The sequence below is a fragment of the Vipera berus genome (genome assembly GCF_964194415.1).
Source record: "Vipera berus genome assembly, chromosome: 7".
Classification (NCBI taxonomy): domain Eukaryota; kingdom Metazoa; phylum Chordata; class Lepidosauria; order Squamata; family Viperidae; genus Vipera; species Vipera berus.
Window position 1 is genome coordinate 9,026,946 of NC_138209.1, and position 144,179 is coordinate 9,171,124.

The 144,179-nt window shown below is 43.1% G+C and overlaps 2 protein-coding genes across 5 annotated transcripts; one reads left to right on the plus strand and one right to left on the minus strand.

The window, feature by feature from the left end:
• Positions 1-30,765: 30,765 nt before the first annotated feature.
• Positions 30,766-102,186, plus strand: BMP2K (BMP2 inducible kinase). 3 transcript variants are annotated; one of them, XR_014027125.1, is made up of 17 exons: positions 30,766-31,234; positions 52,609-52,727; positions 54,390-54,495; positions 55,146-55,288; positions 63,958-64,079; positions 65,028-65,109; positions 65,786-65,918; positions 68,605-68,708; positions 71,501-71,580; positions 79,549-79,706; positions 80,401-80,570; positions 81,342-81,443; positions 83,261-83,442; positions 84,869-85,026; positions 89,845-89,958; positions 95,953-98,541; positions 100,922-102,186. XR_014027125.1 is itself a non-coding variant. In XM_081332872.1 (16 exons), the coding sequence occupies exons 1-16, from the start codon at positions 31,060-31,062 to the stop codon at positions 97,362-97,364; spliced, it is 3,360 nt and encodes a 1,119-aa protein (XP_081188998.1). In that variant the 5' UTR covers positions 30,766-31,059; the 3' UTR covers positions 97,365-102,186. The 3 variants fall into 3 exon arrangements, 2 of the variants coding, with proteins under 2 accessions (XP_081188998.1, XP_081188999.1); XM_081332872.1 differs by having other exon boundaries at positions 95,953-102,186; XM_081332873.1 differs by having other exon boundaries at positions 30,767-31,234; positions 83,267-83,442; positions 95,953-102,186.
• Positions 102,187-105,625: 3,439 nt separating this feature from the next.
• Positions 105,626-120,058, minus strand: PAQR3 (progestin and adipoQ receptor family member 3). 2 transcript variants are annotated; one of them, XM_081332874.1, is made up of 8 exons: positions 119,863-120,058; positions 118,227-118,494; positions 117,237-117,399; positions 116,429-116,584; positions 112,784-112,981; positions 111,340-111,430; positions 110,621-110,772; positions 105,626-106,066 (listed from the first exon to the last, which is right to left on the minus strand). In XM_081332874.1, the coding sequence occupies exons 2-7, from the start codon at positions 118,409-118,411 to the stop codon at positions 110,645-110,647; spliced, it is 921 nt and encodes a 306-aa protein (XP_081189000.1). In that variant the 5' UTR covers positions 118,412-118,494; positions 119,863-120,058; the 3' UTR covers positions 105,626-106,066; positions 110,621-110,644. The 2 variants fall into 2 exon arrangements, with proteins under 2 accessions (XP_081189000.1, XP_081189001.1); XM_081332875.1 differs by lacking the exon at positions 119,863-120,058 and having other exon boundaries at positions 118,066-118,409.
• Between the last annotated feature and the right edge of the window lie 24,121 nt (positions 120,059-144,179).

Sequence of the window (144,179 nt, forward strand, 5' to 3'; positions counted from 1 at the left end):
AGGTCCGGACGGACCACAAGAATCTGGAAAGCCTGCAGACCGCTCGGAATTTGAACCAACGCCAGATCCGGTGGTCCCTTTTCTTTGCGAGGTTTGACTGCCGGGTGCGGTACATACCAAGCGGGCACAACCAGAGAGCGGATGCTCTGTCCAGGAAGCCCGAATACACCCGAGTGGAAGACAAGCTTCCGCCCAGGACAGTGATCCCCGTCGAGTCTTTTGCTGCGGTGCGGGAGCCAGTTGATATACGGGCTCGGATCCGGGAGGCGCAGCAGCAGGAGGCGTGGGTGGCTCAGCGGAAGGAAGAGGTGGGGCCAGATTCGCCTTGGTCGGTCACGGATGGACTTTTGTATTATCGTGACCGGCTCTATGTTCCGGGAGGGCCACTCAGGGGACTCGTCCTCAGCCAGTGTCATGATAACCCGGCTGCGGGGCATTTTGGCCTGTTCAAGACTCTGAACCTGGTCTCCCGTACCTTCTGGTGGCCCCGAGTCCGACACGACGTCCAGTCTTATGTCACCTCCTGCATCCCATGCAGGCAGGCCAAGTCAGCGACAGGGGCCCCGCCTGGTTTACTGCAGCCTTTGCCAACACCCAAGAGACCCTGGGGGGCTGTGTCCATGGACTTTTTGACGGATCTACCCCCATCCTCCGGCTTCACGACAGTGTTTGTGGTGGTGGACATGCTGACCAAGATGGCGCACTTCATTCCCTGTCGCGGCTTACCGTCAGCTCGCGCCACTAGTCGCATGTTCATCCAACAGGTGTTTCGGCTGCACGGCCTCCCCGATAGAGTCGTCTCCGATAGGGGGGCCCAGTTTACAGCCCGCTTCTGGCAGGAGTTGATGCGTGCGTTGGACATTAAGGTTTGCCTCTCGTCCGCGCATCATCCTCAAACTGACGGGGGTACCGAGAAGGTCATCGCTATCTTAGAGCAGTATCTGCGCTGCTACGTCAACCTGCAGCAGGACAATTGGGTGGACTATTTGGCCATAGCCGAGTTTGCTTTTAACAACTCGCAGCACACCTCCACGCAGATGACACCGTTCTTGGCCAATGTGGGTTATCACCCCCGGTTTTCCCCCCTTTCTCCCGTGGACTCACCGGAGCCGGCAGCGAACGACTTCATGGCGGAGTTACAGGCGATCCATCGGTTGGTGCGACGACAGCTGGAGAAGGCCAAGGCCGACTACAAGAGGTTCGCCGATCGGTCGAGAAGGGATACGCCTCCACTATCGGTGGGGGATCGGGTCTGGCTGTCCACCAGGAACCTACCATCCACACGGCCGGCGAGGAAGCTGGACCACCGTTACCTTGGACCGTTCCCAGTCGAGGCTGTCATCAATCCGGTCGCCTATCGTTTAACTCTGCCACGTTCCCTGCGCGTGCATCCCGTCTTCCATCGGTCCTTGTTGGTCCCCGAACAACCGGCTTGTCCACTTCGCCAAGCGTAACCTCCCCCATCAGGACCTCGTGATGGAGGCAGCACCCCCGAGTACGAGGTCGCCAGCATCAGGGATTCCCGTTGGTTGAAAGGTCGCTTCCAGTACCTGATCGAGTGGAAAGGGTACGGGCCGGAGGACTTCACCTGGGAAGACGCGACCGCCGTTCATGCCCCTGCGTTGGTGACTGCTTTTCACGAACAATTCCCATCCCGACCGCATCCGGATCGGCAGCCCCGGGGGAAGGGCCCTGCGGTGCGGGATAGTGTTGTGACTCAGGGCCAGCCTGTGGGTCCGGCAGCCGGCTCAGATGTCTCGGATGACTCAGATGAGGGGGAGGAGGAGGGTGTGGAAGACGAACTGGCTGATGATGGCTTGGAGGCTTCGCAGAGCCCCCAGCCGGGGCCCTCTTCTCAGCTGCGTGAGCCCGATAGTGCGGAGGATGATGACCCACAGCTGGCCCTGTTCAAGGACGCCCGACGCAGGAGGCAGTCGAGCAGGAACAAACAGAGAAAGGCTGTGGGACTCCTCGGGAGGAGGCACAGGGAGGCCACGCCCTGAACTCTAAATAAAAGGAGTGTTTGGGGAGGGGCTGGTTGCTGAAAGCAACCCTTCCGTTTGAGGATTCAAGTTCCAGTGTTTTGTTTCTTGTCCTGTTGTTTGAGTAATAAATCTTGGCAGAAGCTTTCCAGCCACAGACGCTCTCCAGTCTCTACTGTTTGAACAGGGGTTTGCCTTATTGCAAGGCCAGTAGCAGGCTGGTTCAGAACAGGATGCCGCTTCCGGAAGTCCATTCTGGGCCTGGGCGACAAAAAGTTAGTTACCAGTTCTGCCGAAGTGGTGCGAACCGGCTGAATCCCACCACTGCTTAGATCGTTTGTGGGCGTGAAGGGATTCCAGACTAATGACGCGCTTGACCCCTTCCCTCGGGCTCAGCCTGGTCATCTCTTCCAAAAAGTGTGCATTTGCAATGAGGAATTCTGGGAGTTGAAGTCCACAAGACTTAAAGTGGCCAAGTTTGAAGACCCCTGGTCTAGGGGAACATTCTCAGAGTTGTCTATTTCCAACCAGCAAAGAAACTTTACAGAATGAATATCTTTAGAGGCTGTTAATCCTTGGAGTAGCACTATTCAGAGGAACTATTATTTCTGTAGAGCTGTTTAATTATTACTGGTGGAATATAGATTTGCCTCCCACCCCATCTCACCCCAGTTAACCTCTTTTCTCCAGTATTAGGGCATGCAGAAAATTATACCAGCAATGAACTTTCCTGTCCCCTTCACCCAACCTTAATTTTCCTCTACTGGGAGTCCTTCACTGAAGTTACAACGGCTTTTTTTTTTTTAAAAAAAAGTGACTTATGGCTGTTTTTCACACTTACAACCATTGCATCATCTCCATGGTCACATGATCAAAATCCAGACCTTTGGCAACTGTGTCAGAACGTGCACAGTCCTATGCGTGCGACAACCCAGGAGCAGACACAGCAAAGAGGGGTCTCTAGGAAATGGTGGCTTATCTACAACACGGGTCTTCAAACTTGGCCCTTTTATGACTTGTGGACTTCAACTCCCAGAATTCCTCAGCCAGGCACACTGGCTGAGGAATTCTGGGAGTTGAAGTCCACAAGTCATAAAAGGGCCAAGTTTGAAGACCCCCTCATCTACAATATCGACAATGCTATACAAGTATCACTAGAAACAATATACATACACTTGCTACCAGCAGAATCCAACAAACAGCAAATACAGCAGGAAAGGGAAAAGAAGAGAAGACACACTAGCTCAGAGGTAGGCAACCTCGGCTCTTTTATGACTCATGGACTTCAACTCCCAGAATTCCTGCGTCAGCTATACTGACTCAGGAATTCTGGGAGTTGAAGTCCATGAGTCATAAAAGAGCCGAGGTTGCCTAGCCCTGCACTAGCTAGCAGAACCTCCCCTTTTTTACACAGGCTCTTAAAGAGACAACAACCAAAGACCCTGCTGACTCATTCCCATAATTGCATCAGCTGGTCAGCTCTTAAATCATCCTCTTGACAAACTGCCTCCTATTTATGTCGGTTGCAGTGTCAGGTGATCCCCTTTTGTGACCTTCTGACAAGCAAAGTCAATGGGGGAAGCCAGATTCACTTAACAACTGGGTTACTAACTTAACAACTGCAGCGACTCCCTTGGCCAGAAAGATCGTAAAACAAGGCAAAACTCACTTAATAACGGTCTCGCTTAGTAGCAGAAAATTTTGCACTCAGCTTGTGGTTGTAAGTTGAGAACTACTTCTACTTCTTCTGTTTTAGGTTTCTGCAGGTGCCTGACTTCCTCCCAAGTTAAGATGAGGCAAAGCCTAGCGGATCTGACATACCTTGAGACTGACCTGGGCTGTGGTTGGTATTAATGGGTAAGCATAGGCAGTCCTTGTCTTACAACCATTCATTTAGTGACCGTTCAAAGTTACAAGGGCACTGGAAGAAAGGTGACGTATGAGCAGTTTTCACACTTAGGACCCTTTGCAGTAGCTCCATGGTCACGTGATCAAAATTGGGATGCTCGGCAGCAGGCCTGTATTTATGACAACTGCATTGTCCCCGAGTCATGTGATCCCCATTTGTAACTTTCCCATCCGACTTCCAAGAAGCCAAGTCAGTGAGGGAAGTCAGATTCACATAATAAAAATAATAATGATAACAATGACGACAACAACGAAGTTGGACCTTGGAGGTCTTCTAGTCCAGGGGTCTTCAAACTTGGCCCTTTTATGACTTGCGGATTTCAACTCCCAGAATTCCTCAGCCAGGCACGCTGGCTGAGGAATTCTGGGAGTTGAAGTCCACAAGTCATAAAAGGGCCAGGTTTTGAAGATCCCTGTTCTAGTCCAACCCCCTGTTCAATCAGGAAACCCTATAACATGTCAGACAAAGGTTAAAAACCTCCAGTATTGAAGCACTCATAACTTCTGGAGGCAAATTGTTCCACTGATTAATTGTTCTGTCAGAAAATTTCTCCTAGTTTGCTTCTCTCCCTGATGAGTTTCCATCCGTTGCTTCTTGTCCTGCCTTCAGGCGCTTTGGAGAATAATTTGACCCCCTCTTCTTTGGGGCAGCCCCTGAGATATTAGAACACTGCTATCCTGTCACCCCTCCCCCTTCTTTTCATTAAAGGATGACATGATTCCCTTAACAACTGGAGTGATCTGCTTAACAACGGTGGCAAATGAGGCAAAATGTCAGGACCCACCCCAAACCACGTCTTAGGAAGACAAAACTCTTGGAGCCAAATCTTAGTCCAAAAGGAATCTTTACTATGACATGCTTGGTTATAGGAATACAAGACAGGACTTAATATTGTTCTACAAACTAAACCCTTATAAAGAGTTCCCGGTTCAACCCCCCCTTAACCCCATTTGGTCAGTCCCCCATCATTTACCTCGTATCATCCCTCTCGTGGGAAGAAGGAACTTAGGACCTTTTATGTTTATTGCTCTCTTCCATGACACAAGCCAGATGCTCCTACCCTAACCCCCCCTTTTGTTCCCCCAGTTCAAAAGGCTTCTCTTTTCCTTTGAAATGCCTAATACAGGCTCAATACACATTCGTTCCCTCCTCCTCGGGAGATGGCAGAATCCATGGAATAATGTTTTAAACATACATTTATGAATATGATATAAATGGATTCTGACACAAAAATCAGTTAACAACTGCCTTGCTTAACAACAGAATGTTTTTTGGGGGGGTCCATTGTGGTCATAAGTCAAGGACTACCTCTGCTACTTTAAATTCAATATAACTAAGAAAGAGTGATGGGCTGGTGGTGTGTGAGGAGACTACAGCATCATAAGCCGGTGGTAGAAGAGAAAATTTGTTCTGCCAAGCTGGTTCCCCAGTTGCGGGGGTGGCTAACATACCATTAACAGGCATGGAGAAATGGTCAGTGCAATTCTGAGCCATTGCTGGTTCTGGGCTAGTCCTAGAAACGTTGTATCTTGACCCCAAGGATCACGATGAACTTACTGTGGGCGGAGACATTTATTTGTAGACCAAGAGAGAGCATTTTTAAAGTCAGCAGCTGTTTTGCTGCACGCTTTCAGAATCACAAGGGAGAATTTTCTTTAGGAAAGAGATCCCTTTAGGCAAGCTGGAAAAACAGCTTGTTAAAATTTGGTTGGGTAGAATTAAGGAAGGAGCTGAAGAAGCCAACATTCCAACAAAAGCTAATGGGAGAAGGGAGACCAGTTAAAGAAGGAAGATGTATGCAGTGCTTTTTTTGTAAAAGAAAAAGGTGCCGGAACTCACACATGTCATACAACCCGCCTTGCCTACCCTACAAGGTTCCATCCAAAAAAGGTGCCGGAACTTCGTTCTGAGCATTCTATGAGAAAAAAAGCCCTGGATGTATGTATCTACAAGTATCTGTGAAGCTACCACAGCTGTCAAGAAGGGGTGGATCTGTTCTCTGTCAAAACTGAGAAAAGGACAAGGGCCAAAAGGTTGAAATTAACACAAAAGAGATTAGGAAGAATGTTTCTGTGTCCCTGGTTAAAAAAACCCACAACGTTTAAGCAGTGGACCAGCCTGATTCCCCCTCCCTCAAGTTTTCAAAGAGGAGGTATACGGTGATGAATATCTATAGGGGAGTTGAATGACATTATTCGTATAATGATCTCATCGTGCAAATGAAACAATATAGGTCACTCTACATAACCCCAAATGCCACATGTATGTAATTTGTGTGATGATGTCATGATACATGCATTGTCCACCGGTCAGAGATGGATTAGCAGGTTTCTGCAAAAGAGGGCTGGATTATATGTTCTTCAGATCCATTCCAACTCCAACATTTTTTCGTCCAAACAAGACTCTAACTTTTGGTGACAAATACTTAGGTGCCAATAAAGTAGAACAGCAGCTGCATAAGAACTTGTAATATCTCCCAAAACTTGACAATTGCTAAACACATGTCTGTCAGTGTCTCTCCATCCATCCATCCTTCCACCTATCCATCCATCCATCCATCCACCCATCAATCAATCCATCGGTCCCTCCCTCCCTTTCTCCCTCCCTCTGTCCACTCATCCCACCACCCATCCCTCTGACCATCCCTCCATTCCTCCATCCATCCATCCATCCATCCATCCATCCATCCATCAATCAATCAATCCATCGGTCCCTCCCTCCCTTTACACTCCCTCTGTCCACTCATCCCACCACCCATCCCTCTGACCATCCCTCCATTCCTCCATCCATCCCTCCATCCCATCCATCCATCCATCCATCCATCAATCAATCCATTGGTCCCTCCCTCCCTTTCTCCCTCCCTCTGTCCACTCATCCCACCACCCATCCCTCTGACCATCCCTCCATTCCTCCACCCCTCCATCCATCTATCCATCCATCCACCCACCCACCCACATCCATCCTGCTTGGTGCTCAAGGTTTACATTCTTCGCTGCAACATTTGGCCTATGGGTAAGATTGGACTGAGAGAGAGCGGCTGACCCAAAGTCACTAGTAAGATTTCCTGACTAAAAATTACTGATAAATGTAAGAATGTTATTTTTAGTTAACTGATATAATAAGAATCATGTTAGTTTAAACACGAGACGGTAAATACTAAGGGGAAAAGAGAGGAAATATCTAATGTGGTCGTTTGAGACTGGTACTAAAGATACTTGTATGTCACTGAATTATCGATTAACTCAGCCGCCACGTTGCTTTTTAAATACTTAAATGTAAAATTAGAAAATCAATAAAACATTAAAAAAAAAAAGATTTCATGGTTGAAAGTGAAGTTGAACATGTTCTCTCCAGTTCTGGTCTAGCCGCTTAACCCACACTGGCTTTCCCCTTCATCTCTGCATTCTCCCACCCCAGATTCTAAAGAGCTGGTTCTTAGTTACTAGGGCTAAGGCCATTTTAGGGCCACAGCTTAAAAAAATCCACTAAGTTCAAGAACGGTAATAAATCTGGGACCTGAAACTTTTTGGATAAGAAAAATGAGTAAGGTTTTTAAGAAAAAAACAACAAAACAAGAAAATCCAGTTGCCTTTTGAAAGGCACCATTGGGAAAATCCGGGACCCATTGCTCCTGTGAAATTGGAATTTTCATGGTGTTCAGACCAGGTTTATTCACAAAGAGACCAGGTTTATTCGCAAAGTCGTGGCTACTGCACCATCTTTGTGGTCAATATGATTGTGATTTTGGATGCTCCCTGCCAGCTTTCCACAAGCAAAATGAATGGGCGAGTCTGCAGAAAGCTGGAAGTCGTTCCGATTCCCACTGCTTTTTTTTTTGCCTAGCTCTGGTCATTGTTTATCTGTTTAAGTAATTGAATGCTGATTTACAGTATGAAGTGTGTGTATGTGTGTGTGTGTGTGTGCATAATATGAAAATATATGAAGTTTGCTTGCCACTAGGATTATTTTTCTATTTGCTATATATATTCATCTTTGATGGAGTAAAACATAGTGATCGACCTGAAATGTATTGTTTATTCTGGTCATCTCAGACTGCAATATCTTTCTCTCAAAGGATAACACAATAGGTCACAGGTTTTTCGAGTAAGGAGCTATAAAGGTGTATTCATTTATTTGGAATGTCCTTTAACAACCTTGCACATCCTCCATGGTACAGTAATTGTATCAGTAAAAACAGCCATAAGTGCAAGGACGGCAAAAAATACCATTACTGTAAAAGGCCTGACCAAAACCCAATATATTTTCCACTTCTTCCTGAACTGTAAAACAAATAGGATTGCTTCACCTCCAGTGAGAATTTATTGGAGAAGGCCAAATTTGTGATTGATGTGGCACATAAACTGATACAGAGGAAACAAACATTAATTTACCACCTAAAAAGGCTGTGCAGCCACGACCAACACATAAACTGCCTTTCAGAATTGCATCAGGTCCGTTTTATTTAATGCCGTGTGTTGTGTACTGGGTTCTTTTCTTGAAGCAAGAGACGAGGCGAGTGAGTTCAGTCAGGAACATTCTTTATTTGCTTGCAGGAACCGAACTGGGAAACAGGGCTGAAACGCAGCTATTTATACTCTGGCCTCTAGGCGGCAGCCAATAGGTTTAAAGCAACCTATTGCCGCCCTAGAGCCAACCAATGGCTGTCCTGGAGACAGACTGTCTGAGGAGCTGGTGACCGTTAGCCAGCTCCTTGCTTAAGCAGTCTTCCCTCATTCAAACCCACATGGTACACTCAAGTTAAACAAGGCCCAATACATTAAGTGTTTTCAAACTTGGCAACTTTTAAGATGGGTGGACTTCAACAAAGATGATTGGGGGACTGGAGGCTAAAACATATAGGGAATGGTTGCAGGAATTGGGTATGTGTAGTTTAACGAAGAGAAGAGGGGTGAAGAGGGGTGACATGATAGCAGTCTTCCAATATCTCAGGGGCTGCCACAAAGTGGAGGGACTCAAGATATTCTCCAAAGCACCTGAAAGCAGGACAAGAAGCAACAGATGGAAACTGATCAGGGAGAGAAGCAACCTGGAACTAAGGAGAAACTTCCTGACAGTTAGAACAATTAACCAGTGGAACAACCTGCCTCCAGAAATGGTGAATGCTCCAACACTGGAAATTTTTAAGAAGAGACTGGCCAGCCATTTGTCTGAAATGGTATAGGGTTTCCTGCCTGAGTGGGGGGGGTTGGACTGGATGACCTCCAAGGTCCCTTCCAACTTATTATTATTAGATGTATAACTCCCAGAATCCTTCACGGTGGCTGGGAAATTCTGGGAATTGAAGTCCACAAATCCTGACATGGCCAAGTTTTGAAAAACGCAGATTTAAGAATTAGAGGTCATTTATAAAAACACGAACCAGATCTGGAGAGGATTTTCCTACCCAACGGTCATTTCTCTGACTTCTGTTTTTTTTTTCTTCGTGTCTTTTTACATATCTGTGTTGAAGGTCATAATGAATGTTCATACTGCAAGTTCAAAAGACAGGAAGGGAAAATCTGGGGTTTTTTTCCCCCTTTCCCCCCATCCATTAGAAAAGGCCTTTTGCATCAAGGATGGATAAAGAGATTAAGGATTTCATGAGAAAAACTAGAATGGACAGCAGAAGAGAAAGAGGTGCCAGGAAGGTGGGGGTTGCGGGGAGGAAAGCAGGATTTGGAGTCAATGGTAAACTGGTTGTCATTGTTCCCTAGCAACCTCTCACAAGTGTGCAAAAAAGCACAAAGGAACTTGCTTGGAAGAAAATGCCCGTGTCCATTCCAAGAGTGGGGGGGTGGGGAGAGAGAAAGGGGAGACTTGTGATACTTTTCCTGCAAATCTACTGGCTTATTAATAATTCTTCCTTCAAGTCTTTCTTGGCTGAATCCAAAGTGACAAAAGCAAAATGGGTGTTCTGGTGCCCCACAGAACTGTGGAATAAAAGCAAAGCCCAACAGTTACAGGCTGGTCCAGTTGCTGTAGGGAAATCAGGAAGGCTTTATTGAAATATCTGCTAATCATGCAGTCTGCGAAATGTATGCTCCATATTGTGGGGTTCACAGCAGAAGACACTGTCCTATGTGTTATGTATTAGGCTTTAAAGGAACACCTACAGCACTTCTATAAGAGTCACCACCATGAGGCGTTGAACTGTAACTGTTTTGGCGGGAATCAGTTTCGGCGAGAAACAGAGGTTCAATCTGATTGGTTGGTTGTGTACCTGGCCAGGTACTGACCAGGTATATAAGGAGTGCAGGTAACCCCTATTCCCCAGTACGGTCACTTCCACCTAATAAAGAGCTGTTATGCTGTACTCATCGGCCTGGTGTCCTTCCTACTCTCCAGAACCCACTACACAACACTATGCATGAGAGCTACAGAAATATTACAAGATTTTGATCTGAAAGGTTTTCAAGAAAAGATTGGACAACCATTTGCCCAGGAGGGAATAAGGACTCCTGCATTACTAGGGGTGTGGGGGTGTGGGGTGGAGGTGTGGGTAGACTAGAAGACCCTCAAAGCCTCTTCCAGCCCTGTGATTCTATATGGTCTGGATGGTGAACTTAATGGAGTTGGCAGAAGGAGTGAAACTGCTTTGATTAAAGCAAAGGCTTTGTCTCACTTCACTTCTGTTTGGGAACCACTTCTGTTGGACTTTGGGCTTGAAACTGAAAGAAAGGAATTTTTAACCTTAGGATTTGATGACTAGAACTGTTTATGACTACAGAAGGGCCGTGTTTTATGTTTGACTCTCATTCAAAAGGTCATTGTATTGCATGCTTATTATTGTGTAGTGGGTTGTGGACCGCATGGCAATGAATGAATTGATGAGTACCGCATGTCAGCTCTTTATTAGTGGTAGGCGCGTACTGGACAAAGGGGGTTACCTGGACCCCTTATATACCTAGCCAGGTGACACTCTGGCCAATCCATCCATCCGTATCTCCCGCTGAAAACCCTTCAGCCAATCCGGCCACAGCACAGCGCCACCTGGTGGTACCTGCAGAGCTGCTGCTCACACTCCATACATAACACCCCTTCCCCCTTAAAAGATGACACACACAAAAAAACAATTGGCATGCATAATACATTACACTTATGTTTTGTAATGAAGAAAGTCAGAAGTTACTCTCTTCTATAGTCCCCCTCCCTTCTTCTCTGCCCCGCCCCCACAATCGTGTTTTTTCCCCTGGTCCATCCCTTTTCATTTCAAACTTTTTTCTTTTGTGTTTTATATTCTCTTGAAATTCAATAACATTGTGTGTGTGTGTGTGTGTGTGTGTGTGTGTGAAAGAGAGAGAGAGACAGAGACAGAAAGAGAGAAGAAGAAGAAGAAGAAGAAGAAGAAGAAGAAGAAGAAGAAGAAGAAGAAGAAGAAGAAGAAGAAGAAGAAGAAGAAGAAGAAGAAGAAGAAGAAGAAGAAGAAGGCAGCTGGCTGAGGAATTCTGGGAGTTGAAGTCCACAAGTCATAAAAGGGCCAAGTCTGAAGACCCCTGCTTAACTCAATGCTTCCCAACCTTGTCAACTTTAAGACAAGTGGACTTCAGTTCCCAGAATTCTGGGAGTTGAAGTCTGCATGTCTTAAAATTGCCAGGTTTGAAGACCCCTGCTCTAACTGAACCAAGAACTAGTTTAGTTCATCACTTGGTTTTCAGGATGGAAGAGAGTCAGAGGATCCTGAAGATGTAAAGATGTCTCCCCTTTATCAGTGACTAGCAGTCACTAGCTGAAACAAGCTCAGAGTCTTGTAGGGAAGTAAAATTTGGACTTCTCTCTTTCTTTGATACAATGCAATACCAGCAGTGTTTCTCCTTTTATAAAGGAAATTTGCTTTTTTTCCTTTCTTTTTGCCCATGGTTCATTTTTTTGATATTTCCTCATAAAAGATTCATTTGATCTACTGTGGTTTAAATGGAACCTCACAGCTTATCCTGCTCCTTCCCTGGTTGTGTTCGGGTAGGCTTCTAAATAGTTACCGTCAGACATTTGATTCCAAACCTCTTTTCATGCAAATTTTGGTTTCCTTAGCACCATTTCCAGTAAGTGCTGCGTGTTCTGGTTTCACCACAACAGTGGGGGACAATTAGGTGGTATCTGTGAGTTAAGAACTGTTCGGAATAAGATGGAAAACAGATGCAGGTCAGAAAACAGGATGAAGTGAGAGAAATAGGGCAGGAGAAACCCCGCAAAGCTACTGAAGTGTCACTTGAGTAACGATTACATAGAGTAAAGCAGGGGTCCCCAACTCCCGGCATGCCAGCCACCGGTCCGCACAAAAAAGCAAAGCCCCATCCGCGGGATGCAGGCAGCACACAAAACCACATACCCTCCATTCCGTGGAAAAACCTCTCTCCATGGAACCGGTCCCTGGTGTCCAAAAGGTTGGGGACCTCTGGAGTAAAGGATAACTGTATAAACCACACAATTTGACAAATACCATAGATATTTTCTTTTCTCCCTTGAGTATGGAGATCTGCAATATTCAGGCTCTTTGCAATTTCTAATTAATGGTTAATGGACCATTTTCAAGGAGCAAAATTGTTAGATGCAAAGAATCATGGTCATTCGTAAAGTTGCAGCCTGTAAGATTTATTCAAACCTACACACAAGAATCTGGTCATCTTAATGGTCAGCGCTAAATTGACAAGAGGTAAGGGTCACCAGAATTCAAGGGAGACTGGACTTGGATGTCTTGTGGCAACGAAAGTACTCTGAACTGATAATACATTTAACTCTATCCCCTAACTTCGCTTGTCTTCTCCCACAAAAAAATTTAGTAATGTAAACTAGATTTGTCTATTTATGTAAAATTGAGATGGGGGAGTCTCTGGCAGTCAAGAAATAGACATGAAATGGTTCTTGTATCATTACTGTTTCATATTTTATTATTTCCTTAGATGGGTGTATCCTCTATATATTCCTTCTCCCCAAAAGAAATCTGGGTTCTGTTGAACTGAGAGTGTGATTGTCAGGCGCAAAACATCAGGACCATACATTAATTTTCTGCACAGAAGATTTATTCACGTTTAGGTAAAGGTAAAGGTTCCCCTGCACACGTGTGCTAGTCGTTTCCGACTCTAGGGGCCGGTGTTCATCTCCGTTTCAAAGCCGAAAAGCCAGTGCTTGTCCGAGGACATCTCCGTGTTTATGCGGCCGGCATGACTAGACGCTAAAGGCACACGGAACGCTGTTACCTTCCCACCGTGGTGGTCCCTGTTTTTCTACTTGCATTTTTACGTGCTTTCAAACTGCTAGGTTGGCAGAAGCTGGGACGAGTAACAGGCGCTCACTCTGTTACGTGGCACTCGGGATTCGACCTGCCAAACTGCCGACCTTCTGATCGACAGGCTCAGCGTCCTAACCCACTGAGCCACCGCATCCCTGTATTCATGTTTATATCTAGTCAATTAATGGTCAGCACTAAATTGGTACTAGATAAAGGTCAACAGATTCAAGGGGGGAATTGGGCTTGGATCGTTTGTAGCAATGTAAGAACTCTAAGCTAATGGCACGTTTAATTCTGCCCTCCATCTCTGTCTGTTCTACAAAGGCATGCAACTGCCCAAACTTTCTATCAGTGTCTTCACAATTGTACTTTGCAATCCTTAAGTGAAAATATTAGTCTGCGTGTTGTACCTCAGATTGCACATGTTAAAAAAGCTGAACTAAAAGTCTAGGTGGGAGTGTAAAGAGTTATGGAACCTAGCAGCCATAAAATGTAATTTTAGCAGTAAAAGTAAACTGAAACTCATATTTTGGAAACTTTTGTGCCTCTTAAAGTGGAACTGTTTCTTCCTGCTTTCTGATTAACAGCTGTCCCTGGCCACAATTTAAATTTTTCAGGGTGCTATTTTCAGACCGTGGTTATTCCCCCTCCTGCCATGTCATGGTGACAACTGACAGATACCCCAGGCTATGAGGCCAGGAAAGGGTTGGGTTCCAGTAGAGAAACTGCTAGCTGCTGCAAGATGCTGATTGGGAAAGAGGAAAAATGACTTCTGCTTTGCACTTTCTTTCGGTTTTTAACAGTGGCTAATGAAAGGGTATTGCTTAACCCGCAACCACACGTGGGTTAAGAATGCACAAAGAATTATATAGAATCATAGGGCTGGAAGGGACCTTGGAGGTCCTCTAGTCCAACCTCCTAACCAAGGCAGGAGTCCTTATACCATCCCAGGGAAATGGTTGTCCAATGTTTTCTTGAGAACTTCCAGTGATGGAGCACCCACAACTTTTGAAGGCAAGCCATTCCACTGGTTAATTGTTCTCACTGTCGGGAAATTTCTCCCAAGTTCTAGGTTGCTTCTCTCCTTGATTAGTTTCCATCCATTGTTTCTTGTCCTGCCTTCAGATGCTTTGGATAGGTTGATCCCCTCTTCTCTGTGACAGCCTTTCAAATATTGACTATCGTGTCTCCCCAGCCTTCTCTTCATTAGGCTAAACATAACTAGTTTCCTTAGCTGTTCATTCTATGGTTTAGCCTCCAGATCTTCTATCATCTTTCTTGCTCTTCTCTGCACTGTTTACATCTGCTTTGTATAGTGATGATCAGAACTAGATACTTATTGATGTGCTCATGTATAGCATTTAAATATCATTAATTCATCATGCTATGAAATACACAGTCCTTTTAAATTCAGCTCTTCGTCCCTAAATTACAGATCGAGAGAAGATAATTTGTGTGAAACCTGGAGCCTTAGTTGGGTCAGGAAAATAAGGCTTTCGTTAAGGGCATACTAATGCTTTACAAAATTGTATGTGAAATTCAGAATAGTGTTTAAAATTTGGACACTGGATTGTGAATATTGTTGGGCTCTAAGAAATTAATAAGCTACTTCATAAATAAAAAATTGAATTCAAGTGAGGTTTCCCTTGTAGATGAATTTTGTAGATTCTGTGGATAGATATAAAATTCTGAAGATAAGCTTTTTGGCTCTACAGATAGCCCTCAAGTTACAACAGTTCATTTAGGGACTGTTCAAAGTTTCAGTAGCATTGAAAAAAGTGACTTACAACCATTTGTCACACTTATGACCCTTGCAGCTTCCCTGTGGTCACATGATCTACAGACGCTTGGCTACTGACTCATATTTACAGTATGAAAGTTGCAGTGTCCTGGGGTCATGTGATCCCCTTTGGTAACCTTCTGTCAAGCAAATAATAATAATAATAATAATAATAATAATAATAATAATAATAATAATAATAACAACAACAACAACAACAACAACAACTACTACTACTACTACTACTACTACTACTACTACTACTACTACAACAGCAATAAAGTTGGAAGGGACCCTGGAGGTCATCTAATCCACCCCCCTGCTCAGACAGGAAGCCCTATATACCATTTCAGACAAATGGATGTCCAATTTCTTCTTAAAGGAGGGGTCTTTAAGTTCACTAAATGAACTGTTGTTAAGTAGAGGTCTACCTGTATTCCGGTAATGTTGGTTTAACAATGAGACGGGAGGAATATAAACTTCATAAATAATTGTAGGCTATGAACACAAATTGGAGGTTAAGAATTCAAGATGAATCCAAGTGGGTTATGTGAAAAGGTCACCCCCAACCAGCATTCAGAAAGGAAAGAGAAATTAATTTTCTCTTTGCATGCTATTAATACCCTGGTATGAGAACAGGATATTGGAGAATCTTTTCATGAGGTAATTTTTTTCTTTAAAAAAAAAGAACAGGGAAAAATGCAATTTTAGATTCACTTACTAGAAAGTAAATCTGACTGAATGTGGTGAGTTATTTGAGTAAATATTCAAGGGTTTTTCTGTGTATTTGCTGTCTGATGGATATATTTATTGGGGTGTAAGCAACATTCGAGCGGACGCGGTGGGTCAGTGGGTTAGGACGCTGAGCTTCTCGATCAGAAGGTTGGGTCGAATCCTGAGTGCCGCGTAACAGAGTGAGCGCCTGTTACTCGTCCCAGCTTCTGCCAACCTAGCAGTTTGAAAGCACATAAAAAATGCAAGTAGAAAAATAGGGACCACGACGGTGAGAAGGTAACAGCGTTCCGTGCGCCTTTGGCGTCTAGTCATGCTGGCCACATGACCACGGAGACGTCCTCGGACAAGCGCTGGCTCTTTGGCTTTGAAATGGAGATGAGCACCAGCCCCTACAGTTGGAAACGACTAGCACGCATGTGCGGGGGAACCTTTACCTTTTTAAACAACATTCAGTGCTAATTTTAATTCCAGCTAATGTGTTGTAAAATGAAGCAAAACTCATGTAACAACTGTCTTGCTTAACAAAGACATTTTGGGCTCAATCATGGTTGAAAGATGGGGACTACCTGTCTGTTGTTGTTGTTAGCTGCGAAGTCGTGTCCGACCCATCGCGACCCTATGGACAACATTCCTCCAGGCCTTCCTGTCTTCTACTATCTTCTGGAGTCCATTTAAGCTCACGCCTACTGCTTCAGTGACTCCATCCAGCCATCTCATTCTCTGTCGTCCCCTTCTTCTATTGCCCTCGATCTTCCCCAGCATGAGGCTCTTCTCCAGTGAGTCCTTCCTTCTCATTAGGTGGCCAAAGTATTTGAGTTTTAGCTTCAGGATCTGGCCGTCTACTACCTGTCTACTAGTTTGCTATTGCTACGAGGTAGCTAAAGAGCCTTTTCAAGAACTGTAAATGACCCAAGAAGTGGATGGAAGTGGCTTATTCTGCTCTGAAATTAGATCCATTAAGTATGAAGATCTGAACAGAGTATGTAAATATTTCCCTTGGCATCCGTCAGTTGCCAGCCTTCAGCTTTTAAAAAGTGCTTTTTTTTTAAAGTACTGCAAAATAAAGCGCTAACCTTCAACAGTATATTTATTTCTGATAATGCCTTAACGGGTAGTCTTAGGAAATGAGAAGAGTGGACAGCTGCTGCACAATACTTTATTTGGAAATGTGCCTCCTGCAAAAATAAGATTAATTGGCAAGGGAGAATTTTGTAACTGGCCTTGTCCATGCTCATCAGAGGTATTCATTGATCAAAAACATTGATATTCACAGCCGGACGATCTTGCTTCTCTCTTTACAGATAGATTATCATACTTTTTAAAGTGTTTCAGATTAACAATCACTCTCCTGATTTCTGGGTTGAGGCCTGGAGATTTCTTTATTAATTAAACACATGGCACAACCTAGGAGAACAGACCCATCAGGACAAGAGTCAGCAATCCATCTGCATTTAAAAGATAAAGGCCACTCTTTCAAAGACAGCAAAGTCCACATTTTGGACAGAGAGGACCGCTGGTTTGAAAGAGGGGTCAAAGAGGCCATCTATGTCAAAAGTGAACAGCCCTCTCTCAACAGAAGGGGGTGGTGTGTTATATATGTAAACAATCCCTTGATATGATGAATATATGTTAACTGTTCAATCAAGCGGCAGCAGCAAGCGTATAGACTAAAAGCAGCCTGACAGGAAAACACGCGGGAACTTTGACAGCTGTCAAAGTTCCCCGCACCGCGCAGGCGCCACCACTGACAGCTCGCGGCTGTCAAACGCCGGACTACGAAGAAGCCTGAGCTGTCAAAGCGCCCACCGTACAGCGCAGGCGCAACCACTGACAGCTCGCGGCTGTCAAAACACTAAGACACGCGGAAGCCGGAGCTGTCAACAAAAGACGACGCGGATTGGTCCCTGCCTGACAGGGCGCCAAAATGGACACCGCTGATTGGTCCTCGCTACCAGCTGCCGGCTATAAAAGCCGGACAAGTTATTCTATGTTTGCCTTGCTCTTAATTAAATCTGTTGTTACTAGCCTGTCGTCCCGAGTGGTCCTTCGGCTACTTCACTGGCGACGAGGATGGGATCGCTCCGGAGCTGAAGTCACGGCCGAGGAAGGGAGTTCCCGGCAAGAGCTGTCACGGAAGTTTTAACTTCCATCGGAGCAACCCAGGACCGGACGACATGGCAAACTTCGGCCGTGTGAGGGAGTTTGATACCCGCCATCCCGAGAGATGGCAATCACACCTCGGCCAAGTCGAGGGATTCCTCCTCGTCAGTAAGATCACTGACGACCGAGCAAAGGCCGCCGCTCTGCTGTACATCAGCGGCCCCCCGGTGTACGATGCAGCCGTCGGATTGTTCAGCCCAGTGCCCATCACTGAAGTCTCATACGCGGACTTGGTGGACCAGCTGAGCAAATACTACATGCCGGCTCGATCAGAACTATACTGGCGGGTGCAATTCACGCAAAAGAAACAACGGCAGGACGAGCCCGCCAACGAATTCATCGCCGGGGTCAGACATGCCGCAAGGAACTGCTGCTTCCCCGACCTGGAAGATCGCATCAGAGACCAGGTGGTGATCGGTCTGAGGGACGAGAAGCTACAAAAAAAACTGACGTCCAAAACCGACATGAACCTGGCCGAGCTGACCAGGGAGATCATGGCATACGAACACAGCCACAAGAAGAAGCCGACCAACACGACCCCAGAGACCCCCGCGACAGTCTACCAGGAAAGCGCAGCCTTCAGCGACAGCGGAGAGTCGGTAGATTTCACCGACGGAGAAGCCCTACAACGCCGAATGGAGCACAGACAGCCAAGAAGGGGAAAGACGTCGGACCGCCGGGGGTCCAGGAACCCTCCACCGCCACCACCGCGTTATGAGCAACGAGCCGCCTGTGCCAGCTGCGGAGGCAATCATGCCCGAGGAAGTTGCCGTTTTAGGAACGCGAAATGCCACAATTGCGGGAAGACTGGCCACATCAAGCCGGTGTGCCGCAGCAAAGGCCGGGACAACATCAATGAGGTGGAGGCAAACCCCCCAGGTAGGCCAGCCGCCCAGGCCAGCAGAGAACCCCACCCAGGGCCCCTGGTAGAGACTGTGGACAGGGTAAACAGCATAAGCTCCAAGGTTAAGATCTGGGTCAGAATTCAGGGGGTGCCCTGCCACATGGAAGTAGATTCCGGGTCGGCAGTTTCCTTAATTTCTCTAACAACCTATCAGGAGATCTGTCAGAAGGGCCGAGGACAAATTTCCCTGAAACGAACTCAGGTACACCTAGCTGACTTCCAGAAAACCCCCATTCCGGTGGAAGGAAAAGCCAAGGTCGTAGTGCAGTACAAGGGGTTCAAGGGTCCCCTGGAGGTTTTAGTTACGCCAGGGAACCGCACCAATTTGATAGGACTAAACTGGTTCAGTCCACTAGGTATCGCTTTAACAGGGGTTAACACCATCCTAACACCCAGCCTAGAAGCCGTTTGCGATAAGTTCGCCGACGTTTTCGATGGCACTTTAGGGAAATACACGGGTCCCCCCATCTCCTTACAGTTAAACCCTGCAATCCAACCAGTTAAGATAAGAGCCAGGAGGGTACCTTTTGCCTTTAAAGAAAAAATCGAAAACGAACTTGATCGCCTCGTAGGACTAGGGGTGCTTGAGCCAACAGAAGGGGGAACCTGGGAGACCCCAATCGTCACCCCAATCAAACCTAATGGGGAGGTGAGACTGTGCGCTGATTATAAGGCGACAGTCAACTTAGCCCTCAGCCCCCATGCCTACCCAGTGCCAGCGGTAAGGGACGTATTTGCTTCCATCCGCTCTGGCACCCTTTTCGCCAAGCTCGATCTCTCACAGGCGTACTTACAGCTACCTGTCACTGAGGACACTGCGGAGGCCCAGACAATTGTTACCCACCGCGGCGCCTTTAAGGTAAAGAGGCTCCAATTTGGCATATCGGCGGCCCCGGGTATATTTCAGGGTATCATGGAAAAGACCCTGAAAGGAATACCCGGGGTCTCACCCTACTTTGACGATGTTCTCATCGCCGGAGAAAACGAAGCGAACTTAGCTGACAGGCTGTCAGCTGTGCTAAGCCGGCTCAGAGAAGCCGGCCTCAAACTTAAGCGGGAAAAGTGCTCTATTGGAGTCACCTCCACTGAATTCCTAGGGTACAAAATAGATAGCCAGGGCATTCACCCCACCTCAGAAAAACTACAGGCTATTCAAACCGCACCCAGTCCTAGGAATAAGCAAGAGCTGCAATCCTTTTTAGGATTGTTAAATTTTTACCATGCCTTCATCCCCCATAAGGCCACTATTGCGGAGCCTCTGCATAGACTCCTAGACAAGGGTACAACTTGGTCCTGGACCAAAGAACATGAGAATAGCTTCCATTCATTAAAAAAGATTATCTGTCACAGTTCAACTATCACCCTTTTCAGGGAGGACACCCCAATATGCATCGCTTGCGATGCCTCTCCCTATGGAATCGGGGCTGTTTTAAGTCACATATTCAAGGACGGCACACAAAGACCCATAGCCTTCTATTCACGCACTCTAACCAAAGCTGAAAGAAACTACGCCCAAATCGACAGGGAAGCCCTAGCAATAGTAGCAGGGGTCAAAAAATTTCATGATTACCTATATGGAAGACCATTCACTATAATTACAGATCACAAACCCCTGCTAGGCATATTCACGTGGAACAAAACTACTCCACAAATTCTCTCCCCGAGAATGCTAAGATGGTCAACCTTCTTAGCAGCCTATTCCTATCAACTAATACATAAACCAGGTAAAGAATTGGGTCATGCTGACTGCCTCAGCAGACTGCCCACACAAACCAGGGACCCAGACCCAGCCCCAGCCAGCCAGATTTTAGCAATCTCCCAACTCCCAGAATGCCCCCTGACTGCAAACATCATAGCTACTAATTCTGCCAAAGATAAAATACTTGCCAGAATCCACAAATGGGCCACAACAGGATGGCCAGCTCAAAATCCACAACCTCAATTCCAACCCTATTATAACAGAAAAAATGAGATCTCAACACATAGAGGATGCCTGCTGTGGGGAAATAGGGTCATCATACCAGAGAGAAACATAGACCAAACATTACAAATCTTACACGAAGGGCACCCTGGAATTGTAAAAATGAAGGCGATGGCTAGAAGTTATGTGTGGTGGCCAGGCATAGATAAACAAATAGAAAAGTACGTGGGTGGGTGTTATACCTGTCAAGGGACCAGGAATGAACCACCCCAGGCTCCAATCCATAAATGGGAAACAACAAGGAACCCTTGGTCACGTATACATATAGATTTTGCGGGACCCATCCAAGGCCAAAGTTTCTTAATTGTAGTAGACAGCCACTCAAAATGGCTGGAAGTCACCCCCCTTAGGAAAACAACGTCCCAAGCCACTATACAAGCTTTACGAAAAATATTCGCTACGCACGGCCTACCTGACACCATAGTTTCCGACAACGGACCTCAATTCACCTCTCGTGAATTTCAGATCTTCGCTACGAAGAATTGTATTAGGTTGGTCACGTCGGCGCCGTTCCACCCATCGTCAAACGGGATGGCTGAAATTATGGTACGATCCACAAAAGAAGCATTAAAAAAATTCGTTAAAGGAAACTGGCAGAGGCGCATCAGCCAGTTCCTCTTAGCACAACACACAACACCTTGCTCCACGACCGGCAAATCACCAGCCGAATTAAGATGGGGGAGAAGGCTAATAACACGTCTGGACAGACTGCACCCTGACACGTATCCAGAAGAAGAACCGCACCCCCACCCCGCCCGCACACTCAACCCAGGTCAATTAATTTGGGCACGATCATACACAGATAAAAACAAGTGGGTCCAAGGGACAGTAATAAAACAAACGGGGCCCATCTCATACCTTATAGCTACACAAGCACACGGCAACATACGCCGCCATATTGATCAGCTCAGACCCAGACAACCACCACACACTTCTGGGCAACCAACCAATGCCAGCATACAGCTCCCACCGGAAATGCTGCCTATTCCAAACCAGGAAGAACACCAAAACGAAGACCCGGAACCTGAGCACCCTCCACCCCTTCGCCGCTCAACCAGGAATCGGAGACCACCCACCTACCTAAAAGACTATCAGTGGGCAGGTTCAAACGTCCAAGACGGCAGAAACGCACCAGGGGAGGGGTAAGGGGTGTGTTATATATGTAAACAATCCCTTGATATGATGAATATATGTTAACTGTTCAATCAAGCGGCAGCAGCAAGCGTATAGACTAAAAGCAGCCTGACAGGAAAACACGCGGGAACTTTGACAGCTGTCAAAGTTCCCCGCACCGCGCAGGCGCCACCACTGACAGCTCGCGGCTGTCAAACGCCGGACTACGAAGAAGCCTGAGCTGTCAAAGCGCCCACCGTACAGCGCAGGCGCAACCACTGACAGCTCGCGGCTGTCAAAACACTAAGACACGCGGAAGCCGGAGCTGTCAACAAAAGACGACGCGGATTGGTCCCTGCCTGACAGGGCGCCAAAATGGACACCGCTGATTGGTCCTCGCTACCAGCTGCCGGCTATAAAAGCCGGACAAGTTATTCTATGTTTGCCTTGCTCTTAATTAAATCTGTTGTTACTAGCCTGTCGTCCCGAGTGGTCCTTCGGCTACTTCAGGTGGATATGACATCACCTATCTCCAGTTCACAACACAGTCCTTTCAGCAATTCCAAGAAGGCTCCACACCCATTTGCACTACTCAGGTGACCCTGAGGATACAGGTCAACCTCCAAATGGCCTCAACGATCTCTAAAAGGATGCAAACAACCAGCTGTCTCCAAGGAGTATAAATCCTTCCATTCCTCACCATCCAGAGCTGAAGAAGCTTCCTGGATGAGAAGTGACACGTCTTCAAAGAAAGGCACACTGGCTGAGGAATTCTGGGAGTTGAAGTCCACAAGTCATAAAAGGGCCAAGTTTGAAAACCTCTGTCTTAAAGACTTCCAGTGTTGGAGCATTCACAGCTTCTGGAGGTAGGTTGTTCCACTGATTAATTGTTCTCACTGTCAGGAAGTTTCTCCTTAGTTCTAGATTGCTTCTCTCTTTGCTTAGTTTCCATCCCTTGCTTCTTGTGTACATCCCTAATTGATGAGACCAGTAATATGCCCTGCCTTCCCATCCTGGTGGGCCAGGTAGATGTAATAGGGGAGAAGTGATCTTTCAAATAGCCTGGCTCCAAGCCATGTAAAGTGTTTGGTGATTGTCTCAGCACTGACCAACCTTCTTTTACGATTAAGTGGGACTCATGGCTTCCCGGTTTCCATAACTCAGGGGTGTCAAACTCAATTTCATTGAGGGCCACATCAGCATTGTGGTTGCCCTCGGGGGGCCGGGTGGGTATGGCCAGGGTGGGCACGGCCTACTGGGTGGGCGCAGATGGAGTGCGTATGGCCTACTGGGTGGGCATGGCCAGCTCTACATCATTGCCATCAAGGGTGCCTATGGGGGCCTGGGCAGGAGTGGGACAGATCTGGGGGTCTCTGGCAGAAGGAGGGTCTCTGGGACAGGGCCAAGGCAGCGGGGACCGTTCCCTCACTGTTTCCAGGATGGCTTCGGGGGCCACATGAAACCACTTCGCGGGCCGGATCTGGCCCCCGGGCCTTGTGTTTGACATGTCTGCCATAACTCAACAACTATTTATATTTATTAATATCTCAACATCACATAACTTGAGAGATGGGGTTCTAGGTCTAATGGTAGAGCCTAGAATAGATGCTATTGTACTTTTATCCACTTCAATTTGCCTAAGGATAAATTCTCAAGAGTTGTATTTAACAAATAGTTAAGTAGCAAGTGCTAAAAGAAATATAAGTTCTTTGCTTAGTTATTAAGACCGTATCATTAGGAAGCTCATTAAGACTTGTTATACAACAGATTCTAACACTTAACAGTTAATTGCAGGGACTTGCCAATAAGACTCCTTGTTCTTTTGTTTTATCTTGTCTCTTCTTTACCCACTTATCAGAAGCAGCAGAAATGATTTATTAGCCTATCTCTTTGCCTTAGCATGAAAGTCTTTCTTATCATCTGAATCCTGATGTTCAGCCAATAATATATTCCCCACACCAGCAATGTATTGGTCTCAAAATGACTTTGGAAGTGGAATGTCATATAATGTTGTTGTTGTTAGTTGCGAAGTCGTGTCTGACCCATCGCGACCCTATGGACAACGTTCCTGCAGGCCTTCCTGTCCTCTATCATCTTCTGGAGTCCATTTAGGCTCACGCTGACTGCTTCAGTGACTCCATCCAGCCACCTCATTCTCTGTCGTCCCCTTCTTCTATTGCCCTCAAACTTTCCCAGGATTAGGCTCTTCTCCAGTGCGTCCTTCCTTCTCATTAGATGGCCAAAGTATTTGAGTTTCAACTTCAGGATCTGGCCGTCTAAAGAGCAGTCAGGGTTGATCTCCTCTAGGACTGACCAGTTTGATCGCCTTGCAGTCCAAGGGACTCGCAGGAGTCTTCTCCAGCACCATAGTTCAAAGGCCTCAATTCTTTGGCGCTCAGCCTTTCTTATGGTCCAACTTTCACTGCCATACATTGCAACTGGGAAGACCATAGCCTTGACTATATGCACTTTTGTTGGCAGGGTGATGTCTCTGCTTTTTAGTGTGCTGTCTAGGTCACATGATACTGACTGTACTGTATATAAGTCATGGAATTGAGGGCTAGTTTGGTCTAGTGCAGGGGTAAGCAACCTTGGCTCTGTTATGACTTGTGGACTTCAACTCCCAGAATTCCTGAGGCAGCATGGCTCAGCTTGGAAACTCCCTTTCCCCTCAGCATGGCTGGCTCAGGAATTCTGGAAGTCCACAAGTTATAAAAGAGCCAAGGTTGTCTACCCCTGGTCTAGTGGTTAAGGTACCGGACTAGAAAAAATGAGATCATGAGTTCTAGTCCCACTTCGTCATGAAAGCCGGTTGGTTGACATTGGGCCAATCACCAGGAGACTGAAAGTTCTAGTCCAGGGGAGTCAAACTGCTGGCCCGCGGACTGGATGCATCATCGGGAAGCCACACCCACCCCATTTCCGGCAATGGTGAAAAAGCTCCGATACGCTGTGTGACATCACGTGACGTCACGAGTTTGACACGTCTGTTCTAGTCCCACTTTAGGCATGAAACCCGGCTGGGTGATCTTGGGCCAGTCACACTTTCTCAGTCCAGCTCAACTCACAGGGTTGTGGCTGTGGGGAAAATAGGAGGACAAAAAGTGCGTTGCATATGTTTGCTGTCTCAAGTTATTTGTAACAATACAGGTAGTCCTCGATCACAACTGAGACCAAAATTTCTGTTCCTAAGTGAAACATTTGTTAAGTGAGTTTTGCCCCATTTTACGATCTTTCTTGCCACAAGTTAAGTGAATCACTGCAGTTGTTAAGTTAGTAACATGGTCGTCGGTATTCCACAGCCAGCCAAGGTTGAGAAACACCACTGTATCAAGGTGGAGGGAGAATCTTGCGGTTGAAGACTCAAGTGAGAAGACTCCAATTTTTGGAGGGTATTAGAGAGGATTAGATGAGAAAGGTGCAGAATCTAAGATGCCCAGGAGAGAGTTGTTTTCCCCTCTTCCCATCCCCCCTAAGTGGGCTCAAAAATGAAAGTACTGAGAGGAATTGCATGAATCAGGGGTGGAAGAAATGAAACAGATAAAGACATTCCAAAAAACTGTGTTTGGAGTTGTCTATTTTATTTTTATTTATTACATTTTTATGCCGGCCCATCTCCCCTACAAGGTGACTGGGCAGCTATAAATTTCAATGTGTAATTTGTTAAGCCACTCTTATCCACTGAATTGGAAATAGGTCGAATTATTTAACTAAAAGCACTACACCAGCAAACATTTTAATCTCAAGCACAGCACAGAGGTATCTTGTAACTTCCTGTCCTTTTTCCCCACCCTCCAATGATATTCCCCTTTTTTTGTTAATGCCTTTAGGAGGAAGGAAGGAAGGAAGGAAGGAAGGAAGGAAGGAGCAAATTTCTTTCTAAAGGTTTAGTTTCTGTATTAAGTAACCAGCATTCTTGATTTATTACTTTCCAACATGTTGAGTTCCCACAGATTCATAATAGTAATTGCAACTCTCCCAGTTCAGACTCTTCGCTGTGATTAAAAGAAACCCCACAGCAATCCACAAAACTCTTGGTTCACACGCTCTCATTAATTGACGAGACCTGTTTTAGCAGGATATACAGGGGCCTGGAATCCCCAGGTGTTTACACAATCACCTGTTCTGTTTATTGTTTCTAAGGAGACAATCAGGAAGTTAATGGGCTAAGTAAGAAGAAATTTTCAGGGGTCTTTGGCCAGGGCTGCTGTATAAAGTTAGAAACTGTGTGAGAATTGCAAGTTAAATCAGTTTATGAGCACAATTCACTCCTCTCTGTGCAAGGCAAAAGGGAAACCTTTCAGCTATTGAGGGCCCTCAAGAACGATCTGTTGGGGGCTGCATGGAGGATACAGTTAAAGCAAAAAGAGGCCATTATCTTTCTACCCATTTCATTAATCATGCTTTATAGCATCTTCTGGCATCACCTAGCCATCTTGGAAGCAATATAAACTCTGTCCTAGTTAAAGCTCTGTTGAAACAATGGTTGGAGGATGCCAGAAGATGCTATCAATTACTGTACAGGTAATCTTTCAGTTTGTCAGAGAGATCTTTGTGCAGCCATGCTGATTTTTTCTTCAATTTCTTGTTTTTCTTTTTCAGTGGTATTGTGCTGGACTGGGCTTTTATAATTGCATTTTTCAGGGTTTCCCACACTTCTTGAGTTCATTAAAGTCAATTGTCTGTTGCTAATCAAGATGTTTGTTGAGTGAATTTTGTTCCATTTTAGGTCTTTTCTTTCTACATTTGTTAAGTGAATCACTGTAGTTGTTACATTAATAACATGGCTGTTATGTGAATCTGGCTTCCCCCTTGATTTTGCTTGTTGGAAGTTTTTGCATTTCCCCCCCTCTACCTGGGAAATGACTATACCTGTCATCCCGTTCTCCCTTTTTCAAGGACACAGCTGAAACTACTACAATTGATGACTGTAGATGGCTTTAAAGATAAATGTTATGTGTTATGTGTTCTGTAGCTTTATTTAGCTGATACCTGCTTTAACCAGTGGTGATGTAGTTCCACAGATGACTTCTCAGGGACTGCTGGAGCCAGCCAAGAACTGATAATAAAATTTCTGCCATTTTCAAGAAAAACAGGGAAATTTGATGATGAAATCCTTTATTTATATCCCTGATGACTTTTCTGATGGCTTTCAAGAGCTAATTTTTCAAGATAAATACTTCTAGACGGTAGTTGAAACTGAACTATTTTCTCTAGGCAGAATTTAATATCTGGGCTTTGAGCATTTCCACTAGTTTGTTCACTTCAGCTTTTCTTTGTGTAACAGATCTAAGAAGGTTATCAGTGTGAGAATTGGTTGCAGTTATTTTTTCATCACTCAGGGGTATCAAACTTGGCAACTTGAACATTTGTGTATTTCAACTCCCAGAATTCCTCAGCCAACCATGAAGAGATTTTCTCGGATTTTGACTGAGGAATTCTGTGAGTTGAAGTCCACAAGTCTTAAAATTGCCAAGTTTGTAGATCCCTGAGTGATGAAAAAAATAACCAATTCTGTATGAGACAATTGCTAAATGAGAACTACTGGTAAAAATAATTCTTCCCAGTCTGATTTTTTTGTAGACCAGTCAAGGTCTGCCTTTTTCTTTAAGGTGCTTCATTCCTCATTATTCTCCAAAGCACCAGAGGGCAGGACAAGAAACAATGGTTGGAAACTGATCAAAGAGAGAAGCAACCTGGAATTAAGGAGAAACTTCTTGACAGTGAGGACAATCAACTAGTGGAACAGCTTGCCTTCAGAAATTGTGGGCGCTCCATCACTGGAGATTTTTAAGAGTCTAGACCAGGGGTCTTCAAACTCGGCCCTTTTATGACTCATGGACTTCAACTCCCAGAATTCCTCAGCCAGGCACACTGGCTGAGGAATTCTGGGAGTTGAAGTCCATGAGTCATAAAAGGGCCGAGTTTGAAGACCTCTGTACTCTAGACAGTCATTGTCTGAGATGGTATAGATTCTCCTGCTTGAGAAGGGGGCTGGACTAGAAGACCTCCAAGGTACCTTCCAGGTCTATTTCTATTCATTAGTTCCTGTGCATTTCCTTTGTTTTCCCAGATAGATCCTTACATCCATTCCATTCTTCCTCATTTATCTTCTCTAACATTACCAGAAAACTTTTCTATTTTTGCTTCTTTCTTCCTCCCTCCCTGTACCATCATATTTCTGATACTACAATAATCAAAGCAATAGTGAACAGGTTGTTCTTTCATTCCTACCATCCTGAAAATTATTAAGTACATCATCCCCAAAATCTATTAAGAAAGTAAAAAAAAAAATCAGGTGAGTTGAGCAATGCTTGTTCTTGGCAAACCCTTGCGGTTTTCTGAAAATTACTGTAATGTTTTCAAGGTGCGTATATAAACTGATAATGAATTTTTTTTAATCTGTTGTAGAAGTTTCCAGGGAATTGATATTAGGCTGATTAGTTTGTAGCTGCAAGATTCAACTCCTCCTTGCCCCTCCCTTTAAGACAGGGACACTTGCTTTCCTTCAGTTAGCTAATTCTCCAAATTTTCTCAAAGACAATATGTAAGACTTTGGCCAGACCATCAGTAAATGTAGTTCCTTTACTTCCAATTACTCGTTCAGCGACAGTTCAAAGTGACACCGGCACTGAAAATAATGACTTAATGACACTCCTTGACTTACAACTGTTGCCTCCCCACAATCATGTGATCAAAATTTGGCCCCTTGGTATGTATTCATGACAGTTGCAGCATCCAAGATCACCATTTGTGACCTTCCTAGCTGGCTTCCACCAAAGTCGATGACTACACAATCCACTTAGCAACTGCTGTGATTTGCTTAACAACCCTGGCAAAAAGCTCATAAAATTGGGTGCAACTCACTTACCCAACCACCTTGCTTAGCAACAGAAATTCTGGTCCAATTGTGGTTAGAAGTTGAGGGCTACCTGTATTAGACAAACACCAAACGTCATTTTGGGAATTAAGACATGTAGTGGCCTGCACACTTAAGAGATTTTTAGTCTGAATCATACTTGTTAACACAAGAGTTTCAAAGGATTTCTACCATACCGTGAATCACCCTTATATTATCAGCTATTCTCTGTAAAGATCCATTTTCCTATTATTCCAACTTTCACAACAGAAAAGACTTTTGAAACCACTTAAAGAGTTTGTGTGGGATCATAAAGTTGCAGGCAATACCTCAGATAACATGACTCTAGTTTATTTATGGCAGGGACATTCAACGTTTCAGAAAAAATCTGCCTAAAAGGTGCAGTCCCAACCAATGGATTGGTTATTCCATTTTGCATGTTCTTTCGAACACAGCTAGTCCTCAAGTAACAACTATTGGTTTAGTAACAGTTTGAAGTTGCAATGCACTGGAAAAAGTGACTTGTGACCAGTTTTCACACTTACAACCACCACAGCATCCCCACGGTGTGGTCATGTGATCAAAATTTGGGGACTTGGCAACTGGCATGTATTTGTGATGGCTGCAATATCCTGGGATCATATGATCACCATTTGTAACCTTCCCAGCTGGTTTCTGACAAGCAAAGTGGGGGGGGGGGGAAAGCCAAATTTGCTTAACAGTATGATTCACTTAACTATGGCAAAAATTGTCATAAAACAGGAGCATGACTCACTTTAACTGCCTTGTTTATCAATAGAAATTTTGGGCTCAATTTTGCTAGTAAGTCGAGGGCTATCTGTAACTCTGTACTATTCATGCAGGAAGTTTTCACAGAACTATCCTTGGTCCAGCCAGTTCTGCAAATCTATTTTGCATGCATATAAAGTGTTGCTTAATCATCCAATTTTGGCACTAAAACCCAAACAGATGTTGCACAAATCTTGCCCCAAGAAAGGCAGAGCTTCAATCTTGAGTCTTTTCCAGCTTGGTGCTCTCCAGATGCAAGGAGCATGCATGTTTTATTAATTTAGTATCCTGAGCTGAGGCAATATGCACAAATCTCATCTTTGTCCCACCCCCCCCACCCCCTCTTATAACCAGGTTGGATTCAGAGTCCCACACCACGCAGGGAGCCAAGCATAGACTTGAGCCAAGTTTCCTCCCAGGAAGCAGCTCAACCCTTTAAGACACAGTGGGGAAAATGATGGGAACTGCAGTCCCCTTGCATGGTGGTGGGGGAAGAGACGATGGGAACTGCAGTTCCCTTGCACGGGGGAGGACGATTGGAACTGCTGTCCCTTTGCACGGGGGGAAACTGATGGGAACTGCAGTCCTCTTGCACGGGGAAAGACAAGGGGAACTGCAGTCCCCTTGCACCGGGGGGAAATCAAGTGGCGGGAGCTCCAGTCGGTATGCAGACACACATTTTCTCCCCCCTCCCCCCCCCCAAAAAGCGCAGCAACCACACGTAACTCCCACAGCAGCGGAGGAAGCATCCACCTCACCCACCCCGCCCCTACAGTCCTTCTCCAGCCCCTCTAGCACGCGCGCTCTTCTGGGCACGCCAACCTCACTTCCGGCAGCGGGAGGAGAAGGAGGAGGGAGGAGGAGGAAGAGGCAAAAAGGGGGGACGACGAGGAAGGTTAGCGGGGAGGCAGAATCAGCAGCGCGCTTGCGCAAACTTTCCTCAAGTTGGAGACACGCCTTTCCCCCCCCTCCCCCTCCCCGCCAATCCCTCTCGCACAACCTACAAAAAGGCACGCCCACCCTTCCCCTCGCTTGGCCCCACCCTTACACCCCCCCCACACACACACCCTCCCTCCCTCCCTCCCGCCGCCAATCCTCCTCGGCTCGCGAGCGAAAGCCTTTTAGGTCGCGTCGTGCGCGCGCGCGCGCGCCCGCCTGCCTCAGCGGAACGCCGGCGCCCTTAATCTGGGCCGCGGCGCGCGCCCGGCCGAGGTTTGCGGGGAGGAGGGGGGGGCGTTTCCTTTTCCCTCAGCGCCCGAGAGGCGGTCCGGGCGGGAGGCGGCGCTGCTGCTGCTGCTGCTGCTGCTGGTTGGGAGCGAGGGCGGCCGCCGCCGGGCTCGGGCTTGGGCTGGGCTTCCCTGGCAGGGCCCTTCCGCTCTCGGCATGTGAGGCGAGGAGCGGCTGCAGGCTGCCGAAGGGGCGGCGGTCGCCTCGGGCTTCCCAGTGCGGGGACGGGCGTGCGAGCCCCCCCCCCCCGGCGCGGTCCCAGCCCCTCAGGGAAGGGCGGGTAGGCAGGCGGCGTCTCCTCCTCCTCCTCCTCTTCTTCCTCCTCCTCCTCCTCCTCCTCTCCGCCCGGTCGCTTCCTCGCCTCCCTCCGGTGTCGACACGCTTCTCGCCCGCCATGAAGAAGTTTTCTCGGATGCCCAAGTCGGACGGCACCGGCGGCAGCAACGGCGGCGGCGGCGGCGGGGCATCGTCGTCGTCGGGCGCCGTGGCGGGCTCCCTGGCGGTGGGCAGCAGCAGGGTCTTCGCCGTGGGGCGCTTCCAGGTCACGGCGGAGGAGGTGCTGGCCGAAGGTGAGAGCGGGCGGCGGGGCCTGGAGCAGCCCCGGCGCCGCTTCCCTTCCCGGGCTTGGCGTTTCGGCAGAGCCGAAGGGACTCCCGGCCAGTGACAGGCGGGCGGGGCGGGGTCCTTCCCTTACCCCGCTTCTTCTAGGGGTGCTCGAGGGGCGCAGAAGTGGCCGACCTGGTGCTTCCCTGCCGTCCGACTTCTGCTTTTCTAACCCCGAGAAAACCCGGGACTGCTGGGCACAAGCCTTTGGTTCCCTCCCTCCCTCCCTCCCTCCCCCCCGAAGGGTTGGTTGGTTGTGTGTTTGTGTGTGTGTGTGTGTGTGTAGCTGGGAAGCGAGCAAAGCCAGGCATTTGGGGGAACCTGCGTGGGTTGTGGGGTTCAAGGAGCGCGGGGGGGAGTCGTTCCCGAAGGGGAATGATGCGAATCAGAAGGCAGCGGGAAGGGACCTTGGAGGTCTTCTAGTCCAGCCCCCTCCCTGCTCGAGCAGGAGACCCTCGATATTCCGTTTCACATTCCGACTGAATCCCATCCTATCTCGATTACGGCACAGGTGCAAAATTGAAATATTGGTTCTTGATTGTAATATTTGAGGAGGTGGGGGGGGTGTCTGTGCTTCCTGCAAGGGAAATTGGTTCTCAGGACGTAAAGGTGGTCATTTTGGAAGGGGAGGAAGGGTAAATGAGGAGGAAAAAAATATACATCTATATTATTATGGTCGATCACACGGTCAGCCGGATGTTTAAATTGGATTTGGCATTTTTATCCACTTAGGTTATGAAGGACCCGAGATAGGCAGTTTATTATATTCAATTTTTATGCCATCTGTCTGTTACAAAGCAGTGGACGTATGTAATGCTCCTGTCTCCTGTTTTCCCCATAGGAAACACCTCTGTGAGGTGGGTTGGGCTGAGAGAGAGTGGCTGGCCCAAAGTCACCCTTAAGCCTGTCAATCAAATAAAAGCTTGTCTTCTTTTTGTTTGACACGGTCAGAGGACGTCAAGGTCCACTTTAATGGTTTGCATCCATCCATCCTGTGAGCCTCTGTACATTAGGGTTCAGGGTGTTGCAAATCCATTGGTAATCGGCTCAAGATTCTAGGTGCATAACTTAATTATTGTTGAGGGTGGTTATAATGAATGAACCTTTATTATCAAAGTACAACATGTATACAGTGAGATTGGCTGAGCCTCCCTTCGTGCCCCCCCCACAACTCACAGTGACAACAAACCCCACCATCTTGTTATACCATGTGAGCTAATTGCACAACACACCGACCTCGCAAGTCAATCATACATAGAGTTAGTTCCCGTTCCGGAGCCTGACAGCCCATGGGTAGAAGCTGTTCTTCAGCCTGCTGGTGAGGCTGGCTATACTTCCATATCTCCTACCCGATATATAAGTGAGTATAGGGTCTGTTTCTCCCAGAATGGCATATAGCGATGGAGATACAAGACAGCAAATTAAGCATTGGAGATAGGCATGTGAAAATATAGTTAAGTAAAATGACTGAATTTTATCAGCTGTTTGCATTCTAAAGTTAAGAAACTCATGTTCAGGATTCATCTAAAGGCTGCTCATTAAGATGGTCAAACACCGAATAACAGAAAGATTATATACTTACGGGCCTGTCCCTTCCAGAAAGGCCCTTGTCATACTGCATTTGTATGTATAAATAATTTTATACAATAATTTAGAGGGCATTCCACTGTCACTGTAAAAAATCTGTGCAGGAACGGTAACATAAGAACAAGCCATTTATTAAAAACACTGTGAACCTGTCCTGAAAGCAGGTTTGTTACTAATACAATTAGTTCAGAAGAAGTGTTACATGTTCAGATTTCCCAGCCTCTGAATGGTCGCATGCTGCGCTAATTTAAATTTCCAAGCCATCTTCAAAGGCAGATTTACATGAAATACATTATAATTGTCCTGTTCGGCTGAAAACAATTCCTACTGTTGAACTTTTGCATGTTTAAAATAAAAGTATGTTTGGGGGAAAGGGGATTCCTGCCCTAGGTTAAAGTGGCATTCAAAACAAATTTAGTATTTTTAAGGAAACAGCATGAGTTTATATGGGTGTAGTTGAATGCAAAGGATAAGTAATTTTTTCCCCTCATTTATGAGTTTCACTAATGACTGTTTTCCACTCATGTTTGTAGTTAAAATAATGAAAGGAATTGTCCTGAAAGAACAGGCCGCCTCTTTCCATAAATAAAAACGTGACAGATTGCCTCCAGTTTGTAGCGTGATTGATACATCTGTAAAATAACGGAGTTTTAAGGAATTGTAAAAACTACAGTCCCAAATTTGATGCTCTTCAAGTGTCAGAAGTACCTTATTTTTGTTTTTGTTGAAACAGAATAAGGCAGCTTTCAACTTTGGAAAGTTTTGCATACAGCACTTGTAGATGATTACTGATGTAAAGCTGAGAGTGGGAAAAAGATGTACAAGCTGATTTGTGGGCATAGGTTAATGATATATTTGATTAAAAAAAGAGGGGGAGGGGGAGAGAGAAAGAAGATGTCTTCCAGTCGGATACATTGTGCCTGGATTTGTTTCTCCAATATAGAAGCTTGCAGATGTATTTGATGATTATTAAGATACGCTGGTTAATTTATATATGCTGAAAACCTGAGCATTTTTTTTGGTGTTTCTTCTAAATATATTTAGCAATAAATTATGATTCTTATGGAACAGGTACCCCTCTTCCCCATGACTGGGTTATAAGGCAAATTGTAAGTGTAATCCATTTCTCCTCAACTCTGTAAAAATAACCAAAATTTAATGCTGTCATAAAAAACTGCATCCTTCAGAGGTTTGTCTTATTGATCTTGCCGTAAGACTCCATAAACGGTATTTATCTGGAGCATAAATTCATTATTAGATAACTTCTAATACTTGTTATAATCTAGTGGTCATATTTAGAATTTTGAAGTGAACTGAAATTGCAAAATGGTTGCTGGGAGGCATTGCCTATTCATAATGTAGATGCCATGGAGGTCATAATAGGGTACAAAGCATTAATTTGTAGAATGTTACTGCCAGTCCTTTTCTGCTTCCCTTTTTCAGAGGAAGGGGGTATAATGAAAAAAAATATTAAGTTACAGCTGTACCATAACACTTACCTGGGTCCATGAGGGGACTGGAGATGTTTTTGGAAATAAAAATGATGTTGGAGGCTAGCACTTCACTTTGCAATTCTGGCAACCTCTTTTATAATTCAAATAATTATACATACATAACCATCAAACTATGATAGTGTTATGCAAAGTATACAATATGAATGAGAAGTTATAGTTTTGGTTAATCAGTGCTTTCACATAATACTTTTGAGTAAGATAGCAAATAGACTAGAAGATAATGAACTTAAGTTATACTTAGTCTGAATGCAGCATTCTATGCTAGTTATAAGAGCATACTACCAATCAAAACTGAGTATAACTTAAGTGGTATATTTTCACCAGTATGCCACAAGCAGAACCCAAACCCAATTTATTGAATTGTCCTTGCACTTTTCTACGCAAGCTAAGTGTTGCCTGCATCCTGCTAACAAAGTATGTGCAGTGTACATAGTTATTTATTTAGAAAGCCTGATAGAGGCTGTGTCTGAATCTATTGGTGCCATTGGACCTGCTGGAATTAGATAATCTTTTTTAATAGAATAAATGTGTCATCTTAGGTAGCCTGCCCTGCTCCAACTTTGAACCTTGTTTGTGTTTGTGTGTGTGTGTGTGCATGTGCCTTTGAGTCAATGTTGGTGCCTTGTGACTTCTTGGACAAATCTTGGCAAGATTTCAGAAATGGCTTGCTATTGCCTTCTTCCTAGGGTTGAGAGAGAGCTATTGGCTCAAGGTCACCCAACAGGCTATTTGCTTAGAGTAGAACTAGAACTCACGCTATCTAGTCTGGTGTCTTAGCCAGCACATCACACTGCTCAATAGCATGTTTATTTTTCCCTCTTTCGATCACGTCCAATATTTGGAAACTGCACAGACAAGTTCTTGCAGTTTTGTTGGCAAGGTTTTTTTTAGAAGTGGTTTGCCATTGCTTCCTTTCCAAGGCTGAGATAAAGAGATTGGCCCAAGATCACCCAGTTTTGTGATTAAGGTGGACTAGAACTCATGGTCTCCTAATTTCTAGCTGGATGCCTTAATCACTATACCAAACTGACCGAAGAACCCTTTGGAACTGTTGAATTAATGTCGGACCGATCCCATTTTTTCAGCTCTGCTTGCCTCAAGAGTGATAGCTAATGGGAAATAAAATGAAAGAGGAAACAGTCTTAAGCTCTTGGGGTAAAGGCAGGATATGAATGTCTGTAATCCATAAGTAGTTGTACGGTATATTTGAGAAGGCATATATTGAGAAGAAGCTGTCAGTAGCTGTTTGTTTAGGGATACCAAGAAGACAGTTGCCTTATATGTTTAAGGCGATTGCCCCCATATCTTTCTCAGGCTTGCTGTTTGAAAAAAAAAGACATGTATTATTGACCTGAGTGATAAGGAACTGAACGACCGTTTGTGCATTTTAGAGCATTTGTTTGCCAAGCTGGAACGTAACAGGCCAGGGTAAACTGGTTCAGCAGCGTGTGTATGAATTCAGTTACCTAAATTGACCTTGGGACAATCTCTCAGCCGAACTCACCTCACAGGATTGTTGTGAGGATAACAGGGGGGGGAAGGTGTGTTGGATATATTCAACGCTTTTGAGTTTATAAGAGTAACAAAAGCGAGATATAAATAAATAAAATTAAAAAACACAAGAGGAAATTAAATATGCAGGATGGAAGGTGTTTAGCTACACACGACAGTAAATACAACCCAGTTGAGTCAACCTTGCAAGCCCTTAAGTGGCAAATATTATTTACACAAAGGAAAGTACTTTTGCTATGTACACATTAATGTATCTTATGTACATCTGAATAATTTCCGTATTACACTGTACACAGTTTTGCAGTTGCATTAGTGAGTTTGATGTTATCAGTCATGGGAAATGGAAAGTTGCCGATAAGTAAAGTGTGTGGTTTTCAGTCCTAAAGGCAAAAGCTTTGCGGTGTTGTATCTCACTAAAATAGTGTATTTCTGTGATTCCTAAGCAGTGCTACCGATAACGACAAAAGCAACAATAAGACACAACGGTGGTGGTAGCGTTGAAAGGACGAACATTTCTCCTATTGTGGGGGACTTTTTGCTCTGCCTTCTAGAAGCTCGAGCTGTAGCCTCTGTCGTCCCTGATCAGCTGGTTGGGGTGATGGGATTGGAGCTCTTCCCTTCCCTTGGAAGCAAGACAGTTGAGGGGAACGCTGTTGTGGAAGTCTCCGAGGCATGGCAGCTGACCAGACAAGATAGCCCTTGAGAAATGGTGTGCTTTATCTTTGCATGTACCTCATTGAGTGAAAATGTCCCAAGGGGCAGTTGGCTCGGCTTTCCATCTTCCAGGGTTCATTTCCCTTCCACCAAGTTTCTGCTTGGCAGCTTTGGGATTATTGCATGCATGCGCGCGCGCACACACACACACACACACACACATAAAAGCAGGGAGGGGGAAGGCAAGGAGGATGGAGCAAGCATCATGAAGAGAATGAGTTGAGGGAGGGAGAGAGAGAGAGAGAGAGAAGTCAAAAGAAAAAAGGGGAAAGAGATGCTATTGTGGAAAGTGAGAATTCACCACTTGCTATCCTGTGGGAATTTCTTGCTTATCTAGATCTCCTTGTCAGTCCTGCTGCTAGATTCAGCTTACGTAGACCAATAGCTTTGGCAATCCTCCTGGAGTAAAATGGATTTTAGAACAGGCCTTCTAATCCACAGGAGCAAGCTAAGGGGTGTGTGTGTGTGTCTGATCTGGGGTACGTGTGTGTGTTGTGTGTGTGTGTGTTTGTTTAGGTACTTCTGGAAGCTGGATTTGGATGCCCTTTGCCATAGGAGGAAGGTAAAGGTGCATCCAAGGCACGTGAAGAATGTGACAACTTATATGGCTTAGCAGAGAGAAACGGCAGAGAGAGCAGTGTCAGACTAGACCAGGGGTAGGCAACCTTGGCTCTTTTATGACTCGTGGACTTCAACTCCCAGAATTCCTGAGCCAGCACAGCTGGCTCAGGAATTCTGGGAGTTGAAGTCCACGAGTCATAAAAGAGCCAAGGTTGCCTCCTCCTGGACTAGACAGCCACAGAGATGCTATTGAAGAAACAACGGTGACAGCTTCCAAACAAGAGTCCAGCATTCTGGTAGAATCGTGTTTCCTGACCTTATCGTGAAGGGCTGTGGAGGAAGAGCCTGCAGTGTTGTGGCAGGCAGGAAGATGGGACTTCTGAAATGTTGGATATCTGGCTTTCTACTAAAATGGGAGACTGAAGTGTCCTGGCTGTAGCAACTGCTTCCAGATACCTTGAATCCTTTTATTAGCAGCAGTAGCTGCCAAGCTGTAATGGTAGAAATAGCCAAACGAACATGTCATTTTTGCCAGTAGCTATTCAGAGCGATGTGTTTGGCACCAGGGTTCTTCTCAGAGGTGCCTTTGAGAAAGCACGTTGTCTGAACCCTAGTCTGGGCTTCTGTGTGGCCTGTCCCCTGTCCTTCTTTCTGTGTTCTCCACAAGTTAGAACTCCTGTGCTCTCTGCTCGCTCATCCTTGGACCCTCAGGCCACCCAGAAATTTTGCTATAACACCCAAGAGTATTGTGGTCCGTTTTTCTCAGCACAAAACTGAATATAATTGGGACCCACCTTAAATGGATTTTTAATGGTATCAGAAAAAAAACAGGATTAAAGTAATAGCGACACATGGTTTTTCCTAACAGACTAATGTATTTGATTTTTTCCAGTTTTTCCCCCACTCTGTTCTTTGTTTATAAAAGGCAATTTTTTGGGATCCAAAGCATTGTACTACATTGTACTTCAGGGGTCACACTGCGCGTTCTTTACGCGAGCAAAATAAGTTTGCCCTTTTGGATGGGATTTAATCTTTGCAAAAATCACAGATATAGATACCTTTCTTGGTGATTCCAGGAGTGAAATATAAATCCTGGAATGAATCCTTAGGGGTTCTTAAGCAGTAGATAGGAAACTCAGATAGGAAGGGTAGAAATGTACTGACAAATATAGGCATTTAAGGATTATGGGGACTGAAGTTCAGTGTATCTGGAGAACAAGCTTGACAGGCCGGCTATAGCTTTCCAGTTTGTATAAAGAATTATTCTGCTAATGTTGGCTGCTACGGTCACTGCAAGTTTCGTAACCTGTCAGCAACATGAGCTGATAACAATAGTGAAAGCTTAGCAGCACTGCATTTCATATTGATCTGGTTGGAAGCTGATACTCAGATATTTAGATAGGCTTATTGATAAGTTGATGATATTTGCATACTGCAGTTTAATGTTATTTTGGGGTAGATAAGGGTTAATTTGATATTCCAAAAATTAATACTCAGCAGACACTATAAATATAAAGGCAACATCGGATGCAAGTAGTTCTTTGAGATCAAAGCATCTCTTTGTGTATATTTAGCTAAGGAAACAGGTTTAAATCTTCCCCAGGGTGCCATATCTTTTCACATTGCTTCATGGTCTACAATACTATTTTTAGGAGGGCGTAATAGGCATAATATCTATTTTCCTTATCATTGATGGGTAAATTTATATAGGGAAATGATTTTAAATTTGAAAGAAATGGCAGACCCAATCTATTTATCTCACTTCTTGCAATTGCTTGTTTGAAAAAAAATTTTTTTGCAATATAAAATGTATGATTTATCAAGAAGAAAAAGATCTTAATGCAAAGTGTCTATTTAACATGACTGTATTATTCCAAGGCACTGGCTGGATTTGTCTCTTTCTAATGATAAAAAATACAGCCTAGGAAATTTTAGGCTTATTTGGTCAATCTCCTTTCCTCCTTAGGAAATGTATTTATTCATTTTACAATGTTTATACACTGCCCATACTTCGGGTAATTCAAAATAATAAAAACTTCACTTACACAATATAAATAAAAAATTACTTTAGGAATTAAATTTTCAGTCCTGTTTTGGGTGATTTAGCATTATGCATGAATTAAACCATTAATCCCAACTATCTTTGCTTCTGTGGTGCCAAAGTCATACCCTTTGCTTGAAAGTTGATTTCCACTTTTAGGCATGGGTAAAAAGACTGTCTGGAGCTAATGAAAAATAGTCCCATAGCTCAACTGTTTGTAGTGTGATGGAGGAAGGCAGGGCAAGGGGAGTGTAAGTCTGTGGCTGTGTTCTATTTGTGCTCATCACATTGCTCATTCTGACGATTTGCATATAGTGATTTATTATTATGAAGGTCCAGATATTGATAATAATAAAATGCTTTCCAGTTGTGAGTCATTGCCATTTTAATGCTGTTTAATCAATTTCTCTCAGTCGCATGGTTAATTTAATTAAACAGTGCACGCTCTGTTCATGAATGCGCTAGGGCTTGTATCTTATTTTTGATTTAATATATTTTTTTATAACAGATTCCCGCTGTTAAAATATTTTTGTTTTTAAAATTTATTTAGTTTCTTTTTTTTATTGAAAAGTTTTACAAAATTTTTTAATAATTAACCCCCCCCTCCCCATCAACCCTCCCCCTTCCCTCCCCCCCCCCCGGACTGAATACAGGGTATTCAGAATACAGGGTATTACATATAGCAATCTTATGCAAACATATGCTAAATATCTGTTACAACATTAACAAACCTTCCACCCTTTAACTCCCTTATAACAAAACTAAAGTAACTATAATAACACTTCTATAATTGTTTTTCAAAGCACTTTCGATTCTTTGTTACAAAGAATCATTCAGGCACCATCTTCCCTTTCTTTTTAAAACAACAGAAAGAAAGTTGAGATTCCAGAGTTAGTCTTATACTTGCTGTTTATACTGCTCCCGCATCCGCTCTGCCTGCGTTAATTCCTCAAGATAACGATCAGATCAAGTCAAGTCCAGCAGGAGTGGATTCAGCGTCTTGCTCTGCTTTGAAGCAGAGAAATCCTGCGATCCGGAGTGTTTCCAGGCTTCGGGGGAGCTCACACCCTCCAAGCCCCAGAATAAACACTCTGGGGCTCTAGGGGAGCTCTACCCCTACCTGGAATCTCCTCTTCGCCCGAGGGGAAGGGTTTTCAGCCGCGGAACAGCTGATTGTCGGCTGCTCCGTGGCTTTTACGGAATCAGAGGGCTGGTGGTCTATTTCGACCGTCCACGCCGCTGAAGCGCCACCCGGAAGTCTCAAAATTTATTTAGTTTCTGATGCCACCCCACTTGAACTGAAGCCGAGTAACTCGCAAAGTAAACTACAACAACAACATAAAACAAGTAAATAACGAGTACAGTTATCTGAAACGAATTGCAAAATAGGTACAAGGTGGCAGTCCAGACAACACACCAATCTAAAGGGCCTGTCCACTCTGTCCCAAGGTCCAAGAGAATAGTTTGGAAAACTACCTGGATCTCAGAGAGGGGAATCTCATTTCGGAGGCAGTAGTGCCACTGCAGAGAAGGCACACCTGCTGTGCCCTTATAGATGACATGGTTTAATCAAAGGGACATGGAACATTCTCATTCTTCTGGCTTGACATATCTTGAATTAATGTACAGGTAGTCCTCAACTTTCAACAGTCCATTTATTATTATTATTATTATTATTATTATTATTATTATTATTATTATTATTATTATTAATTCAATTTGTATACCGCCCTTCTCCCGAAGGACTCAGGGCGGTGAACAGGGCAATACATATTAAAAAACAAGATACAAAAATTAAAAGCGATTAAACAACAATGCCCATGAATAAGTTAGTACACATTAAAAAAGTTAAAACAAATGTATAAAATCCAACCCCATCCCATCAGGCCAGGCCAGCTTGTTCAAAAAGGTAGGTTTTGAGATCGCGCCGGAAGGAGCGGAGGTCAGGCGCCATCCGGAGCTTGACCGGAAGATGGTTCCATAAATCCGGCGCGCCCACAGAGAACGCCCTCCCCCTGGGGGCCACCAGTCGACATTCTTTGACCGGTGGCACCCTGAGGAGGCCCTCTCTGTGGGAGCGTACTGGGCGGAGGGAAGTTGACGCCGGTGACCATTCAAAGTTATAATGGCACTGGAAAAAAGGGACATCACCATTTTTCACAGTTATAACCCTTGTGGCATCTCCATGTTACCAGAATTCAGACGCTTGGCAACGGGCTCATACTTAGGACGGTTGCAGTGTCCCAGATTCGTGTGATCCCCTTTTGCGACTTTCTGACAAGCAAAGTCAATGGGGAAGCCAGATTCACTTAGTAACCGTGTTACTTCCTTAACAGCTAGAGTGATTCCTTTACCAACTGTGGCAAGACAGATCGTAAAATGGGGCCAAACTCATTTAATGACTGCCTCACTTAACAACAGAAATTTTGGGGTCAGTTGCCGTAAGTCGAGGACTACCTGTATCTAAAATAGAAAACCAGGAAAAAGACTGTTAAATTACTTTAATTTAAAACACTATATATAAATTAAAAGGCAGGTGGAAGAACAGCTCACTCCTTGAATCGTGCAAGAAAGATTTAAGTGAGGAGATCATAATATTGATTGTATCAAAGTATCAGTCTGCTTTTGTTTTAACTTGTTTGGGCTTAAGAGTGCATGTTTAAACTACATAGCTGAGTAAACATCTACAGGTGTGTTTGGTTGTTGCTTCCTTTTCCCTGACTGGAAACTGCAGTATGTTAAAAGGTTCTGTAGCTTGAAAAAAAGGATAGGATGAACTAACTACCTCTCCTTCCTAAATTTAACTACCTTTCTGGCTTCTGCAGAAGAGCCATTGCTGCGTATGTGGAAAAGACATATTAATATTTTTTTAGTGAATCAATATAGATTCAGTTCAAAGTAGTGATTGAGATTTACAGACGTGTTATTGTATCTGATTCATTCATATAACTTGCTTTAATGAAACCGCTTCTTATCCTTGAAGTAAATTAAAAGTTGGTTTTGGGTGGGAATTTGTCTATAATGCCTATGAAAATTTACAGGAACATAATCTAGGAAATTGTGAGCACGTTTTCTTAGACATTTGTAGAGGAAGAGGCCACAGCTGTCTATTATTAGGCATTAGGGAAACTGTTCTGAAAATGATACCAAGAAGTATGGTGTATGCTGCTTAATTCATGGGGATTATTTTATAACACATGGAGGAAATTCTACTAAATGACTTTTACACTGTGGAAAGAAGACCCAGGGAGGATGTTTGGAAATTCATGAAATAAAAAATATAGGAGTTAGGGAGGGGCTATTCTTAAGAATGGTAGTGAGGAATGTTCTAGAACAGAAGCCCCCAACCTTTTGGGCACCAGGGACCAGTTCTGTGGAGAAATATTTTTCCACAGACCAGAGGGGCTGTGATTGCGTGTGCTGCCTGCATCCCACGGATGGGGCTTCGCTTATTTGCGTGGCCCGGTTGCTGACATGCCACGGCCTGGTGCCGGTCCATGGACCGGGGGTTGGGGACCCCTGTCCTAGAAGTGAGATAAAACTTCCTGACAGTGAGGACAATCAACCACTGGAACAGCTTACCCCCAGAAATCTCTTTAAAAAGAGCCTGGACACTCACCTGTCTGAGATGGTATAGGTCAGGGGTAGGCAACCTCGGCTCTTTTGTGACTCGTGGACTTCAACTCCCAGAATTCCTGAGCTAGCATGGCTCAGCTTGGAAACCTCTCCCTTTCCCCTCAGCATGGCTGGCTCAGGAATTCTGGGAGTTGAAGTCCATGAGTCACAAAAGAGCCAAGGTTGCCTACCCCTGGTATAGGTCCTTCTGCTTGAGCAGAGGCTGGACTAGAAGACCTCCATGATCCCTTCCAGCTCTATTCTATTCTAACATTCTAACTTCAGGAATTGGTAGAATATATAATGTAACTTTATTGCTATATTTGTCTAGAACCATCATTTAAGACATAAAAAGTATTTTGGAACTTTGAAGGAATTTCGCAGTGTCCCCCTTATAGGGTTGCCTTAAATTAAGATTCCTTGTTCCGTCTAGCTATTAAAGGTGAAAGAACGTTAACCACTCATTTACGCCAACAGCAGCATAGCATTTAGATTCAAATCTAGAAGTTAGTTGTTCCATGTCTGATTTCCTGCAGAATCATAAGAATGCAGGAAAGACTCAAGAACGTAGAAAAGAAAGTTATGTTTACATCAGAAATAGGAGATCTGGCATTTTCTGAATATTTTGGTCTGTCATCCTGACCATTAATGGCTTTGTTTTTCTGACAAGTAGATGTTTGGTAATTGTCTTCAGCCTTCAAGGGAGGACTCCCATTGTATACAGTTTAAAAGGATAGTGGGGGGAGGATATTATGCAGGTGGTTGTGATTTTTAAGATGCCACCCTTTTTTTTTCTGAAGATCTGTGATGTTTTCAGAATATGAGTGTATGCTGAATGCTGAAATAGTTTTTCTATATGGTGAAATACTAATTAGCCAGAGTTCAAATCCAACTGCTTTGTTACAAAAATGTCAAACTGAGAGTCATGAGTTTGTAATGGAATTAAAATTGAATAAATAAATCTATGAGACAAAGCACACACAGACTTAATTTGAAATATGCTGCTTACTGTATACTATACTGTATCAGCTCTGTTCAGTTAATACAACAAAATGCTTTGTTATAGAAATCAGTTGGCATGCTTGTTCAGAAAATGCGTGTATTAAAGGAAAACTTGTTTTATGTCATTATTTTTGGTGGTGATTTTGAATCATTTTTGCTCTGCTGATTCCACATAGCCACATTATGCCCTTTTTTGTATTAATTGCTCTAGGAAAAATTAAATTAAACATTTATGCAGTTTTGTGAATCAAACAATAATTGCAATTATATTTTCTTTCAAAAAATTTCTGTAGAAGCTTAATATAGTCAAATATTTTGCTCTGCCTCGTGATAGTTGCTTTTGAAATTACTGTATTAGTGAAATTTACATGTGATGTGTCAATACCTAATTTTTTTTCCAGTCCGACAAAATAATACTTGAATAAGCTATGTATACACAGGCTGTCGTTTATTTACACAAACTGATTATTGCTTGGAGAAATTAATTCAGATGCTTTGTCTAATGATATACCAGTGGTTTCTTCTTGCTGTTTTGTTATGGATACATTTTTGTTTATACAGTTTGAAGTTGTAGAGACGGTTCTTAGTTATTTGAGACCAAATATGTACACACAGTCCTTCTCTTACGATCGGTCACCTAGAGATCATTTGAAGTTATGACTTATCTGAAAAAGGGGACTTATGACCTGGATCTGAAGTTCTGACAGTTCTTCCCTGGCCACATGACCGCACTTCGGGTGCTGGCAACGTGGCCACATTTACTGCTGTTTGCAGCATCCCACGGTGATGTGACTGCATTTTATAAACAGTTTTGCTGAAAACCAGCACTTCCATTTTTCAGCAAAACTGTTCCGTAGTGAACAATGGATTCACTTAATGACTCTGGCGATTGCTTAACAATTGCAGCATTCATTTTATTACTGTGGCATTCCCTTAATGACCACTGCAAAAATTTTTTGTGAAAATAGAATATTATGATTTATGACTGTAATGGACAGACTCTGATTTTTGACCGTAATGGAAAGGCTTGTAACTTAGGGACTGCCTGTAACTGTGTCTGTTCCTGATTGATCAGTGTAAGGAGAGGCCTGATAGGGAGGGTGTAGGATCTAATAATAAGGCAAATACTGGGAAATCTTTAATAAAAAAAGATTGTGAGGTCTAAAAAGTATTGGGAAAGGTTTTCGGCAGTCTTCAATTTACTGTCTCCAAGGTGCTTTTTCAAAAGGCAACCAGAACTCAAGAAACCTCTTGGATGAGAAGCAAAACACCTTGAAGGAAAAACAAAAGTCCAGTTGCCTTTTGAAAAAAGCACCTTTGGGGCAACCATGACCTGGATGACTGGGAATTTCTATAAACATCTTCATTTTTTTTGTTCTTGAACCAGGTGCTTTAGCATTTGGTGGTATCTTAGATTCTTGAGTTGGGATTCTTTGGATCTATATTAATTTAGCTTCAGACCTGGATTTGGATCTGAAATAGTGGTTGATTGTTTATGCAGGAAATTGGAACTGTTCCGTGAAGATCAACCATGATGGCTAACGCCTTTTAAGACCAGTACTGTAGAGTAGGGGTCTTCAAACTCGGCCCTTTTATGACTCATGGACTTCAACTCCCAGAATTCTTCAGCCAAGCACATTGTCTGAGGAATTCTGGGAGTTGAAGTCCATGAGTCATAAAAGGGCAGAGTTTGAAGACCCTTGCTGTAGAGCATTCAGGTTCCCCATATTATTGGTAGTCTTCCACTTAAAACCGTTTGTTTAGTGACTGTTCAGTGTTACAGCAGCAGTGAAAAAAAGTGGCTAACAATCTTTGAAGAATCTTTGCAAACTATGATTGTTCAAACTGTACCAGTGAGAATTTTAATAGATTTTCAGTGGCAAGATCACATTACCCTGTGAAGATTGTATTCATGACCAGTTTATTTCCAGCACAGTTCAGAAGGTTCTTCATGACTAAGACATTGTAGAGTGTCAGTCTTATAAGATAGTCCAGATCAAGAAACAGATGCCACTTAAGCCTAAAACTAATTTTATTAGAATGGTTATACAACAGTATCAGAAACTGGCAAGATTGAATGTGCTTCTCCTTGTTCTTTTGTCTTCATGGGAATTAGGGAGGAGCCTGTTTTAAAGATTTTATATATCTCTACCTTACCTTAAGCTAAGTTTGTATGATCATTGCCTTGCCCTCTCTCCATCAAGACCACCTTTTACACTCTCTACACACAGGCTGATTTGTCCATGTCAGTGTTTCTGCAGCTTAAGATCTGATGGATTTGGCCCTTCCTGTGTCTCCAACTATTGTGGAGATAAAGGGAAAATAATGTATCAGTAACTACTCCTAACTAAAGAGCCTCTTGTTGATGGTGAAGGAGAGTGCAAACGTTGGCTTGAAACTTAACATTAAGAAAACCAAGATCATGGCATCCGGCCTTCTCAATTCCTGGCAAATAGATGGGGAAGAAATGGAGGTAGTGACAGATTTTATTTTCTTGGGCTCCAAGATCACCGCAGACGGGGATTGTAGCCAAGAAATTAAAAGATGCTTGCTGCTGGGGAGGAAAGCCATGGCAAATCTAGACAGCACACTAAAAAGCAGAGACATCACCCTGCCGACAAAAGTGTGTATAGTGAAGGCTATGGTCTTCCCAATGGCAATGTATGGCTGTGAAAGTTGGACCACAAGAAAGGCTGAGCGCCAAAAAATTGAGGCCTTTGAACTATGGTGCTGGAGAAGACTCCTGCAAGTCCCTTGGACTGCAAGGCGATCAAACCGGTCAGTCCTAGAGGAGATTAACCCTGACTGCTCTTTAGAAGGCCAAATCCTGAAGTTGAAACTCAAATACTTTGGCCACCTAATGAGAAGGAAGGACTCACTGGAGAAGAGCCTCATGCTGGGAAAGGTTGAGGGCGAGAGAAGAAGGGGATGACAGAGAATGAGGTGGCTGGATGGAGTCACTGAAGCAGTAGGCGTCAGCTTAAACAGACTCCAGAAGATGGTACAGGACAGGAAGGCCTGGAGGAACGTTTTCCATGGGGTCGCGATGGGTTGGACACAGCTTCGCAACTAACAACAACAACAACAACTCCTAAATGATGGGACTCTCTTCCCTCAGAGAAACAGTTGCATTTTTTAGGACATCTTTTGCTAGGGGGTTAAGGACCTTCCTGTTTAGGAAAGCTTTTGCCTACAGCCTACATTTTATTCTGTGATCTCTCTCTGCTTTACAGTAATACATTCAATTTGCAGCATTTCTAAGCTGCCCCAATTCCAGTGGACTCTTGTCAGTGAGTGTTAAAAATAACAAGACAACTAAACAATTAACATTCCTTTTGAAAACTAGTACGATGCCCTTATTCAGTTTGGGTCAAAGACAGAGTACAGTAAGACCATTTTGAGTAACTTACAGAAGCCCAGGAGAGTGGGTGAGGCATCGTCACTCCGGGAAAAGAGAATTCCATAGAAATGTTCTGAATTTTTTAACGCTCTTTTTGTACTTTAAAATGATTTTAATATTGTTCTATTTTGAAGTGCTAGCCCTTTTGAGAGAGAAATATGTATAGACAGACAACAGACAGGTATACTGTGCATGTTTTAATTAAAAAGAAAAACATCATGTAAGATTTTGAAAAATGCTCTTTTGCCAGTAAGACTTTTCCAGTTTTTCAAAAATGTACTCCTGTGAATTAAGGCAGCAAAATTTAAAAAGAAATTGGGGAGTGACGTGAAAAGAAGGAAGGCATTAAGCTGAAAGATTTAGAATATATTCACTTGTAGAAAACTACACGTTATAGTACATTTTAACGACTGCATTATGTTATAAGATTTTATGAACTGGGACTCAACCACACACAAAGTGGACCTCTGATAACAAAAATTTGAATAAAATAAAACTTAGTCTTTTAAAGTTCCTTCTTTCTGTGAAAGATGTCTAGTTATTTTTCTAGAAACTGTTTTCCTAGGAATCTTATTTTGGAATGCAATATTGATGAGAGAACACTGGTCAGGGGTTGTAGGGATCAATAATTTGGGGATGTGAAATTCCCATAATTCTTTATAGACTTAGGAAAAAATGTTCACACGGCTTGAATTTACCAGCATTTATAAGCTCCTTCTGTGAAAGCTAGTTTGTAGTAGTAGTTGAGGCATCAAGCTAGAAACTGGGCGACTGTGAGTTCTAGTCCGACCTTGGGCATGAAGCCAACTGAATGACCTTTTGGGCCAGCCACTTTCTCTCAGCCCTAGGAAGGAGGCAGTGACAAACCACTTCTGAAAAACCTTCCCAAGAAACCGTGCAGAGACTTGTATGGTAGGATTTAGTTTTGATTCAAAACAGTGTTTTGAAATGCGTAACTTTGACTTTTAGCTTACACTGTTTCTAGGACTGCATGATAGTCATGCCATTTCAGAAGGAGATGCATCTGCTTTAAAAGGTTGCAGATAGGTGCTTCGTTCCCATTCCAGTCTGCTCCAAAACGACTTTTTGGAATCTTTTATCTGACGTATCGTACACTCTTTAATGTGAACAAAATAGGTTCAAACTTTTTTCAGGCTGCGAAAAAAATGATTGTTAAGAACTTTTTTCTCCCTCCGGAACCCCTGGAGAGTGCGGAGAAATTCTCTGAAGGGACCAAGAGAAAAAGGATATGAAACTCGGCCATCTTCAACTTATTCTTTAGGAGTGTCCATAACAATTTTATTATGCAGAGATTTTTTTTTCCCCTTAAAAAAAAATTCTCACAAGTGACTGAAGTTGGGCCTGGGAAACTCTTCATAACAGAGTATGGGGGGGGGGAATCCCTTCTACTTGGGGCTACAGCAGGGGTAGCCTTGGCTCTTTCATGACTCGCGGACTTCAACTCCCAGAATTCCTGAGCCAGCCATGCTGAGGAGTTTCCAAGCTGAGCCATGCTGGCTCCGGAATTCTGGGAGTTGAAGTCCACAAGTCATAAAAGAGCCAAGGTTGCCTACCCCTGGGCTACAGTATGGCATTTTTTTCTTGGTTCCTGCAGAGACCCCCCCACCCCCATTAATTCTGTTGAACCCATTTATTTATTTATTTATTTAATTAAATTTTTATACCACCCTATTCCCGAAGGACTCAGGGCGGTTTACAGGGCAGCGTAAAATACAATATAAAAATAGTATAAATTAAAGTAGATTAAATTACTTAAGCCCAACAATTAAAACAATATTAAAAACTAAAACCCCTTCAGTCCAGGCCTTGTAGAATCCTAGTTTTCTGTGGAATGCAGTTTCAAAATCCTACTGTTGAGGATGTGGCTTTTGAAACTTGTTTGTTAGGGTCGCTTTCTAGTCTAACTGGACCAGTTTTAGTTGCTGAAGCTGCCTGAAGCTTCCTTCATTTGGAATGGGAATTGAACTCTCCGGTCATTGGTGCTTTGGCGGTTTCTAGGGCTGTGCAATGCAAAATATTCTTTGGATTGACTGGAATGTTGCATCTGTCTGCAACCCAGATGCTTTATTTTCCTCAAGATCACACTTCTACTTGCGCCTGATTATAGAAGAAGGTATTTGGTGTAAGGAGTTGCAGAGAGGTGGAGTTTTCGAATCCCCACATACACTGAAACATGTTTTTGCCTTTAAAGCTGAAGTTCTGCAAAGCCCCTATATTTAATAAAAGGAATCTCTTAAAAATGCAAGAGCTTTAAACAGCATAGAACAGTGATGGCAAACCTTTTAGAGACCGAGTGCCCAAACTGCAACCCAAAACCCACTTATGTATCATCGGGTGGTCCTTTGGGTGGGCATGGCCAATTGGGTGGGCATGGCTGCCGTGGTAACGGCAGACTGGGTGGGACTAAAAAGTTCAATCAATCAATTCCAACTTTTTTTCCCCGCGAGAAGTTGAAATTGATTGATTGAACCTTTTTTTTTTGTACATGGCGGCAGAGGCCTAAAGCGAAAAGTTTTTATAAAGCCCTGCTGAAGGCCTAGGATTGGGGCGACGACGTGCGTGCCCACAGAGAGGGCTCGGCGTGCCACCTGTGGCACCCGTGCCATAGGTTCGCCACCACAGGCATAGTACTATCATGATTTGGGTTTGGGTTTTATTATTGTTTTAATGTATTTTAACTTATTGTTGTAAGCTTTGGGCAACTTGTTTAATCTCTTTTAATTTTTGTATTTTTGTATTTTTATATGTTTGCCCTGTTCACCGCCCTGAGTCCTTCGGGAGAAGGGCGGTATACAAATAAAATTATTATTATTATTATTATGATGATGATGATGATGATGTCTTGAGTCTCAGAATTTGTTATGGAGAAAGCAGTAGCTAGCCAGAGGGTTGCATACTTGGTGTGTATTTGTGTGTATTTTAAGTAGATTAAGAGCGGTTATAGGGTTTCTACATAAAGCCTGGCAATTTTGTCAAGGTTTTACAGTGGGAAGGGTTTAAGGGTATGAACGTGCCCACATATGCTTAGCGAGGACTTTTGTGAAATGGAAGACTTGCAAATCTTATTCTCACATTTTGCTTTATCCGGTCAACAACTTTTCTTCTGTAATTCTATAAATAACTAGTCTGTTAATGTAAAAAAAACTTGAATAAATAAGATGTTGGAAATAATCAAACATTAGTACAATCACACTCTGTTACAGGATATTACAGTTTACTATCTGGAACAGTGATAGATTCAAAAGGTGCTAGGAGATGTTGTCATCTAAGGGCAAACTCATTGGTGTCTCAGTGACGGTGAAAATATTGATCCAGGTTTTTTTTTAAAATATGCAGTATTGTTTGTTCAAATTGAAAAGCTATGTGAGAATGTTCAACCTGGACTTATTCAGCCCTCCGTGATACTGGAGTATTCTTTTTCTACAGAGTCAGTTCTTAGACTAGCTACCGTTTATGGCAGAAGTTCTTTTGAAGAAGAATTGGGTGTTTTAGCATATGAGTCTGTGTTAATATAATTTGCATTCTGATAAAGTGCCGCAAAATGACAGCCAGCTTGGTGTACAGAGTTTTAAGATGCTGACCAGACCTTGAGGCTTTCCTTAGTCATCAAAGCCGGCTGGTGACTTTGGGCCATCACTGCCTCTCAGTCCTACCTACCTAACAGGGTTGTTATTACGGGGAAAATAGGAGGCAGAATTACGAGGCAGGCTTATTCACAGCCAGCCCAGTTCCAGCCGCTGCTGTTATCACCTTGCACATTGGAGGCCCCTGCCACCAGGTGCTCCACTACCCTGGGTGAGCTTTGTTGTTTTCTTCCTCATGCTGCTGACAAAATGTGCTCTTTGGTGAGGAAACCACGGGAGGCCATCTTCCCCAGGTCTTGCAAGGAAACCACCTGTACAGCCTTGGGAAGAAAGCCTCAAGTAGCCAACAGCTGCCATGCAAAGGAGCAGACCGTGCATGCATCCCTGATCAGTAGCGGAAGCAAGAAAGACGATTAAAAATCAAATAGGGGCTTGAGGTATGGAGTGCTAGGAGCCCAGAGGGCATAGATGGGGGTAGATAGGCAGATGAGGGAGACTGGCAGCACCCCTGCAATCGTAAGTGTGGGTGGGCTGCAAAGTGCCCACATTTTGATCATGTGATAGTGGGAACATTGCAGTGGCTGTAACTTTGGGCAGAGTTGTAAGTCCCTTTGTTCAGAATTGCCATAGCTTCAACAGTCCCTGAATGAATAGCCATGTTGAGGACTACCTGTATCCATATTTTTGATTTGCTCATCTAACAAGTGATGTGGTATCTCGGGAACTGCATCCATCCATCCATCCATCCATCCATCACGTTTCTACACAGCCCATTTCACCTAAGTGACTGTGGGTGATTTATAGTTAAAAAAAGAAAGCATTCAGGATATATTCAGAAAGGATTTGCTTTTATTTATTTTATTTTTATTTATTTTAATTCCATTTATATCCCGCCCTTCTCCGAAGACCCAGGGCGGCTTACAAGCTTAGCAGTAGCCTTCATTCTATGTATATGCCTGCTCACTAGGGCTTTCACCCCCCCCCCCCCAGCGGCATTATTACAAAGTCAGCTTATTGCCCCCAACAATCTGGGTCCTCATTTTACCTACCTCGGAAGGATGGAAGGCTGATGAGGTCTTTAAAAGTTTACAAGGCAATACTGAACTAGATCAATATTTAAAACTGGTAAATTGTATAAAAGCTATGTTGTGGAACAAAAATTTGAAATTTACAGTGGTTGAGTATGCTGTATCAGGCTGTCGCATGAAATTTGTTTTTCTAGTTTGTATTAACTTCAGCTGCATCATTAAATGTTTCTAAAACTGTTTTCAAGAATTTCTGTTTGTCCCTGTATAAACCATTCTGGGAAGCATAGTTTGGACATTTCATAGGATGTTTGCAGAAGTTTCTGTGAAGTTGCAGAATTTGCAGTAATAGTTATTTTTTGAATAAAAATTCCTTCTTCTCTGATTATTTTGATATATTGGCTTTCCAGGTTTGGATTCAGTAGACTGCTTGAACCTAATTCCTTCTTTCTAAATAAATGAAATTCTGAAATGTGAAAATAATAGGCATTTGTCCTTTACTGCAGGGGTCCCCAACCTTGGGAACTTTAAGACTTGTGGACTTCAACTCCCAGAATTCCTCAGCCAGCTTGGCTGGCTGAGGAATTCTGAGAGTTGCCAAGGTTGGGGACCTCTGCTTTACTGCATATCTCCTAGCAGATTTTCACATAATTCTACTAAATGGAAGCATTCAAGAATATTGATCATCTGAATTATTTTTTAAGGAATAAACTTTAGTTTCTTAACTTAAAAAGTTGAACTTACTCATAGTACTGTTCTTGTAGGTGGCTTTTCGACGGTACTCCTTGTGCGCACTCATGGTGGAGTTCGATGTGCATTGAAAAGAATGTATGTAAATAATGTGCCTGACCTCAATATTTGCAAAAGGGAAATAACAATAATGGTAAGTTAATATAGGTTTTGTGATGTGCATATATGTGAGTGGGTGGAGATTGTTTAGAAAGCATGCATTAGTTTGTGATCTAACGTTTGAATTTGTTTTCATTGTGTTTACATGTGGTTCTTTGATATGAGGAAATAAATAATTTAATGATTCTAAGCCAGTAATAGATAACGCAAAATTTTGTAGAATAATAATAATAATAATAATAATAATAATAATAATAATAATAATAATAATAATAATAATAATAATAATAATAATAATAATAATAATAATATAATGGGATCTTGGAGGTTATCTAGTCCAACTCCCTGCTCAAGCAGGAAACACTATACCAAGGGTCTTCATATTTGGCCCTTTTATGACTTGTGGACTTCAACTCCAAGTCCACAAGTCATAAAAGGGCCAAGTTTGAAGACCCCTGCCCTATACCCTTTCAGACAAATGGCTGTCCAGTCTCTTCTTATAAACTTCCAGTGTTGGAGAATTCACCGCTTCTGGAGGCAGGTTGTTCCACTGATTAATTGTTCTAACTGTCAGGAAATTTCTCCTTAGTTCTAGGTTGCTTGTCTCCTTGACTAGTTTCCATCTGTTGCTTCTTGTCCTGCTTTCAGGTGCTTTGGAGAATAGCATGACTCCCTCTTCTTTGTGGCAGCCCCTGAGATATTGGAACACTGCTTTCCTGTCCCCCCTGGTCCTTCTCTTCATTAAACTAGACATACCCAATTCCAGCAACCGTTCTTTGTATGTTTTAGCCTCCAGTCCCCTAATCATCTTTGTTGTTCTTCTCTGACCTCTTTCTAGAGTCTCAACATCTTTTTTACATCATGGTGACCAAAACTGGATGCAGTATTCCAAGTGTGGCCTTACCAAGGCATTGTAAAGTGGTATTAACATTTCACGTGATCTTGCTTCTATCCCTCTGTTAATATAGCCTAGCACTTTAGGGGAGATTTAGGAGAGATTAATCTATTTCAAGACCACATCTGGAATATTATAACCAATTTTGGCCACCATACTACAAGAAAGATGTTGAGAGCAACTAAAATAATCAAAAGCCTGGAGACTAAAACAGACGAAGAACGGCTGCAGGACTTGGGTTTGGCTAGTCTAAAGAAAAGAAGAAACTGGGGCGACATGATAGTAGTATTCCAGTATTTTAGGGGCTGTCGCAAAGAAGAGGGGGTCACGTTATTCTCCAAAGCACCAGAGGGAAGGATGAGAAACAATGGTTGGAAACTGACCAAAGAGAAAAGCAACCTGGAATTAAGGAGAAACTTCCTAACAGTGAGGACAATTAACCAATGGAACAGCTTGCCTTCAGAAATTGTGGGTGCTCCATCACTGGAGGTTTTTAAGAAGAGACTAAACAATCACCTTAGATGGTATAGCTTCTCCTGCTTGAGCGGGGGGCTGGACTAGAAGACCTCCAAGGTCCCTTCCAGCTCTATTCTATTCTATTTCAGATATCACATTGTTGAGAGTCTGTATTCAAAGTGATAACAAGAAAAAATATTTATAAAATGCCTAATACATCATCAAATAATTAACTGATGATTGATAGTTTGCATTGATAGTTTATAGTAGAGTTACTTTTGTTTTTGATCTTAAAAATTAGCATATTCTTTTTTTTCTTTATTCTTAACATTTCTCTTTTTACAGAAAGAACTGTCTGGGCACAAGAATATTGTAGGCTATTTGGATTGTGCTGTCAACTCTGTTAGTGACAATGTGTGGGAGGTGCTTATCTTAATGGAATATTGCCGCGGTAAGTACATTTTTTTTGGTCATTTCAATACAAAAATATTTCTCTAGCATGCAAGGTTATGAACAAAATTACAGCAGCTTTGGATATAGATACACCAGAGTGAAATAGACTATCCATAGCCAACCTCACTTGTTAATGTTCCTCCATTTTGTTGCTTCTTTTTAGAAAGCAAAAACGGCACAAAAATGACAGTGATCCACTCATACTGTTAGGGCTATACGAAATATTCAGAGAGCACATTTCATATAGAATCAGTGTTTCAGATTGATCTGCAGAAGATACTCTCTCCAATGTGGCACAATTAATTTTGTTATTTCTGCTTGGACTTGCAGTTTATTATCCGTAAATTGGGACTTACTTTTATCAGGCTAGTTTGCCATTCAAATTGCCGTTTTTAAAATTAAATTTTTTAAAAATGTTTTGATTCAATTTGTTATTGTGAAATGTCCACGTTAACTGTATTCTTAGTATTTGTCTCTAGTAAATAATAGATGAAATCTAAATTCTTACTTGGAAGAGCGACATTGTGTGAAGCATTTTACGCTTTTGAAGATTTAATTTATTCAATGAAATATTTAATATTTAAATTTAGCATCCGATCTGCTAAAACCTTCTTTCTTTAAAGCATTATTTTTATTCCTTCTTTGTAGCGGGGCAAATAGTGAATCAGATGAACCAGAGATTACAAACGGGCTTTACTGAATCAGAAGCGCTAAGAATTTTTTGTGATGCCTGTGAAGCTGTTGCTAGGCTGCACCAATGCAAAACTCCCATTGTTCATAGAGACTTGAAGGTGAGAAAAATTGTGACTGAAATTCATGCTATTCCTGTCTATGAATGAATAATTGTACGATTTAGTTTTATTTATTCATTATTTTTGCCTTAAACTGTTTTAAGGCAGTTTTAATATGGTGTTTCGGTTTTTACTATCAGTATCTTATTAAATAAATAAATAAAAATAAATAATTCTTGTATAAAAGGGGTGACTATATAAATATAAATCAGGGGTCCTCAAACTTGGCCACTTTAAGACTTGTGAAGTCCACTGGTCTTAAAGTGGCCAAGTTTGAGGACCCCTTATATAAATGTTTCAAACAAACAGAATCTCAGTATATTTGTCCTCTTGCAATTTATCGATTAGTTGCTTATGTCCGTATTTTCTTCGTAAATTCAGTCTTAAAATCGAGTTTAGATATGGTGCCTTAAAAAACCCTGTTATTTTTACATCAATTGTTGTTGCTTTGATTAGCGAATATGCTCAACTTGCTTGAGATATAAGTAATTATCTGAATAATTCTTTTTCATCTTGACTCCTTAAGTTGAGCTGGACGTTCAGCTGAATGGAGGTGGGAAATGGTGAACAAGATGTATTGAAAAATATTGCTGTCTTGTCAAAAGAGAGAATATAGTTTGAACTGCTGTTTTGAAATGGCTAGTAATGATATTATTAATTAGCAAAGTCTTCCGGACTTGAAAGATTGTTACTATTTTTAACTACATGTCTCCAGTATGTTCTTTTTATGCAAAATACTTGAAAATTTTGCATCTACTGTAACTGATTATTTATGGGATAAGATTTTATTGGTTGTCTTTTAGCTGATAGCAAACTTTAATCTGAAACCCTGATTTCTTTCTTGAGTGGCTTAATAGATGGGAGGCCAAATTGATAATAAATTCGGTATGATTGTATTTGTCCAAGGACGTCTCCATGGTCATGTGGCCAGCATGACTAGACGCCAAAGGCACATGGAATGCTGTTACCTTCCCACCGTAGTGGTCCCTATTTTTCTACTGGCATTTTTACGTGCTTTCGAACCGCTAGGTTGGCAGAAGCTGGGACGAGTAACAGGAGCTCACTTTGTTACGCGACACTCGGGATTCGACCCGCCAAACTGCCGACCATCTGATCGACAAGCTCAGCATCCTAACCGACTGAGCCACCGCGTCCCTTTATGTATATGTGTATGTGTATGTGTATGTGTATATGTATATGTATATGTATATGTATATGTATATGTATATGTATATGTATATGTATATGTATATGTATATGTATATGTATATGTATATGTATATGTATATGTATATGTATATGTATATGTATATGTATATGTATATGTATATAATTAGGGAGTCCTGATGGCGCAGTAGTTAAAGTGCAATATGGCAGGCAAACTGCCCACTGCGAGAAGTTTGATCCTGACTGGCTCAGGGTTGACTTCGCCTTTCATCCTTCTGAGAACAGTAAATGAGGACCCAGATTGTTGGAGAAAATATGCAAATAATGCTTATATTTTAAACCTCACAGAGAGTGCTGTAAAGTGCTATAGGGCCGTATATAAGACTAAATGCTATTGCTATTTCTAGCATTTGTCTGGTAGAATTTTTCCTAGTTTGCATCAAATTACTTGCATTTTTAAGTTATTTGATTATTTCTGTACAGTAGGTAATCTGTCTTATATTTAGGCAATATCTGGACCGATACTAACTTGAACAGAACCTTTCTCCCATCACTTTTTATCATTTTATTTGTTTGCCGCTGAGATTTAAGTGCATTTTAGTCTCATGATGCTAGCAGGATACGGAATCCAATACAGTCCAATCTAAATTGGGCCGTATCGTCCTCAGGGAAGGCCTCTCCGCTGCTTAAGAGCGGTGGGGCACTCCGACCCTCTGGCTCCGCCCCAGGGCTCTGGGAGTGAGGAAGTGCAGCCCCCTGAGCTCCGGCTGGTGTACTTGAATGCCAGGTCTGTTGCTAATAAAGCTCCTCTCGTCCGTGATGTGGTCGAGGGTGAGCTGGCGGACCTGGCTTGCATCACGGAGACTTGGTTGGGCCCAGAGGGAGGGACTCCTCTGGTTGATCTTTGCCCACCAGGTTTCCGGGTGCTACACCGGCCTCGGGCTCAGGGTAGGGGTGGGGGTGTGGCTGTTGTCATGAGGGAGACCTTATGTCCGCGGGAGGCCACCGTTCCCCAGATAGTCGGGTGTGAGTCTCTCTTTTTGAGATGCGGCCCTGGTGCGCAGTTGGGCTTGCTGCTGGTGTACCTTTCGCCTAGTCACATAGCAGCAGCCCTGCCTGAGCTTCTCGATGTCCTCTCTGGGTTGGTGATTGAGTTCCCGAAACTTATAGTTTTGGGGGACTTCAATCTACCATCGCTGGGAGGATCATCTGAGTTGGCTCGGGAGTTCATGGCTTCCATGACGGCCATGGACCTGACGCAAGTAATTTCGGGACCGACTCATGAGGGAGGCCACACTCTTGACTTAGTTTTCTTATCTGGACGGTGGTTAGATGATCTTGGTGGGGGCTCCCCAATTGTTATGCCCCTGTCATGGACCGATCATCATCTCCTGCGGCTGGTCTTCCATTTTGCCACCCCCCGCCGTGGGAGTGTGGAACCAATTAAATGGTACCGCCCCAGACGCTTAATGGATCCCCAGAGGTTCCAGGCGGCGCTGGGGTCCCCACCTGCCTCCCTTGCTCACAGCTCGGCAGATGCCTTAGTGGAAGCCTGGGAAAGGGCAGCCACTGAGGCCCTTGACCGAGTTGTACCCCTGCGGCCCCTGACTCGGTGCAGATCCCGTCGAGCTCCATGGTTTTCCGCGGAGCTCCGGGAGATGAAGCGTCGGAGACGGGGCCTAGAGAGCGGTTGGAGATCCAGCCGATCCGAACCCGACCGATTGCGACTAAGAACCTACACTAGGTCTTATCTCGCTGCGATAAGGGAGGCGAGGTCTAACCACTTCGCCACCCTTATCGCGTCCGCAGATAATCGCCCGGCCGCCCTGTTTAGGGTGACTCGCTCCCTCCTGAATCAGGAGGTGAGGGAGGATCCCTTGCAGGGTCGTGCCGAGGAGTTTAACCAGCATCTGTCGGACAAAATCGCTCGGATTCGGACCGGTTTGGACTCTGACTGGGCAGAGTCTGTCGAGCAGGACGCGGGCGGTCTTGTCGATATCACCTGGGAGGAGTTTGATTCTGTGACTCCGGAGGAAGTGGACAGGATCATGGGGAGGCTGAGCACCACCACATGTTTATTGGACCCGTGCCCTTCCTGGCTGGTCTATGCAGCCCGGGAGAGGACACGCAGCTGGTTCCAGGCAGTTATATCGGCTTCTCTGAGTGAGGGTAGCTTCCCCGCTGTCTTGAAAGAGGCGGTGGTGAGGCCTCTCCTCAAGAAGCCTGTCTCGGACCCAGCTGTATTGAACAACTTTCGTCCTGTCTCCAACCTTCGCTTTCTTGCGAAGGTTGTTGAGAGTGTGGTGGCACATCAGCTCCCTCTGGTCCTGGATGAAGCGGATTATCTGGACCCGTACCAATCGGGTTTCAGGCCCGGGTATAGCACGGAGACGGCATTGGTCGCGCTGGTGAATGATCTCTGGAGGGCTCGGGACAGGGGGCATTCCTCTGTTCTGGTCCTGTTAGACCTCTCAGCGGCTTTCGATACCATCGACCATGGTATCTTGCTGCGGCGTCTCAGGGGATTGGGAGTGGGAGGCACGGTTTTACAGTGGTTCTCCTCCTATCTCCAGGGACGTTCGCAGTCGGTGTTGGCAGGAGGGCAGAGGTCGACCACGAGGTCTCTCATTTGTGGAGTTCCTCAGGGGTCGGTCCTCTCGCCTCTCCTGTTCAACATCTATATGAAACCGCTGGGTGAGATCATTCGTGGTTTTGGAGTTGGGTATCATCAGTATGCTGATGATACCCAGCTTTTCCTTTCGACCCCAAACCACCCCAGTGATGCCCTCAACGTGATGTCCCGTTGCCTGGAGGCGGTTCGGGTCTGGATGGGGAGGAACAGACTTCAGCTCAACCCCGACAAGACCGAGTGGCTTTGCATACCTTCATCCCGGGTTTATTCGGACATTCCACCTCTTACTATGGGGGGTGAATTATTACCCCCGGTAGATAGGGCTCGCAACTTGGGAGTCCTCCTAGATTCACAGCTCACCCTGGAAGACCATATAGGAGCTGTGACTAGGGGGGCCTTCGCCCAGGTTCGCCTGGTGCGCCAGTTGCGGCCCTATCTAAGCCGGGATGATTTATGCACGGTCACTCATGCGCTCGTGACCTCTCGACTTGACTACTGCAACGCTCTCTACATGGGGCTGCCCTTGAGGACCACCCGGAAGCTCCAACTGGTACAGAATGCAGCCGCGAGAGTTGTGTTGGGAGTCTCCCGATACTCCCACGTTACACCTCTGCTCCGTGAGCTGCATTGGTTACCGGTTGCCTTCCGGGTGAGATTCAAGGTATTAGTAATGGTATTCAAAGCCCTCCATGGCAGGGGGCCGGAGTACCTGAGGGAACACCTGCTGCCGGCATCGACTTCCCTCCGCCCTGTGCGTTCCCACAGAGAGGGCCTCCTCAGGGTGCCACCGGTCAGAGAATGTCGACTGGTGGCCCCCAGGGGGAGATCCTTCTCTGTGGGTGTCCCGGAGCTATGGAATCAGCTCCCGGTTGAGCTCCGGACGGCGCCCGACCTTCGCTCCTTTCGCCGCGAGCTAAAAACATACTTTTTTGAACAAGCTGGCCTGGCCTGATGGGGGGATCGGGGGCTATTTATTAGGTTTTAAATATCTATTTTAGTATGTGGGCATTTATTTAATTTAGTTTTAACTTTTGTAATTTGTATTTTTATTCTTGCCCTGTTCACCGCCCTGAGTCCTGCGGGAGAAGGGCGGTATAGAAATATTATTAAAATAAATAAAATAAATAAAAAATAAATATATAATACTGGTATTAGACATATAATCAACCAGATCAGTACATTAGTAAATAGCTAAATAATCCAAGGCTAATACAGTGCCCTCCTTTTGTTCGCCAAAACATTCTTATAAGTATTCTTATACTGCATTATTTATTTATTTAATAAACTTTAAACTCCATTCTCTTTAAACTTTAATAAACTTCATTCTCTTGGTTTCAAAAGCTCCGTGAAAAGCAATTTTAGCCAGTTTTGCTTCCTTTGCTTGTCATATTTTATGCCCTTCCATCTCACTTATTAGGCTTCTGTAGAAAAGATGAATAGTTCTTGCCAGAGATCTCCAGAAAGCTTCACTTCATGCTTAAAATGTTCATAGAATTATAAAATGTTAGGCTTGGAAGGGACTCTACAGCTCATCTAATCCAGCAAGAACATGCTATGAAAAACCTACGGCAGTGATGGCGAACCTTTTAGAGACGGAGTGCCCAAACTGCAACCCAAAACCCACTTATTTATCGCCGGGTGCCAAGTGGGACGTGGCCCACTGGGTGGGTGTGACTGTGGTGGTTATGGCAGACTGGGTAGGTGTGGCCAAAGTGGGCATGGTCACCTCGATGTCGCTTGTGGGGAGGGATGCCTCTGGCGGCCGGGCAGGGTTGGGGGAGATCCGGGGGGTCTCTGCCAGGTGGGGCGGTTGGCCAGAGGCTTGTCCTGCGGGGTGAAGCAAGGTGAGACAGGGTGGGTATGCCACACAGAGGCCAGCGAGCACATGGGGGCCAATGATGTCCATCAGCAGCCACAGCTTGCTGGCTCCTCAACTGGCTCAGTCTGAACAGCTAGCTGACAGCTGAGGAGGCAATATAATGGGTTGTGCCCGGGAAAAGCATATTGGTTTGTGCTTCTTAAATTGTAAGCCGCCCTGAGTCTTCGGAGAAGGGCGGGATATAAATGGGATTAAAATAAAATAAAAAATAAAAATAAAAGAAGAGCATCCGAGGCCAGGAGGGACGGGACAGGTGGGGAGGGAAACCAGCTGTGCCGGGATACATCTGGCCACGTGGGACTTCAGGCAGCTGGTTGAAGAGGGACGGTTGCCATCTCCAGGACACGACACACATGCCTACAAAGAGGGCTCTGAGTGCCACCTCTGGCACACGTGCCATAGGTTCGCTACCACTGACCTATGGCATTCTGCCCCCTTTTTTCCCCACTGAAATTTACCACTTTCTGGGGCAATCTATTTCAAGACCGCTTATTGTTGATAAATTCTTTATGTACTGCATCAAGTATTTGCTCTGCACACATTTGAGCTGCATTCAACACCAGCCCTATCACGTGGCGAGCCCTACCTGTGAAAATGCTTCCTTGTAACTTAAACTCATAATTTATTGTTCTGTAAACAGGAACAACACTGTGGAATCTACCCAAATTCTATACAACAATCTTGTAAACAGTTTCAGTTACTTGGAAAGTCCCACAGTCAACAAGGAATAAAGAACACACATGTGTACTTTTAATCTCTGGAAATAATCAATAACATCGCCTTTAATCTCAAGTTAGCTTTGCTGTGGCTAACCCCTCTGCAGTTTTTGAGTTTGAAATCATTTGAAAACAAAAGCCTAAGTTATTTTGACTTGCTGTCAATTTTATTTTTGTTTGGTGTTACACTCCAGTCTTAATTCTCTTATCTGATCTTGAGTAGATGTCACTGCATTTAAAACGTGCAAATAAAGGACACACTGTTTGGGCAGCTAAACGTAGATAATAGCATTGGTTGCGCTGTCTTTGATAAGTATGAAAGTACTATCATTAGTACAGTACTATTTTTAGTAAGGAGGTGGCTAGTGGGTTAGGACGCTGAGCTTGTCGATCAGAAGGTCGGCAGTTTGGCGGGTCGAATCCCGAGTGCCGCGTAGCAGAGTGAGCGCCTGTTACTCGTCCCAGCTTCTGCCAACCTAGCAGTTCGAAAGCACGTAAAAATGCAAGTAGAAAAATAGGGACCACTCCGGTGGGAAGGTAACAGCGTTCCGTGTGCCTTTGGCGTCTAGTCATGCCAGCCACATGACCACGGAGACGTCCTCGGACAAGCGCTTGAAACGGAGATGAGTACCGGCCCCTAGAGTTGGAAATGACTAGCACACATGTGCGGGGGAACCTTTACCTTTACTAGTTAAGAGCTTATATATAGGGACAGAGATATTAATCTGTGTTCAAACTGATTAATGAATAACAGAAGTAAACCAGCTTGTACTTTCTAAAGCGCAGCCATAGGCTGTCTGTACTCAATATTTATTTTATTTCATAGAATAATACAGTTTGGAATGGACCTTGGAGGTTCTCTAATCCAGTCCTCCCTGCCCACGGGTGGAATCCTTATAATATCATCCCATATTGTCCAACATTGCTTGAAAACCTTAAATAATGGAACATCCATGACTTCAGAAGACAGGCTGTTCTATGGTTATTAATAGTTCTTATAATCAGGAAATTCCTAGTTATTTTAACTTTGGTTCTCCTTCCATTTATTTGCAAAATTGATAAGCTGCCCAAATCAGGTTGACTGTGGGTAATATGCATTTCGGTAGTTCAACAGAACAATAATGGAAAAGAAATCAGAATAATAATGATACCAGGTGAACAGCTGAAGGCTCTGAAGAAGTGTTGAGAAAGGGTAGCATTCTAAGTGAGTAGAGGGGTAGAGGGCAATCATGCTTCCAGGACCAGAGTATTCTGCAATGTAGGGCCTTCTGCTAAAAATATTTGCCTCCTGATCCACCCTTTTCATTTCTTTTGGGGGCAGAATCTTTTATTTATTTATTTATTTAGTTGCATTTGTATACCGCCCTTTCCCTGAGGACTCAGGGCGGTTTACAGGGAATTAAAAATCAAAAACATACAAAAGTTAAAACCAATTAAAAAGCATTAAATTCACCCTGTACACTAAAAACCCCAGTTAAAATTTTCTCCTCAGCCTGGGCCTGAGAGCTCAAAGAGCCAGGTCTTCAGGCCCCGGCGGAATGATCGGAGGTCGGGAGCAGTCCTCAACTCCACCGGCAGCTGGTTCCAGAGGGCAGGCGCTCCCACTGAGAAGGCCCTATCCCTGGGTGTCACCCGCCGGCAATCTCTCACCGGCGGAACCCTGAGCAGACCCTCCCTGTGGGAGCGCACTGGGCGAAGGGCGTTTGATGCCGGCAGCAGGTGTTCCCTCAAATAACCCGGACCCAGGCCATGTAGGGCTTTATAGGTAATAACCAGCACCTTGAATTTCACCCGGAGGGCAACCGGAAGCCAATGCAGCTCGCGGAGTAGAGGTGTTACATGGGAGTATCGGGAAACCCCCATTACAACTCGCGCGGCCGCATTCTGCACCAGTTGAAGCCTCCGAGTGGCCTTCAAGGGCAGCCCCATGTAGAGAGCGTTACAGTAGTCCAAACGGGAGGTCACAAGCGCATGAGTGACTGTGCGTAGGGCGTCTCGGTCCAGATAGGGACGTTTGTTTTCTTTTAGCAAGTTGATTGCAAGCAGCTTGTTGACTTTGTTACACGAAGCTTTTACTCTCGAGGTGTGAAGCGCAGTGCAAGTCACAATACAGTGACAATGTATAAATCTTTACTGGGGGAAAAATAAAGTTATAATATTTTAGTTCTACATCATAACTCAAAACAGCGAAGTTGAAAGTGCTTGAAAGTTCTTAGAACTATATTCAGAGTTTGTGCTTATTGATGTTTGTAAATCGTTGCTTGTTTTCTTTTAGGTTGAAAACCTTTTATTGAATGACAGTGGGAACTACGTCCTCTGTGACTTCGGCAGTGCCACTAATAAATTCCTTAATCCTCAGAAAGATGGAGTCAGTGGAGTTGAAGAAGAAATTAAAAAGTAAGGGGCCGATCAGTGGTTCTCGGCATCCTAACAATAGCAAAATGTTTGGAAATCTCAGTGCCTGCTTTATTATCACGAAACATTTTACAAAGAAATAACGTGTCCAAAGGCTCAGTTCTTTAATTGGATGATTGTCTACATTTAGAAATCTGTTATAGGTAGTCCTCATTGAATGGCCATTCATTCAATCACCATTTGAAGTTACAGTGGTGCTAAACAACTAGTTATTTTTCAAAGTTAACAGCCACTTTAGCACTCCATGAACAAAATTCAGATGTTTGGCTGCCTGTTTGCAATCGCAATTCCAGCATGCATTTCAACAACCCCTCAACCTACCTTTCTCCCCCATTCCCTTTGGCCACACTGCTTTCTGTGACACCCACCCCTCCCACTCCTGCTGCCCCCAGCTGACCTTTGCCATCTTTTTCTTTCTGCTGTTGATGCCGAGTACCTTTGCTCTTTGCTATTGTGTGCATCTCTAAATAGCAAAAAACTAAGCCCAGGCCATCAGTAATCAAGACCTTTTATGTGCATATCCAGATCTGATTTTTTTTAATCAACTATGGATATCTGAAATTAGAATTATACAAAGTTATTCTGCCATTCCAGCATTGCTCTGATTAAAAAAAACAACCCCTTTATTTTAACAAATAGAAAGTTAGGGGTTTTTCCCATTTGTTATTCTAATGTTGTTGTTTTCTTGCATTCTGAGGATTCCTTGTTTCATAAAAAAAATAATCTGCCTGGCAATATTACTGTCATAAGATACCCTGAGAAAAATGTGGTATCCAAGAGTGCCATACATTTTTTAAAAATAAAATTAATACACCCCCCCCTCAAAGTACATTTATTAGTGCAATGGATGTATAGTTTGGGTTTGTAAAACAGGTTACAGTAGTCATATTTGTGTTTGATTAAGTTTTATGCTAAATTATTTCCCTTAAGGTATACCACATTGTCATACAGAGCTCCTGAAATGATCAATCTTTATGGAGGGAAAACAATTACAACCAAGGCAGACATCTGGGTAAGATAAACTGTTTTGTAAGAATTAATAAGAAAGGTGCTGAGTAGATCAGTATTTCCGAGGAATCGAAAAGTAGCCACACTCAGGTTTATTGTAATCTTTCTTAATTTCAGTGAGTCTACTGCATATAAGTGTCTGAATCCAACTTATATCTATACAATTTATAAAAAAATGAAATGGGCGATGTTTTTAATCTGCTAAATTCAACGTAGAACATAATTCGAAAAGAATCATATTTATTTTGGTTTTATTTTCGTTCTGGTGACTAAAGTTATAGATGCAATTGATAGGATTTAATCTATTACATTTGGAAACCATTTACCACAAAAGCACTTTTACTGGGACAACTGTATTGCGAAGATGTGGAGGTGAAATAAATGACCATCAGAATAAATTTTCATAATGCCACAAGCAGCAAAAAAAAATAAAAATCAAGAAAAGTATTTTTAAAATGAACAGTGCAAACTTGGTAGAATGATAGTTTAGGAATGTTGCTGCTAAAGAGTACTAAATGATCTAAATAACACATCATGTTTTAATGGTTTTTATTATTATAACGAGCAATTGTTCAAACAGTATGAAATTATGATAAGAAAACTTATTGCAACTTTTAAAATAAGAGTGTGCTGGTTTTATAGTTCAGTTACTAGTATAATGATGTGCTTTTTTAAAACAGGCCCTTGGCTGCTTGCTGTATAAACTTTGTTTTTTCACACTTCCCTTTGGTGAGAGTCAGGTTGCTATTTGTGATGGAAGCTTTACCATCCCAGACAATTCGCGTTATTCCCACAGTATGCATTGTTTGATAAGTAAGTAACTGGTACGCTTTACTAACTAAAACATGGGTCTTCAAACTCGGCCCTTTTATGACTCATGGACTTCAACTCCCAGAATTCCTCAGCCAGGCATGCCTGGCTGAGGAATTCTGGGAATTGAAGTCCATGAGTCATAAAAGGGCCGAGTTTGAAGACCCCTGAACTAAAATGTTTTATGTGAAACTAAATTGCTACGTACAGACATAGCCAAAACCGATCACCTTGGTTATTGCATATTTCATTACATGCTTATTTCCAATGTAGCCAAAGAAATAATATGTATTGTAATATTATAAAAACATTGGAGTAAATACTACTATTTATGAATTGGAATAATATTTTGAAAAATGAGTTTTAGGTACATTTTAGGAGGGTTTCTTCCCCCCCCCCTAAAAATACATTATCTTTTTTTCATTACAATTAATACATAGGGGGTTTTTTAATATAAAAAATCAAGACTTGCTCTTTCCTGACTTTATTATTAACTACTTTATTGTGTGTGTGTGTGTGTGTGTGTGTATATATGCATATGCATATGTGTGTGTGTGTGTGTAGAGGTATATACTGGAATATATTTGTATATATGGAGTGTGTGTGTGTGTGTGTGTATTGATAGAGAGATAGATGGATATAGATATAGTTGTAATAGTGGAGCAGATGGTTCTGAAAAATAGATCAGGAAGAGAAAAGTATCCAATTTCCTTTCTTCAGCATTTCTGTGGAGGGGGTGCTAAACTTAAGATGTGCTTTTGTTTATATTCAGGATATTTATTCAAAGCTAGCAGGTCTTATTATATCAGATTCTGTTTCCCAACGTCCTGCTTTACTCCCTTCAGTCTTATTTTTACATTCTAAGTTGTTATACTTAGATTTCAGCAGCTGTTTGTGTATAATCAGACTTCTGATTCCTATTAATACCTTCTTTTCTCTTCCCCCTTCCTTTTCTAGGGAAAGTTAGGGACGCGGTGGCTCAGTGGGTTAGGACGCTGAGCTTGTCGATCAGAAGGTCGGCAGTTTGGCGGGTCAAATCCCGAGTGCCGCGTAACAGAGTGAGCGCCTGTTACTCGTCCCAGCTTCTGCCAACCTAGCAGTTCGAAAGCACGTAAAAATGCAAGTAGAAAAATAGGGACCACTCCGGTGGGAAGGTAACAGCGTTCCGTGCGCCTTTGGTGTGTAGTCATGCCGGCCACATGACCACGGAGACGTCCTCGGACAAGCGCTGGCTCTTCGGCTTTGAAACGGAGATGAGCACCGGCCCCTAGAGTCGGAAACGACTAGCACGCATGTGCGGGGGAACCTTTACCTTTACCTTTACCTATATATATATATATATATATATATATATATATATATATATATATATATATGTGTGTGTGTGTGTGTGTGTGTGTGTGTGTGTGTACACACATACACACACAAACACACACACACATACATACATACAGATTTGTAATTTTAGCTTTGTTGGAATAGGAGCGTTCTTTTGGTTCTTCTAAGTTTAACTTGACATTTTGTGACAGCATTGCTAATTCTGAACAACAGCTTACTTAATGCAGTCTTTTGTGTGTGATTGATATCCACCCATAAAATACGTTTTGGAAGTTCTCAGGTACTTATCAAGCCATTTTTCTTTTTTAAAACGCCATTAATTTATAAACTGAAGAAAATACAAATGTATGAAAAGTGATACTTCATTTTTGTGTAGGCCAGGGGTAGGCAACCTTGGCTCTTTTATGACTCGTGGACTTCAACTCCCAGAATTCCTAAGCCAGCATAGGGGAACCATGGCCCCTTTATGACCTGTGGACTTCAACTCCCAGAATTCCTGAGCCAGCATGGCTCAGCTTGGAAACCTCTCCTTTTCCCCTCAGCATGGCTGGCTCAGGAATTGTGGGAGCTGAAGTCCACGAGTCATAAAAGAGCCAAGGTTGCTTACCCCTAGTGTAGGCTCACTTTGCTTTCAAACTAAAAAAATATTCACCTACTAGAGTGCTTATATGGGAAATGATACTAAAATTTTTGATTGTCTGTAGCTTAATCCTGGCCGGTAAAGATGAGACTCTTTTCAGAATCCAAAAAAAAAAATAGGGTTAAGAAGTAAAGAATCTCAGGGAAAGTTGCTTCATTATCGTGCAGTCGTCAGATATACATTGTGATAATTTTCCATTTAGAATTGATGTGAAGTTTTATTTGCCTGAGAATGATACAATAGGAAATACGGCATTCAGGAATACCTAGACCTGGTAGTTTAAGGGTATGGGAAGTTAAAATTGACCTGAAAGATAATTTACAGTGGTGCAAAATGATGATTAAGACATTTTTTTAAAAGCAGTTTAGAATAATTTCGCTGTTACGTTACGAAGGCATGAAATTAGCCAAATCTAATTTAAAAAAGAAAAAAACAACCTGTTAGCTTTGTTGCTAGATAAAACAGGTAGAAAGTTCACAGTGTGACTTATGGATGGATGCAAGAATATTCCATAAAATAATGTAATGACAATTAAGAGGAATCAAATCCAGTCACCCTATTCAACACCCATACCTGACTGTTGTATGTAGAAAATAATGTTATCAGAACTCTGAGGTAATTATAAAATCACTTTATTCACTCTTAATGAACTTGGTTGCCTGAATGACTTCTTACCTGTAGGTTAATAATTGAATTTGCTGTAATCAACAGGATACATGCTTGAACCAGATCAAGAGCGGAGACCTGATATCTTTCAAGTATCTTACTTTGCCTTTAAACTTGCCAAAAAGGATTGTCCAGTTTTAAACATGAATGTAAGTAGATCCGTATTTGAGCCTGTATTGACACAGTAAATCTTGTTTAGAATAATAAAGTCGGAGTGGTAACCAGCTTTACTCTAAAAAATATTAATTCATCTTTCCCTGTTGGAAAAAAAACCACACGCATACCTTTTAACAAATTTAGTATTGACAAGAGAAGGGCTTATTTTTAAAAGTTAATAAGGTAATGTATGCTTGTATTGACCATAGCAAATATGATATGCATTTTTAATGCCCTTGACATATTACTTCCTGGCCTCGTTTCCGAGATATGCTAGTGTCATTAAATAATTGACCAAGTTAAGAGTGATTCACTTGGCCCTGTTTCTTACAACAAAAACAAAGTTAAAAAATGCAGAGTACAGGTGATCTTTGAATTCCAACGGTAATTGGGACTGGAATTTCTTTCACTAAGCAAGGGGATCACAAAGCCACCTCCATTGTCCTGCACTCTGCGAGCCCTCTTGCTCTCAGATGACCTTTGCCATCTCCTTTCCACTGTTGGCGAGGTGTATCTGGCCTCTCTTTAGGCGAGGTAGCGGGTAACCACACCAAGACCTGTCCCCAAATCTGCTCGTGCTGTTCTTCAAGTAGCGCCAAGTGTTCTTTGTGATATTTCAGAAGGTTTTGGAGACCTCTTGAATTCTCCAGATTGCCCAGGCCAGCTCTTACAATGCTTCGAAAGGCCGCGGAAGGTTCCTGAAAGCTTTCTCCAAAGCATCAGGAGAACGGCGGGTGCAATTTGGAGAATAGCCGGCGCGGCCTTCTCGCAATCCCTTGGAAAGCCTGGAAAGGTGGCTGAAGGTTTCTCAAAACATTGCAAATGGCACGGTGTTATTTGGAGAACAGCGCAGGCAACTTTGGGAAGTATTTATTTATTTATCAAACTTATAAGTAAGCTTGGCATGGCCCAAAAGCAACGGAAGGAAGGTGGGGAAGGGTCAGCTAGGCATGGCAGAACCTGGGGAGTAAAGAGCAGTGAGGATGGCTGGGGATTTTCACTATGCTGCATAGCAGGGGTCTTCAAACTTGGCTCTTTTCTGACTCTGACTTCAACTCCCAGAATTCCTCAGCCAGCCTGGCTCAGCTTGGCAACTCTGCCTTTCCCCTCAGCATGACTGGCTCAGGAATTCTGGGAGTTGAAGTCCATGAGTCAGAAAAGAGCCAAGGTTGCCTAGCCCTGTCTTAGACCCTGCCAACCACAATTCCTTGGCTAAGGGGATCCAGAGTTAGCCCCTTCTGCTGGCTTGAGTCACAAAAGGGCCAGGTTTGAAGACCCCTGCTCTATGGGCTCAGCAAGGGGTCTTGAGGTGACACTTCTTGGTGGCAGCTGTGGTGGCAGTGCTGGGGCTGAAGTAGAGATTTGCTCTGTGTGTGTGTGTGTGTGTGTGTGTGTACAATTGAGCCCTGGGCCCTCTCTTCAGCCTCAGCATTGCGGCCATCAAGGAGTTCTTCTGTGCAGGAGGGTCAAAAGGGCAGAGAGGGTAGGGGAGATAGGCAAATGGGGAGGAGTTGGCGCTCCTTTATGGTTATAAGTGCGGTCAGGTTATACCAAACACCTGAATTTTGATCACATGACCTTGTGGGTGATGCAGCAGCTGCAGGATCAGGGACCAGTGTAAGTGCCGTTAACTCAGCAGCACCTTAACTTTTCAATGGTCGCTTAACAAGGACTACCTCTAGCTCCAATCTAGAGAGAGTTGCATGATTAACTGCATGCTCAGCCGGACATATTGCTTCCCCGTCAACTGACAGGGAAATTTCAAAATTGCGTTGGCTGCTTTTAATAGGGTTCCTTGTATTATGGGTTGGAAGTTAGCTCCAGATTTTCATTGTACTTGGACATCCATTGAGAATAGAATAGAATAGAATAGAATAGAATAGAATAGAATAGAATAGAATAGAATAGAATAGAATAGAATAGAATAGAATAGAATAGAATAGAATAGAATAGAATAGAATAGAATAGAAATTGGATATAGAATAGAACAGAATAGAATAGAATAGAATAGAATAGAACAGAAAATAGAATAGAATAGAATAGAATAGAATAGAATAGAATAGAATAGAGAATAGAATAGGATGGGATGGGATGGGATGGGATGGAATGGAGCTGGAAGGGACCTTGGAGGTCTTCTAGTCCAGCCCCCTGCTCAAGCAGTCCAGCCCCCTGCTCAAACAAACATAGGGACCCAAGTTAGTTATTCTAATTTAAATTATTGTGACTATCGTAAGATCACTGGTATCTAACAAGTGCTTATCCTTTACATCTATATTTCTCAGAAGCTCGTATCACATAAAGGCTTTTCAGTTTATTAGAAACAATATTCACCACAAACATATTTGGACCAATACGCTGAAATTTGGAATTTTCTGTCTCTCAGATACCTAGGGTTCCTGAAAATGAATGGATGTGAATGTTACAATCAGTGGAGTATTTTTTGTTTGTAATGTCACCAATTTTATCCTCTTCCAGGATACTTTAGTTTTGTTCCGTCTTCAGGGAGAGTTCCACGATTAGTGGACAACCTCTGCTCCTAAACGTCTATAGATTTTTTGGGGGGTCCTTCTAAGATTGTACTTTTACCAAACCTGGACTTGACAATACATATTTGTGTGTGAATACGCGCATCTACATGAGTGGATTATACTCTATATGGGCTTTTTTGTTTATTGTGGGTATGCAATATGATAATGTTCAAGCTGGTATGATATAGAACTTTTCTCTTACTGTCTTTATTTCCCAGAAAAGCTATTAATAACACTTGCTCGCTTATTTTTCCAAGAATTCTCCTCTCCCTTCAACTCTTCCTGAGCCCTTGACAGCTAGTGAGGCTGCTGCTAAGAAAAGCCAAATAAAAGCTAGGTGAGTGCAATAATTTTATTAATAATTCAGTGCACTTTTTGGCATACTGTTCGTTATGCAGAGCTTTGTTCTGTGGCCACAGATGTTCCCTCCTGAACCCAATTCCCTCTAGTAGAACTGTGAGTCCAGGAAAGCGCATAGTCCCACATAGAAGATTGTTCTGTTGAGAATCAGAATTGGTACAAGACCATGGTCAGCCAGCTGCTGAATTAATAACCATTTGCTCTGGGGTTGAATCCAAGTTGGTTTCTCCACATGGAATCCTTTAGGACAGTGATGGCGAACCATTTAGAGACCGAGTGCCTAAACCACAACCCCAAACCCACTTATTTATTGCAAAGTGCCAGGGCCACATCAGCATTGTGGTGCCCTTGGGGACGGGGGGGGGGGCAGGGAGGCGCCTCTGAGTGCTGCCTCTGGCACACAAAAACCGGGGGTGCAAAAACGGGCCACTGTGCTGCGAGGCGCAAAAATGGCCACGCTGCCGCAGCGGGATACAAATACAAGGCGCTGTACCACGCAAGAATGGGGCAGGGCTAGTGAGTATCATGCAGGCACTAGCCCCGCCCCATTTGCAGTGCGTGTGTGCTCGCAACCCCGTGCATGCGTGCACGCATGTAAAATGCTTCCCCCTCCCTTTTCTTCCAGTCCACCAATCGACAATGGTTGGCGACCTCTGCTTTACCATCTCTACTCGAGCTGGCTAGTCGGCCGCTATGCCTCCTTTGTGCTGGGCGGGGCTCCTGCTCTGGGCAGCGGTGGCGGCCTGATGGACTTGCTGCCGGCGGCGGTGGCACGCCTGCCAACAGAGAGGGCTCTGAGTGCCGCCTCTGGCACGCGTGCCATAGGTTCGCCACCACTGCTTTAGGTCTTCCACTGCATTTGTCATTTCCCACTGGCTTCATGCAGATTTGAAATGGGATGAAGGGAAAGCTAAACTCTAGAATTCCCCATAATGAATGACTTGAACCCCTCTCCTCTACAACTATTGATGGACAGAACCTGCCCACACAGGAACAGTGTTGTCGTTGTGTAGTACTTTCAGTCCTTGTAGGTGATCCTGAAGGATTGTGTAGCTAACGGTGCCAAAGGTTGCTAAAAGATCCAATAAAAGGAGGGTGGCCAAGCTGCCTCCATCTTGGCTTGAATCTACGCTATGATAGTTCTGGATAATATGCTTCTTCCAGAATATGTTTGTTGTTCCCCTGATTTCTTTCTTTTTATACTAATTATATTAAAAAAAATTCAAAGAGCAGATTAAAATCAACAAAAACGTAGTATAAAGGAAGGGAAAAAAATGGAAAAGAAAAGAAAAAGGTGCAGGAAAAAAAGATAATTCGAAATTAGAAGAAGAGAATATTTTTTAGCTAGGGGCGGAAGCGCGGGGTTCTCGATGCTCTTTGAGCTTGGCTGTTCTCTTGCAGACTTTTCATTATCAAACGAGGTAACGTCATCAGCGCTAGAAGGGAGCGGGGTTTTGCTCTCACGAAGCTTCCGGTTTTCTTTCCATTCATAGAAGTGCGATGACAAGCTTATCTTTTTACTTTGTGGTTACAGGGAAAAAAAAGCTCACTTTCATCTCATTTTTTTTCCTGCTCCTCAAAACCGCATTTTTTTTTCTGGGCCGTGCAAATATCCTACAAAGGGATTTTCAGACGGCCATAAATTTACATGCCATTTTTTTCCCTGTAGTCAAGGTAGTCAACTTAAACCCTTTCTGCAAGCTCCACCCTCTTCGCAATCATTCCTCCTTTGTGGGTAGTGTTGAATCTTTCCACTTTAGAGCATGTGGTAAACTCACCGCAGTTGTCAAATACATTGGTGCACCACTTTTATCTCCAACATGAAAGTCGGAAACAGCCCGAATGATTAATATCTATCGGCACACCCAATATTAAGATCTCTTAATCTCTTTTAAGACTGCTGGAATTCACCCCTCTCACAGAGAGACATTAATAATATCTTTGAATCCCAGTCCTTTTTTTTGGGGGGGGGGCTGTTTATCCTGGCAGGAGATGGAAGATATCAAACCTACAAATGGTTTGTGTGTGTGTGTGTCTTTGTGTGTGTGTGTGTGTGTGTGTGTGTGTGTGTGTGTGTGTGTGTGTGTGTGAGAGAGAGAGAGAGAGAGAGAGAGAGAGAGAGAGAGAGAGAGAGATATCTCCACTGATTTTAGACCTTTTCCAGATAACGTTACCAAATTCTTCTGTCATTTGATGACCTTTTGGCTGCCAGGCTTCCAACTCAGAGTGAATATGAGTGATTTTGTTTATGAATCTGCTGCTCACTAAAGTAGGAGTCACGATTTCAGCCAGCAGACATTCTGCAGAGAGGCAATAGGGGGAAAAAACAAATTCTACTTCACTGCCCTTAACGTCGCAAAATGGCAGGCTAGTATTTAAGTGCATCCCTGTGTCCAGTCATATTCTCTCCTCATCGATCAGCACCGCATTGCTCCAGGCATTTTGGAGCTCCTCAGAACTAAGGCGCTGTTCTGGATTGGTGCATGAGGAGAGGGCTGCTCAGGACCAATCCAGTCTAGATCTCTGTTCAGCTCTATGGCAGGGGTAGGCAGCCTCGGCTCTTTTATGACTCATGGACTTCAGCTCCCAGAATTCCTGAGTCAGCTCTGACTCAGGAATTCTGGGAGTTGAAGTCCACGAGTCATAAAGCGGCCTAGAGGCTCTTTTATGACTTGTGGACTTCAACTCCCAGAATTCCTGAGCCAGCCATGCTGAGGGGAAAGGGAGAGGTTTCCATGCTTAGCCATGCTGGCTCAGGAATTCTGAGAGTTGAAGTCCATGAGTCATAAAAGAGCCGAGGTTGCCTACCCCTGCAGAGGAGGCTGTGAGATCACATCCCATCTTTACTGAGCTGAAGACCGGGCCTAACGTGTGCCCAACTCTATGGGATGAAGCAATGATGATCTTGGACTTTGCTTATCATGGAGGCTATGAATTCCCAAGCCACTTTGAATCCCAATGAGAAGTAGTTAAAGCTATCTAGAACTAACAGCACATCTGGGAGTGCCTGCCGTGCAGCTGTGAGGACTATGCAGCAACAACACTCCAGTTTGTCTCTCTGGCCCAATTAGGCAGATATGGCTTCACATCCAGTCACATGAAAAAACGAGCTCCTGTCCCAACTCTACAGGTTGAGAGAGAGATGATTTATTTAGTGGTTTTACTGACCGGGCTTATAAGCCTTCCCATCAAACTGGCTCTGAGTAGCATACAGTTCCCTAACGTGGATTAAAAGCAGACTGGATAACGAGGCAAAATAAATATAGCATCCTCAATAGCAATCCAACTGAAAACTAAACACCACAAGCAGGTCAAGGATGGTCCTTGTCTGATGACCACTCGCTCAGCCGCCGTTTAGAATTACGGTGGGCGCTGAACAAATTTACAATTGGTCATCTGAACACTCCCCACAGTCAGGTGACTGTAAGAGCCGTGGTGGCGCAGTGGTTAGAATGCAGCATTGCGGGCTGATTCTGCTGATGGCCGACTGCCAGCAGTTTGGCAGTTCGATTCTGACCGGCTCAAGGTTGACTCAGCCTTCCATCCTTCCGAGGTCGGTAAAATGAGGACCCAGGTTGTTGGGGGTCAAGAGGCTGACTCTGTAAACCGCCTAGAGAGGACTGTAAAGCACCATGAAGTGGTATATAAACTCTAAGCACTATTACTAAAAAGGGGCAAAACTCACTTAACATCTGTCTCACTTAGCAAAGGAAATGTTGGGCTCAGTTGCGGTCGTACGTTGAGGACTGCCTGTACTATTGAGCCGTGGTGGCTTAGTGGTTAGAATGCAGTATTGCAGGCTAACTCTGCATTCCACTGTCAGGAGTTCGATCCTGACCGGCTCAGGGTTGACTCAGCCTTCCATCCTTCCGAGGTTGGTAAAAGGAGGACCCAGATAGTTGGAGGGGCAAGATGCTGACTCTGTAAACTGTTTAGAGAGGGCTGTAAAGCGGTATATAAGTCTTAAGTGCTATTCTTAGGCACTTGACAACCAGCATGATGGTTGGAAGATCCCCTGGTGATAGGATCGGATCATCAGAGGAATCATTAGTGTCTGGCTTCCCCCTAAGCAAAATCAATTGGGGAGCTAGCAGGAAAGGTCGCAAGCCACTCCAATGAGTCACTCGCATCGCAGCCTTCCCCAGCCGGAAGCAGCTACCCCTGGCCCCATCATGCTGAACCTTACCTGCCTGCTGACCTGTTTGCTGGCCTCTTTGCCTGCAGTCCTCGCTTAATGATGGCAGCGGAGACTGCTGCGATTGCCGTCATTATGTGATGAGATTGTGTGACCTCACACTTTACGAATGCACAATGCGTAATGACAGAAATTCCAATCTCAATTATCGTAGTTAATCGACGGATTCAAGAAACTCATCCTGCAGAGGCTTAGTCACAACAGCCCTGCTTGCAAAGCTTGTGGGAACAAGCCAAATGTTTACAGACTTTCTGAAACTCAGGAGAGAAGGGGCCAATTTTAAGTTCTGGGCACGTTATTTTGTTATGGGAGAGAACGTGGCCAGCCAGTGCCCAGCTTTGAACCATTATTTGAAATCCAGTCAAACCAATCTCATTGATGAGAACTCCCATCAGGCTCATCCAGACAGGCCTCAGTGCTGAAGACCGTAGTCAAGGTTTAGATTTATTGCAGACAGAAGTTACTTGAGGTGCCCAGGAATCTGAGATTGAGAAGTCAAATTCCCAACTAGAGCCTTGGTGGAGCAGTGGGCTAATGCCTCCTTAAGTAACACCAGCTGCCTGCAATTAGTGCAGGTTCGAGTCCCACCAGGCTCAAGGTTGACTCAGCCTTCCATCCTTCCCAGGTAGGTAAAATGAGGACCCAGATTCTTGGGGGCAATTAAGCTGACTTTGTAATAATGCCGCTTGGGGTGTGTGTGAAAGCCCTAATAAGCAGGCATATACATAGAATGAAGGCTACTGCTAAGCTTGTAAGCTGCCCTGAGTCTTCGGAGAAGGGCGGGATATAAATGGAATTAAAAATTTTTTTAAAAAAAACTCTCTTCTGCTAGAACAATTCACTTTTGCCCTGTTTTTCTATGCCTTTTGTTGTTGTTTTCTTGCGTATACATAAGAGAAAGTGCTGGACATAAGACAAGGATTGTCCATTTAAAGAGAATAATCCAGAATATTTATAATATTTGCTCTTGAACGGTTTCTATCAATAATCTTTTTGCATTTTTCCCTGCAATGGTTTATTTTAGTAAAAACTCTATATTTTCATACAGCAGGGTACATTTAAAGATGAACTGAGTGGCACAATGTGGATTTCAAGTCATTACTGCATGTTTCTTTCAGAGAAAATATTATGCAGGCGCCCTCTTGTGATAATTGTGAATAATAAACATATACAATGTATATGTATGTAGTATACACACACACACCCTTAAATACACACCTGTATGCATGCACACAGACACACTGCCTCCCAACGCACAATTTTAAAGGTGCAGAAAAAAATATAGAAAGGTTTTATGTGTCACATAATTTAATTAAATTAACCTGAGATGTTTCTAACTTGTGCTTTTGATGGTTTTGTTTTTTTGCACGTAAGGACTATTAGTAGAAGCCAGAACACTTTTTTCTTTTAAAATTATTTCAAACTGTTTAGAGTAAAAAGCTCAAGCTTTTTTTTTAAGAAAACCAAGAGTGCTCTTTGCCCCTTACTATGTTTCTTAACCAGACATGATATATATTAATATGGTGTTGAAAAAGGGTACAGACGTGAAATTACCTATACTTCCACTGCCAGACTACTAGACTCTTATTATGAAATAAGATAAGATAAGATAACCTTTATTGTCATTTTTTTACTGTGGGCACAACGGCACACATCAAAAATGAAATTTACTTGTCTGCTCTCAAAGTGAAACATACATTACACACACCTAAACATACTATATGCAACATATGCATAGACCCACACCCCTACATTTACATAATAAATAAATATTAAATACTGTCCAGCTTGAGAAAAGGGCTGGTGACAAGGATTATTTTGCCCCTTCAACTGTAACATATTGTTGTTGTCATGGCTGAGCATTGAGACACAATAGGCTGGTCATGGGTGAAGAAACACTATTTCCATTCACGCTCTCTTGGCTTCATCATAGCTGGGAAGAAGCAAAGATGGTTTTATTTTTATTTGCTTGAAATGTGTAAGCTGCCTCGAGTCGGCACAGAAACTCCAGGCAATGGGCAACAAAATCTACTTTGAAAACCACCACAAAATGCGCAAACAAAAAAACCCGTGAAGAACAGCATAATAATTAGATAATTACAAGGGATCAGTTAGTCAATTAGCAAAAGTGAGGTCACAAATGCTCAGGATTTGTTGGGGGGAAAAACATAAGGTCTTCCCCAAAGGGGACAGCAAGTTTGTGGCTATGTGGACTTTGGAGAACGCACTTCCAGCAAGTAGGGGTGGCCGCAGAGAAGGCCCTTTCAGAAGTACGGTTGCTTCTGCTACATGTGATCCTGTTGGGGGGATCAGGCGCAGCAGTGATCCCCAGAGGGACAGAAAAAGTTAGAAAAAAGCAATCCCATACATATCCGGGCCCTGAACCAAGCAGGACTTTTATAGGTCGTTCAGTTGCATCCAGTAGCAAGCTAGCGGATTGTGGTAGTAGAGGTATCACACAGATGGATTTTTTTTAAAATTAGTTTTATTCATTTATAACATAAAATGTGAAAATACCAAAACAAATAGTACGGGACAACAGTAGAAAAAGTGGGGGGGGGAAAGGTGTGAAGAAAAGGAGGGGACGAAACAAAAGGCATTGACTTCCGACTCTCTGTGTTGCAGTAAAATCAGACATTAAAATCAAATCTCAACTTTTTACACTATAGTAGTGTGCACTAGCCATTTCTGTATCGGCAAATCAATCTAATCCAGGGGTAGACAAAGTTGGCTCTTTTATGACTCGTGGACTTCAACTCCCAGAATTCCTGAGCCAGCCGCTCTGAGGGGAAAGGGAGAGGTTTCCAAGCTGAGCCATGTTGGCTCAGGAATTCTGGGAGTTGAAGTCCACTAGTCATAAAAGAGCCAAGGTTGCCTACCCCATGTCTAATCGGTAAAACCAAAACCGTGATGATCATTTTTCCCCCCACCTCAAGCACAAAGTCCTGAAATAGTTTCCAAGTAGAAACAAAATTACTTATGTCCTTTTCTTTTATCAGCACAGTCAATTTGGCCATCTCTGCTAATTCCATCAGCTTTTGTAAACCTTCGTCCGTGGTGGGAATTGAGGCCTCCTTCCACTTTTCTGCATACAGCAGTCTTGCTGCCGTCACCATATATAAAATCAGAGTTCCTAATGTTTTTTCCCCCCAGTTCTCTTTCCATTAGGCCCAGAAGGAAAGTTTCTGGTTTAATCTTTTTTGTTCACTTTAAGAATTTTCTGCATTAATATATGAATCCCACTCCAATGGTTCTTTGCCCACATAGATGGAATTAAGCCAACCCTGCCTCGGGACCAATTATAGTTTTTGGGAAGCCCTAGAGTAGTCCAAATCAGATGCAACTGCTGATTTTAGTCCCTCACTATTTCTGGCCTTCTGGAATAGCCTTAAAATCGGGCTCTGCTAGATGATCTGTGAGCCCAATAGGGGCTGCCTATGCAGGGAGTGGCTGATGGGTTAGAGAGAAAAGATCCCCACCCCCATGTTGCCTTGTTTTTTTTTAGTCTTCATTTAATCTTCCTTTATTTGTAATTGTTTTGTATTATCTTTTTTTATGCTGTTAAGCCTCCCAAAGTTGCTATAACTGTGAGATGGGTTGGCCTATAAAATTTATAAATAAATAAAAATTTGGGCAGCTGTCAATAATCTTTGTGAAATTCCCAGACACCTTTACCACCCATATTATCCTGTACATTGGTTTTTTAAAAAAAGGATTATAATAAAAGTCCTTCTTGATTTCTTTCCTTAGAATAACAGATGCCATTGGACCAACAGAAACCTCAATAGCACCGCGTCAGAGACCAAAGGCCAATACAAGCACTGCCACTTCTAGTGTACTTACAATTCAGAGCACAGCCACGCCAATAAAAGTGCCGGTTCCTGGTGATTTGAACAATGAACACAAAGGTAATTCCTCAGACTAATGCAGTGAGCTGCAAGGAGCTTCTTTTGGTAACAAGTAGAAATCATGGTTTATTTTTATCTTTATTTCCAGAATTAGAAGGCACCAGAAGTTGTAATTGTGCAAGAATCGAGCAATTGTGGATTTTCCTTAGACTCAAATGGCTTTTAGCGCAGTATGAGGAGAATTGCTTCCACATAAGTTGTGAAAACATGTTATTGTTTGAAAGAGCAAGGCTTCTCGTTAAAAATGTCTTTGTGGCAAAAAAGTTCACTCGTCACAAAATATTATTAATAATAAATAATAAAACAAACTTATTTTATTAAAAATATTTTACTATAAAATTATTAATAAAAATGTTATATTTCAAATAATACTGCAGATTTCTTAATGAGCAATGGCAGGATTACATTGACAGGAAATATTCCATATTCTGTATTAGGATATAAAATTTACTGGGGTAGGATAGTTCAAAATTGTACCTGTACCCCAAAATATAAATGATTCATTAGTGTCTGTCAGGACTTAGCCAAAGGGGAAATAAACCAAAGCATGCAAAATATTCTGTTGGAAAGTATAGCAGGAAAGGTGTGTTATTCCTGTGCTAAGATTATTGTGGAGTCTGGGAGTGGGTAGTTGGGGTTGCCAGGAAAACACACACTAAATAAATTCATTAATGTGCATTTTAAAATGTTCTAGGAGCCTCAAAGGTTGGAAATAGTCACGAGAGTGTATTATCGCCAGGCACCCCACAACAGAACAGAGTATTGCAGCAACTACAGCAAGGTGACTGGAGGCTACAGCAGTTGCATCATTTACATCAGCAGCAGCAGCAACAACAATTGCTCCATGATTCATACGTGCAGCAGGTACCTTTGTGGCTTAGCTGGGATGTAATCCTGCTTTAATTTGGCCTCTTCTACTTTCTTTAAAAAGGGACGCGGTGGCTCAGTGGGTTAGGATGCTGAGCTTGTCGATCAGATGGTCGGCAGTTTGGCGGGTTGAATCCCGAGTGCCGCCTGTTACTCGTCCCAGCTTTTGCCAACCTAGCAGTTCGAAAGCACGTAAAAATGCAAGTAGAAAAATAGGGACCACTCCGGTGGGAAGGTAACAGCGTTCCGTGCGCCTTTGGCGTCTAGTCATGCCGGCCACATGACCACGGAGACGTCCTTGGACAAGCGCTGGCTCTTCGGCTTTGAAACGGAGATGAGCACCGGCCCCTAGAGTCGGAAACGACTAGCACGCATGTGCGGGGGAACCTTTACCTTTACCTTTTTACCTTTACTTTCTTTAAAACTTAAATCTTGTAACCCGTCTTTTTCACCGTTTTGCAGAATGTTTTTTTTTGATTCGCAATGCTGAATTTGGGACGAGTCTGTTTGCTCTTATTTCTAGCATTTTTATATGGGGTGCGGAGTGGAGAGAATGTGAAACTCAGAGTAGGAACACCCCTAGCCCCAAAACTAGCTTACCTTGAGACTGTTTTGTTCAGAATAAAGATTAAGCAATTACTAGAAAAAAAAACTCTGTGGCTTCCCCTGAATTTTTTTTTCTCCGAGTTGCCAGATACAATTTTGTTTGTGGGCAATTTCACTTGATTGAGCAGCATTGGTGATTTATGCAAATGTTTTCTTTTTCAGCTACAGTATCAGCAAGCAATGCAGCAGCATGTCGCTCAACAGCAGCTTTTGCTACGCTCTGTGTACCAGCAGCAACCATCCCCTTCTCCATATCCTGCTATGGTAAATCAGTTTGGGAAACTCTTCTAGCTAAGAAAGGGAAGCTTGGACTGTAAAGTAGCTTGATGCTGGTTAACTTCATCTAATTGAGTAGGCTTTACTTAACAGACATTTTGTAAAGCCATTTGTTGTTCACTATAGCCCACAGATGAGCCGAGAGTGAATTTGACAGTATTATGTAAAGGAATGAAACTCAGAATATATACATCTGGTGGCTGTTACTGGAGCCTCATCTTAAAGAGATTGGTTAACTAATATAACCTCTTCTAGCACCTTATTTTTCTGTGCTGCCATTTTTTTTTTACCTTCGCTTAGGAAACAGTGAGTAAGTGTGAAGAAAATGATACATCTTCAGTTTTTAATTCCTTCCATAGAGAAGAGCAACAAAGGTGATCAGGGAACTGGAGGCTAAGACATATAAGGAACGGTGGCTGGAATTGGGCATGTCTAGTCTAATGAAGAGAAGGATGAGGGGTGACATGACAGGAGGTTTCCCGTATCTCAGGGGCTGCCACAATGAAGAGGGAGTCAAGCTATTCTCCAAAGCCCCTGAAGGCAGGACAAGAAGCAACAGATGGAAACTAATTAAAGGGAGAAGCAGTCTAGAATTAAGGAGAAATTTCCTGACAGTTAGAACAATTAACCAGTGGAACAACCTGTCTCCAGAAGTTCTGAATGCTCCAACACTGGAAGTTTTTAAGAAGAGACTGGACAGCCATTTGTCTGAAATGGTATAGGGTTTTCTGCCTGAGCAGGGGGTTAGACTAGATGACCTCCAAGGTCCCTTCCAACTTTATTATTATGGTAAAACTTTTATTCATAAAACATGAAACTCAGTCAACTGAACACTCAAATTGACTGGCACTAACGGTTGACACGGGTTGCTGTCAGCATCCTAGGTATCAGCCAGGTATCTCCTTAAAATGTAAGATGTTCCGAGTAGCGCAGTTTTTTTGTAGCTTTGCTGGAGTTATTGCAGTTGTTGTTATTATTTCCAATAAAAAAATTTTTTTTAATTCCATTTATATCCCGCCCTTCTCCGAAGACTCAGGGCGGCTTACAAGCTTAGCAGTAGCCTTCATTCTATGTATATGCCTGCTTATTAGGGCTTTCACACACACACCCAAGCGGCATTATTACAAAGTCAGCTTATTGCCCCCAACAATCTGGGTCCTCATTTTACCTACCTCGGAAGGATGGAAGGCTGAGTCAACCTTATAGAAGAATTATAGAAGAAAACATTTTCTTCCTGAAAAACAAATTGTCTGTAAGAGGTTTTTGGTCAAAATAAATATAATTAATCCTCGTCTTAAAATCATAATTGAACCCGGAAATATGGTCGCAAGTCATTGCAGTTGTAACTCATGTGACTGGACCTGTCTTTTTGACACTTTTTGCCATGGTCATTACGTGAATCCAATGGGCATTTTTTTTTGCTGGAAACCAGAAGTAAATATTGGGGGAAAAAACCCATCCAAAAATATTTGTTCAATATTGTAAGCTTTTGGTGAAGATTCCCCCCCCCCAGGTTATCCTGCTACATCATTTTATGTTCATCATGTGGAGCTAGATGAATAAATGGCATAATTTAATGGTGCTAATTATGTAACTACTAATTAACTGGTTTCTTTGCCTTCCATTTAACTGCTTGTTTGTTTTATTTGCTTAATGCCAGCATAAATTCCAGAGGCTTGTGTTTTTGTTTTAATTTAGTGGAAGATGTTTATTTTCTGTCCAAGGTATGATTGGGATTATTTGTTTTAAGACTTACGTGAGGTAGAGTTTTTGCCCTTCTGACTTTCTTCTCCTTCTCCTTTGAGGTGCAGCAGTACCAACAGGCTCTTCTACAGCAACAGGTCCTTGGGAATCAGTTGCCACCACCGAAACGCTCTCCTGAATTTCTTACCTCTCCTCAGGAGTTTTCACCAGCCTTAATCTCTCATTCTAAATCCTTTCCAGCTCATGTTGGTGCAGCTCTGGATGCTCCTTATTCCACAAACAGGCAAGCTTCCTCAGCTCACGTTATTAGTAACTGTACTCAAGGAAACACCTCACCCCAATGGGATTGGCCCACCCCACTCAAGCCAGCAGAAGGGGCAAACTCTGGACCCCCTTAGCTGAGGAATTGTGGTTGGCAAGGTCTAGGACAGGGGTAGGCAACCTTGGCTCTTGTCTGACTCGTGGACTTCAACTCCCAGAATTCCTGAGCCAGCCATGCTGAGGGGAAAGGGAGAGGTTTCCAAGCTGAGCCATGCTGGCTCAGGAATTCTGGGAGTTGAAGTCCACGAGTCATAAAAGTGCCAAGGTTGTCTACCCCTGGGCTAGGAAAAGAGCTTTGCTTCCATGGCTTCCACCCTTTGGAATATCTTGCCCCTCGAGGTGAGATCCACCCCTCTCTTCTTGGCCTTCTGAAAGAGCTTGATAACCTGTCTTTGCCAACTGGCTTGGAGCCCCAATGGGGGCATCCTATTTTGGAGGTGGTTAAAAGATTAGTAGAAGATTCTCTGGAAAGAGTACAGAGAAGAGCAACAAAGATGATTAGAGGTCTGGAGGCTAAAACATATAAAACATATAAGGAACGGCTGCTGGAATTGGGTATGTCTGGTTTAATGAAGAGAAGGACAAGGGGTGACATGATAGCAGTCTTCCAACATCTCAGGGGCTGCCCCAAAGAAGAGGGAGTCAAGCTATTCTCCAGAGTGCCCGAAGGCAGGACAAGAAGCGATGGATTGGAAACTGATCACGGAGAGAACCAATCTAAAACTAAGGTGAAACTTCCTGACAGTTAGAACAATTAACCAGTGGAACTACCTGCCTCCAGAAGTTGTGAATGCTCCAACACTGGAAGTTTTTAAGAAGAGACTGGACAGCCATTTGTCTGAAATGGTATAGGGTTTCCTGCCTGAGCAGGGGGTTGGACTAGATGACCTCCAAGGTCCCTTCCAACTTTACTATTATGATTATGATCCCACCACTTCCACCCCATCTATGTGTTGGTTCTTTTTATCTGCCTGAGTAATAATTTTAATGTTTTTAACTTTTAATGCCCAATGTTTCCATGTTTTAATCTTTTAATTGTCACATTCTCTCATGTATAGCATTGTAGGCCACCCCCAGAGTTCCTTGATAGTGAGATGGAAGGTGTACACATTTAGTAAATAAACGAACTCTGTAGGCGTGTTTATACGGTTGCATTTCCTCCTATGTTATTTATAGGATATCAGTCCATTCTAATGGCGTATCTTGACTTTGTCCTAGAACAAAACGTTTTGTAATACTTCTCAAAGGGCCATGTTCTACATTGTGCTTAACGTTCTACCTTGTGCTTAATGTTCTGCGTGTTCTACATTGTGCTTAATGACATTGAATGTGAATTAAGATAATATTAAAGAGTACCCTGAGTCATTTTTCTCATTCAATTCCTACAGATCATCTTCCTCTGACACAGAGTCTGTTTCCAGCTACCCAAAACAAAACGTCAGCAATCCCCCGGATATGTCTGGGTGGAACCCTTTTGGAGAAGACAATTTCTCCAACCTGACAGAGGAGGAGCTGCTGGACAGGGAGTTTGACCTTCTGAGATCAAGTAAGGGACGCTTGAAGGCTTATTTTGCTTCACAATAAACAAAAGCTCTTTAGGTACAAATTTGACAGTGCTGGAGACTGTTTTGTTCAAGGGCCACACAGTCTGTTGTAGAGAGAACTCTTTTTGAGCATTTGAGGGCAATCTAGACCTGCTGTGTGACTTGTCCTTCTGTCACAAAAATGTGTGCAATAGAAACAATTTAACTTTTTGTAAAACCACTGAAAATGTCAGGGTCTTATGTTGAATAATTACTTGAATGTTAAATGCAAATGCAAAAAAAAGAAAAAAAGAAAAAAGCTTGTGTAACCCTGCAGAATACCACTGTGCATTGCTTCACTTGGCAGTTCTGTTCTTTTGCACACCGGAAGAGGGTGTGGGTCTGTGGGTCTGAAATGCCTTTTGAAAGTGCCTGAAAGAGGGGGGAAAAATGACCCAGTACATTATGTTAATGTTTGTAATGTATTTTGAGTAGCTTAATGTTAAAGGCTGCTTTATTGTTCTAAATAACCATATTTGAATAAAATATCTTCAAGTCAAAAAGCCAGTGTGTTTACTTGAAGTTGCTTTCCCTTCCTATTACGTATGTTGTTCCATTTTTATGGAGGTGAGTTGTGGAGAAAATGCAGGGTGCTGTGGAGAATAAATCGATTCTAAGCTTGTGACGCGGTGGCTCAGTGGGTTAGGACGCTGAGCTTGTCGATCAGAAGGCCGGCAGTTTGGCGGGTTGAGTCCCGAGTGCCGCGTAGCAGAGTGAGCGCCTGTTACTCGTCCCAGCTTCTGCCAACCTAGCAGTTCAAAAGCACGTAAAAATGCAAGTAGAAAAATAGGGACCACTACGGTGGGAAGATAACAGCGCTCCGTGTGCCTTTGGCATCTAGTCATGCCGGCCACATGACCACGGAGACGTCCTCGGACAAGTGCTGGCTCTTCGGCTTTGAAACGGAGATGAGTACCGGCCCCTAGAGTCGGAAACGACTAGCACGCATGTGCGGGGGAACCTTTACCTTTACTTTAAGCTTGGTAAAAGGCAAATCGCAACCTAACCAGGTGTAGGAGACGAAATTTATAATGCAGCTTGCCGTTTTAGTTGAAAGCGTCACTGCTGTGAGAGGCTCGTGGTCCAATTTAGATACCATTCCAGAATTTAATACAGTTTTCAACTAATGTTCTCTTTTATGCCTTTCACATGTGAACTAAGAAGCTTAATATTTGTTATGTAGATAATGTCATTGGTTGTCTTTGAAACAACCATCCTGTGAGCTGTAGTTTTGATAGGCATATTATTAACATGATGGGCTGACTCCTGAAAGATTACAGTTAAACTGAATCCTGAAATATTAATGTTTAATTTGTATTGCCAACTGTCTTTTATTCTCCGTTGAACACTTTGTTAAAATATAAAATTTACTGTACTGCTGTATATTTAACACATGTAACTAAATTCAGGAAGGCTACACAGAAACTGTTAAAGAACCTTTGATAGATGCCAGTATTAAATGAGCGTTGAGTTTTACTTGGTTGACCAATCAATTATTTGATTAAAAAATGAATCGGTTATAATAGCTAGTCATCCCAAAGGTGCTTTTTCACGAGGCAATTTGGACTTTCTTATTGCCTCATGAAAACGCACCTTTGGAATAACAGTGACCTCCTGGATGACTGAGAATCTCCATAGACAATATTATTCAACTTCCACAAAGTTATATTATAAAATCCCAAGGAGTAAAATTTTATTCCTTAAACAACTTGATAAATTGGATAACTTCATATGATAGAATGCGCACACGAGGATCAACCATAATGGGATTTTAAATTTTTTTCTGTTTTATGGTTAATTTTTTTTTGTTCAACTGTTTTCTTTCAGATTTATTGGGAAATTTTTAATGTTTTGCAAAAGTACAAGATGGTCAAACAGAAAGCTTTAAACATTTAGTAATTTATTTAAAAACCTATGTATTAAATTGACGGCAGTAGTTTTTTAATTCATAGTTTTGAACTGTTTTGCAGTTTATTTGGAATGTATTTACTCTGTAAATTTTCAAAATGCTTCAGTTTGAAGGAGCCATGATAAAACATTTGCTTTTCCTCTTTGAATAAATGTTTCAACTTCTTCTCAAATGCTTTTTGTTATGTACTGGAATGTCCATTTCATATCATTGGAAACTTAATAACATTTTGATAGCTTTTTTGGAGCTGTTTACCTAAAGAGCATGCAATAAAAATTCAGTATTCCTAATAAAGTATTTAATCACCCTGGAAGAAATCTATGATAAATGTGTAAATAAATATGTAAGAGTTAAAAGGATTTCACAAAAATTTTTGCTTCTCAAACCACAATTATATCTAGAATTACCTTTTGAGCCCTACCTATTTATATTAACTGAAGATTATTCCCCAAACTGTATTTCATCCATTGGAAATTGTGTTGTTAGTAACTGAATTGCAATCCTGATCTGAAGAATTGGATTTAAAATGGACCCAATAGATTTATAGCATTCTTGTTGCACTTTGTACAGTTCCAGCAATCTCCAAAGTAAATAACTGATAATGAATATAATATCTGGGTCAATGATGTGGGAAAAACCCAGTTTTTTTTCTTCCAAAGTTCTTGTTTTCCCCTCTAGACTTAATTATCTAAAATAACTGAAGAAAATGAATTTATTCTATTTTGATAAACATTACTGCTTGAAAATTTTGGCTTGTGACCAGTATAAAGATCTGAGGCTTCCTGTAGTTATAGACTTGAAATATATAATCGTAACATTTTTTCTTTATTCACTTTGTCGGTGTCTTCCAAACTTACTTTTTGTACCCTTTTAAGTACATCTACTAAGATAAAATTCCAGTATTTTTCCTGTGACAGTGTAATGCTAAGGTTTCTAAATTTACTTCTCTGTAATTAGTAGTAGATTCAATTAAAAATGCAGAATAAACAATCTGGTAGGACGTATTGGTTATCCATTCCTGCATTATCCTGAATGAACAAAAGATAACACGATAGTTATGATTTAGTTATTATACTGTTAGGTTTTAAAAATCTATATGTAGCAGAGAAACATTTCTGTACTGATTAGAAACTCTTGGAATATGCCAATTCTTTTTCAGTTTCTTTTCTTGTAGAAAAGGAGGAATAATGCCAAAGGACACTTAAGTATAATTCATTTTTCCAAGACTTGGCTTAGGTAAAAGATGAAATAAAGTCTTGCATGAAGAATACTCATTTGCTGTGATTGAAGTTTGAAAGTTAAACGTTTTATGTTATTCTTTGTAATGTGTATTTTAATTACAGTTGTCTTTTGCTTTCTATATTATCCCTACATGGTGTTGATTCTGTGAATCTTTTATTTTTTTAATTTGTTTGATTCTTGTACAGGCTAGCTGGCCTTGATCACTGGGGACATTTAACCAAAGAAAAAAACTATATTGTTTTAAGTTGCTTCAAAAACTGTCTTCTTGAATGACTTTTACATGGAAAGTTTTAAATTGATTCTAAAAATTCTACTTTTATTCTTCAGTGAGATTGCACTCATAAAACGATCCTGACAAAAGTTCTTTCAGAAGGAAAAGGGTCTTTTTGATTTATAGAAGAGAGAATCCGAATCCAGCTAATGGCTCAGATCTACATAGGAAAGAAATTCTCACATTTAGACTAGTCTGAAAAATGATTTGAGAAATGGCCAGGCTGAGACAATAGGCTGAGGCAGTTTGCACATGCTGGAATGAAGCCTTAAAAATAGCTTTTGGGAAGCAAAGTGGAAATAAAGTGTTCTTGGTAGCTTTACGCAAAAGAGTTTCTTAAGTGGAGCAGAACTGTATTGCACTGTTAAAAGTGTCTTATTTCAAAAGTTACGTAGATTTCTGGAAAAAGAGTTGAAGAGCAGATGCAATGCAGCTTTCATATATGATCAATTGCATAGTCTTTCTATTGCTAAACAGCTGCTGTAAGCATGCAGTTTGCACCTGTTTTATATTTAATTTTGACAGATGTTCCTTATGCATTGCTAGAACAGTTCTGCAGTAGAATGAGGAAAGGGTTAAGCCATTAAGAAACATGAAACACTACAGAACTCTGAATTAGTATGAAATAACAATAGTGTCTTTTCATGCAGAACCTAGTCTTTAAAGTACCCCTTTAAAGTACTGCTCCTTGGTGGAGCAGTGGGCTAATGCCTCCTTAAGTAACACCAGCTGCCTGCAATTAGTGCAGGTTCGCATCCCACCAGGCTCAAGGTTGACTCAGCCTTCCATCCTTCCGAGGTAGGTAAAATGAGGACCCAGATTGTTGGGGGCAATAAGCTGACTTTGTAATAATGCCGCTTGGGGGTGTGTGTGAAAGCCCTAATAAGCAGGCATATACATAGAATGAAGGCTATTGCTAAGCACATTGGTTTGTGCTTACAGTGTAAGCCGCCCTGAGTCTTCGGAGAAGGGCGGGATATAAATGGGATTTTAAAAAAAATTAATAAGCAATCCTGGAAAAACTCAGAAATTAATCGTTATTTTGATTTCTTGAATTTCTTTAGCCTAATGCATGTTCTCCTGTGGCTGCTGCACACTTGTGAGGTCTCCTTGGCTTTGGATATTTATTAAATTTTGCACAGTTTTTGGAAAGGAATAATTAAATTTGTCCTAAATGTTTGGGTTAAAATCTGTTTGGTACGCTTCTGCAATTTATCTCAGAAGGATTGCAGGAAGAACTTTTGGCTGTTCTCTCCATGAATGAGAAGAACTCGTATTAAATACATCTTTGATTGGGTGAAAAGTTGCCATTTTTGTTTTACTTTTGTTTTTGTTTTTCTTTCGTTTTTATTGTTGCAGACAGGCTGGTGGAGAGGAGAACTTCCTCAGATAAACCAGTGGAGTCACATTCTGCTCCACTCAGCCATCCTTCAGAAGATCCCTTTGGTTCTGTTCCTTTCATTTCTCATGCAGGCAAGTCACATAGTATATATACACCATGACTTATTTTCATGTAAATATAATATTGACAGAAAGGCAATTGGACTGGTTCAATGGTATAACTTCTTCCCTGTGATCAATTATTAGAGCAGTGGTCCCCCAACCTTTGGGGCACCGGGGACCGGTTCCATGGAGAGAGGTTTTTCCGCGGACCGGAGGGGGCGTGGTTTAGTTTCACATGCTGCCTGCATCCCACGGATGGGGCTTTGTTTGTGCGGACCGGTTGTTGGTATGCCGCGGCCCAGTGCTGGTCCACAGACCAGGGGCTGGGGTCCCCTGCTGTATAGCATGGTAAGATGAAGAGGTGACTGTATTGGTGGGTTGCCATTTAGTAGCTTTGTTTAAGTTAATTAGCTATTTACTTATAGAATCATAGGGCTGAAAGGGACCTTGGAGGTCTTCTAATCCAAAGGTTCCCCAACCTTTGGGGCACCAGGGACCGGTTCTGTGGTTTTTCCGTGGACCGGAGGGTTTGTGGTTTTGTGTACTGCCTGCATCTCACGGATGGGGCTTTGCTTGTTTGTGCGGACCAGTTTCCAGCATACCACAGGCCCGGTGCCTGTCCCAATTGTGATTGCTAAACAAAGGACTACCTGTATTTTTTCTTGAATATTTTTTACTCTTTATATAAAAAGAAGAAGAAAAGAATATTAAAGAGAAAAAGTAAGAAAATAAATAAATCTAAAAATCACAATAGAAGGCTAAATTTATTAAAGGCAAATATAATTCTTAAAATTGGAGGCGGTCCTCGACTTAACGACTGCATCTGAGCCCAACATTTCTGTTGCTAGGTGAGACAGTCAAGTGGGCTTTGCCCCGTTTTGCAACTTTGCTTGGCACAGTGGTTAAGCGAATCAGTGCAGTTGTTAACGTTAGTGGCACAGTTGCTCAGCGAACCTGACTTTCCCCCGGTGACTTTGTTTGTCAGAAGGTCACAAAAGGGGATCACGTCGTAAATGCGAGTCATTTGCCAAGCGTCTGAATTTTGATCACTTGACCACAATTATGTGGCCCTTGGTGTCAACGTGAAAAAAATGGATCATGTCACTTATTTCAGTGTCGTTGTGACTTTGAACAGTCACTAAAGGAACTGTTGTAAGTCGAGGACTACCTATAGATAGTCCTTGCTGATCTATAGTTTGAGGAAATAGCTGGCTCTAAGAAGAAACTGGATTTCTGGAGGGTTCATACAAACAAATCCATTTCCGTGTGCATTACTACATAGGAAGCTTAGCCGATACGTAACACATTCCTATGGATGCCTTCCAAACATCTTTTTCTTATCTTGTGGATGGGGAAATACTGCCCTCTTCTGTAAGATGGGAGTTTGAAGGAAGTGCAGAACCCATTTTCCTTGAAAAACAATTTTAGAAGCCGGGGATTTGCATAGGCCAGGGGTAGGCAACCTTGGCTCTTTTATGACTCGTGGACTTCAACTCCCAGAATTCCTGAGCCAGCCATGCTGAGGGGAAAGGGAGAGGTTTCCAAGCTGAGCCATGCTGGCTGAGGAATTCTGGGAGTTGAAGTCCACGAGTCATAAAAGAGCCAAGGTTGCCTACCCCTGGCCTAGGCTGACTAGGACAAGTTCAACAAAGGAGATCTTTCTTCGTTCATGAACACAACGGGTGTTTCTATCGATGGTAGAATGAGGTTTTATATTATATGGAAATCTGCACAACCTCATAAACAATATCATGAACACTTCTTCCGGATATTGACTTAATTATACTTTCTATAGACCTACCTTGAAAATATGTGGCTTATTAACTAGGACTAAAGTTTTATATCTCTTCACAGTAAGCTTACAAATTGTCTAAATTATTTTCAATAGAAAGAAGTCCATTAATCAAGAAAATGTGACACAGGCCAGAATTTACTTCCTCTGGCTTAGGGGTAGGCAACCTTGGCTCTTTTATGACTCGTGGACTTCAGCTCCCAGAATTCCTGAGCCTGGCATGGCTCAGCATGGAAACCTCTCCATTTCTCCTCAGCATGGCTGGCTCAGGAATTCTGGGAGTTGAAGTCCACAAGTCATAAAAGAGCCAAGATTGCCTACCCCTGCTCTGGCTAACTATCTCTCTCTCTTCCCCCCCCCACCCCCCCAATTCCTGAACATTACTACCAAGAACTGAATAAATTGGGGGGGGGGAATCTTGCTGTTTTCTTTTTAAATAGTTAATGATTGGGAATGTGCCTAAAAAAAGCCTCTCTTCCTGGTTGGAAATTGGGACTTCAAGCCTCTGAACTCTGTTTCATAATGCTTGGCTAGCAATATCTACCCTTATGAGCCATTTTATAATTGAGTAGTTAAACACAATCAAAAGCCTAATGGAGGACATACGTAGTTTAAGCCATGGTTGTCCAACCTTTTAGCTTGCCAGGACATGCATTGAGTGAGGAGGAATTAACAAAGTTCCTTTTTTAAAATAGTTTTTATGTTCTTGTGGGGCCGCATTACTAATTGGTCTGCGGTCCACAGGCTGGACACAATGGTTTAAGCCAGGAGTAGGCCACCTTGGCTCTTTCATGACTCGTGGACTTCAACTCCCAGAATTCCTGAGCCAGCATGGCTCACCTTAGAAACTCTCCCTTTCCCCTCAGCATGACTGGCTCAGGAATTCTGGGAGTTGAAGTCCACGAGTCATAAAAGAGCCAAGGTGGCCTACCCCTGTCCTAATTGAACCATCTTAATTAATGCCAGCGACCAAGGGAGGCAAATCGTGGGCAAGGGAGAGAATTCAGGGCGCCCTGCTTCCCCCCAAAAAATATATGTCCTTATAGCAATCGAAATATCCCATCCTACAAGTTTGTCTTTCTCTTTTACAAACATGGAGATACTCTTCCATGAAGCATCCAGATAGGATTGATTCCACTCAGCTAATTATGCAGAGAAGCCAGCCTTCTCTGTTGGGCACAATTCATACTCGAGAACAATTAATCAGTGGAACGGCTGACCATCTAGAGTGGTGGATGCTCCATCGCTGTAGGTTTTCAAAATTAGGCTGGACAACCATTTGGCCAGGATGGTATAAGGCTCCTGCCTTGAGCAATGGGTTGGGCTAGACTAGAAGACCTCTGAGCTCCCTCCCAGCCCTATTATTCCATGTTCTACAAGCAGTTCCACTCTGCCCTTTACAAATGGGAGGACACCCTTGTATGGCTTCAAAGACGCGTTGCCTTTGAAGATCTACCCAGCAGTCAGCCTTGATGGCGGGTGTTTCTCAACCTTGGCAACTTTAAGAGAGCCGGACTCCCACTCCCAGAATTCCACAGCCAGTCTGCTGGGGGCTGTGGAATTCTGAAACTTAGGAGTCCGTCCCTCTTAACGTCGCCAAAGTCAAGAAACACTGCTTCCTGGTCATCTGTCGGTTAGTTTTATGTTGTCCTTTTCTGCTGCTGTGCTCACTCAAGCCATGCAGGCAATGAGCTGGAGGCTTCTCTGCAGGGCTAGGATAATCAGGAAATAAATTAGAGATTGTTGTTTATTATTCTGTAGAGTTCATCCTGAGAGGGATTTTTCCTTTAAAGTCAGGTTTGAAATGCTTGAAATAAATACCAGGGCCTAATACAGGTAATCCTTGACTTAACAACAATTCATTTAGTGACCATTTGAAGTTACAACATCACTGAAGAAAGTAATTTAGATGTTTTTCACACTTACAACCGTTGCAGTATCCCCACGGTCACATGATGCAAATTCAAATGCTTGGCAAGTGGTTCATATTTATGACGGTTGCAGCATGCCGGGGTCACACGATCCCCTTTTGTGACCTCACAAGCAAAGTCAATGGAGAAGCCAGATTGACTTGACACCCGTGTTCCTAACTTAACACCCACAATGATTCACTTAACAAGTGCAGAAAAGAGGTTGTAAAATAGGGCAAAATTTATTGTGTCACGTAGCAACACAAATTTTGGATTCAATTGTGGTCATAAGTTGAGGACTACCCTTATATAGAGTTGCCAATTGAAGTCCATTCCCTGTTTAAAAAAAAGATACAATTTTCTCAAAAAATTTTCTTCTTGGGATTTAGAACTCAGAATTGAAAAAATTCCATAGGGTAACTATTGCAACAAGTATAAAGGAAGTGGATGTGTAGAATGAAGGAAATGCAATTTGGCTGCCCCTTAAGTTAAAAACAGTAAGCAAACCACTAAATCTCCAACATTGTTCAACATCTGCCTTTCTGTCTGTTGTTGAAGAAAACTGCAGATTTAGTTGACATCTTTGCAATCCTTGAACTAACATGTGGCAGATTGCTGTGGAATGATGACAGCAGTATGTTCCCAATTCAGGAGGAGCTTTAAAATGGTTATGCCCAGTTTTTGAAATGACGAACTAGCAGAAGGCATGTAATTACTCCAGTTGTTACGAGCCATTCATCCTCTTATAATCGGATGTCTAGGAAATGAACACAGGAACAGAATTTTTTTTTTTTAAGATTGGGATCTTATGATTAAAGATGTTCTACCTGCACTGGATTTGAAGGCAGAATTACAGCCTGGTACAAGAGGCAAGCCTGATTAGGAGTGATATAATCTCTACATTTTCTTCCGAACAGATGTTATGCTGCCCAGTTCTTAGCTGTTCATAAATTCAGATTTGAAATGTCCATTGGAGCAGTTTTGAGATTACTTCAATCAAATCTTTTTCTGCATGTTGTGTATTACAACATTACTATGGCATTAATTTAAAAGTGAATTTGAAATTTCTCTCTCTTGGGCTTCTGATAAATGTAAGAATATTAAAAATGGGGGGGGGGCTGACATAGGAAGTTGAATTGGGTTAAGATATAATTTAGTACCTCTTGTGTGCATATATTTAAAGTAGCGTTATGCTAGAATTACTGTTGAGTTAATATCTGGATTCATTTGGACTTAACTGTGTTTTTCCCCCCCTGTAAACCAAATGCTCAAGACAGAGAAGTAGTTTTAGAGTAATTTATGAGTTACCTGATTTACATTATCTCAACCAAGCAAATTTTCCATGTAACAAATTAATTCTTCCTGATATAAAGGGAAAGTACGTCATCTTTTAAGATAAGCATTTATATAAATGAATTTAGCTGTTTTCAGTTATACAAATAGAAATATGCCGATATTACCAACAGTTTTAAAGTTGGTATTTAAATAGAAATAATTAGGCTCATTTAAAAAGTTTTTAATTGAAAGAATAATAATTTCTATAAGCAATTTTAGCATATAAGGATACATTGAAATAGATTTCTAAAAGTTCTTCGTTATGACTGTTACTTTGGGGAAACTGCATCATATCACAGCAAATCTACATATTAATTTGACTATAAAATCCAATTTATTAAAAGTAGCATAACCTATTATAGTATTATGCTTGAAAAGAGTTGCTTATTTTCTCCTTTTTAAAAAAATATGTTGGTTTCCCCCCTCCCTTTAAATTATTTTTATAACTATATTTGTAGGACTGGATTATTACCATAGCAGCCTGCCCCTATTCCTTCCCTCCTGTTTCTGTTAATTACTTCCTCCTTTGAATATTGGTAAAGGACAACTTTTTGTGGTAAAATGCATTAGTGTTTTCAACAATTCATTCAATAATTAGAAACATTTCTAAATAAGCATCTGATCAGGAATGGCATTACAACCCTAATTAAGTACTGCAGCACATTTCCTTTCAAAACAGGACAACTTACTGTATACAAAGAGGAAGATAAAAGAATGTGCTGACCTTTATAAAGCAAAATGATTGTTGGCAGGAAGACATCTGTTGATGGTTTGCTATATTTAGAGTGAATCTACTAACGCTCAAGATAGGCCTTTTCTGGCTGTAAGGCTGAAGATGTTAAGATTCTAGTCTCTGCTTTTTGTGAGTCTTTAAGAATCTTAGCTTGTCCAGTTGTATAATGTAAAAGAGTTATGTATGTGTGTTTGTGGAAGTGGGAAACCTTGATTTGAAATTGAAGTTCTTTTGCCTGTTCTTCATCCTTTCAGGCTCCCCAGGAAATGAATTTAATAACCCAGCCAGCCATCTACAAAACACATTAGAGAGTCTTTCTAAGTATGAAAGGCCAAGCCAGGTTGTTAAGGACCAGGATGCTGGAAAGAAGGGCACGGAAGCGCATACTAAGAAAGGAAACGATGAATCGGAGAGCGATTTTGAATCGGATCCCCCTTCTCCCAAGAGTAGTGAGGAAGAAGAAGAAGAGCAGGAGGATGAAGAAGTCTTGCAGGGTGAGTCTGGAGACTTCATTGACGACAACGACACAGAACCAGAAAACCTAGGCCAGCATCCCCTTCTCATGGATTCTGAAGAAGATGGAGAAGACGACGATAAGCACAGTTCTGACTCTGATTCTAACCATTTTAGGCCTGTAGAAGAGGTACCTTGCAGCAGATACAGAGAAGGACCTGGCAGTACAGAAAGTAGAGAGACAGTTCTTCCCTGTCCTTCATCGGCTGAGGTCCCGGCTTCCAGTCTGAGCCCCAAGCAAGAATTTGATGTCTTTGGAGCGGTTCCATTCTTCGTGTTGCAGCCCCAAGAGCCAAAAGATGCTTCTCTCCAAGTTGTCCCCCGCGAGCCAGACCAGGATGACTTCGACGTCTTTACCAAAGCCCCCTTCAGCAGAAGAATATCTCAGCAAGATGAGCCGGTTTCAGGTCCCGAACCTCAAGCGTCTCCCGTTTCCCCCAAAAGCGTGGACGTTTTCGGCTGCCTCCCATTCCAGCCCGTTTCCCTCCAAAGGCCCGGTGAAACCAGAGAGGATCTGTTCGGCCTCGTCCCGTTCGAGGAGATCACGGGGAGCCAGCAGCAACCCAAAGCGAAGCAGCAACAACGGAATCTGCAGAAGCTCTCTTCCCGTCAGAGGCGCATGAAGCAGGAGGGGTCCAAGAGCAACGGCAAGCGCCACCACGGGACCCCCACCAGCGCCAAGAAGAACTTGAAGCCCAGCTATCGGACGCCAGAAAGAGCCCGGAGGCATAAAAAAGCCGGCCGCCGAGATTCCCAAAGCAGCAATGAGTTTCTGACCATTTCTGATTCCAAGGAAAACATAAGCATTGCCCTGTCGGATAGCAAAGACAGAGTCAACCCCTTGCAGGGTGACGATAATCTTCTGGATCCCTTTGGAGCCAAGCCTTTCCATCCAGCAGAAGGGCTGCGTCACCCCCAACACCAGGGATTGGGTGATAATCGTGGGGATCACAACACAGCAGTTCCTGGGAGACCCAGGCAGAGTTCCTTACTTGGTGGCCTCCATTCCGGCGATGGTGTAAAATTAACAGATGATTTTGGAGCCGTTCCTTTCACCGAACTCGTGCCAAGTGTGGTGTCTCAGCAGAGCCAGCAGCAACAGGCAATAGAGTTAGATCCATTTGGGGCAGCTCCCTTTCCTTCCAAACAATAGACTCTTTTTAGGAACACCTGAATTTTTTTTTAAAAAAACTTGGATTTAATACGCCACTGTAATCCATTTACTTCGGTTGAGAAGCAAATGTTTTATTTCTTAAAGTACAACATGCTTGCTTCTCTGCTGTGACTTGATGAGATTTTAACATCTGCAATGTTAAAAGAGGCAAGATTGGGATGATAAAATGGCGAAAGTTTGAATAGAGGAAATCTTTCCGAAAGTTAGGTCAGAAGATCACTGAGGATATTGGCTGTGACTAGAACATTCAGAATTGCATCCTGCGTAGAGGGCAGTCGCACTTGAATTAATGGAGAGATGGAAGGATCAGACTGGGTCGACGAATGAAATAGGATCTTATCGGTCGGAGATCGAGAAAATGTCTAGAAAAGCCAGGTTTATCTAGAACTGCTTCTTTGTACCTCGTCTTAAAGGTTTTTTTTTTTTAAGAAAAAACACCCTCTTCTTAAATCTCTGAAAATCAGAGCTTGCTGTCTTGATACTGGTTCCTAACCCTATATGAAGAAACCCAAATCTTTCTCTCTGCCTGAGCTGTGCTTTTTCACAGTTAAGTGCCATTAATATAAAACAGGGATTGTTGTAATTCTTAGAATTTCAAGAACTTAGCTGGGGATGTTGGAAGTGGGAATGGAATGAGAATGCAGCAGCACTAACAGTTAACTTCTGCAGCACTTTGAAGATGGCCATTTGAGAAGAGAGCTTGGCTGACTTGCATGCCATACCAACGCATACCGTTTTTGAGAAGATGGGGGAAACAGCCAGAAAATTGTAGCAAATTCAGACCTCTAAAGAGTTTAATCCAGAGTTTTCACCCCATGTCTGCTCACTTTACCGGGGTTTTGTATTTCGTATAAACTGTATATACCCCAAAAGGTTTTTAGTCTTCTAAAAATGGTTCTCACCTAATTTTGGAATGCTTTCTGTATTACCTGATTGTACTTTTCTAAGACTTTATACAAAACACACCACCGATCAGTTTCCAACAAAAAGGAGGTTTAGAATTGAAGGCTTAAAAATGATGCTGTTTTGAGTCTCTTACCATTACTGCATAGTAAAACCAGCAATGCCTTACCGCCAGGACCATGTCCTGATATAAGTTTACCTCTGAGCCAATTGGTGCCCTTGAGACACAGATTGTAACATTTGGAGAACTTAGGTGAGTAGACAGTACATTTTTGAACTTTCAATCTGAGGAAAGGAACTCATTTGCTGTTGATCGTTCTAGAGCAGCTACGTTTGTTCAAAATAGCAATTGGATGTCCTGCAATTCCCTTTCAGTTTTGTGAAAATGGGTGTCTTTGAAAAGGACATGGTAAAGAGTTTTTTGTCACAAAGAATGGCCAGGATCCAGAGAACATGGCAGTATCTTTTTGGAGTACAGGGGTGTGTGTGTGTATGTTTGTGCGTGAATCAGAAATGTTAAAACATATAGCAGAAATTGATGTTTGCTCCCATGACGAAGAGCAATCCATTCTTAAAAAGTGAAAAGTTTCAGAAACCACTTCTGTCATTAAGTGAATGAAGGTTGACATCTCAGGATCCTTGCATAGGTATTCACACATATATGAATTTCAACCGTAGAAGCTACATGACCTTAACTATAGATGTGTCTGAGTATCATTTACATAGTTTGAATATCATTGTGGGGGGGGGGGAAGAGATTTCCAAGGGGGAAGCATTGGATGAATTTTCTTAAAAGATATCAAGTAGTGGCTTTTGCCCTCCAGTTACTGTATTAAAACATGAAGAAAATAGAGTAACTTTTGGATAATTTTCAGATATAATAAATATGAAAAGATAAAGGTTCAAGAGCCCTAGCCATACTTCAAAGTTGTTTTTTTAAAAAATGTAGTCATTTAGTCATTCTTAAAAGATATACTTTCAAGTTCTTGCTAAATTTGCTTCTAAATGTGCAGTCCATCTCTTTGCATGATACGAAATCGAAAGCCCCCCAAAGTCTGTTTTGCTACATAAAATATTGTGTAAAATTCAGTTAAAAATCAGCCACGCATGTTTCTCAGAAGACTTGCTCCTTTGTGCCAAAGCCTCAGATGTAATGTGTGTTGTACAATAACTCTCTTTCCAAATAACACTCATTTTGACCATGACTTGGCAACCAAATCAACTTGTGGACTTCAACTCCCATGGCTGGCTCAGGAATTCTGGGAGTTGAAGTCCGCGAGTCATAAAAGAGCCAAGGTTGCCTACCCCTGTCCTAGCAAGAACGGTTACAAGCTGTCCAAAATCAAGTCATTAAGGACCTGCTAATTAAATGTACTGTATTTGGTTTTCACATTGGAAGGCTTTCTGTATAGGAGACATGTCAGTGTGGGTCGGAGTCCCAGAATGAACGGAGAGCTGATTTGAATTATAGTCTCCATGTGATAACCTCATTTTATTTGAAAAGATGTATGTGCTTCAGGTGGCATAAAAGGAATGCAGCAGTTTGGATTCCTCACCCCCAACGTTGCCATGCTGACACTTACTAAAATTAATGGGACAAAAAGTAATTTGCAGCTAATATGCCTAATTAGTTCGATAATGTATTTTTTTTTGCCTCACAATGTTATCTGCGTGATTACACCTGACAGCTGATTTTTTTTTATATCTCAACCCAAACCTTTTCATCAGAAAATCCTGATGAAATCAGATTGCTTTAAGTTCTTCCCAGTAAGCAGTTAAGATGATAATATTTGCCACGAGAAATGGCATTTAGAGTAATTGGGTCACTCCGTTTTCTGTCTTTAGGATCCTAAATTGTGGCTTTGATTTGCCAGAAGGATACCCTTTGTATCAGTTATTGTTAAGTTTTATTCTGTGCATTTGTACGGACATATGAACTTACGCTATACGGATGCATGAATTCCTGCACTTAATGACCAAAAATGGCACCAATCTATTTAGTGATGGGAAGAGCTGAAATAGCACAACTTTGTGATTTGCATCTGTTTATGTATTTCTCAGATAATTCTTCCCAAAACTGATCTGTGCTAGAAAATGCATAAGGTTGTCTTCGCCATCATCTCTGATTGGTAGGACAGATTATCCATTGGGGAACTTTGGGGTACACCTACATGGCTCCAGCTGTGTAATTGGTAGACATGGATGAACAGATGAGACAAAAGAAATATATAGAGCTCTGCAGGATTGGGGTTGAGGATAACCTTGCGTCATTCACGGCCATCCGTAGTTTCACCAGCTTTTTCCCCCCCTTGCTTTTGAATAAGCTCTTTAATCTCCCTGCTTCCTGCACTTTTGATCAATCAGACTTTTAAAAGAATTTCATTTCCTAGATTATTGTAAGTGAGATTTGTACACTGATGATTTTCTGTGTGTGCCTTTGGTGGCTGAACTGGGTGAGCTATTGGTAGTTCCCATAAAGTTGATTTTCTTTGCCAAGTAAGTTTAATCATTGAATTCTGTGCTTCACGGAGAAAGGGGTTTTATTTTCTTTGGGGTGGGGTTAGGGGTTGGTTGCTTGATGGATGTATTTATCCATATATCTGAAGTTCACTCTGCTTTGGTCTTTCCTCCAGTAATAAGAAGATTGAAAGGTATCGATTCAGATCTGGCAATGGTTATCCAGTTTCCATTTTCACGAAATGATTAGACCTTTTCCTTAACTGTATAGGGAAATCTGAGCCTTTTACTAATCAGCTGTACACTTCATTCTGGAGGCTACACAGCTTTGGACAGAATAATTTACTGGTGAAATTATGGTACTGTTTTATGTTTAATTTGAAAATATAATTTCTATCTGTGGGGTCAAACAAAGATAGAAATCAAGGTGCTTCAGGGGAAATAACCCTCACCCCGTTACGACTGCATTTGTTACCTAAATGTGTTCAGAAGGTACAACTTTTGAGCTTTGTAACTTGAGATTGAATCTCTCGCCACAAATCTTGTAGATTGAAATATCAATTCGAGGCTACTTGCCTGGTGTGTTCTATCCAGATGTACTCTTTGAAGATGATCCTGCAACAATAAAATTCAGTAGCAAGCACCCAGGGCTGCCCAGAACTCCACTTTTCTCCTAACGATAACACACACACACACAAAAATCTACTGTGAGAATAAAAGGAGATAGCTACTACTGTGAGAATAGCAATTAGAGTTTATCAGAATATTTTTTTACATGACAGTGTATTTTTATAGACAGATGTATATAAAGCATACACACGCACACATCGTGTTGTCTCTTGGGAGTCTGTGATTTTAAATATAGCATTGCAGTCACAATCATTTTCTCGGCATTGGAAAACGAAGTGGAGCCAAAAGCTGCTAAAAGAATAATAAGGAAATGCAAAAAACAATGTCTTGTCTGGTTATTTTTTCTAGAGCGCTTTGAAGAGAATATTGTAAACCATTGCCAATATTAAGTTTCTGGGATAAGAACATCACTTAAGAATAAAACGATGACGTTACACTCTACTTGCTGGCAAAGTAGAGTGCACTTTTCAAAATTACACTTCCATTTCTTTGTTAGACTTGAAATTTCTAAAGCGTTGTGCGGTGTGTATGTGTGCATGTATGTGTATGGGTAACCACTAATACAGATCTTTTTGTGCAAAAAATGATGTACATGAAAGAACTTCCAGTCGTTACGTCAACCAGATGTTTCTGTAACGCCAACCACTGTGTGAATCTGCAACGGAGCTGGGGTGCTACGAGTAAAACTTGTCATTCCAGTACTATATGAAGATTTTTTTTTGCCAATGTGTAAGGTCTCCTTTGCATCTCCTTTAACTTAATCTTGTTCCATCCAATGCCAGCTATTATAATAAAGTCTTACTGTACCTTTTTCCAAGCATGTTTACTAAGATGTGTTAATAACATAACACGCGTGCCTGGCTGAGGAATTCTGGGAGTTGAAGTCCACAAGTCATAAAAGGGCCACGTTTGAAGACACCCCTCCCCCTGCTCAACAGTATGGCTAGTTGTTTCAAACTAGTTTGATCTATAGCCTACCAAAAGCCTCAAATTATAATTCTTGTCTTTATAACTCAATGCTTAAAGAGGCATAAAGCTGCTCCTTTTGTCCTCTTACACCATTCTCTTGGGATTTGCTAGTACCTCACAAGAATACGTAAGATTTTCTTTAATGGGCTTTTGAGCATGTAAAGTAATGGCAGGATACTGAGTATCTGAAGACTTACAGCCCTACTTTTCCCCCCCCCCCATACTAGGTTTTTCTGGTCCCCTTACCCAATTATTTGTTACTATGCAGCACAACAAATCGTACGTTTTTGGCAAACCGTTTATTGAAGCCCTATTTACACAACACCTACAGTGCAACCTGGTAAAATTGCCTTTATAGCCGAGTGCAAACAATTCTACTGACCTTGTATAGTTAAAAATGTTAAGACGATGAAGTAAAACAAAAGCGGAGATAACAGGCCACGACACCTGCAGTTAACTGTGAACGTACAGTTAAGATTCCTACAGATTTCCATAACGGTTGCCCTAGGCTAGAGGAATACATCTGAAGTAAAGCTGTAGCTTTCATTTTAGTTTCAGGCAAAAAACAATAAAGCATGAAAGAAAACGGAAGGCATAGGAGATGGAGAAAGATGTTGGAGACGAATCCATTAGAAGAATTGGTTGCATTCACGATAAACCATAAACACGCCTTGTTTCTTCCAAAGGTATCTGGTGATTGCTGATAGCCATGCTTGCAGCTTCTGTGGCAGATCTTGGCACGTATCAACTTTGCTGACGGTCCTAGGGCAGTTATGGACTTAAGAGGTGGACATCTGGTATTGTTTGTTGAGTTTAGCTTCCTGAATGTGTCCAAAAAACTCGAGAGCAGCATAATGCCTTTAAAGCATAAGAACAGAGTGAGAGTTATCACTGGAATTCACTCCATCTATGCAGGGGAAAAAAACCCAAAACCACTGCCAGTTTTTCTTTAAAACGTCTTTAAAAATTATCAAAACAGAAGCAAGGGAGGGAGAAGCATATAGAGAGAAATTCTTACTTCTTTCAGTAAGCTTTCCAAATTTTAAATTTTGCTTCTAGCAATGCACCCGTGGTGACAGCCTTCATTTTTAATTTCAGTTAAATTAAAAGTCTGTGGAGATTCTTTAACTTAAAATTGCTTCTTGAGTGAAAAAGAGGCACTCATTTGAAGAGCCTGCTGCTACAAGTACATCTTGAAGACGGCTCTGGAAACTCCTTTACCTATCTCTAAAATCTGCTTTTATCAAACATTTTTTTCTGCAAAGAATCTTCGCTTGATTTTCATTTTTTTTAAAAACAACACAGAATTGAATAGTCTTGCTTCCCTACGTTGAACAAAACGTAGTAAGCAAGTATGCTCTTACATGAACAAACTAAGCAACTGTTTTCAGCCGTGTAAAATATACTGCCTGGATAGCCAAATTTACTTTTAAGGATGTTTATTTCCATCTTGGCATTAAGTTATAGGTTTTGTTCTCTATTGCACAAACACTCCGCTTGTTATATTATCACATTCAGGGTATGATAGGAAGAGGTTATAGGGGCCATGAGACGCAATATTAATAACCACAATAAAGCCTTTAATTCTACTGTTTTTCAGTGTTAAGTGATACTTAACAGTTTAAATTGTAAGGGAAAAATACACATCAAACCCCCAATACGTTTTTAAAGGATAAGCCTGGAAACCCGAAAGCAAAGTTTGATCTGGCGGAAGAGAAAATGTGTTTAAAGGCCGTTTTAGACTGGTCGACAAGTGAACTCTTGATTCTGCCTACTTAACGGAACAATTTACGTTCTGCCGCCTTCTTTCCACGTTTTGATTATTTTGCTTTATAACAACCTGGGCGCTGAGCATTTTAGATCATTCCCGACTCGGGGAATTTTGCACCTTGCAGGCTTTTCTCTCTTGAATGAAGGCTCCAGTGCGTACGCTAAATACCTGGAGAAATCCAGCTGCATTAATAGATTCCATGCATATGGATAAGGACCATAATGCTCTGTATAGCAGGGCTGTCCAACCTCAGCAACTTTTAAGACGTGTGGAGTTCAACTGCCAGAATTCCCCAGCCTGCCAGAGGGAATTCTGTGAGATGAAGTCCACTGGTCACAAAAAGTTGCCAAGTTTAGGCACCCCCTGCTCTGGTTTTTTCAGGGGTGAGTCTCTGGTTTTCTACTCCGAGTCTCATCCCTGTTGAGCAATAAAGCCTTTTTTAAAAAAAAAAACACGCACCAAATAGTACCTCTAGAGAAACAGAATTGTAATACGTGGGAAAGACTTAATTTTACCCTCTTCACTTATAACCTCTTCGAGGGAAACTGCTAATAGTTGCCAGACTTAAAGAGAGCTTTAAGTCCAACTGCTGTAGGACTGGGAGGTTCTGCAAGGTAGCTTTCCTAAGGGCTGAGGGTATGTGTGTATGAACCAAAATCTTGCCCTGCTTCCCACTGAGAAAACAAGCAAGGTTTTCCCCGTTGTTAGTTTTATGGACTGACTCTGTGCTCTAAAAAGTTAACGTGCATTGCGACACAATTTTCAAAATGGGAAGAACTGCCGTGAAGAACCTTGTGAGCACACGAAACACTTAGCAGAAGCCACATTAAAGCTAGAATTACATGTTTTTAGAAACTCCCCAGTATTATAAAAAAAAATAAGGGGAAGTTACAGGCAAGGAGAGAAGTACTATAGTTCTTGAGGGGATTTTTTAATGCAGATTTTTAGTAACTATTTTGTTACACGTTATTTTTCCCTCCCTCCCCAATTCTATACCAGTGTTTGCTACCAACAGACTGTAACTTAAATGCCTCTTACCTCCTCATTGTTCTCTGCTAATCCCTTTTTGGCACTAGATTCTGAAGACGAGGCTGCTGGAATCTCAAAACCCGGGATGGCCACACTGCTAGCAGATATTCATTTTTTCTGCTTTTTTTTTTTTGCATTTACCTCTTTCTTCAAAATTTCCAGGGCAGCAGGAAATGCTGTCAAGGCACAAGCGAGCACTCTGTTTGGCATTAACCAGGTCCTATTCTGAAGAACGGCTCAGAAGAATTTCACTTATCCATGTAGTAGCAAGTAGGTCAGGTTTGTGGAGTGTTACTTGCAATAATTTGTAGTTAAGTCTAAAATCTTTCGACCCTTGTCACATGTTCGACCCATGGACTACAAGTTCCCAAGATTAGAAACAACTTAATCCTAAATGGACTGATGGGTCCAACTCTTGGTTTGAAGATAAAGTTACCCTGCAGTAATCTATGGAGATTCTTTTATTGAAAGGAAAAGGAACTCCAATAAAAATCTTATTATATTTGATTTTTTTTTCAAATGAAACGTCAGCGCAACAACACAGATCACATTAAAAAGATAGTTAACATGGATTTTCAAGTGAGATCCCAGCATGCAAATGTCATAAGAGCTTCACAGGCATGCATTTCAATGAATTCTTTCTTGTCGATAGCATAAACAAGTCGCCACATCCAAGTTTTATTATAATTTATATATCAGTAGTTCAAAGAAAAGCTGTTTATACGACCAAGTTATTGGGAATTCTTTTCAACATCCTAAGTGGACAAATAGCGACTCAGTTGATGGAGATGAATGGTATCAGGAGTGCCTATTAACATATTCCTAAAAGAAAGAGGATTCAACATGGAGTGTGGCTGTTGCTCCTGAAATCAGCATGAAATGCAGATATTCAATGTCCAAGCTTCGGTACAAGGATGACATTCTGAAAACAACACAAAACACATTTTAAATTATTGCACGCAGAACGTAGTGAGTTACTTCTGCTAAGAGAGCTTTCCTAAACCAGCAAGTAGTGGGGAGGTTGCCATCTCCAGGTTCACAAAATAAAAAGGAAAGCTGTCGCTTAAACACAAAGGGATCTAATATTCCCCCATTTATCATCCTTCCTGGTTAAAAAAAAACAAAAACCATCCCCAAGGACTCCTTAGGAGCTGGGGAGCGATGCTGCCTCAAGAGGGAAGAGCGTCTGGCGGGAGCCGGCAGGGCAGTCCTGCACACGCGCGCACTCCCCGGCTGCTGAGGAGTGCTCCTTAACAGCTGGGGAGCGCGCGCGCGCAGGACTGCCCTGCCGGCTCCCGCCAGACGCCAGCCTGCCCTGCTTCCTCCACAGTGAGAGGGGAGGGCGTGCCTTCCCGGGCTCACTGATTTTCCGGCGTATAAGATGACTGGGCGTATAAGACGACCCCCCAACTTTTGAGATGATTTTCATGGGTTAAAAAGTCATCTTATACGCCAGAAAATACGGTATACAGAGTTCCTGAAGAAGAGGCAGGATATAACCCAATGAATAAAAACTTACAAAAGGCCTACAAAAGGAAAAGGTGTCACAAAAAGCTTTCCTTCTATATTTATATCCTCTCCTCTGCTTTTATCCTCCCAATCACCCTGGGAAATCGACTGGCCTAAAAGATAATGAATAGCCTCAACCAGGGGAATGCAACTTTGAAAACTTTTAAGACTTGTGGACTTCCAACTCCCAGAATTCCCCCAGGCAGCCATGCTGGGAATTGAAGTCCACAAGTCTTTTTAACAGTTGCCAAGGTTGAACAAACCCTTAGCCTAAATGATCCTAGCGAACTCCATGATCATGTGGGGAGCTGAACCTGGGTATCCCCTAGCCCAGGGGTAGGCAACCTTGGCTCTTTTATGACTCGTGGACTTCAACTCCCAGAATTCCTGAGCCAGCCATTCTGAGGGGAAAGGGAGAGCTTTCCAAGCTGAGCCATACTGGCTCAGGAATTCTGGGAGTTATTTATTTATTTATTTTTATTTAATTTGATTTATATACCGCCCTTTCCGGAAGGACTCAGGGCGGTTTACAGGGTATTTAAAACAAGAAATACAAAAGTTAAAAACAATTAAAAATAATTACAACAGTCCCTGAAAAAGTAAAAAAAACAAAACCCAATTAAAATTAAAATTAAAATTCTCAGCCTGGGCCAGCTCGAAGAGCCAGGTCTTCAGGTCCCGGCCGAATGAACGGAGGTCGGGGGCAGTCCTAAGCTCCATGGGCAGCTGGTTCCAGAGGGCAGGCGCACCCACTGAGAAGGCCCTCCCCCTGGGTGTTACCCGCCGGCAGTCTTTTACCGGCGGCACCCTGAGAAGACCCTCCCTGTGGGAGCGCACAGGACGAAGGGAACTTGATGCTGGCAGCAGGTGTTCCCTCAGATATCCCGGACCCAAGCCATTTAGGGCTTTATAGGTCATCACCAGCACCTTGAATCTCACCCGGAGGGCAACCGGAAGCCAATGCAGCTCGCGGAGTAGAGGTGTTACATGGGAGTATCGGGAAACCCCCTTCACAACTCGCGCGGCCGCATTCTGCACCAGCTGAAGCCTCCGAGTGGTCCTCAAGGGCAGCCCCATGTAAAGAGCGTTGCAGTAGTCTAAACGGGAGGTCACGAGCACATGAGTGACTGCGTAGGGCATCTCGGTCCAGGTAGGGTCGCAACTGGCGCACCAGGCGAACCTGGGCAAAAGCCCCCCTGGTCATGGCTCCTATATGGTCTTCAAAATTGAGCCGGGAGTCAAGGAGGACGCCCAAGTTGCGAGCCCTATCAACGGGGGGTAACACCTCACCCCCCATCGTTAAAGGTGGAATGGTCTGGTTAACCCGAGATGCCGATATGCACAGCCACTCAGTCTTGGCAGGATTGAGACGAAGCCTGTTTCTCCCCATCCAGACCTGGACCGCCTCCAGGCAACGGTACATCACGGTGAGGGCATCACTGGGTTGGTTCGGGGTGGAAAGAAAAAGTTGGGTATCATCAGTGTACTGATGATACCCCACCCCGAAACCATGAATGATCTCACCCAGCGGCTTCATGTAGATGTTGAACAGGAGGGGCGAGAGAACCGACCCCTGAGGAACTCCACAAACAAGAGGCCTCGGGGTGGATCTCTGCCCTCCCGTCAACAATGACTGCGAGCGGCCCAGGAGATAGGAGGAGAACCACCGTAAAACGGTGCCTCCCACTCCCAACCCCCTGAGATGCCGCAGTAGGATACCATGGTCGATGGTATCAAAAGCTGCTGAGAGATCTAATAGGACTAGGACAGAGGAACAACCCCTGTCCCGAGCCCGCCAGAGATCATTCACCAGCGCAACCAATGCCATCTCCGTGCTGTGTCCGGGCCTGAAACCCGATTGGTGCGGGTCCAGATAATTGAAGTTGAAGTCCATGAGTCAGAAAAGAGCCCAGGGATAGGCAACGTTGGCTCTTTTATGACTCGTGGCCTTCAACTCCCAGAATTCCTGAGCCAGCCATGCTGAGGGGAAAGGGAGAGGTTTCCAAACTGAGCCATGCTGGCTCAGGAATTCTGGGAGTTGAAGTCCACAAGTCAGAAAAGAGCCCTGGCTGGTTTATGCGGCCCGGGATGGGACACGAGGCTGGCTCCAGGCAGTGATAACTGCTTCTTTGAGTGAGGGTAGTTTTCCCGCCGCCTTGAAGGAGGCAGTGGTGAGACCCCTCCTCAAGAAGCCTGCCTTGGACCCAGCAATATTAAACAACTTTCGTCCTGTCTCCAACCTTCGCTTTCTTGCGAAGGTTGTTGAGAGCGTGGTGGCGCGTCAGCTCCCTTTGTTCTTGGAGGAAGCTGATTATCTGGACTCGTACCAATCGGGTTTCAGGCCTGGGTACAGCATGGAGACGGCATTGGTCGCGCTGGTGAATGATCTCTGGTGGGCTCGGGACAGGGGTTGTTCCTCTGTCCTAGTCCTATTAGACCTCTCAGCGGCTTTCGATACCATCGACCATGGTATCCTGCTGCGGCGTCTCAGGGGGTTGGGAGTGGGAGGCACAGTTTTTCAGTGGTTCTCCTCCTACCTTCTGGGACGTTCGCAGTCGGTGTTGGCAGGGGGGCAGAGGTCGACCTTGAGGCCTCTCATTTGTGGAGTTCCCCAGGGATCGGTCCTCTCGCCTCTCCTGTTCAACATCTTTATGAAGCCTCTGGGTGAGATCATTCGTGGTTTTGGAGTTGGGTATCATCAGTATGCTGATGATACCCAGCTTTTCATTTCAACCCCAAACCACCCCAGTGATGCCCTCGACGTGATGTCCTGTTGCCTGGAGGCGGTCCGGGTCTGGATGGGGAGGAACAGGCTTCGGCTCAACCCTGACAAGACTGAGGGGCTGTTTGTGCTGGCATCCCGGGAACTTCAGATCACTCCATCTCTTGCTATGGGGGGTGAGCTATTGCCCCCGGTAGATAGGGCGCGCAACTTGGGGGTCCTCCTAGACTCACAGCTCTCTTTAGAAGATCATATAGGAGCTGTGACTAGGGGGGCGTTTGCCCAGGTTCGCCTGGTGCGCCAGTTGCGGCCCTATCTGAACCGGGATGCCTTGCATACAGTCACTCATGCGCTTGTGACCTCTAGTTTGGACGACTGTAATGTTCTCTACATGGGGCTGCCCTTGAAGACCACTCGGAGGCTCCAACTGGTGCAGAATGCAGCCGCGCGAATTGTGTTGGGAGTCTCCCGATACTCCCATGTTACACCTTTGCTCCGCGAGCTGCATTGGCTGCCGGTTGCCCTCCGGGTGAGATTCAAGGTGCTGGTAATGACCTACAAAGCCCTACATGGCATGGTTCCAGATTACCTACGGCAGCACCTGCTGCCAGCGTCAACCTCCCTCCATCCAGTGCGCTCCCACAGAGAGGGCCTCCTCAGGGTGCCTCCGATCAGAGAATGTCGACTGGTGGCCCCCAGGGGGAGGGCGTTCTCTGTGGGCGCACCAGACCTGTGGAACCACTTGCCGGTTGAGCTCCGGATGGCCCCCGACCTTCGCTCCTTCCGGCGGGATCTAAAAACCTATTTATTTGAGCAGTCCGGCCTGGTCTGATGGGTTTGGGGTTGGGTTTTTTAATATGGTTTTATTATTGTATATATCGGGCATAAATTATTTAATTGTTTTTTAACTTTTGTACTTTGTTTTTAAATATTTATTGCCCTGTACACCGCCCTGAGTCCTTTGGGAGAAGGGCGGTATAAAAATTAATTAAATAAATAAATAAATAAATAAATAAATAAATAAATAAATAAATAAATAAATAAATAACTCCCAGAATTGGAGAAACATGCTGACTACTGAAACAAGTTAATTTCATCGATCTGGGATTGCCGGCAAAGGGAAATTCCAGGCTAGGAGTTGAGCAGTTGCTCTCCAATAGAGCACATTCATTGCAAGTGGTGGGATTCTCCACCCTAGAACAGGCTAGAAGATCTTCTACTTCTCTGACATTGCGAATGCTTTACCTTGATGCCCTTGGGTGCATTATTCTAAACCAGGCAAGGCTTGCTGTGTCTGTACTGCATGATGTGCATGGTAGATTGGTGCCACCAATACAACATCACCACAGCAAGAATGTGCCAAAGTTGGTGGCTGGAGCCGAGGTAGTTTAACTGTCCTGTGGAAGAAGAGAAAACCAATTTAATCAGAATGGGAATAAAGAACACGCTTTTCGTTCACCCAGACGAAGATGCGTGCAGAGATAGCCATTCAAATATGCTTTTCCTCCGGCTGATCTGGAAATGAAGGATTTTTTTTCCATCCCAGAGAATGAGAGAATATTGCATTTTTGGGGTCAGGAAAGGACCGTCTTACTTATGTCTGGCTCTTGAGCTTCCAGGTATGTCTGGCTGGCTACTGTTAACGTCGATTTGATACTAGGCAGATACTTAAATAAATCATGTGCAGCAATGTTGATACTATTTTTCTTTTAAGTTATAGAAATGCATAGTGTGTTAAGATGCATATCCACGCTGAATATTCTCGTAACACTGAATACCGCCCTATGCCTCTGCAGATTTAAAGGCAACACCTGCCTTAAATACAATACTTTATAATTTAGGTGCACAACCAGGCAGTTTTCTATATTTCCCCTAATGTTCACTCTAAAACAAGATCACAACAGTAGACAAAACCTCAGTGTGCACCTTTTATCCAGCTAGCAAACAATCAGGAATATCTTTACCTGGAAAATATCTTTCTGGGACTTTGGAAATATAGAAGAGAAATGCTATGACGGCTATTAAGTACATCACAATCACTCGGGGAGCGAATTCCTGAGAAAGGAAAATAAAACATTAACTGTAAGTCACTGAAAGCATCCAAGTTTCAGATCTCTGACACGTGAGGAAGAAGATGGTAACCCTTTTCAACAGATTTCAAGTACTGTAAACAAAAAAAAGCTGGATGACTTGCAAATTCTACCGAGTTCATTTTCTGTTTTATGCGTGTCACTCAAAACAAAGAATTAAATGCAGGGTACATACAATGTGGTTTACTGGGCTTTCCCTAAACAAAACATTTCCAAAGGAGAAAAGGGACCTGATTTTTCTTCTTCTTCAAGAAATGGCTACTGCTTTGCAGTAGCACTCTGTCAACCAACGTATTTACACACAACTTTGTTAAATGAACATTCCCATGTTCTCCGGATATCATAATTTCAATACAAAGCAAAAGAACGAGGCTGTAAAAATGGAAAGCGAGTTTTAAATACTGAATGTCCTCAAGCTTTGAAGTTGTAACTGGAAATAACCAAAAGAAATCGGGTATCATAAAAATGCCCATGCCCAGCTCAACTGATAAATGGCATCAGTGTAGTTATGAAAATAAATTATGTTCTCCCACTGGTTTTTTTTTACAATTTTAATAGTTTGTATTTTAAAATGTTTTGATGACTTTAGTACAAACATGTCAAACACAAGGCCCGGATCTGGCCCGCGAAGTGGTTTCATGTGGCCCGCGAAGCCACCCTGGAAACAGTGAGGGAACGGCCCCCACTGCCTTGGCCCTGGCCCAGAGACCCTCCTTCTGCCAGAGACCCTCAGATCTGTCCCACTCCTGCCCAGGCCCCCATAGGCACCCTTGATGGGAACGATGTAGAGCTGGCCACGCCCACCCAGTAGGCCATATGCACTCTAGCCACGCCCACCCAGTAGGCCACACCCACCCAGGCCACACCCACCCAGCCCCCTGAGGGCAACTGCAATGCTGATGCGGCCCTCAATGAAATTGAGTTTGACACCCCTGCTTTAGTAGTTACATTATTTTTTGAGGAGGGGGAGGAGAAATAGCATTAACTTTGTAAGCTGTCCAGAACTACTTGAGTGAAATGGACAAGTACAAAATAAACAAACAAAAAAAATGCAGTATCTTGGCAGCATTTTGAAAGTATCTTCCCTTTGTGGTTTTCCAAGATTCCCCCCCCCCCAATTATCTAATTTAGCCAAATCCCAAATGGACCTGTGGGATCCAGGTACTGTACTAACTGAGGCCAACCCTGTTTAGTCTTCAAGATTAACCAAGGCTGGCTAGGCGCTAAGCACTGCCCTCAATCAATAATAAGGCCTCCATAAGGTCCACAGAAGCATCTTTTGAGCAAATGTAACAGAGCAGGCGACTTCTAAATTTACCTGTACAATAGATGCCGTGACACCTCCATTAAGCCAAATCCAGTGGACGGTGGGAATAATTCCGTAGCCTGACACAGAGCAGAAGATGGCCAAGCGCAGCCGATGCCATTGCTGGGTGAGGTAACTGGGGTGAATCTGAGCAAAGAATACCGCCAAGATCATAGCGAGCACAGTGATCAGGTATACTTGACGCCAGTACTAGAATGGGGGGGGGGAGAAAGGGGAGGAGAGGTCTGCGTGAAGAACCCTGGGTACTCACATGGCAATTCCAGACAAAGCCGGAATATCTATTTAAGCTGCTTTTCCAAAACATGGGGAACAGCCACAGTACTATTTGCACATTCAGATATTGACAGAACAATTTTAACAGCTTGTATTCCAGTTTTAATTACTCAACAGTGAGCTAGTCTATTTGAGAGACTGCCATGAATGCTGAAGCAGCTTTCTCAAAATCTGCTCCAGCTGTACAGTACTAGTCAGTGCCTGCTGCTAAGAAAGGCTGACTTTGGTATTTTCTTTGTAGAAAGAATAGAACAGAACAGAACAGAATAGAGTAAATAGAAGATAAGAACAGAATAGGACCTTCGATCCTTCCGCCGTGACCTGAAGACATGGTTGTTCCAACAAGCGGGCCTGGACTGATCATGGTTTTTTAAATTTGGTTTTTATCAGCTTAAATTGTCTTTATTTCTTTATTTATTGTTTAATTCTTTTTTAATCTGTGTATCCTATGTTTTTTTTATTGTTGTGAGCCGCCCTGAGTCCTTAGGGAGAAGGGCGGCATATAAATTTAATAAATAATAATAATAAAATTAATATGAAAGAATTAGAATAGAATAGAATAGTAGAGTAGAATTAATAGGAAATAATAGAATAGAATAGAATATGAAAGAATTAGAATAGAATAGAACAGATAGGAAAGAATAAGAATAGAGTAGAGTAGAATTAATAGAAAATAAGAATAGAATAGAATAGAATTAATATGAAAGAATTAGAATAGAATAGAATAGAATAGAATAGAATAGAACAGAACAGAATAGAATAGAATAGATAGGAAAGAATAAGAATAGAATATAGAGTAGAATAGGAAATAAGAATAGAATAGAATAGAATAGAATAGAATAGAATAGAATAGAATAGAATAGAATAGAATAGAATAGAATAAGAATAGGAAAGAATAAGAATAGAGTAGAGTAGAATTCTTTATTGGCCAAGTGTGACTGAACACACAAGGAATTTGTCTCCAGTGCATAAGCTCTTGGTGTACATATAACAACAAAATGATAGATCATATATTAAACATCATAAAAGGTAAAGGTAAAGGTTCCCCCGCACATGTGTGCTAGTCGTTTCCAACTCTAGGGGCCGGTGCTCATCTCCGTTTCAAAGCCGAAGAGCCAGCGCTTGTCCGAGGACGTCTCCGTGGTCATGTGGCCGGCATGACTAGACGCCAAAGGCGCACGGAACGCTGTTACCTTCCCACCGGAGTGGTCCCTAATTTTCTACTTGCATTTTTACGTGCTTTCGAACTGCTAGGTTGGCAGAAGCTGGGACGAGTAACAGGTGCTCACTCTGTTACGCGGCACTCGGGATTCGACCCGCCAAACTGCCGACCTTCTGATCGACAAGCTCAGCGTCCTAACCCACTGAGCCACCGCGTCCCTTTCATTAAACATCATAGTTACTATCATTAATCATAAGTTACAATAAGTGATAAATCATAGATACCAACAGGAGAAGGTAGTAGGAAAGATGAGAAGATGAGAAAGATAGTATCAACACAGTCCCACTACATGGGTAAATTACCTTTAGGCCTTTCCTTATCTGAAAAGATGAAGCTGGGACCGCATGTGCACCAATGTGCCACCCTATCTTTCCCTGCTCATGTATATTTTGCTGAATGCATTTAGACATTTTTGTGGATGGAGAGTTGCCAATCAGAAGAAAGCGTGTACTCTTTTAAGCATGTTCAGCTCAAGGTATTTGGAGCAACTTGGTCTATAGATGCACTAGGCATGCGATTCCCAAGATTTGGATGCATTTCCCAGCCAGAATTCTCAGTGCCATTTGGAAAAAAACTATCTAAAATCACAACATTGAATGTATGAATGCTAGAATGGTGTTGTCCCAGAGGAAAAAAATTGGCAGAGCCTCCATGCATAGCTTCCTTCGCAGTTTAGGCTGACTCGTATACATCCAAAATTCTCAGTGGGGCTAATATTGAAGATCCAGATGAAAGATGCACTATTTTTTTTTAGACAACAGCATTATCCTTGGCTGCACTTGTGAAATTACTGAGGTAAGCAAGGCCTTTCAGTGTGCAATAACAGGTTATCCGTGCAGCATGAGAAATTGTAATTAAATAATAAAGGCTTATTCGGAATTCAAGTCTGTTTAGATCAGGGGTCGGCAACCTTAAATACTCAAAAGAGCCATTTGGACCCATTTCCCAGAGAAAATAAAAAACCGGGATCCACAAAACCCTGCTGCTTACCCCCCCCCCCACACACACAGAGTGTCCGACTGCCAGTTTCCACCCCCTACCCCACCCCGACGGTGTGCTCCACTGCTGCTGCTTTCCCTCTCCCCCAGCACGAAGCATCCCACTGCCACTGCTTCCCCCACGTTCCCGATGGAGCGCTCCACCACCGCCGCTGCTTCCCTGCAGGACAAAGGTAGCAGCAGGGCGTAGCCCAGGTGTGGCCTAGCAGCAACAGCAAAGCTGGTCCTCGACACTCAAGCGGCCACCAATAGCTTGGTGGCCTCTGCTCCGAGTTGAAGAAAGCAGAGGCGCAGCAGCGGGACTGCTCTCAATAAGTCGGGCGCACATGAACAAGCAGCGCACCCGGCTCTCATAGTTTGAGAGCAATCCCGCTGCTGCACCTTTGCTTTCTTCATCTTGGATGGAGTAGACCCATCCAAGCTGCTGGCAGCCGATGGAGTGAGGAGGAAGAGGAGGAGAGGAGCGTGAGGGCGGCTGGCCAGGTGAGTAGGCTGGACGATGGTGGCTGGCAGGCTGGGGAGGGGGGAATCACGGCCGCTCCGAGGGGGGCTCTGCCAAGCCTCATGGTAGCAGCATTGGCAGCCCCCCCCCCCAACCCGGCTTGTTTCCCCGGCTCCGTACAAGTTGCTTGGCAAAAATCCCGAACCCCCCGATTGGACCCACATGGCGCCTTCTTTCCAGCTCCACCGCAGTCCTCTGTCACTTCCTCTGCTGCTGCATGCAGTCCCACAAACAAAAGAAGTTTGTGGGCAATCCCACAAACAAAAGTGGGACTAAAAAAATTCAATCGATCAATTCCAACTCCGCAAGATCTTTTTTTTCCCCGTGAGAAGTTGGAATTGATCGACTGAACTTTTTTAGTCCCGCGTCTTTTGTTGGTGAGACTGCACACGGCAGCAGAGGACTGGGAGCTAAAGTAGAGGGATGAAAGAGACGCATGCAGCTCCGGAGCCGCGGGTTGCAAACCACTGGTTTAGCTGGAATGGCAGATTGGCTTTTGAATCAGTTTCTTTTAATGGATTATACTGCAGACTGGAATTCTGAATAAATGAACATTCAGATGTACTTAATTATTGGGGAGAAGACAAAGCAATCCCAGCAGAATCTAAGGTATACAACAGCTAACACTATGCCCAACTTACATTACTACAGTAAAATGCATAAAAAACTCCTGACACGTAACAGCCCAGGATCCCAATCGAAATTCCTGCATAATCCAATGCCATCCATCTTCGACTGGTCTTTTCTGAGCGATGACAGCAGAAGAGGTGATACCCAACTGAGCAAAGCATACAGACCTACAAGAACATTGAAACAAATTCACATTCATTTTATGCAACTGATTTCATTTTATTGTTATTTGTTTTAGGTTTAGTACGCAGTACTCTGCGGAGCTGGTGCGTTTCTAGTTGAAACTGTAAAATGAGCACAGCAGAAATATCTGGCTTTACTCAACTGCTTACAATATGAAAAGAGATGGAAACATTTTTTTATTTATCACACTACTACCTTCCAAAAGAGGGGATCCTAGGAGGGAGGCTAGCAATAATTAGCAACAAGTATAGGGAAATAGCAATCGACTAAGCAGAAAAATGGAAAGCAAGTCAAATTAGGATTTACGTGATCCCCCTAAAATTCTATTACTTATGTACTAATTCTACTAGCTGCTAAAATTCCTAATGAAATACAAGTGCACCGACTAGGAAGGAAGGAAGGAAGGAAGGGAGGGAGAAGATCAATCGGAGATGCTACCTTGATTTCAGAATTAAGACGAGAACATTGTTCCATGCAATCTACAATGAAAGGATGTAAATTATCACGACGTTTTGATTAAAATAAACGAGGCAAAAGCCTCATCTTGGAAGAGAATGCAAGGTGTATTTTGTATCAGTCCTTCTGACATACCCATCCCTTGCAAAGTTTGGTTGCCATGTATGTAAAAGGTCTTACCTGAAAGCAAAAAAGGCAGATAGAACAAATAACAAAATCTTCTCTAGAAGCTTTCGCAGAAGGCAACACGGAAGTCATGTCGTATATGCCCAAAGTGAAGAAGAGAAAGAAGCCCAGTAAATGACTCCAGATATTGATTGTCTCATTGGACAAAACGAACAGACTGGGGAAAAAAAAGATACAAAGCAAAAATGTCTGACTAGTTTTAATTTATTTTGACAAGTAGCAGCATAAGTACGTGGTTCAAGACAGCTAGTAATGCATTTTCCCCCATACAATCTGGTCAGCATTCCGTCCTTTGTGCGTCTATCAGAAAGGGGCACTTTATGCTGAACCTGAATTAGCGTTGTTACCACATATTCTCTGCAATTTTCCCCGGGAAGAAATACCAAACTGGAATAAAATGATCACAGAGTATTTCCCTGTTCTGTACTCAAGATTTTATTTTTCTTGTTTGCAATATTTATAGGGCCACCATATGTGCATGAAAGTGGTTCCAGTGACAATCTATAGCTTTGTTTTCTATTAATATTTTTGCTTTGCACAATAGCAACGCTTACATCTTAAACAGGAGTTCTAGTTCTAAAGCAATGAACTGCATGCAAATTAGTCTCACTGATCATAGGTTATTAGGAGAGCCATTTACTTCTGCTGTTGTATGGATACACTAGGCCTGAGAAACTGCCTGGTGGAGCTTGTCTATTTAGACTCTAGAAAAAGGGACTGAGAATAAGAGACTTGTTCCTCAAAGTTTCAAAGGATAATCAGCAAGTCAGAATTAAGAAGTATTTCACACAGAGAAAAGAACATTTAAATTAAGTCAATGCACCTTGCTTCCTTAGTTGCTTTGGTTATAATTTGCAGAAAGTAGGATATACATATAAATAAACCAAGCAGTTTCAAAATAAAAACATTTCTTTCTTATAGGCACTGCTTCAATCCAGGCTAGTTGATTAATTTCACTCTGAACCATTTCGATCAACTCCAAACCTTTTTAAACACAGCCTAGAAGGCAGATATGCTCTGTAGCCATCAGTGATGTAGGGATTATCCTTAAGGAACACAGGAATCTGTTCATAGGTGTATAAACGAATTCCTCGAGGAACGAGAACAGGCCAATACTGATAACTTCCCAGCTCAATGTAATGAGCGTTTTTCAAGAGTTTCTGGTGCATTTTAGTAGTGTTTCAAGTCATCAACCAAGGCAAGAGTAAACATGTAGCAACACACAAGGCTTTTGACTTCTGTTATAAGTTATCTGCAAAACATGAAGACAAAATAGTGTCAATATCCAAGCTTTCCCCTCCTTCACTTGTCACAAAACAATTTGCATTTTCCTATGTATGAAAAACACAACTCACACTCTGAAAATGCAGCAGCAAAGCAAAAAAAAATTCTTATCAACAGCAAACACTTTTAAGACTAATCATTAACAATGTAGGGCAAGAAGTACCTGGGCTGATAAAGACACACCTATTTAATAGTCTTTCCTCTTAAAAAAAAAGCTTTGTTGGCAGTATTTTGACTAGAGAAACAGGCCTAAAGGCAGCCTTCCCAGAAACTGCTCCCTGTTATTACAAGTCTTAAAAGTTGTGCTCTGCAAAGAAGGAATACAGGTAGTCCTCGACTTACAACATTTGGTGACCATTCAAAGTTACAATGGCACTGGAAAAATTATTTAAATATTTAAATAATAATTATTTAATTATTTGTATATGTTATCTAAATGTATAAATTATCATTATTTCTGCCTGCCTATCAAGTCCTTTCCAAAGACCTGGGACAGGCAGATGTGAATATCTGATGGTGTTACAGTTATTGTCGCAGGATGTAAGCTGTTCTGGAATTGATCCGACAGTGATCTTGTCAATGCCATAGGTCAGGGGTCTTCAAACTTGGCAACTTTAAGACTTGTGGACTTCAACTCCCAGAATTCCTGAGCCAGCCCTCAAGTCTTAAAGCTGCCAAGTTTGAAGACCCCTGCCATAGGTGATCAAGTGATGCCCCAAGTATTTTGGGACTGCACCCGAGGCACCTGTCACTACTGGTATTGCCCTTTGCTTGCGTTTGCCACAACTGTTTTATTTCTCTTTGCAGCTCTTTGTATTTTGTCATCCTCTCCACTTCTTTCTCTTCTATTCTGCCCTCTCCAGGTATTGCCACCTCCACCATCCAGCCTTTTTTTTAAAAAAAAATATATATATCTTATCGACAGTTGCTAAGTCTGGGCTGTTAAGTAGCAGGTGCCTGTCTGTTTAAAGCAGGGGGTCTTCCAACTTGGCCCTTTTATGACTCGTGGACTTCAACTCCCAGAATCCCTCAGCCGTGGCTGAGGGATTCTGGGAGTTGAAGTCCACGAGTCATAAAAGGGCCAAGTTGGAAGACCCCTGGTCTGAAGCCTAAAGTCCCAGAGCATTTTAGCTTATGAAAAAGCCAGTGTGAAAACCTCCCCCAGCCGCTCTCCCACCTTCCTCCCTGGGACGGGCCCAGAAGCAAAGCCAGCCTAGCAGGACCCATTGAAAGCCAGCCAAAGAGACACGGCCTCAGCTCCCCCGGCCCTTCAGGCGCCAACCGGCGGAGGCTGGGAGCCCCGACAACGCCAGCGGCGACCTTCCATCTCGCTCACCCGGGTCGCTGCTGCCGCCGCCGCTGCCGCCACCTGAGCAGCTGAAGCCGCCTCAGCCCTTCACGCATCCTGGCGGCGAGAAGGCTCCCTTCTGTCCTTCTCCTCCTCCTCCTCCTCGCCCACCAAACAGCCGCCTCCGCCTCCAACGGTCCTAGGCGGCCATTGCGTCGCTCCCTGACGCCGCTCGTCGTCCAAGGCCCGCTCGGATGATGCCGCGGCCTCGCGACGGGTCGCGCAGTGTTGCCGTCACGGCGAGAAGCAGACAGCGCGCCAATAGGACGTCGCGAAGCAGACAGCGCGCCAATAGGAAGTCGCGGCTCTCCCCTGCCACACTCGCCAAGGGGGCACGTGCTGGGGGGCGTGGCTGAAGTGCACTACATAAACCAGGGGGTCTTCAAACTTGGGCCTTTTATGACTTGTGGACTTTAACTCCCAGAATTCCTCAGCCATGGCTGAGGGATTCTGGGAGTTGAAGTCCACGAGTCATAAAAGGGCCAAGTTGGAAGACCCCTGCTTTAAACAGACAGGCACCTGCTACTTAACAGCCCAGACTTAGCAACTGTCGATAAGATATATATATATATTTTTTAAAAAAGGCTGGATGGTGGAGGTGGCAATACCTGGAGAGGGCAGAATAGGAGAAAAAGAAGTGGAGAGGATGACAAAATACAAAGAGCTGCAAAGAGAAATAAAACAGTTGTGGCAAACACAAGCAAAGGGCAATACCAGTAGTGAAAGGTGCCTCGGGTGCAATCCCAAAATACTTGGGGCATCACTTGATCACCTATGGCAGGGGTCTTCAAACTTGGCAGCTTTAAGACTTGAGGGCTGGCTCAGGAATTCTGGGAGTTGAAGTCCACAAGTCTTAAAGTTGCCAAGTTTGAAGACCCCTGACAGAGTGAAGCGCGCGTGGGAGGAGAGGGGTGGGGGGTGGGGGGGGGTGGCGTTTGCTGCAGGGTGTTATAAATGATCTTCAAATTAAATTGTAACCAAGAGGCTTGGAAGAAAATTAGTCTACCGAGTTGGGATGCTTATCCTTTGCTGTGTCGGGGATGAATGGGATGCAGAGACTCCGATTCAGACGTTCACTAGTAGTTGACTTGACTCGGCCATCAGCCCAGCTTGTCATCCCATAAAATGATGGGTGAATGTAAAGCTAGAGGAAAGGGAGGATCTAATTTAACAACCTCCGGCTTAAATCCACAACTGGCAATGGTTATATCTCAGTGCCCAATATTTCCCTCGAGTTTCCCTTATTTCCTTCTATCTTCAACTGTTTTATCTAGTTTATTTATTCATTTTATTGGATTTATATACCGCCCCTCTCCCGAAGGACTCGGGGCAGTGTACAGGGCAATTAAAACACAATATACAGTACGTAATATACAAAAATTAAAATAAACCAAATAGCCCAAGCAATAAAACACGTTCTAAAATTTAAAATTTGGAATTTAAAATCTAAAACCCCAATCCCTCAGTCCAGGCCGGCAAGTTCAAATAACCAAGTCTTCAGTTTGGGGCAGATGAGGGTCTTGAGTGTGAGGGTCTTCAGCTAACTTTTTTTTTTTTGTATTGCCGCTTCCTCAATTCCTGACAAATAGATGGGGAAGAAATGGAGGTAGTGACAGATTTTATTTTCCTGGGCTCCAAGATCACTGCAGATGGGGACTGTAGCCAAGAAATTAAAAGACGCTCCTCGGGAGGAAAGCCATGGCAAATCTAGACAGCACACTAAAAAGCAGAGACATCACCCTGTCAACAAAAATGCGTATAGTCAAGGCCATGTTCTTCCCAGTTGCAATGTATGGCTGTGAAAGTTGGACCATAAGAAAGGCTGAGCGCCAAAGAATTGAGGCCTTTGAACTATGGTGCTGGAGAAGACTCCTGCGAGTCCCTTGGACTGCAAGGTGATCAAACGGGTCAGTCCTAGAGGAGATCAACCCTGACTGCTCTTTAGAAGGCCAGATCCTGAAGCTAAAACTCAAATCCTTTGGCCACCTAATGAGAAGGAAGGACTCACTGGAGAAGAGCCTAATGCTGGGAAAGGTTGAGGGCAATAGAAGAAGGGGAATGAGGTGGCTGGATGGAGTCACTGAAGCAGTAGGCGTGAGCCTTAATGGACTCCAGAAGATGGTAGAGGACAGGAAGGCCTGGAGGAACGTTGTCCATAGGGTTGCGATGGGTCGGACACAACTACGAAGCTAACAACAATTGCTACTTCCTGCCCTGTTAAGTATCTTGAAGATAATATCCATGATCTATCAGTCAAAAGTGCATCACAGGTAGTCCTTACTCCCACAATTGAGCCAAAAATTTGTTGCTAAGTGAGACATTTGTTAAGTGAATTTTGCCCCATTTTATGACCTTCCTTGCCACAAATGTTAAGTGAGTCACTGCAGTTAATAACATGGCTGTTAAGTGAGTCTGGGTTGCCTATTGACTTTGCCTGTAAGAGGGTTGCAAAAGATGATCCCTGCAACCGTCATAAATACGAACCAGTTGCCAAGTGTCCGCATTTGATCAGGTGACCATGGAGATGCTGCAAAAGTCAAAAGTATTAAAAATGGTCATAAGTAACTTTTTTCAGTGCTGTTGTAACTTCAAATGGTCACTAAATGAATTGTAAGTCGAGGTCTACCTGTATGGAGCTTCCTCCTAAACATATATTTCTGATAAGTTTTGAGAAAGCAGAGGAAGATTAGAAATTGGATGTGGTAACACACAGGCTACCCCATAAATTTTTGCTTTAGGATCTGGATCACCACAAGTAAAGCTCAGAAAACATGAGCTTTACTTTACAGAAAAAAAATGACTTGTCCTTGAAACCTGATTGTGGAGTATCAGCTACTAAAGGAGTAGGGCCCCTTCCCTGTGTGCAAACTTGTACTTTTCTGGTTGACCAGAACAGTCTCTCGATCACAGTGCAATAGCTTCTGTGTTCACAATCTAATCCCAAATATTTAACCTGATTTCTATGAGACTCGGCACCAGAATAAATCTCATTGGTGTTGATTAGGAAGCATGACAATTTTTCATTGGAAGCAGCGCAAAACTTTTTAAATTTCTCCCTGTCCTCTAGGGGAGAAATGTGGACTATGAACTAAAAAGATGGAAACCCAGCTGCCAAGAGCCAGATGTTGTGGCATTAGAAATTGCAATGAAATCATGCTGCCAGCTGTGCTGAGTAACCCACCCAATTTTATATTCTGACATTTGATGCCACTATTTATTGTCTCCAGTTTCCTACAGTCAGCTTTCGGATATTTCTAGCAATTGTGCAGATCAATCTAGATTCTTTAAATGTAAATGTTGGAAAGGGTTTTTTTTTTTTACATACTGTACCTTGCTTGCTGATACCATTCAGAGCTGTGGTGGCGCAGTGATTAGAATGCAGTACTGCAAGCTAACTCTGCCAACAGCCAGGAGTTCAATCCTGACCAGCACAAGGTTGAGACGGCCTTCCATCCTTCTGAGGTCAGTAAAATGAGGACCCGGATTGTTGAGAGAAATATGCTGACTCTGTAAACTGCTCATAAGAGTGCTGTAAAGCACCATGGAGGAGTATATAAGTCTAAGTGCTACTGTTAATTTCCCAGATCATTCTTTGTAACATTCGATGCCACATTCACGGTGTCAGTTCACTCTTATCCAGTGTTTCTCAACCTTGGCAACCTTAAGATAGGTGTACCACTTGCCAAGCATTCGAATTTTGATCATGTGACTACAATGGTCGTAAGCTTGAAAAATGGTCATAAGTCACTTTTTTCTGTGCTGTTCGGACACTAGACAGATGGGTGTAAGTTGAGGACTGCTGTACTTCAGAGAAATGAGGATTTTACTTGTTGCTTAGAGGTGTGGATCCTCCATTAGAGAGAGGACCAGGCAAGAATAGGGGGTGGTGTAGGACAACTGACTTGGTGTTTTAACTGACCTACAGGTGATAATAATAATAATAATAATAATAATAATAATAATAATAATAATAACAACAACAACAACAACAACAACAACAACAACAACAATAAGAATAACAATAAGAATAACAATAAGAATAAGTTGGAAGGGACCTTGGAGGTCATCCAATCCAACCCCCTGCTCAGGCAGGAAACCCTATACCAGGGGTCGGCAACCTTGGCTCTTTTATGACTCGCGGACTTCAACTCCCAGAATTCCTGAGCCAGCTATGCTGGCTCAGGAATTCTGGGAGTTGAAGTCCGCGAGTCATAAAAGAGCCAAGGTTGCCTACCCCTGCCCTATACCATTTCAGGCAAATGGCTGTCCAGCCTCTTCTTAAAAACTTCCAGTGTTGGAGCATTCACAGCTTCTGGAGGCAAGTCGTTCCACTGGTTAATTGTTCTAACTGTCAAAAAATTTCTCCTTAGTTCTAAATCAGAATATTTCTCCTTCGTTCTTGGCTTCCAAATAGAATCTTCCTCCAAATCAAAAGTGTGATTCAAGTGTTCGGTTTATTGAATTGATCACTGAGATCAGCACGAGTTTCTTACTCAAAACTGATCTTATGTGATGGTTACAGTCCTATGGATCAGTTGCCTGAAAAATCCCCACCCTTCGAACTTCCACCAGATGTCACTCCACCACTGTTATTTCCCCCCAGACACAAACTGTCTTCCATCCTGTTCTGTTTTTATAAGAAGCCTTACCAATAATCCTTTGAGGTGAAGGAAGCGTTTGTGGGTTTAAAAAGGAGTACTTCTGCCTCAGCACGGGTTCAGTTCCCCAGTTCTACAGCAGTATTTTGAAGAGGGTCTAGAAAGGGTTGTTAGACTTATATCCTTCCTTCCTTCCTTCCTTCCTTCCTTCCTTCCTTCCTTCCTTCCTTCCTTCCTTCCTTCCTTCCTTCCTTCCTTCCTTCCCTCCCTCCCTCCCTCCCTCCCTCCCTCCCTCCCAATTCTTCCTCCCTTCCTTCCATCCATCCATCCTTCCCTCCCCAGTTCTTTCTCCTTCCTTCCTTCCCTCCCTCCCCAATTCTTTCTCCTTCCCTCCCTCTCCAATTCTTTCTCCTTCCTTCCCTCCCTCCCTGTCCAATTCTTTCTCCTTCCTTCCTTCCCTCCCTCCCTTCCCAATTCTTTTTCCTTCCTTCCTTCCTTCCTTCCTTCCTTCCTTCCTTCCTTCCTTCCTTCCTTCCTTCCTTCCTTCCTTCCTTCCTTCCCTCCCTCCCTCCCTCCCTCCCTCCCTCCCTCCTTGCTCAATAGTAGTAACTGTGGGAGAGATCTCGGAGTCCTAGTGGACAATCACTTGAATATGAGCCAGCCGTGTGCTGCAGCTGCCAAAAAAGCCAACACAGTGCTAGGCTGCATTAACAGAGGGATAGAATCAAGATCAAGTGAAGTACTAATACCACTTTACAATGCTTTGGTAAGGCCACACCTGGAATACTGCATCCAGTTTTGGTCACCACGATGTAAAAAAGATGTTGAGACTCTAGAAAGGGTATAGAGAAGAGCAACAAAGATGATTAGGGGACTGGAGGCTAAAACATATAGGGAATGGTTGCTGGAATTGGGTATGTGTAGTTTAACGAAGAGAAGGGTGAGGGGTGACATGATAGCAGTGTTCCAATATCTCAGGGGCTGCCCCAAAGAAGAGGGAGTCAAGCTATTCTCCAAAGCACCTGAAGGCAGGACAAGAAGCAACGGATGGAAACTAACCAAGGAGAGAAGCAACCTAGAACTAAGGAGAAACTTCCTGACAGTTAGAACAACTAACCAGCGGAACAACCTGCCTCCAGAAGCTGTGAATGCTCCAACACTGGAAGTTTTTAAGAAGAGACTGGCCAGCCACTTGTCTGAAATGGTATAGGGTTTCCTGCCCAAGCAGGGGGTTGGACTAGATGACCTCCAAGGTCCCTTCCAACTTATTAATTAATTAATTAATTAATTAATTAATTAATTAATTAATGAGAATGCAGGTGTCAGGCCTGCCTTAGTCTTGAGCCCTTAGGGAAAGGAAAATTCCACTCCGCTTGAAGTGAAAAGGCACTTTCGCCAAGAGATGGTGATTGCAGTAGAATCAAGCGGAATCTAAAATCCCCACGCGCCAATCCAGAACTAACCCCCTGGTTTCCCCTCGCCCTCCCCCTACGTCCAAGCGGAGCCCACCCAGCACCACCCTGATGTTATGAGAAATTCTGAGGTGTTTGGGCTGTTGAAATTCCACCTTCAGGGGGCAAGCGACCTTAAAGATGCCAGTGGGCCAGGACGAAAACCGGATTCCAAGCTGCTTTGTTTTTCCTCAACTGTCAAATTTCCCCTCCTAATTTCCCCTCCTAAAGGTATACAGCAAATTGCCCATTTGTTCCCCCCACTCCCTTCCCCACGGATGGCCGAACGCCGGCAAAGCGCCAAGTCAAAGTCGGCGGTTTCTGACGGCAGGACCTTCCATGTTGTCTGAAACCTTGACCCCATTGTGAGCATCGTTGTGAACTGGGGAGGCTTCTTCTCTTGGTAATAATATAAGTCCCTAGGGGAGGGAGCTTTCTTCAGGCACTACTGAAGCACAGGCAGTCCTCAACTTATGACAGCTCATTTAGTGACCGTTCAAGGGGGCAACAGCATTGGAAAAAAAGTCACTAAGTGAACAGCTGAAGCAATTCACTTAACAAAGATGGCACGAAAGGTTGTAAAATGGGGCAAAATTCACTTAAGCAATGTCTCACTTAACAAGAATGCTGAGCCTAGTTGGGGCCTACCTGCATTAACCTTGCCAGACCAGCTGTAGTGGGGAGTCAGTAATATTTGATAAAGACCTGTCCATCTAGGTTTCAAAGGGGTTTCGGCAATGGTGATGGCAGAAGGCCGCAGGAGGAATACTTGGAAAATCGCTTGCATCTTAACATGCTTTAGAGCACGGGTCTCCCACCTTGGCAACTTTAAGGCTTGTGGACTTCAACTCCCAGAATTCCTCAGCCAGCCAAAGCTGGCTGAGGAATTCTGGGAGTTGAAGTCCACAAGCCTTAAAGTTGCCAAGGTAGGAGACCCCTGCTTTATAGTTTAGACTATGAGTTCAAGTCCTGCCTGAGGTATGACTTTGGGCCAGTCCTCTCTCAGCCCAATCCACCTCACAGGGTTGTTGTGGGGAAAATAGGAGGAAGAAGGAGTATTGTGTCTGTTCGTCCCCTTTAGTTATTATGAGGACAGAACTGATATATCTTCAATCCTGCCTTTCTATTCAGATAGCAGATTTAAGGTTTCTCCTCAGGTGCCGCAGTTAGAAAAGGTGCCACAGAATGCGTGAATTTGTGCTTTCAAGCATCAGGAATGTGTCAGTATGCTACACATTCCTCCTACTCGATAGGGTGCAAAAATAGAAAGTTAGTTTGCAGGACAACGTCTAGAGTAGAAATAGCAGTTTTCCAATATTCGGGGGGCTGTCACAGAGAAGAGGGGGTCAAGCTATTCTGCAAAGCACTTGAGGGCAGGACAGGAAGCAACGGATGGAAACTTAATCAAAGAGAGAAGCAACCTGGAACTAAGGAGAAATTTCCTGACAGTGAGAACAATTAATCAGCGGAATGACTTGCCTCCAGAAGTTGTGGGTGCTCCATCATTGGAGGTTTTTAAGAAGAGATTGAAGAGCCATTTGTTTAGAATCGTATAGGGGTCTCCTGGACTAGAAGACCTCCAAGGTCCCTTCCAACTCTCATTCTGTATTCTGTACATCCTAGTTTGTGAAGAATAGTCTGAGCAAACTTAGAATCAAATATGTACTTTGGTTGTAACTGCTGTATCAACCAAAATGTCCTTCCTTCCTTCCTTCCTTCCTTCCTTCCTTCCTTCCTTCCTTCCTTCCTTCCTTCCTCCCTCCCTCCCTCCCTCCCTCCCTCCCTCCCTCCCTTCCTCAGACCTCACCTGAGAAATTTTCCCCGTACTACCTATGAGAGTTGCTTCAGAAGTGGTCCAGTATGCTTTTAGGAATATGGAAGGCACATGCTAATGTCACCATGTAAATCTGTAATATACCAAGTTAATGGAACCTTGGTGTGGAAGCAAATGGTAATGGAAGCAAATAATTATTCTTATCTAATCTCTGTTGGGGGAGATCATGAATCTTAAATATATGCTGGCTACTTTTCTGAGAAATGCAGAAATATTTCCATAACTGTTGTGTTAGATCTCAAGCCTCTCTGCAAGTCAACTTTTTGAAGTGAGCTCTTCTTAGATGTAGAGATGAAAGCTTGTGAAGTGGGCCTTCTGTACATGCTCAAGTATACTGCAGCCTCTAGGGATGGATCCTGATAAGCCTTGTTTGCAACAACAACAACAACAACAATAACAATAATAATAATAATAATAATAATAATAATAATAATAATAATAATAATAATAATAATAATAATAATAATAATAATAAGAAGAAGAAGTTGGAAGGGACCTTGGAGGTCATCTAGTCCAACCCCCTGCTCAGGCAGGAAACCCTATACCATTTCAGACAAATGGCTGTCCAGTCTCTTCTTAAAAACTTCCAGTGTTGAAGCATTCACCACTTCTGGAGGCAGGTTGTTCCACTGGTTAGTTGTTCTAACTGTCAGGAAGTTTCTCCTTAGTTCTAGGTTGCTTCTCTCCTTGACTACTTTCCATCCGTTGCTTCTTGTCCTGCTTTCAGGTGCTTTGGAGAATATCTTGACTCCCTCTTCTTTGGGGCAGCCCCTGAGATACTGGAAGACTGCTATCATGTCCCCCCCTCGTCCTTCTCTTCATTAAACTACACAAACCCAATTCCAGCAACCGTTCCCTATATGTTTTAGCTATAGTTAACTAACTCAGATTTTTGTTTCCATATCATGCTGTCTTTAAAAAAACAAAAACAGGTAGGGCTAATATCTCAAAACAAGGGCAGCTGGAATGACAATGATAACCTCTAATGATGGAGAGAAAGTTGTGTTATAAAATCCTCAGCTGGATAGCTACATGGCTCAAGGCAATCCCCTTCTTCCCTTTCTTTCCTCTTTTTAAAGGCAGTGTTACAGTAGCAGGAGAATAGATGTTTATTAAACATTCTGCCCATTAAAAATATATTATTCTTCATTGGTCATTCCAACTGAAGTGATGCCAGGCTGTTTACAGCATTCTCCACCTGGGATGGTGTGTGGAAAAATCTGGCAACTGCGTTTGACAAGCCCATAGCCTCATCATCCAGCAGGCCATCAAACAATAAATACATTTCAATGGGCAGAAATTAAAATCACCCGGTTCCTCCTGGCCAGGGAACTTATGTAGGAAGGCAGGGTCTGCTGAAATAGCTCAGCGGGCTTTCTCTGCTGTCCATCAAGCCTTGCAAGTCAGGCCGATCTTCCCCCCACCCCCCAAAAAAATCACAATTGCATCTTGTTTGCCTTGTGTCTGAATTTGTACCGATGAATCATAACGATGCTGTTCTTCCAAGAGACGGAGAAGGAGGGCGATGGAAAGGAAACCTGATCAATTATTCCGGTGCTGTTTCCTATCTCGGCAACATTCGGCAGCCTTCCTCAACCAGATGCCCTCCAGATGGGTTAGCTATGGTGAGTGGATTTATGGATTCTGTAGCCCTGGCACACATGGAGCACACCAGCTCGGGAAGTTGTGTGGCACAGGGCTCCGATCAGCCTCCCCTAACGCTGTCTAAGAATTCATATGGCAGCAGGGATGTTTGTCGGGAAGATGCCAAGTTGGAGGTGGCGATCAGTGAGATGGGAGGCCAAGGAAGAAGGCCCGGAGAGGCTGTTCGTACGACTCAAAAGCAGAAAAGGCACCACCAGCCGAGAGGATGAATGAGGACCGCGAGGTGCACTGAAATGAGCACGTGCTAATTAACACCGATCGTGCCAATTTAGGAATAATGCCCCCAATTTGAATAGAGATACGTTCTCAGCAGAATGGAGCAGAGACCGACCATCTGTGCCCCTGCTTTGCTTACTTTCCAGATACTGTGGTTTATTGGTGGGCCACTTCAGGACTCCTTGAAGTACTCTTGTCTGGGAAGGTATTCTGCATTCATTGGGGATCAGCATATCCATTTATTAACATCAAACAACAACAACAGATGTGCAACACTGTCCGTATATGCAGCCAAGACATTGAAACAGAGCTTGTAGTAGACAAAAGTGCTTTGTAGGAGATTATATCTGAGGGAGGCGTCAAATGGATCATTAGTCTTGAGTCTCTGTGCTTACAAGAGATCTAAGTTCAGCCCACCTTGAATCCTGTGGACTCTTATCTACCACCAACTTGTTCTGACCGTTTGTAGTTCAGATTCCTGTAGAGAGCTTCAGCACACAATAAACCTATATACAGGTAGTCCTTGACTTACAAGAGTTCATTTAGTGACTGTTTGAAGTTACAGCGGCACTGAAAAAAGTGACTTATGACCTGTGGTGGGATTCAAATACCTGAACAATTGGTTCTCTCCATGGATGCTGCTTCCAGAAGTTCATTCTGGGCCTGAGCCTCTGAGGCCCAGAACGGATTTCTGGAAGTGGCATCTACAAACTTCCAGGGGGGCCATTCTGGGCCTGGGAAGCCTCCTCGGCTCAGAAAGGACTTCCAGAAGTGGCATCCATGCACCTCTGGTGGTCTGTTCTGGGCTTTGTGAAAAAGGACTAGGGCTTCAGCTGGTTTGCCAAAGTCAACAAAAAATTAGCTACCGGTTCTGCCGAACTGGTGCGAAACAGCTGAATCCCACCACTGCTTATGACCATTTTTCACACTTAAAACCATTGAAACATGGTTGCAGGTGTAAACATGGAATGTCTACAGTGGTGGGATTCAAATATGTGAACAACCAGTTCTCTTGTGTGGATGCCGCTTCTGGAAGTCCATTGTAGGCCTGGGCAACAAAAAATTAGCTGCTGGTTCTGCCGAAGTAGTGCGAACCAGCTGAATCCTACCACCGGACATGTATATTTGCCTTCATTCATCGCAACATCCCCATGGTCATGTGATCAAAATTCGGACACTTGGCAACTGGTTCCTATTTATGACGGTTGCAGTGTCCCGGGGTCACCTGATCCCTTTTTGCAACTTTTCTGACAAGCAAAGTCAATGGAGAAGCCAGATTCACTGCACCGTCGTCTTAACAGCTTAGCAACTGCCGAGATTCACTTAACAACTGTTGGAAGAAAGACACAATGGGGTAAAACTCACTTAACAAGCAACAGATATTTTGGACTCAATTGAGACCATAACGTGAGGACTACTTCTACTCGTCTGAACTGCCTGGACTCCTGTGCTTGACAGTGGTACTTTTGCCATCAACGGGGAGAAAATAATGAAGGAATCAAGAGGCTCTGTGGAAATATCCTCAAGGTCTGGATGGAGATGATCATTAGGAATACCGGGGCATCCTTCAAGCTGACATGATCAAACACGCTCAAGTCAAGAACAGGTCAGAAGTGAATGCATCAAGAGAATGAAGAAGATCTTAAAGTCCAAACTCAATGGAGGAAATAGCATCAAGGCAATCACCACCTCGGCAATTCCAGTCATTTGATACACAGCAGGAATATTTGAGGGGCTGCCCCAAAGAAGAGGGGGTCAAATTATTCTCCAAAGCACCAGAGGGCAGGACAAGAAATAATGGTTGGAAACGGACCAAAGAGAGAAGCAACCTGGAATTAAGGAGAAACTTCCTGACAATGAGGACAATCAACCAGTGGAATAGCTTTGCCTTCAGAAATTGTGGGTGCTCCATCACTGGAGATTTTTAAGAAGAGACTAGACCAGGGGTAGGCAACCTCGGCTCTTTTATGACTCATGGACTTCAACTCCCAGAATTCCTGAGTCAGCAGAGCTGACTCAGGAATTCTGGGAGCTGAAGTCCATGAGTCATAAAAGAGCCGAGGTTGCCTACCCCTGGACTAGACAATCACCTTTCTGAGATGGTATAGGTTCTCCTCCTTGAGCACAGGGTTGGACTAGAAGACCTCTAAGGTCCCTTCTAGCTTCTATTCTATTCTATTCTATTCTATTCTATTCTATTCTATTCTATTCTATTCTATTCTATTCTATTCTATTCTATTCTATTCTATTCTATTCTATTCTATTCTATTCTATTCTATTCTATTCTATTCTATTCTATTCTATTTTCTATTTTCTATTTTCTATTTTCTATTTTCTATTTTCTATTATTTTCTATTTTCTATTTTCTATTTTCTATTTTCTATTATTTTCTATTTTCTATTTTCTATTTTCTATTTTCTATTTTCTATTTTCTATTTTCTATTTTCTATTTTCTATTTTCTATTTTCTATTTTCTATTTTCTATTCCTAGTGGACTGGACTCAAGCAGAACTAAAAGCCCTGGATAGGAAGGCCAGAAAAATAATGGCAATGAATCCTGCCCTTCATCCATGCAGGAATGTTGACAGACTCTACTTACCAAGGAAAATGGGTGGATGTTGAATGTTGCAAGTACCTCAGGCAGTTTAAGAAAAAAGGCCATTGGAAGAATATTTAAAGGACAGTGAAGAAGATGCATTGAAGCTAGTATAGCAGGAAGGCTTGACAAGTAGATAAAAACGCCAAATCCAATCTAGACATCTGTGTGAGGAACCATCACCATCATCATAAGCAGTTCTTCCACTGCAGTGCGGAAGAGGAGAAGACAATAAGGGGAGACCAAGATCAGTGGCTTTCAAGAGATCTCTGTTATTGCTCGGGAAGTCAGAGTTGGCAGATAAACTGAAACGTACATGCCATCCTTTTTTATCTTACAATCTGTCCTGCACAGATTCCTCTCCATATAATTTTCTGGAAACGGAGATTTATTTATTTGATAAAATCTGGCAATCCATTTTATTTCCCCTGACAAAATTCGCAGTAAAGAAAGAATGAGTATTCTGGATAGCCAAGAAAGTATAAGATGGTTCGGCACAATCAAGATTGCGAGATTCCGATAGCTGATTTTAATATAACACGGTTGCTAAGTGAATCTGGCTTCCCTGATTGACTTTGCTTATCAGAAGGTTGCAAAAGGGGAACACGTGATCCCGGGAAACTGCAACCGTCATAAATATGAACTGGTTGCCAAGCGGCTGAATTTTGATTGTGTGACCGTGGGGATGCTGCAAGGGTCAGAAGTGTGAAAAACTATCGTAGGTCACTTTTTGCAGTGTAGCTTTGAACAGTCACTAAACGAATGGTTGTATACTGAGGATGACCTGTATCAAATGGGTAAGTGAAAGGTGAATCTGAAGAAAGTCTGGTTCCAAATGACAATGTTAATTTCAAAGCTGTCTCACTCACGTTGTTTCAGTTCATCGAGAAAGCAAAGTTGACAACCTATTATTAATAAACCATCTTGCTTAATTCCAAACGAGAGAGAGAGAGAGCCAGTTTGGCATCGTGGTTAAGACACCAGACTAGAGACCGGGAGTTCTAGATCTGCCTTAGGCACAAACCCAGTTGGGTGACCTTGGGCTTGTCATTCTTTCTCAGCAAACCACATCTAAAACAACTTTGCCAAGAAAACTGCAGGAATCGTCCAGGCAATTGCCAGGAGTTAACACAGACTGGACGACACCAAAAGCCCAAATATTCCCCCCCCACACACACACTCAAAGTCATGACATATTTGTAATTTGTGGCTGCATGGATACATAGGAGACTTTCACCGCATTCCGAGGGAGGTCTAATCAGACAACCCACTGATTAGGAGTTATCTAATCAGTAAGATAACTTAATGATAGATTGCCCTGGTTTGGTTCACTGCTTGAGTTCACACTGTGTTAACTGTGGTTTATTATAACATACTGTTGGTGAGTCTACATAAGCACATATCTTACAGAAAATTGCTGATGTTCCTGGAAGGAATGAGGCATTTTTCTTGATTGATTTTTTTTGTTAAGCTTTTTTAGGTGCATTTAAGAATGGGAAAAGAAAGAGGAAATATCCAGGAGGCAAAGTTGTCTCATTTTGAGAATTACAGAGTAACCCAGTTGAAATAGACTTTGGAAATCTTCTAGTCCAAACCCCTGCTCAAGCAGGAACTCTGTAAGACCATTTCAGACAAGTGGTTGTCTAATCTCTTCTTTAAAACCTCCAGTGTTGGAGCACCCACAACTCCTGAAGACAAACTGTTCTGCTGATTAATTGTTCTCACTGTCAGGAAATTTCTCCTTAGTTCTAGCTTGCTTCTCTCTTTGGTTAGTTTCTATCCGTGGCTGCTTGTCCTGCCTTCAGGTGCTTTGGAGAATAGCTTGACTCCCTCTTCTTTGGGGGCAGCCCCATAGATATTGGAAGACAGCTATCTTGTCACCCCTAGTCCTTCTTTTCATTGAACTGGATTCATTTTCACCCATAGACTCCTTCAACTTCAAAAGGAACCATTGTGTTACTGGATTGGGACTGTAAGTGTTGTTGTTGTTGTTAGTTGCGAAGTCGTGTCTGACCCATCATGACCCCATGGACAACGTTCCTCCAGGCCTTCCTGTCCTCTACCATCTTCTGGAGTCCATTTAGCCTCCTGCTTCAGTGACTCCATCCAGCCACCTCATTCTCTGTCGTCCCCTTCTTCTCTTGCCCTCAACCTTTCCCAGCATTAGGCTCTTCTCCAGTGAGTCCTTCCTTCTCATTAGGTGGCCAAAGTATTTGAGTTTTAGCTTCAGGATCTGGCCTTCTAAAGAGCAGTCAGGGTTGATCTCCTCTAGGACTGACTGGTTTGAACGCCTTGCAGTCCAAGTGTAGGAGTAAGGATTTAAAAGCAGAAATGGGACTACTTGGCTTCCAAGAGACACCCACCCTTTTCCCCACCCACCCTCTGTGTCTGTCTATCCATATTATTACAAATTGGCTATTTTCAAATGTGTGCTGTTGGGGTATTCAGAATCACCAAGATCCTAACTACCCCAAATAGTCCTAGGGCCAAATAAATGGGAAGTGGAGTCCTTGGTAGCACTGGTGTTAAATGTCAACGGAGATTCTCAGTCATCCAGGTCATGGTTGTCCCAAAGGTGCTTTTTCAAAAGGCAACTTGAACTTCTTGTTTTGCTTGAAAATGTTTTCGCTTCTCATTCAAGAAGCTTCTTCTGTTCTTCACCGAAGAATTGAATTTTCAGAAACTTCTTGAACGAGAAGGGAAACGTCTTCAAGCAAAAACAAGAAGTCCAGTTGCCTTTTGAAAAATGCACCTTTGGGCACACTGATGATTTATTTATTTATTTATTTATTTATTTATTTATTTATTTATTTATTTATTTATTTATTTATTATTTTGACTTCTATACCGCCCTATGCCCGTAGGACTCAGGGCGGTTTACAGGGCAATTAAAACCATACAATACAAAAGTTAAAATAAATTTTAAACAAGTAATTAAATTTAAGCCCCTAAAATTAAAACTTTAAAACCCAATTAAAACCCCCTCAGTCTAGGCCAGACAGCTCAAAGAGCCAAGTTTTAAGGTCCCGGCGGAACGAATGGAGGTCGGGGGCAGTCCTAAGTTCCATAGGAAGTTGGTTCCAAAGGGCAGGCGCACCCACAGAGAAGGCCCTCTCTCTGGGGGTCACCCGCCGGCAGTCCTTCACCAGCGGTGCCCTAAGAAGGCCCTCCCTGTGGGAGCGCACAGGACGATGGGGAGTTAATGTCAGCAGCAGGTGTTCCCTCAGATAATCTGGACCCAAGCCATTTAGGGCTTTATAGGTCATCACCAGCACCTATAATGTTACTTAGTTGGGTCATGAAACGTCTGCAAGAAAACAACCACGCTCAGAGATCACCAAGGATTCCACAGTTCAACTCTGAGTTAAAAATACTCTGTTGGCAAATGGTAACTGAAATGAATTGGAGAAAAAGTTTGAGGCAAGGTCATTTCATAACTACCCAGAGTCACATCGTAGGGGAGATGGGTGGCAAAGAAATTTAATAAATAAATAAATAAAAAATAACACTGGGTTCTGTGCAACCCACTAGTTTTGACTAAATGGCTATTGTTCCCCCCCCCTGGTTCTAGCATGCATCAATGATAGTTAAGCCATCATGGTTGGAGCAATGGGGTGTAAACCTTTCTGTGCCTCTGAAGGAGTTATTTACAAACGTGTTTATACAGTATCACATGTTTGCTTTTAATTCAGAAGCAAATGTCCCATTTTCCCTTCCACAATATTTATGCCGCCCACAAGCCCTCTTGGTTAAGCCACCAAAGACTTCGTGGATGGTAAAATTTCCAAGATCTGCTGAGCTTTTTCTTTTTAACCTTTCATAAAACGTTGTGATCTTTATGGACTGTATCATATTGTGCCATAATGTGCTTTATTGTCCACAGAATAAGCTTTTCTTAAAGATAATTGGAAAGCTGGAAATGGCTGCTATCAGATTTTTTTTTAAAACCCACATTATTTCTGAAATGGGGCTGGTGTGTAATAATGACCCTATCTGTTCAAGATTTAAGATTTGTCTTGGCAGAGGAAATTGATCCATTTCACCTTTGTCTAATGGAAAATTTTATCTTGGATTATCTGTTTATGTAAATGAACGTTCCTATGAAAAGAGAACTTGAGAGGATTGTAAATCTCTCTGACACTTCAGTTTAATAGTGGGGAAATTGGAAAGGAGGCCGGTATTTATCTGTCTGAAATTGGTTATAAAAACAAAATTATTTGCATGTACTCCAGCCTCTGATGTTCTCTGCAATTTCATTATACTTTTGAATCACGAAGAGTTACAATAGCAATTGGAAGCATCCTTTCTCTCTTTTGTAGATTACAAATTCTTGGGTTTGTTGTCAGGAGAATCTATAGAGCCAACAGGTTTAATGTTGATCTGATGTTAATCATGTACCATCAGTGACTGCTGATAGTGGCTTGTCTAACTTCCACCTTCATCTAGAGAAAAAGTTTCCCATATTGTGATGTCAATAGCACTGTGGTCTCCTTGCCATTGATGTGCGGAAGAATTATAGAAGGTCTTGATATGATGGCATGAATAAGTTATATACTTCATATTCCAGGGGTGGGGGAGAATCTAGACAAGAGATGGCAGCAAAGCTTTTTTTGTAAAATGCACCCATGCAAACTTTGAGTGCAAACTAGGGCAAAATCAACCTAGGTTAGTCTATGGAGATTCTCAGTTATCCAGGTCATAGTTATTCCAAAGGTGCTTTTATCACGAGGCAACTGGATTTTCTTGTTTTTTCTTTGAAGAACTTTGGCTTTCCATCCAAGAAGCTTCTTCAGCTCTCAAAGAAAAAAACAAAAAACAAGGAGGACCAGTTGCTTCACGAAAAAGCACCGTTGGGCTATCTAGGTTAGACATATTTTCCAAAAAAGCAGAAATTAAAGAAACAGAACTTGACATATTGACAGAGAGAGGGAGAGATGGAGAGAGAGATGGAGAGAGAGAGGAAAGAGAACGATGACACTGGAGGTTTTTAAGAAGATATTGGATAATGATTTGTTTGAACTGGTATAGGTTTTGCAGGGGTTGGACTAGAAGACCTCCAAGGTCCCTTCCAAGCTGGCTCAGGAATTCTGGGAGTTGAAGTCCACGAGTCATAAAAGAGCCAAGGTTGTCTACCCCCTGTACATGCCAATTGCCTAGTGTTTGAATTCTGATCATGCGACTGTAGGGATGCTGTGACAGTCCTAAGTATGAGGATGGCTGTCACTTGTTTTCAGCCCCATCACAACTTCGCACAGTCATTAAATAAATGGTTGTCAGCTGAGGACTGCCTGGATATGATACAGCATCTCTGTGATCTCCACTGCAGTGCTGCGTAGTTGTCTACTTACCAAAAATGGGAAAGAGAAACTGATTCATTGTCTTTTGGGCCAAACACAGTGGGAGAAGCGAACGCAGTATGCTTCAATATTTCTGTTGATGCCACTTGCGACATTGACATTAAACTTTAATGCTATTTTGGGGCAAAAATTAGTTTCCATCTATTGCTTCTTGTCCTGCCTTCAGGTCCTTTGGAGAATAGGTTGACCCCCTGTTCTCTGTGGCAGCCCCTCACATATTGGAAGACTGCTATCATGTCACTCCTAGTCCTTCTTTTCATTAAACTAGACATACTCAATTCCTACAATTGTTCTTTATATATTTTAGCCTCCAGTCCCCTGATCATCTTTGTTGCTCTTCTCTGTACTCTTTCTGGAGTCTCAACATCTTTTTTACCTCATGGTGACCAAAACTGGTTGAAGTATTCTAAGTGTGGTCTTACCAAGGCATTATAGAGTGGTATTAACACTTAACAGAATAAGATAATTTAATCTTTATTGTCATTTTTTTTTACTGTGGGCACAATGGCACACATCAAAAATGAAATTTAGTTGCTTGCTCTCAAAATGAACACATACTTGACACACACCTAACATACTATATACAACATACTACATATACATAAATAAATATTAAACAGTGTCCATCTTGAAAATATAACAGAAGGAGGAAGCTCAAGAGTTCACAAGGTATAACAGAGTTGGAAGGGATCTTGGAAGTCTTCTAGTCCAACCCCTTCCTCAGGCAGGAGACCCTATACCAGACATGTCAAACTCGCAACGTCACGTGACGTCGCGCGACATATCGGAACTTTTTCCCATTGCTGGCAATGGGATGGGCGCGGTTTCTCCATGACACTCTGGCACGCGGGCCGGCAGTTTGACACCCCTGCCCTATACCTTTTCAGACAAGTCCAATCTCCTCTTAAAAACTTCCAGTGTTGGAGCATTCACAACTTATGGAGGCAGGGCGTTCCACTGATTAAATGTTCTCACTCCTTCATTCCAAGTTGCTTCTCTCCTTGATTAGTTTCCATCCATTGTTTCTTGTCTTGCCTTCCGGTGCTTTGGAAAATAAGTTGTCCCCCACCTCTTCTTTGTGGCAGCTTTCAAATACTGGAAGACTGCTATCATGTCACCCCTAGTCCTTCTTTTCTCTAGACTGGCCAAACCCAAATCCTGCAACCGTTCTTCCTATGTTTTAGTCTCCAGGCCTTTAATCATCTTAGTTGCTCTTCTCTTCACTTTTTCCAGAGCCTCAATATCCTTTTTGTAGTGTAGTGACCAAAACTGGATATTTGAGTTCTAGGTGCTCAATCCAGTCTGCTTCATTTTTAGAAATTAAAAGGGTAAGTTCTGAAATTTTGGCATCAACCTGTTCAGAAAAACAAGGTGTGTACGCATGTACGAGGTTTGCATGTCTCTCTGTGTGTCCATCTAATAGGATCACTTTGGCAGAAGAGTCAACGACTGGCGGGTTCTTGGTGACTAAAGCTTCAGAGATGGATGTCCATCATTTCTTTGAACTCATCTTGCATTCAGCCAGCTGCATATAAATTTCCTGCAAACTCATCAGGCTCTTCACCGTGTGGCCTCCACTGACGGATACTGCCTCATCATACTTAATCTAGGGTGAAATTTCCTCGTCTGAGCTAAATTACTTGCAGCCATCAAGGGAAGCGATATTTATTTTTCGCGGGGCTAATGACCTGTCCCCGAGACCCACCCACTGATGGTTATTTACTAGGCCCCAGATGCTTGAACTCAAAATGAGTGTTAATGTCACCGAGGGCCATCGCTCACCCAGCCCTCTGATTGAATCCGAGGCTTCTTGTTGACATTGAATCAGTGACTTTTAAGACCATTAGCTGCTGTGAGGGATGAACTCTTGTCGCCCCATCGCTGAGGCTGACAGCTGATTAGCAACAAATTATCAGCAGAGAAAGAGAGCCTTCGCTGGAGTTTGGGGTGCTGGAAGAACAGTAGATGAAAAGGAAGGTGCAGAAATAATAATAATAATAATAATAATAATAATAATAATAATAATAATAATAATAATAATAATAATAATAATAATAATGAAAAGTCTCCATACGCTTGGCAGATCATCTTACCAATGAAGGACTAGTAGTGTTAGCTCAGCGGTATCAGCCTCATATCTCAGAGGTTGGAAGTGAGGCGAATATCTTACTCAAAGTTCTCTATGGGGTTCACGGCAAAAGTATGGTCAATAGTCCTGGGTCTAACAATTCAAACCAAAGGAAATCCTGACTGAGCAGTTGTTGGGAAGTAGGATTGGGGTAGGGTGATACACGAGGTTTATGCACCGGAAGGCTTGATGTGCCAGAGAGCCAATTTGAAGTAGTGGTTAAGATGCTGGCTTAGAAAGGTTGAAGGAAAAATCTTCATCAGGGTGCAGTCCAAGCCGGGAATAAACAAGATGGCGACTGCTTTAGAAAGAAGGTTGTCGTTTATTGAAGAGGAGAGCCAGACAGGAAGATGGCACTGGAAGAAAAGAGAGAGAGCACATGTAGTAGGGTAGGATAGTCTCCAGCACTGCAAAATAATACGTTCTGTTGTTAAACACACATATGTATACAAAATGCAGATACACACTGCCAGATGACAGGTATGGAGCAGAAATTCTCACACATGTATTGAACACCATAAATTTACTTTCTGGATATTTACCTGATCTAAAGGTAACATCTCCTTTGAGTTAAGCTTAAATCCTGGTGACGTTATGGACTCAATCATGTACTCCTCTTAGCAAACATAGGTTATTCTTTATCTCTTTTTAAGAGAGGTATTTTTTTTCCAGTTTCCCACTTATAGTCCCTGGTGGTCTCCATAACTCAAGTACTGATAGTGAGTGGCCATAATTGGCTAGATATCATCACTGAAAACTGGTTCATATTCATTATTGCTTCCCCCCCTTCTTTTAATGACCCTGTAATCCCACACATAAAAGTGGACTGAGGGCCACTGAGTGGAGCTGAGAGTTTATTGGCCAGATGCCCTTCCTGATGCCTACATGAAGTTCGCAGCAGATATTTTCTTTTTGCGCCCAGAGGGAGAAATGACTGCCGCTACCTAGCACCGAACTCACAGCATTAAATAACGTGTATATTGAAGAACAGAATGGTTCTAAAAAGGGTTTTGATTAGAGAAATCAACGGGGGAAAAGCACCCATGGGAGGAACTGGCTAGTCCAGGGGTAGGCAACCTCGGCTCTTTTATGACTCATGGACTTCAACTCCCAGAATTCCTGAGTCAGCATAGCTGACTCAGGAATTCTGGGAGTTGAAGTCCATGAGTCATAAAAGAGCCGAGGTTGCCTACCCCTGGGCTAGTCCTATGATTTTCTGATCTTAAACCAGCAAAATCAGTAACAACAACAACAACAACATCCATCTATTTCCAGGTGTAAATCTTCCATATCTTTGCAAATACCAACAAAGGACAAGTAGCAAAATGAACAGAAGGTGAAACTTTTGGATATTTGAAGTTAAGTTCTATTCAGTTATTATTATTTTTTTCTGACAAGTAGGAGAACAAAACCAGCCAACATTTCTTGAAGATTTGGTTGCGTGCATTAATCATCGCTCCCTCCCTCCCCCGGCTGTGCAGATAAGAACGATGATGATGATGATGATGATGATGATGATGATGATGGAGATTATTTTTGCACCAGTCTTTCTCCTCCTTACCAAGTATGCTTGATCATTTGCATCACTTGGTGTTGAGCTCAGGATGATGGTAAGATATATGGCAATAGCTCAGGGCACTCATAAAATATGAGGCTCCGTTGGCTTATATAGCCTGCGCAGGTAAAATTTATATCGGCTATTTTTACTTTTTGTGCTTTGAATATAAGGGAGAACAGCTGTTGAATTTATATTTATGGCTCTTTATTGAAGCAGTTAGGCTTTGAGCAAATCTGTGCATATTTATGCAGAAGCAAAGGAGGGCTGCAGGATGTGGGGGTGGGGGAAAGGGCTGCAAAAAAAGTCAAGATGGTGACTTTTGCATACTTGCATAGCCACCCTGTTGACTTTGTTTGTTTCTCTTCCTCCCTGCCCTTGCGGATATCCCTTATGGGACATAAAAATAACTTTGATTGGTCACGATTCATGATGGATAACTTTTGGTTTTTTGATCTAGAAGACCGGGGGCCTTCAAACTTGGCCCTTTTATGACTTGCGGACTTCAACTGCCAGAATGCCTCAGCCAGGGCACGCTGGCTGAGGAATTCTGGGAGTTGAAGTCCGCAAGTCATAAAAGGGCCAGGTTTCAAAGACCCCTGTAGAAGACCCTTCAAAGTCCCTGTAATTAATTATATGGTCTTATCTTCTAAGTTTATCAGATGCTTTGAAAAGAAAGAGAAGGATAGATGGATGAATGAATGGAACAAAAAAGAAAAAGAAAAGGATAAACATTCTGCTCGAGTTGGTGGAATGATTGATGGCTAAAGGTATCTATAACACAACACAAGTGGGGTTGAAGAGTGGAAGGAAGTTAGATCCCCTTTCCTCCTCCCCCTCCCCCTCCTCCTTCCCCTCCCACCCCTCCCCTTCCTCCTCCTGATACACTTCCAGCTTCTTTTCTACCACAGTACTTAACTCTTCATAAAGGTAAAGGTTCCCCTGCACATACGTGCTAGTCGTTTCCAACTCTAGGGGCTGGTGCTCATCTCCGTTTCAAAGCTGAAGAGCCAGCACTTGTCCGAGGACGTCTACGTGGTCATGTGGCCGGCGTGACTAGACGCCAAAGGCGCACGGAACGCTGTTACCTTCCCACCGTAGTGGTCCCTATTTTTCTACTTGCATTTTTTACGTGCTTTCGAACTGCTAGGTTGGCAGAAGCTGGGACGAGTAACAGGCACTCAACTCTGTTACGCGGTACTCGGGATTCGACCCGCCAAACTGCCGACCTTCTGATCGACAAGCTCAGCGTCCTAACCCACTGAGCCACCGCGTCCCTCTTAACTCTTCATATTAACTTTCAAATTATTTTCCTACTTTCTGGCATTTGAATTCTGCTTTAGAATCCTGTCAAAGCAAAGAAGTCCCTCCTTCAAAACAGGATTGCTTTCTTGCACCCAAGAGATGCCCATTATTTATTTGCAAACTGGCTCTCCAAGGTTGTGTTCTCTCCCTGGTGCTTCTGTTTTAACAGGTGGCGCTAAAGAAGCTGTGGTGGTAACAGCAGCCTGGGTTTTTCAACAGAGACAAATAGAAAGAAGCCTCAGGCAATGGAAAGGAGGCTTTGTGGTCCCAGGTTGCCTCAGGCAACAGAAGCTCTGGGGCTGAAAGAGATTTTTTTTTTGAGTGAAGGAGAGAAAGCGAAATCAATGGCACGAACGGCTAAATGCCAAGTACTCAAATGAAGAGTTGGAAGAGGAAAAAGAAGACTGGATCTCCTTTAGAATAGGGGTCTGCAACCTTGACAACTTTAAGACCTGTGGACTTCAGTTCCCAGAATTCCTCAGTCAGCCGTGCTGGCTGAGGAATTCTGGGAGCTGAAGTCCACAGGTCTTAAAGTTGTCAAGGTTGCCGACTCCTGCTTTAGAACCTGGAAGAAAAGAGAGGAACAGAATAAATTAAAGAAGGGCAACCAAAATGAGTAACACTAATTATACAAGAGCACCTTACAAAAAACGAAAACAAAAGACTAGGGCTTCTAAGTCCCCGAAGTGTTTTTTCAAAAGGCAACTTGACCTTCTTTATTTTTCCTTGAAGGCATTTCACTTCTCCTCCAAGAAGCTTCTTCGGTTCTGAGAGATAAACCTCCAAGTGGCCTCAACGACTCTCAGAGAGAGTGCTAAGGACCAGGTGACTGCAAAGAATATAAATCCTTCCATTCCCCACCATTCAGTCAGAACTGATGAAGCTTCTTGGAGGGGGAAGTGAAATGTCTTCAAGAAAAAAAAAAGAAAATCCAGTTGCCTTTTGTAAAAGCACCTTTGGGACAACCGTGACCTAGATGAGTTGAGAATCTCCATAGACTTTTACCTAATAGTTAAACTGGGATTCGGTGCCATCAAACACTATTATAACGCCCATGTTTAGACAGGAATGGAGTCAAAGATATAAATGAGTTTCAGTTCTGATCCTTTCTTTAAAAAAATTAACCCACCTTTATTACTTTATAGGTAACTCAAGATAGCGAATACGCATAATACTCCTTCCTCCTCCTATTGTTCCCTGCAACAACAACCCTGTGAGGTGAGTTGGGCTAAGACTGGCTGACTCGAAGACACTCAGTCAGCTTTCAAGCCTAAGGTGGGATTAGAACTCACTGTTTCCTGGTGATTGGCTCAAAGTCACCCAGTGGACTTTCATGCCGAAGGCAGGACTAGAACTCACAGTCTCCTACTGATTGTCTCAAAGTTATCTAGCTGGCTTTCATGCCTAAGGCGGGATTAGAACTCACCGTCTCCTGGTGATTGGCCCAGAGTCACCCAGCTGGCTTTCATGTCTAAGGCAGGACTAGAACTCGTAGTCTCCTGTTTTGTATGCCAGCATGTTAACCACTACACCAAATTGTTGCTGGGGAGTAAGAGTGGAAGAAAATACGAACTTTCTGAATGCTTCTGACTAGCCATGG

Bases quoted from the DNA above. Each gene is read 5' to 3' on its own strand.
- BMP2K (XM_081332872.1), top strand. From the start codon at position 31,060: ATGAAGAAGTTTTCTCGGATGCCCAAGTCGGACGGCACCGGCGGCAGC. The intron at 55,289-63,957 runs GTGAGAAAAATT...GTTTTCTTTTAG, and splicing joins TTGTTCATAGAGACTTGAAG to GTTGAAAACCTTTTATTGAA. The intron at 79,707-80,400 runs GTAATTCCTCAG...AAAATGTTCTAG, and splicing joins TTTGAACAATGAACACAAAG to GAGCCTCAAAGGTTGGAAAT.
- PAQR3 (XM_081332874.1), bottom strand. From the start codon at position 118,411: ATGCACCAGAAACTCTTGAAAAACGCTCATTACATTGAGCTGGGAAGT. The intron at 116,585-117,236 runs GTAAGACCTTTT...ATGTTCTTGTAG, and splicing joins TCTGCCTTTTTTGCTTTCAG to GTCTGTATGCTTTGCTCAGT. The intron at 112,982-116,428 runs GTAAGTTGGGCA...CCCCCATTCTAG, and splicing joins ATGCATTTTACTGTAGTAAT to TACTGGCGTCAAGTATACCT.